General features: G+C 37.7%; 3 protein-coding genes, 1 long non-coding RNA gene and 1 pseudogene across 4 annotated transcripts; 4 read left to right on the top strand and 1 right to left on the bottom strand.

Annotated features, from left to right (window-relative positions):
* The first annotated feature begins 15,884 nt into the window (after positions 1-15,884).
* LOC110892647 lies at positions 15,885-20,129 on the top strand. Its single transcript, XM_022139799.1, has 2 exons — positions 15,885-16,713; positions 19,945-20,129. Exons 1-2 carry the CDS (start codon positions 15,885-15,887, stop codon positions 20,127-20,129), a joined length of 1,014 nt encoding a protein of 337 aa, XP_021995491.1.
* A 2,068-nt stretch (positions 20,130-22,197) lies between these two features.
* LOC110896524 lies at positions 22,198-23,220 on the top strand. The gene is made up of 3 exons (XR_002567963.2): positions 22,198-22,338; positions 22,432-22,482; positions 23,129-23,220. It is a non-coding gene; the product is annotated as an uncharacterized LOC110896524 (long non-coding RNA).
* Positions 23,221-23,263: 43 nt separating this feature from the next.
* LOC118485042 lies at positions 23,264-26,523 on the top strand. The gene is made up of 2 exons (XM_035981259.1): positions 23,264-26,358; positions 26,469-26,523. Exons 1-2 carry the CDS (start codon positions 23,264-23,266, stop codon positions 26,521-26,523), a joined length of 3,150 nt encoding a protein of 1,049 aa, XP_035837152.1.
* A 3,908-nt stretch (positions 26,524-30,431) lies between these two features.
* LOC118484882 lies at positions 30,432-33,069 on the top strand. The gene is made up of 9 exons (XM_035980951.1): positions 30,432-30,585; positions 30,664-30,741; positions 30,846-30,926; positions 31,048-31,119; positions 31,197-31,495; positions 31,652-31,822; positions 31,914-32,070; positions 32,145-32,240; positions 32,829-33,069. The coding sequence occupies exons 1-9, from the start codon at positions 30,436-30,438 to the stop codon at positions 32,934-32,936; spliced, it is 1,212 nt and encodes a 403-aa protein (XP_035836844.1). The 5' UTR covers positions 30,432-30,435; the 3' UTR covers positions 32,937-33,069.
* Positions 33,070-45,147: 12,078 nt separating this feature from the next.
* Positions 45,148-98,248, bottom strand: LOC110892645 (annotated as a pseudogene).
* Between the last annotated feature and the right edge of the window lie 45,931 nt (positions 98,249-144,179).

The following is a 144,179-nucleotide window of genomic DNA, read 5'->3' on the forward strand; positions in this document are numbered from 1 at the left end:
TCCATGCACGATAGTGTCTGTCTTTCATGGTTAGAGCTAAACTCTTCCTACTGACATATTTTTCTTCCTCTGTTCGTGTATCCTTGAAAGGAACGATCTTTCCCATGAAGGCATAACCCACTGCGTCCTCTTCAGGTAACACATCACTCCAATCGAATCCCTCATCATCATGGATGACGGCTAATGCTCTTGATTTTTCTCTGGGATTTTCTTCTATCTGTTTCATTCGTGGAGGTTCGGATTTGTTTTGATGATAGATGGATTTTTTGTAATAATCCTCACGGAATGGGTTTGCCGTTTCATCAGCAGTTGCATTTCGACATTCTCGTTTAAAATGCCCCTTTTGCTTGCATCTAAAGCATGTAACCTTCGATTTATCAAAAGCTAGCTTTGTTGAAGGTCCGCTAATGGAATGTCTGCCTGTTATCTCCATGAATCTTTGAGCCCTTCTGACAGCACTCGCCATACACCATCTAATATCTATCAACTCCATCTCTTCGGGGTCGATTTGATCATAATCTTCCTTGGTGAGGTTTGTGTTTCCGATCTTTCCAGCAACAAGGCTCTCATATGATTCCAAGACAGATGCTAAGAACACCATTTGCTGCTTGGCAGATTTTTCACAAAAGTTTTGTGCATTTTTGAGGTCTACAACAATATTGCAGTGGAACATGTTTTTCGGAATTGACTGTTGTTGTTGTCTTGAAGCAGTTGACGATGATCCTCCATGATAACCACTGCTTGGACTTTCTTGATTTGACATGTTTGAATTTTCTGCTGAGAAGGCAGTCTTTGGGGACACAGTTTTCGGGATCGTACTTCCTCGATAATATAAGTCAACATTTTGCTGATACGAGGAGTTGTTGACTTTGTTTGTTTTCCTGATCTCCAATTCATGACTCTCTAACCTTTCGATCAGTAAATCAACTGTCAGATCAGTCGGCTTCACGATGTTTTTCAGCATTAAAGCAAAATACTACCAGTCTTTCTCATCAGGCAGTGAGTCAAACAGCTTATCAACCAACTCTTCCTGAGAATACACAATTTCATATCTTGCGAGTTCCAACTTTAAGTGCCCGAATCTTTCTATCATCTTTGACACAGACTCATTTTTCAGACACCCAAACAGGTCGAATTCTTTTTTCAACATTTTTTTCTTATTTTTAACAATTTCAGCACCACCCACACATTTCATCTTTAATTTCTCCCATAGATCACTGGAATCTTTGTATTCAATAAATTTTATAGTATCATCTCCCACTGATTGATGAAGTAAAGCGATGCATTTCTGTTCAGCAATGAAATTCTCTTGTGAAGTATCAATTAAATTTCATAATCAGTTATTCTGATGTTAAAACCACTTTTCATACTCTTCCAACTTTGATATACAAATGCCTGTAGCCATTCTTCAAATCTGCTAGCCCATCTATTGTAATCCTCTATGGCCATTAGCTTGGGCAGTTCGTTATAGGTGTCGTAGGCATTATCAACACTCAAAGAATCAGCAATGGTTTTCTTCGGACTCGGGTTTGGTGCATTTTCATTTGTGTGGCTTGTTGTGTCATCTCCTGTGCTTCCAGTGTAAGCAAAACCATCACTAAATGGATTCAGAAAATCATCCATCTTTTAAGTACCTGAAACAATCAATAAACACTTAGACAACTTTTTGTGAATTTTAAAACACAACTCAAACAAAATGGATTCCAAGCGAAATGGATTCCAGGCGAAATGAACTTCACGCGAAATGAACTTTCACACGAAATGGTCTTTCAAACGGAATGAAACTTTCACACGAAATGGTCTCTTTGGTGCGAAATGGCAACTTGACGCGAAATGAGAGTCTATTTCGTACGAAATGAAATCCATGTAGGTCCCGTTTTTCCGGCGGATCAAAAACGAAAACATATCCTTGTTTATCACAAACATGGTAACGGGTGCGGAATCCCGTGACGGTGCAAACCAAACACAGTGTAAAACACACGCGTAACCAAAGATTCAATATCTATTGATTAGGGATGAGTACAACCACAAACATATACAAACAATGTTTTAACGACTCTCACTAAGTCTCCCTGTGCTCATCTAAGTTTCACACAGAGACTATGATGAGTATTTATACTAAACAGACACAGATAATGACGAAACACAAATAACTTGGAGAAACAACACAAAGTCGACGAAACCGGGGCAAACCATGACAAAGTCGATGAAACACCCCTTGTTTCGTCGACATTACATTCTGAATTAAAGGGTTCGGCCCATGTGACTTTTTGGTTGGCCCAATGGTAGTGTCCAAACATGCATGTGAGATGATTGGCCCTTATAGCATGCACGAATGATCTGTAACTTCAAATTTGTGAAGATTAGCCAACTTATGACATCATCCTGACATCACAATGATGATGTCATGGTGATGTGTCATCGGGAAATGTCGCGGCTCTCTGTGCTTCGCGTGTCGAACTCTGGGGCGCACGACGGAGGAATGTCGTGACGTCGGGCTTGAGCCGGACCTAACCATGTCGAAACCAAGTCGAACCGAGCCGAGTCGCGTCCACACAAAGTGTATCAACAAACTCCCCCTTGGACGCTACTCGTGACGGTTCGTCTTCTGTGTCTTTCATGTCAGAGGATCTTCAAAATCTTCACGTGTCGTAAGCAGGAAGTGTATCAACAAACTCCCTTTTCATTTTATTTAGGAAGTGTGTTAACAAACTCCCCCTTAGATTGAACTCTCCATTGAGTCATGCTCGTGAATCATTTGATTTGTCAATTCTTCAGATCCTTGTGGTGTTGATGAAGGGTCAGCGGCAACTTTATCATCATTATCTTTTGAGTGCCTTCACGTTGTGCCTTCATTCCAAAGCTTGTCATCGAACATGTTCTCCTCGCCTTTAGCATCTGCACATGCAAGAAATCTAAACGCATAATGAGAACACCCGCTTGGAATATAGTTTCCATAAACAAACGACACATGTGTGACCATTTTACAATCAACTACCGACCGACAACAGTTTTGAAAGTTTAAAAATTGATCAATTTTAATCCTTTAACTTTCAAAACTCGTTAACTTCAAACATTTATGAAGATGCAATTGTTTTCCAGATTTCGATCAGGATTTTGGGTAGGATAGACTCGAGTTCCAACATCGGTCAATCAAAAACAAACTAGAAGCAAAATCTTTTTGGATTTTATAAAGTTTATATTAAAACACACCTAAAATCTTTTTGGAATTTTTTGTTTTTCAAATGTAAAGACGGAAAACAATAAGTAAATACATACAAAGATGCAGAAACTGAAAACAGTAAATAAATATTTACAGGCATTCTTTTTGTGAGTTTCGAGGGTAAGAGAATCATATCAGTGTATGGTCATGTCAAAACGCTCTTGTTGTTCAATTAGTTAACATTTAAATAAGCATCCTATAATAATTATCGGTATTGTTGTCCACATAAGCTCAACTTCTCAGATGTAATCATGGCGAGGGGATACGTTAAGGTAAGATTTATACTTACCGACCGGTGTTCATCCACACACGACACATTCCCGTATCAAGGTATGCACGAGAGTTCATCTTACCGGTGAGTATACCGATTATAATCTGTTTGACCGTATATGATGTGAGATTCTCACTTATTTTGATTGAAAACAAGCCCTGTGTGATAGAATCACTTATTGATGAGGAACTTGATTTTCATATGCATGAGGGCACAGGAACAAGTTCGTGAACAGGTCAGTACTTTCGTACAGCAGAGAGACGAACTTGACTCCCGAAAAAAATGTGATATTTTATCACTTATTTGTTTGGACATGTGATTGTTGATCACTTATTGAGGTCGAATGCAATATGTACACGTATGTATAGTATCATGGAAGATCTAGACTTGCGTCCCCATTTTTTTCGGTAAAAGATACAACCATGATACCCAGATGATAAGCAGTATAAAGACCGAATATCTCAGAACCTCAGCAATCTCTCAAACGAAATTTCGGTACTAAGACCATATGCCAATGTATGGTTCCCACCTGGTCTTCAGACGATTTAAGGATTTATATCACCCTACACACTTTAAAATGATTGTGAGCCTACCCATACATCTTATATAGAGCTGCTTATCGTTTTTCATTTAAGGTTCAGATCGAAGAGGATTCGACAGACCACTGATGTTCTATCATATTCGCTTTTTCTCGCCAGGAAACTCATTTTTGTTTTTCCAATGTTTTTGTGTTTTTGAAATTTTTCGATGTTTTTGGATTTTTTTTTTAATGGAATTACTCCCCCTAAAATCAACAAACTAAGATAAATTTAAAAGACACAAAGATATTTACAAAAACAATTTTCCGATGTCGGTTAACTCATGTTTTAGCTCAATGCCGTTTACCAAAATTAATTTTAATCAGAAATGATTTTATCGAATTTTGGGAAAATGAGTTGGCATGTCGGTAAACGGTGCGGACCATGACAACATTGACGAGTTTCATAGTGAAACAATCGCGTGTGAGGTGATATTTGAGATCAACGTGTCTGGCCAAAGAGTGTTGTACGAGATGATAATAATTCATAAAGCAGCTTAAAAATCGACAAGTATAGGAGAGATTAGAAATTTAAAACTGTATCCTGCAACTGCTTCATGTATTGCCAGGAATTTAAGTGCTCTCCCAAACTGGATATCCACCCGGTGTGGATTTCAAGGTCGATTAGCTACTGAGAAATCTCTTCACAGCAACAAGATCAGAAACCTTTGGTTCCGGCTGGTCTTCCACATTGCACCAGCGAAGGTCCTTGACTTTCTCTTTGAGAAGTAATGTGCGGTTGTTCAATCCATGCCAAGGCATCCGCACACCCGGTTGGTTTGTTCAACAAACACATTTTCTTCAATCACACCGCGAAGAAATGTACACTGCACATTCATTTTGTCAATTGTGAACTTCAGACGTGCTGCATGTGCGTACATTTTGATTGAATCTATCCTGGGGACCCGATCAAAGCCTTTAACAATCACACTTTGGTATGATTTTCATTTTGTCGAAGCTTCCAATTTCTTTCATCAGACACTTCTTCTTTTCTTTTTCTCTCCATCAAAGGCAACAATTTCTTCTGTCGCCTATCTTGTGCAAGGACGCTCCACTATCAACAATCTTATGGCTATCGAAAGTTCCTCCTGGAACTTCCTGTACACTCGCTCAGAGATTAGTTGGAGAGGGGGACCCAAGCCTTCATAGACTTGGGTTGCCCCTGAGAATCAAGAAATGTAATTTCAATTTCCTGATGATTTTCAAACACAGCACCTCCCCCTGAACTTTCACCTGATTTAGGTTTCCAAGTTTGTTTTTGTTTACCAGATTGAGTCTTGTAAACAGATTTTGAAACTTCTGGTTTTGAAGATTGTGAAGAACTTGGTTCCCTATTAACAGATTTGACTTCAGATTTTAAAGCCTTTTCAACAGCTTTGATGTTTTGACGTCGTTGTATTGTTTCTTATTCCTTAACAATTCTTTTATCATGTTTTGGTGAAACGAGACGACGTTGAGGGTGAACCTTTTCAGGTGTTGCTCTTTCAACAAAATTTGGTTTGGGCGAGTTTGTGCAGTCTTTAATGATGTGCCCAAACTTCCCACATTTGAAACACGTTCTCCTTTCAACAAACTTAGGAGAATTTGATCGACTAGCAGATGTCGAACCTGTAGAACCTGAGGTACTTGCTCTTTCATCACACCCATTTGTATGTTGAGTGTAATTATTTTGACTGTTACGTTTCAAAATGTTGACTTTTTGTACAAAATCGGTGTTTGATTTGTTTTCAAAAGTCTCAATTTTATCAGTACCATTTGATGCTACAAATTTAACATCCTTGCTTTTCTTCTGATAACGAGCTCCTTTTATTTCAAATTTTGATTTAGAAACGTTAGGCCTTTAAGCTCGTTGAACTAGTTGTTTGCCCGTAGCAGCAATAGGTTGTTGCTTTGTCGGTGATTTTTGGTTTCCAAATTGTTTTCTAATTTCTGATTTTGGAACAAGATCACATTGTGTTATCACAACTCCGGGAATGGTCTCTTCCAAAAATTTATTCGTGTTGTCTTCAAAAACTTTATCAATCAAAGATGGATTGACATTTTTAATTGGAAAATCATTGTCCGAATAAATTTTAGCATCACCGACCAAAGTATACAACACGTTATTGCTCTTAACAGCAGACACACATCCTTTGTCATCCTTGACATTCTTGACAGGATCTATCACTTGATTGGCAACAGGTTGCACGGTAGGAGTAGGAGGATTACACAGAATATGATTCTCAATTGGAATTTCTACTCCTTTCGTCTCATCAAGTGATTCATCCTGGTCACTCACATCTGATTCATCATCTGAAGAATCATAGTCCTCAATGGTTGGAGAACTTTCATGGTGACTTTTCTTTGTTATCAGATGAGCCCTCCGATGAATTGTCCGTTTTGAAACCTAAACCAGCTGTAACATCCTCATAATCCAGAGGTACAGATGGTTCAAAACGAGGCATATCCTCTTCATCGGGCATTTTGGTATAGTTGTGTCTCAAAGGAGGTGGACACGCCTTATACCCAACGCCTTTCATGTTTCCCTTTAGTTTTTGAACATTGATGATGTGATCGAGCACAAATCGGGAGTTAGAATAACTCTCCAATTTTTGCTTGATAGCATCATGCTCGCATTTGGCAATGGCTAGTTCCTTTTTGGTTTCCTCAACAATGTAAATGTAATCGTTAATGCTAACTTGTTTATGATAAACAACTTTGTTCACTTCGGAAACACTTTTCTTTAAGGTTTCAATAATAGATTTAAATTCCTTTTCATTTCGAACTAAAGCCATATTTGCCTCCTTGCACTTTGACAGTTCAATAATCAAACTTTGATTGTGACTATGAACCATTTCAGATTCATGTTTCAAATCAGCACATAAAAGTCTCATATCATCACAATCACTACATATGCTAGGAGTTTCAGATTTTACCTAACTCGTAGAGGCTGAGACATTTGCCATAATGGCAGTTTGACAAGAAAAAGATCCATCTTCAGAATTACAATCTCCCGCATTCGAGCCTTCTTCATCTGAACTCCCGCTATAACCTGAGCTATCATCGCTTTCAGCAAATTCTTCCTTGTGAACATGCTTGATGTGGTTGATGATTTTTGCATAGCAAGCAGTTCCACCTCCTTGATTACTATCTCCGAATTGTACAGAATAGTCACACCCTTCATCAGCTTGAACAGTCAATGCTCGATTGGTGTTTGATGGTCCAGACTGGTTCTGGTTGGTGGTGTTGTTCACAGCTACTATCCCTTTTTCCATGGTTATCTTGATTGGCATTGGAAGTACTTGTCTGGTTTCTGAATGGATTCTGGTTGCGTTGTCTGCTTGGCTGAGTGCACTCACGTTTGAAGTGTCCCCTTTCGCCATAATTGAAACAAGTAACCGCATTGTTATCAAACCCGTACTTCGTATCATTCTTGCCTTCCAAGCTTGTTCTTCCAGTTCGAGCCATGAAGTCCTTTGCCCTTCTAACAGCACTTGCAAACGCCCACTTGATATCCATTAACTCCATTTCATCACGGTCTATCTGCTGATAATCTTCATTGGTCATATTGATGTTTCCAGTTTGACCTGCTACCAATCCGCAATAGGAACTGAACATTGTGTTGAGCAATTCCAAATGTTCCTTTGCAACTTCTACACTGACTTTTGAAAGATTGGAAGTATCAACTCTGACAGTGTTGGTGTTTTGGGGTGAAGGATTTTTGATATAATGTGCTTGTTGTTGTTGTGGTTGGGCTTGTGGTTGGGGTATCGATTGTGAAAGATAAGCACTTTGATTCCATTGTGGAAACGGTGATGAGCTTGTATTGGACATAAACGCGTTTGAAGCTTTGGTTGCTGAATGGAACTAGAACTAGCTGAAGGACCAAAACCAGGCAAATACATTTCTGTGTTTTGAGGAGGTGCAATCATTTTAGCTTTCTGAATTTCCTCTTCGTTCTTGTGCTCCAACTTCTGAATGAATTCATAGAGAGTGCCATTGGCTGTATCCATAGCGCCCATATGCTTTAGAAGTTCAATGAATGGACCCACTTAGGAGGCAGAGCATCAGCAAACTGTGCAATCATTTCCTGATGAGTTGCAGCAACATTATAAGAACACATTTCACTAATCAAATGATAAAAGCGAGAAGTCATATCATTTAGAGTTTCATTTTCCAAGAATCGAAATGATTCAAACTCTTTCTTCAATAAATCATGGCGTGTCTTTCTAGAAGCTGCATGTCCTTCTCCTCTCGCTACCAATGCATCCCATAACTCTTTCGTGGTCTTATAATAGGAGAATTGATGATAGATGTCTTTGTGAAGTGCTTGAGTGAGAATAGCATACGCCTTCTTCTCCAGATCATATGCCTTTTTGTCGTTTTCAGGCATATTAGTAAAACCCGCTGAAGTTGATGCTGCTACTTCGAGGGCAGGGTTGCATTCATTAATGAAACATGTCCAAAGTTTGCTGCTTTGGCCTTGAACGTATGTGTGGAAATGACCCTTCCATGATGAATAGTCGTTCATGTGATTTAACTTTGGCGGCCGATTGTTGCTACCCGTCTCACTCTCACTAAGCAATAGACTTTGAATGCTCTGATTTTGATTCGACACCAATGCCCATCGACTTGCACTTATTGACTGTTGTTGTCGAGGTATGGTATTCGCTAAATATTCGGCCATCGAAGTCGGTTTTTGAACTAGTTGTGAGTCCGTACTCCAATCCCATGGGCTAGTACAACTCATATTTGATGTATGTATGTGAAAAACTGATCACACTCTTGAAAACAGACTGTTATCACACTTTTGCAAGTCTTCTGTTTAAAAATTGATAACAAACTCAACGAAACGCTATCCACGAAACAATTATAAAAGGTGCGACGAAACTGGTGAGGCCCAATTCAGTTTCAAGCCCAATTTAGTGCACGACGAAACCCAGTTTTATGACGAAACATATGATATCTTGATTGCGACGAAACTAATTTGATGACTTGCGACGAAAATGGCTGTATGTGTCGAAGAAACAGAATTAGTGGGTGTAGGCGACGAAACAAGTTTAGTGGATCTTAAGCGATGAAAATGATTGAGTAATGTTGGCCGACGAAACTGATTTCTTTATGTTGACCGACGAAACTGATAAGGTTTGAGTAACGAAACTGTTCTTAATGAGCTTATCGACGAAACAAAATTCTTGATGTACGACGAAAGTGAATTGAATTAGTGAACGACGAAAGTGTTTGGTTTTGATCCTGGTCGACGAAACAGAATGTTTAATGTGTGACGAAACAGAATGAAGTGTTAAGCGACGAAACACTGAAATTGTATGTGATAAACGACGAAACTCGTTTGAATTTTGAAGTGCGACGAAACAGTTCTGATGAAACTGTCGACGAACACTTGACACCAATTGTTATGCGACGAAATTGATTGAGTTTAACTTAATGACGAAACAGAAAGGTTTGCGACGAAACAGAAAGATACTGACTTGCGACGAAACAGAGTTGATATTCTTTGAATAAACGTGAGTTTGACTATGGCGAAACTGCTTTTGATTTGTAATGGATGGATAAGGTTTGGTGAGTTTGGTCAGATTTTTCAACGTGACCCATATCTATTCTCTGACACAAAAGACTCTATTTTCAAACTTCAGAACATGTCTATCTCACCTAACAGTATGGGTTCCAATATTTTAATCAAACTCAAATTTCCAAAACAACAACAACTTGAACAGAAATGTCACAGGAGATCAAAAAGTAAATAATTTGAAGAACACTTTGAAGTTTACTGAAGAACACGATGAATATTTGAAGATTCCGGTCACCGAACAATTTTTCGAAACCCGAATTCGCTTAAAACTTTTACTAAAAACCCGGTTTAACACGTAAACAATCAATTTAACAAGGTTTTTGATAAAACTTTTGAGCAACACACAATATCCAACTGATTTTTGAAGTATTTTTCCAGAAAATATGATTTTTTTTTTAAGAACAAGAATCTGAAAAACACAAGAACACACTTGTTTCAAACACGACAATGTTTGGTTTTAAACAAGGATTAGAGCCAAGGCTTTGATACCAATTGTATGTCCCGTTTTTCCGGTGGATCGAAAACGAAAACCTATCCTTGTTTATCACAAACATGGTAACGGGTGCGGAATCCCTGTGACGGTGCAAACCAAACACAGTGTAAAACACACGCGTAACCAAAGATTCAATATCTATTGATTAGGGATGAGTACAACCACAAACATATACAAACAATGTTTTAACGACTCTCACTAAGTCTCCCTGTGCTCATCTAAGTTTCACACAGAGACTATGACGAGTATTTATACTAAACATACACAGATAATGACGAAACACAAATAACTCGGCGAAACAACACAAAGTCGACGAAACCGAGGCAAACCATGACAAAGTCGACGAAACACCCCTTGTTTCGTCGACATTACATTCTGAATTAAAGGGTTCGGCCCATGTGACTTTTTGGTTGGCCCAATGGTAGTGTCCAAACATGCATGTGAGATGATTGGCTATTATAGCATGCACGAATGATCTGTAACTTCAAATTTGTGAAGATTAGCCAACCTATTGCATCATCATGACATCAAAATGATGATGTCATGATGATGTGTCATCGGGAAATGTCGCGGCTCTCCGTGCTTCGCGTGTCGAACTCTGGGGCGCACGACGGAGGAATGTCGTGACGTCGGGCTTGAGCCGGACCTAACCGTGTCGAAACCAAGTCGAACTGAGCCGAGTCGCGTCCACACAAAGTGTATCAACAATCCACAAGGATGATTACGTGCGAAATGAAGATCAATATGTTGATTCCGTGCGAAATGAAGATCAATATATTGATTCCGTGTGAAATGAAGCTCGTCTATTCCGTGCGAAATGATGATGACATAATCCAATCAGCCATATTTTTGTCAAATTGATCTGGTTTTAGGTCGATTTTACTCCCCCTAAAATGCAAAAATTACAAGAAATTAAGAAAACACAAATAAATATTTACAAAAATGATTTTTCGATGTTGGTTTTACTCTGGCTTGACCTTAATGCCGTTTACCATTAGTAAATAGTCAAATCGTGATTTGTCAAAAGCTTTGGTAAAAAGGTCGGCACGTTGGTCATCGGTCTGGACCTTAACAACATCGATAAGTCTTTTATCAAAACAATCACGTATGAAGTGATATTTGATTTCGATGTGTTTGGTCTTTGAATGCTGCACAGGATTTCTAGTGATCTGTAGGGCAGTAGAATTATCAACGAAAATAGGAGTAGATAGGAATTCAAAACTGTAGTCGCGCATTTGTTGTTGGATCCACAGGACTTGGGAACAACAACTTGAGGCAGCAATGTATTCAGCTTCACATGTTGATGTAGCGACACAAGTCTGCTTCTTGCACTGCCATGTGACCAGGCGATTTCCTAAAAACTAACATCCAACTATTGTGGATTTGTCAGCGATTTTGCAGCCACCAAAGTCAGAATCACTGAACGCGATCAAGTTGAAGCTATCATCCCTAGGGTACCAGAGACCGGTGTCCGGTGTCACACCCCCAAAATACCACATGCAAAAATCCCGCAAGGCGTGTGACGTACCAGGATCCAGCCACCAATCACATTGAACTAGTAACAAGATATTAAGTAAAGTTTCCATTTATTAAGTTAAAATATTCAGAAACATAATTCAAGTTTAACATGTTCAGCGGAAGCATAAGATAAATCATCGTTCCATGTTTCAAAACCAAGTATATAAAAACCAATAGTCTTGTCACGTGTTTCCCAAAAGCTCGACCCATGACTACTTCAGCAATCTCAAACAGCAAGTTCCTTATCCAAAGAATCTAACGACCTGCGAGCATGCAACAAGTGTATTAGCAAAAAGCTGGCGAGTTCACAGTTTTTACCAAAACGTATAGTTACCAAGTAATTAGTCCAGTTTATAGTAATGTTTATAATAACTCGATTACCATACAAGATGGCGTCTGATTGTTTTGCCCGTCCCCAATGCCCCCTATCTAAGCATTGGTCGTGATTAAGGTCATTAGTTCATGCCCGTCCTCTCAGGTACGGTGTGAGGTTTCCAAGCCTAATAGTGCTATCAACTAATACCCTGTTACCTCTTAGGTAACTATTCGGTATAAGATGGGACTTAAGGTGATAGGAAATGAGTGTATTATCCAACATCCCAGTTTTACCCAAAAGACTTATTCCCTCAGGAATACCCGTTTGACTGTCCCACCCACCGGGACGCATGCTCAAGAGATGTTGGGATTGAACCCTACAAAGGAACAGTTGATTAAAGCCAAAACCGGATCAGAGCAGTGGATCCAGAATAAGCAGATGTTTGTATTCATTCTTTACCCTTGGAAGTGGCCCTAACAACTGATGACCTTTATCCACTGATCCTCTACAACAACTGCTGTCTTTCAACAACTGCTAAAGAATATTTAAAGACTGTTGAAGACAAACACTGATGCTCAATCTACTGTCTTGATTCAAGCACTGCTGAAGAAACAAAGTATGCTGGAGTCACAACAGTGGAAGGAGAAGCAGTAGTTAGTTTATTCTTTGTAATGTATTGTAATCAGTAGTTAGGAAACAGTGCTTGTAATAGATTAGTGGTTGTAGGTTGTTAGGAGGTTAGATGTCACTTTCATGGTGACGTCAGCAAAGATGCCACAGTGGTACACCTTCGGGTTGGAGGAAAGACCGGCAGTGCAACTGCTTTGGGCTGTTGTATCCTGGAAACAAACATGTTCTCCTGGGAGACACGAAATTTGTTTTAAGGGACCCGTGTCTAACACGATCCTCAGCCAAGAACAGTTTTTCTTGTTTTAATTATGTTCTTATTTTCTTCTTTTCAGTTGTAATTGTAATTTACTTTTCAGTATCATTCAGTATCATTCTGTTATTGTTTGTAATTCAAGTTAATAAAGAATTTTATTTATTTTTACACGAACGGATTCCTACACTTATATCATATGAGGAAAGTTCATTTGAGAAGAAATTTAATGTGAGAAGAAAAAGAAGAAAGAGCATATAGTAAAATACTATTTTATTTATAACTCATATCATTAATTTTTCTCTCTTTAATTAATTAGTCAACTATTCAATAGTTATATTACATATAATCTACAAAACCTACACATATCAAAATTTTCCTACATATACCCTACACATTATACAATTTTATCCTACAAAGTTGAAATTTATCCTACACACCTCGAAATATATCCTACACAACTCGTAATTTATCCTACACAACTAGTAATTTACTCTACACTTTAAATTAAGTTTTTTTTTAATTTGGAAAAATTATATATTTTGAAAAGGAGTTACAAATTTAATTTAGTTAGTTATTAAAGGGGAAGAATACAAATTAATGATTTATGTAGGTTTACCAATATACCCTTACATTAAAATTAAATGCAAATATTAAATAAAGTAAAATGAAACATTCTTATTGGTTGAAACTAAAAATTCTTCTCATTTGGACTCTCCACTATATCATATACTACGCGACTTTTAGAAACTTCACAAACAACCATCCTTGGACAACATCTTTATCAACTCTCACTCTTCTCCATTAAACAACCAGGGTTGATTTTATCCATATAAAATCAACCTGGCTCTGATACACAATGTTAGAGTTTTGAGGAACAGAACACACAAAAGAATATGTACGTTTCACTATCTGATTTTTCGTTATGTTATTGATGATATACTGCTGTTTTTATAAGCATTACAGGTGAAGAGAAAAAAAAAACAAGTTTCACAAACAACATAAAGTACGGAACATTCCTAAAGACTTGCAACTCCTCTTAACCCGGAACCACTTCTAGATGAATCGGCCTTCTAGTTTGACAAATATTTTTCCAGCAACAGCTCCAATGGACACTTAGGTAGTTGACAATTCAACTTAAATCTCCAATGCTCACTGTTCACCATCCAGAAAACACAAAAGCATAAATTAACAAAACAAGTAATAAAGAAACAAAAGGTAAAAAAAATTTCTATTAAATCAGAATAAACCTGTTGCAAATTACCTGACGATTATGAACATATTTCAGGAAAGAAAGAACATCAGGATAACGATGTCGCAGTATTTTCAACATTAACAACCTTCGCAAAGCAAATAATGTCCCCATCTTGAAGCTAGAAAGACATACAAACCAGAAAATTATTGCAAAAATCTAATTAAATCAATAAAAGAACTGAAACCACAAAGAAAGAGTTGTATGAATACCTCGCTTTCTTTAAAAGTAAGCATCTCGTCAATGTGCACACACTCAAGATTGGGTGTAAAACAAATTTCCTGTATGGAAGGATGATCAAGGTAACAAACAATTCAAAAAACAACAAAAGTAGATAACAAACAGAAAATATAATACTGACCTCAACTAGTTCAATTTCTTCACCTTGTTCAATACCAGCCAATTGTTTTAGCTTTGACAGTATGTCAATTGGCTTTCCAGTACCCTTAATGAAGAGCCTCCCAACATACCTGCTTGTTATAAACTATAAGCAATGACAATTCCGTGCTGTATATATACAGTATGAGGATGTAAAGTATATGATAACATGATTGTATATATGTGTACACATGTATGGTTATGTGTTAGTATATATATAGAGAGTAGATACCGAAGCTCATCTTTTTTACGGTCATAAAATTTAAAGAAAAGCATAATCTCCTCTTCAGTCTTCTCAGGTAGAGGCATTGGCTGCAGGTCCTACATTGATCAGACAGACAGCCAAATTTACAACAAAGATAATGTCAAATATTGAAAATAAAAGGCTATTAGTGAGATCATACCCATCCACCTTCCACTTCTAAAAACAGATGAAGCTCAGCGTTTTTAACCATATCTGAAAATTTTCTTATATATCCAACCTAATCACATTGAATTAGACAATTATATATACCAAATCAAAAATAAAATGCAAAACCCAAAGACAAGAATTTGGATTGTCCCTAAAAAAATTTAAAATTTCCAGTCTTAGAAATTTTCTTCGGTAACTTAATTGCCCATTAGTAATGATTGCAAGATCTTAATGGCGCTGATTGAAACCGGTTAATCTCTTAACATCACATACATAGTTAGATAGTTAGAATAAATATTACGTAGCGGTTACAAAGTACGAGGACCAAAGTTGACAACATGGAAGATGGAAACTACCATCATGACCGAAAAGGTGTGTCTCCACACACACACCTATTCCGAATCGATTCAAGGCAACAAAGGAGAAGACGCGACTGTTGGATTGAACGGACAAGGATCATCACACCTCTTCAAGATTCAATCACAACCATACATCCAAGAGACGTGTCCTTTCACGAAGAGACGCAACCATTCACTCGTACCCGTAGAAAACTATAAATAGGTTCATGTAATTTCATTTGTAATCACTTACTTACACTCATTCGATTTGTATACATTCATTCATTACAAGTTATTGTTATTCAAAGTTATCACGCTCATTTAGAGATCAAGATCCAGTTCGGGCAAACAAATTGGTATCAGAGCATCAGGCTCTAAGCGTGGGAATCGCAAGGCATCGCAGGGAATTCGCGATCAGGTTTCATTTTCGTTTTTAAATTCGCAAAGTTCAATGTCAGAATTTTATTTTCGGTTCTAGGGAAGTCGGTCGAACCGAACGGTTAGGAATCTAGGTTTTGTTTTTGATTCCGGGGTTTTAGTGCGAATTAGATTATTTTTGGTTGTTTGGTTATTACACGATTCGGGTAATCGGGGTTGTTGAGATCTATTGAAACCAAGAAAAGTTTATTAGAAGTGAAGATTATTCGGCAGGAAGATATGTCAGGATCAACCGGACAAAGTCCGATAATAATACAGAAAGAAGGAAATTCTCTTTCCCAGTTTCAGTGCCCAATTCTTAAACCTACAAACTATACGGTTTGGGCTATTCGTATCAAGACGATTCTTGAAGCGAATGGTTTGTGGGAAACGATCGAACCGGCAGAAAATGCAACGGTAGACACTAAGAAAGATAAGTCTGCAATTGCATATCTGTTTCAAGCAATACCAGAAGACGTTGTATTGCAAGTTGCAAGTTGTAAAACTGCAAAAGAGATTTGGGATAATCTAAAGGTTAGACACGTTGGTGTTGATCGGGTACAAAAGGCGCGTATGCACACGCTATTGTCAGAATTTGAACTGTTGCAAATGAAGGATGACGACACTATTGATTCGTTTACCGCAAAGATTAATAGTATCGTTACCTGGGCAACTGAAGTAGGAACGACATTGAGTCAACCGAGTCTAGTACGCAAACTCCTAAATGGCGTACCGGATAAGTTTACTCAAATCGTTGCCTCTATGGAACAATACTCCGATCTAGAAACCATGACGCTAGAAGAAGCGGTCGGAAGACTGAAGACGTATGAAGAACGACTCAAGTTAAAGAAAGGAAATCAAGGAGAAAGCCAAGATAGGCTCATGTTCACACATCAGGATAACTCCAGAGGAAGGAAATCTGGAAACCGCGGTCGTGGTAGATTTAACCAGACGCGTGGAAATTGGCGAAACAACGGAAACAGGCAAAGTCCCAGAAACGAAGGATCTACATCTAGACCTAGAAACGGAAATTCTAGAAGTTGGAGGAAGTTTGCAAGAACCGACCTAAGTATAACTGCTTCGTGCATTGCAAGGAATCTGAGCACTCTCCCAAACTGGATATCCACCCGTTGTGGACTTCAAAGTCGATTTTTGTAGCTACTAAGAAATCTCTTCACAGCAACAAGATCAAAAACCTTGGGTTCCGGCTGGTCTTACACATTGCACCAGCGAAGGTCTTTGTCTTCCTCTTGAGAAGTAGTGTGCGGTTGTTTAATCCCCGCCAAGGCATTTGTATACCCGGTTGATTTGTTCAACAACCCATTTTCTCCAATCACACCCCGAAGAAATATACACTGCACGTTCATCTTGCTGATTGTGAACTTCAGACGTTCTGCAGGTGTGTACATTTCATTGAAATCTTTCCTGAGGCCCCGATCAAAAACCATAACAACCAAATTTTGGCACTTTCTTCATCTGGTCGAATTTTGCAACTTCATTCAACCACATTCTTTCACCAATATATTCTTCTTTTTTTTTTCTTTTTCCCTCTCTCTCCATCAATGGCAACAACATTCTCCTAGTTTGTAACAATATTTCGGAGCCTTATGTCGCCAATCTTGTGCATGGACGCTCCACTATCAACAATCCTAAGACTATCAATAGTTCATCCTGGAACATCCTGCACACTCATTCAGAGATTAGTTGGAGAGGGGGACCCAAGCCTTCACAGACTTGGGTCGTCCGTCATCATCGAGAATTGTAACATCCATTTCCCGATGATTCGGAATTGATGTAGCTCCCCCCGAAACAGTTACCGGTTTTGGTATCCAAAGTTGTTTCTGTTTTTCATGTTTAACATCCGATTTAACAGATTTTGTTTGGATGAACTCCGGTTTCAAAACCTTTTCAACTTCTTTTCTTTGTTTCTTTTTCTGTTTCTTTTCTCGTTGTTTAACCAGACGAGGGTCCTGTTTTGGTGAAACAGATCTTTTATGGTAATTGCTACCATGGGGGGCATCAACTTTTGACTTTCCCTTGGTGAGATATGGGCAATTCTTAATGATGTGTCCATACTCACAACATTCAAAGCATGATCTCCGCTCAACAAACCTCGGAGTATCATAACTGTAATAGCTGGATGATGAACTTCGTGATCTTGAGGTACTTGGTCCTACATAACAACCGTTTGTTTGTTGTGTATAGTTGTTTTGACTGTTTCTTTTCAAAATTTTACTTTGTTTAACAGAATCCTTGTTGGATTTGTTTTCAAAAGTATCAATTTTATCAGTCCCTCTTGATTTCACAAAGTTTATCTTCCGAACCGTTTTCTTGTTTTTGCCCTGTTTGACTTTTCCATTCTCTTGGGCGGCATGATTTTGTTCACATGGATCATCAACCTTTGCTTTCAACTTATGAAGATATGGACAATTTCGAATTATATGTCCAATTGTACCACATTCAAAACATGATCTTCGTTCAACAAAACCCGAAGTATCATGTGATCGTCTTGCCGATGAGGATGAACTTTGTGAACCCGAAGTACTAGGTTTTGAACTGCTTGGTTCATTTCTTTTCTGAACAATTGCTTTCTTAACAAAATCTAAGTTAGATTTGTTTTCAAACGTTTCGATTTTGTCCGTTCCCGTCGATTTCACAAAGTTTACATTTTTGTTCTTCTTTTGATCCGGCTTCTTTTGAGCTTGAGCCGGTAAATTTTCTTTTGATTTGGTGTGATTTTGCTGTTTTTGCACTGTTGGTAATTTCTTATTGCCAAATTGTTTTCGAACTTCGGCCTTTGGAATAGGAGGACATTGTGTTACTGTAACACGTGATCCTGTCTTTCCCAAAAACTTACTTGTCGAATTTTCAAAGACTTTACTTATTAAAGATTGATTAACATTCTTAATAGGAAAATCTTTGTCTGAGTAGATTTTATCATCACCAATAAGAGTGTACAGCAAATTCACACTCTCCGACTCTTTTTCAGATGTGGACTGGATTGCAACAGTCTTAGCGGGTTTTGCAGGAGGATCACATAGAATATGATTCTCAAGAGGTATGTCCTCTTCTTTGATTTCCGCATCAGACTTTGCAGGGATAGTATCATCAGATTCATCATCAGAAGAATCAGCATCCTCAATAATGACTGGAGGATCCTGATTCAGTTCAGCAGAAGACACACATGTATCTGCTGATACATCTGAATCGGATGATACTTCTTTCTTGTATCCGAGTCCTGTTGCAAATTCCTTTACATCCAAAGGAACAGATGGTTCAAAGAAGGTTCTGTCTTCCTCGTCAGGCATTGCATCATAATTGTGTCTCACTGGTGGTGGACATTTCTTGTATCCTATGCATGTGACATCCTGTTTTTCTTTCTGAACGTCAATGATGTGATCCAACACATAGCTAGAGCTCAAATAACTGTCTAGCTTAAGCTGGATCGCTTCACTTTCAGTTTTGACACAAGCCATCTCCTTTTGCATTATCTCAAGGCGAGATATATACAAATTAATGTCAGTTTGTTTTCTGGAAACCATTTTAGTTAATTCGGTTTTATCTTTCCTCAAGTTCTCAATTACCGACTTAAACTCTTTTTCATGGTTCACATAAAACATGTTGGCTTCAGTGCATTTTGAAAGATCCACGGTCAACTTCTGGTTGTGGATAAACGTCACATCATATTTCTCTTGCAAAGCTTCGTGTTTGCTTTGCAATTCACACCACTTGGCATTCAATGAAACATGTTTGTCTTGCAAGTCAAACAAACTAGCTTGTAAAGCATCATGTTTGCCTTGCAACTCAGACATGTTTGCTTCTAAATCAGCACACTTAACTCTTAATCTAGCACAATTATCACAATTTACAGCAGTGGGTTCATCGACACATACCTGACTGGAATCACTCTCAGATGTTGGCCTTTTTGCATCAGAAATAATAACCTCCCTTGATGATTCACATTCAGATCCATCCTCGCTTAAACTCGAAGTTGTATCATCCTCAACTGAAGTTGAAACATCTTCATCTGAACTTCTGTCATGTTCAGAACTGTCATTATTTCCCGAGGATTCACCATTGCTTGCATCTTTGACAATTTCAGCATACAACGCCGTTTTTGTGTGACTGCTGTTCTTTGGATCAAGAGATGATGGTTCTACAGTAGAACGATGGGGTTGTAAAACAACTGGGGGTAATGGATTTCCATACAAGTCTGTGGTTGGAGCTGGCTTTACAGGAGCTTGTATCGGATTGCCATATAAATCTGTTGTCATTTTCGGTTCACTTTGCTTTTGATTAGTAACCGATGCCCATTGTTCTGCCGTAATTCGAGGTCGTGTGGGAGATTCGGCCCATGATGGTGACAAACCTGTACTTCTATATTTTCCCCCATCCAGAGCTGGAGTACCCCACCAACTCGGATTTCCTTCATCTACAGACGGAGTACCCCACCAACTCGGATTCATTGTTGATATGGAGAAATGATCACCTGATAAACACGCTCAAATCACACAGTTAAATCACAATTTCAACCCTTCTGTTAAAATTTCACAAAGTGTTTCGACGAAACAATTTTCTACGAAACAGACTTGAATAAACAGAACTCCTTCCACGAAACAAATTAAACAACTTTAATCTTTGACGAAACAGGTCCAAAGTTTGTGATAGTCCAATGATTGATGAAATAGAATTTTAAAAATAATCCCAATTCTTTTTCAACAAACAAGCCCACTAAGTCAAAATAGAAAATTAAAATAAGACCAAGACTTTTTCAATGAGGCACACCCACTAAGTGCCAAATTAAAGTCAACGAAACAAGAACAACGCCCGATTAAACAAACGAACTATTTTTCTTTTGGACTTTTCAACCACTCAAATGATGAAATGATTTAACTTTGGCCCTTTTTTAAAAAAAAAAAAAAAAATCAACGAAAAGGTGGCCAAAACACTAAGTCCTTTTTTTTAATAATAGTACTTGGGCCTTTTTAATTTACTAAACGGTGGCCAAAACACTAAGTCCCTTTTTTTAATAGTACTTGAATGACGAAAGGGCTTGTTAATCTCAACGAAAAAAAAAAGATTCCTTTTTGGTTCTTGGGCTTTGACGAAACAGGGATATTATATGGGCTTGGCGAAAGAAGATAAGCCCAATGACTAATTTAGAGCCCACTATAGTTGACGAAACAGAATTCAAATCCCACTAGTGTTTCGTCGATGAAGGTTTTGGCGAAATGGAACTTGTTTCGTTGATGTTTTGTTTCGTCAAAAAGGTAACTGAGTTGGTGAAAAGTTGGTGTCAGCTTGACCTTATCTTCCTGACACACCAGACAACTACTTTCGGCTTGTTTCACCAAACAAGCAAGGTGTGATTATTTTAATCTGATATCACTTCCCAACACACAAATACCTTTCACATACAATTATCAAAGATCAAAAAGTGTAATATTTTGAAGAACACTTTGAAGATTGCAAGAACACGATGAACTTTTGAAGTTTCCGGTGAACCGAAAACTTTCCGAACTCACGGTTTTGATAGATAGTGTTTAATAAAAACCTATTTTAACATGTAAACATCAATTAAACAAGGTTTTTAACAAAACACAAAGCAAAAGCACAAGATTAAACCCGATTTTTAGAATGTTTTTCCAGAAAATGTGAATTTTAACACCCGAAAAACAAACCAAGAACACACTCGGTTTTAACAAGGAGAAGAGCCAAGGCTCTGATACCACTTGTAGGTCCGGCTAGGAGGATCTAGTCGCCTAATCCTTGTGTACGAACCAACCCGGTTGTGCGGAATCCAACCGGAAAGGCAAACCGAGATAGAACAAGCAAAAACACGACACGCAATATTCACCGATTAACACATCTGTATTAATACGTATGAAAGATTCGGTTACAAAGCAATGTTTACAAATGTGTTTTGCAAACCCTCTAAAACACTCGTGTGTGTGTGCTCTCAGTTCTCTCTGTGTTCTCATAATTTCTTATCCACAGATAGGGGCGTGAGTTTCTAACACGACCCGAAAACCCGACACGAACCTAACACGAAATTCGCGGGTTTAGGTTTAGTCTAAACGGGTTCGGGTCAGTTTCAGGTTGAACCCGCGAACCCGTTTAGGTTAACGGGTCGGGTTCGGGTCAACCTGGTCGGGTTGGCGGGTTGACCCATTTAACACATTTATACTATATTATATTTTTTTACAATATATTTTATGTCATAAATTAAATGGGGTGTGTATTTTATGCAATGATTATAACTTAAAAAGAGAAATTAACATAGATTTTACAATTTAAATATGATATTGTCACTAGTAGAAAATTAGTTTTTTTAGGCGTTTTGTGAATGTATTTTGGGTGGTTCATTTTATAAAACCGCCCAGAATCTTTATTATATATTTTTTTTACTATAAAACCGCCCAGATTATATGTAAAAGCGCCCAAAAAACCTTTTTTATTATTTTTGATTGTTTATTGAATCATTTTTGGGCGGTTAACACTACAAAACCGCCTAGAATATGTGTAAAATCGCCCAAAAAACGTTTTATTGTTTACTTTAGGCGAATTTACAACAAACTACCTACGAATCTTACTCTCCACCTCCCACTTTCAAACAAAATATCAAAATCAGGTGCCCTAATTTCTTCCTCTCATCATTTTCTTTTTCTCTGTTCAATCCTCCATCAATATCAAGGTATAGTTACATATATTTATTATTCATATCTATACATGTATATATATTGTTGATTTATAATATATTAATTGGTTATATTTTTGTTATTTGTAGATATAACTGAATTATTCTGACCTTTTTTGTTCATCATTCAAAGAAGTAAAGGTAAAAAAAAGTTATATTCATGTATTCTATTTTTATAAGATTATTTATATGCATGTATTACGGGTGTTCATGATTTGGTTTAAAACCGTGAAACCACCCAAACCGTAAGTAGCGGTCTGGTTTTAAATTTCAACAGTTTGGATTTTGATTTTCATAAACCGTTACTAACGGTTTCGCTCACGATTTGACCTAAAAACCGTCAAAACCGGACCGTGAAGACCCCTAGTATGTTGGATATTTTTGTGCGAGTGTGTGTGCATATATGAATACCTATGCATTTGAAGATAACCTTGTAGAGTATACCCGTCCAAAATTTATCTAATAGAGATAAATTTTGGATTGTCCCCGTTGGGACTGCTTTTTGAATATTCTATCTCATTAGGACATGTGTACATTTAACGTGTTGACTATTTAAGGAAAGAATCGACAGTTGTTTCCCCTACTCCTTCGGGTTTGCGGTTTAACTGCATACTTGGGGAGTTAAGGGGAAACGCTGCCGATTTTTTTCTTAAATAGTTAACTCGTTAAAATGTATACATATGAGATAGAATATTCAAAAAGTGGGTTAGGATCCACCGCCTTAGAGTACCTATTAACAACTTGTACATAAACTGGATATCACTTATTTGATTATTTTAATTTTCAGATGGAAGATAGAGAATATTGGATGTACAAAAGTGGGCGTCCTTCTGAAATATATACGCAAGGCGTTTTTACTTTTCTTAGGGTTGCTGAAGCTCATCGAAGAAATGTTGGCTCTAAATGGATTTGGTGTCCTTGTATGATTTGTAAAACCTTTCAAAAAACCGAAAATATTAGAGATATAGAATATCATTTGCTTGCAAATGGTTTTATGCCTAGTTACACTTGTTGGTCAAAGCATGGGGAATCACGGGTTGATGGTGCCACGACATCGGTTAATTTAGACAATGAGGAATATGAAAATTTCCAATACGAGGACAATTTAAATGATGACGATTTAAATGAGGACATTTCAAATGATAACAATTTAGATGACATGTTTAATGATTTAGAGAATGATATCGGCGATAAAGGAAAATTACAACAATTACTTGAAGATGCAGATAAACCATTATATAGCGATTCTAATATTTCAAAACTTGAAGCTGTGTTAAAGTTGTTTAACTTGAAGGCAAAAAATAGATGGAGTGATACAAGTTTCACAGATCTATTAGTTGTTTTGCAAGACATTCTTCCAAAAGATAATGAGTTACCAATTTCGTTTTACCAAGCAAAAAAAATGATGAATCCAATGGGATTGGAAGTTGAAAGAATACATGCATGTCCGAATGATTGCATCTTGTATAGAAATGAGTACAAGAACAGTCATAAATGTGTTATGTGTGGTGAATCTAGGTACAAGCGAAAAAGTAAAACTGGTGAATACGATAACGATGTGACAAAAAATGGACCACCAGCTAAATTAATATGGTATTTTCCAATTCTACCGAGACTAAAACGATTATTTTCAAACGAGAAAGAAGCAAAATTATTACGATGGCATTCAGACGAGCGTATAAATGATGGGAAATTAAGACATGTGGCAGATTCACTTCAATGGAAGAATTTTGATAGGAAATATCCAGAATTTAGTAATGAGGTTAGAAACATAAGGTTTGGGCTTAGTTCTGATGGAATCAATCCTTTCAGAAATGCTAGCAGTCGTCACAGTACGTGGCCGGTTCTTCTTTGCATTTATAATCTTCCACCATGGCTATGCATGAAACGAAAATACATAATGATGTCGTTGTTGATTCCGGGTCCGAAACAACCTGGTAATAAGATTGATGTTTATCTGTCCCCTTTGATCGATGATCTAAATCTTCTATGGAATACTGGTGAAAATGTGTATGATGCTTATAAGAAGGAATATTTTAGATTGAGTGCCATGATTTTTTGCACCATAAATGATTTCCCAGCGTATGGTAATTTGTCCGGATACACTACCAAAGGTAAAAAAGCTTGTCCAGTTTGTGAAGCCGATACAAGTTCGGTGTATTTAAACAACTGCAGAAAGATGGTATACATGGGACACCGAAGATTCCTTCCGCAGGGTCATAGTTATCGGAATAACATGACGAACTTTAATGGAAATACCGAGACTGGAAAAGCACCGAAGAGTTTTGATGCATTTTCACGAGTTAAAAATCTAGATACTGTTTTGGGAAAAAGAACTCGTGTTGATAAAGATGGCATTTGGAAAAAAAGGTCAATCTTTTGGGACTTACCATATTGGAGGCATTTACAAGTTAGACATTGTCTAGATGTTATGCATATTGAAAAGAATGTATGTGATAGCCTGATCGGCTTATTATTAGACATTCCTGGAAAAACTAAAGATGGTATCAATGCTCGTAAAGACATGGAAGAAATGGGTATACGTAAAGAGCTTGCCCCCCAAGAAAAAGGTAATCGTATTTATCTGCCACCTGCGTGTTATACAATGTCAAAGGCAGAGAAAACAAAGTTTTGTAATTGTTTACATGATATTAAAGTTCCATCTTGCTATTCTGCAAACATTAAAAGGTTGGTGTCGTTGAAAGACCGTAAACTAATTGGTATGAAGTCTCATGATTGTCATGTTTTGATGACACATATGATTCCTATTGCTATCCGTGGATTGTTACCAGAGAGCACACGACACACAATCACAAAACTTTGTTTGTTTTTTAACATGATTCACTCAAAAGTTATTGATCCCGAGGAACTAGATGTATGGCAAAAAGAAATTACCATCACACTATGTGAGCTAGAGATGTACTTCCCGCCGTCCTTTTTTGATGTTATGGTTCACCTGGTGATTCACATCGTTGGAGAAATCAAGGCTTGTGGTCCTGTATTTTTGCGTTATATGTACCCTTTTGAAAGATATATGGGTGTCTTAAAATCTTTTGTAAGAAATTATAATCGGCCTGATGGAAGTATTGTTACAGGATATGCTTACGAGGAGGTGATTGAATTTTGTACAAGTTATTTGGAAGGTGTCAAAAGTATTGGTCACCCACAATCTCGTCACTCCGGTAAACTACAAGGGGTAGGAGGCGTGGGTATGAAAATATTGAACCCAAGTAAGGAAGATTTAGAACTTGCACATTTTTCTGTCTTAAATCATATGACTTGTCTTGCTCCGTATGTTAATGAACACTTGAAGTTAATACAATCAACCTACCCACACAAGAGCAAAATGTGGCATGAAATTAAGCATAACAAAGAGTTTTCTTCATGGATGAAAAAAAAGGTAACTGATGGTCAATCAATTGTTGAAACACTTGTGGAACAATTGGGGCAAGGTCCGGACTATAGAGTAAAATCTTACCAAGGGTATGACATCAATGGGTATACGTTTTACACAAAAGATCAAGACGGGAAAAGTACAATGCAGAACAGCGGGGTTACAGTAATAGCATCAACCAGTAGATACGATAGGACGAATCCTAATGTAAGGTTAGAAATCGCCAAAGAGTCTTATTACGGTGTCATCCAAGAAATTTGGGAGCTAAAATACAGCATTTACACTATTCCTGTGTTCAAATGCAAGTGGGTGAACAACAGTACAGGTGTTCAAGTTGACAAATATGGCTTTACACTTGTTGACCTTGCAACAAATGGCTATCCATCTGAACCATTTATTCTCGCTTCACATTGCACACAAGTGTTCTATGTAAATGACCCGAGTAAACGAAGATACCACATCGTATTACAAGGCAAACGACGTATCCTTGGTGTTGATAATGTCGTCGACGAGGAAGAATACGACCATTTTGACGACCTACCGCCATTTTCTGTTGGTATTCAACCGTTAGTTGAGCCAATTAGGGGCGCCACCTACTCACGATCCGACCACACCGATGGGATGTATGTTGACCCACCAAGTTAAACTCAATGATTAAGGTTTGATATGTATATATTATTTCTATGATAACTTTAATTTGTAGTCGTTAACTCTATTTTTTAAATAATTGTAGGATTTTGAATCAAGACGTGGAAGTGGACGTGGCTCGAGTATACGGGATAGAATAGTCAATTTTTCTAGGAATTTTTCGTTTAGTGACATTTCTTTGATCAATATTTTTATTTTTGTTGTTTGACGATCCCGTTGTAAAGCACGAGTCCTAAATCGACTTAGTTGTTTTTTTTCTTTATTTTAAGTTTTAGTCTAATTTTTGCGATTTAACAAGCCGCAATGCGCATGCCTGGTTCAACGTTGTTATGTCTACTTTTTATTCGGTTGAACAGTGTCGCTGCAAAGATCGTTACTTTTATAACTATGTTTTAACTATCTTGCCATACATATGAACTCGACCATAACCCGAATATTAGCGGGTTGACCCGAACCGGACCCGTTCAACCCGAATTTTGAATTTTAAACTTTCTTTTCGCAAATTAATATGTTAAAATTAAAATTTTACTTTAAAAAACACAAATATATACATATAAAATTGCATTTAATTATAAAACATTATGTCAATCTCTATTTTTAAGTTATAATTATGCATAAAATACACACCCAAATTGATTTATAACATAAAAATACTATAAACAATAAAATATAATATAAATGGGTTAAACGGGTCAACCCGTTAACTCGGCCGGGTTGACTCGAACCTGACCCGTTTAGCTAAACAGATTCGCGGGTTCAACCTGAAACTGACCCGAACCCGTTTAGACTAAACCTAAATCCACGAATTTCGTGTTAGGTTCGTGTCTTGTTTTCAGGCCGTATCAAAAGTTCACACCCCTATCCACACATGTGTCTTTAAATTAAAACCTCACAATAAAATTTTACTTAATTTTTTTATACTTTCCCAATAGTTCATTCATCCGACATTAAATTTTTTTTTGAAATTACACTTTTAAAATTTTACTTTTACTATAATTCTCATATAAAATTATTGTATTCTCATAATATATTTCATGAAAATACCAAGTTATTTTCAAGCTATCCTTTGTTTTTTTTTTTTTTTTTTGAACGGCATAATAACTTTTGTTGTGTCTATGTATTATCCAACTAAATAGACTAATTCATTTTTTTTTTCAAGCCATCCTACAGAGCTTTGGGAACATGAAGCCACCCTACACATAGCTTTGGGAATATGGAAAACCACCCCAACTATAACCTCTTTTCTAATTTCCTTCACTTAATATTTACTCTTCTTCTTCTTCAAAGAAGTTCCAGACAAATCTAAGGGAGCTTTTAAATGTTGTTGTTTATCTTTGTATTCTCTTCTTAAAATCGAAATTTTAGTAAAATTAGTGCCCGCCAAAATCGAAATTTTAGCAAAACCCAGCCCGCCTAATCATAAAATCCAGCCCGCCCCACCCCTTGGAAACCTCCATCAAACCCATGAAATAAACCTCCATCGACAAAACCTCCATCATCTTTCTGGTCATTCATCTCCATCGCGCAGTTTCTACAGATTACGTCTTCCCCTTTTTTCAGTAAGAACCCTTGTTTTTTTTTTTTTGCTTAAATCTTCAATTTTTTTTGCAAGCTTTTAGTTAAAATTCACTATTTTTGAATATACATGTTTATGTTCATATTCTTTGAGAAGTAGTTAAAGTTGAATATATGTTAGATTTTGTTGAATGTGATTCCACGTGTGGTGTCTTTATGTTGGATTTTGTGGGGTTTAAGAGTATCTTGTGGTCCCTTGATTCCATGTATGTTAATGTGAATTTGTCGATTGTGTATTTGGGTTCTCCTTGTCCACTGTGATTAATAATATATTTTGTTGGACTTTAACTCTCCAGATAGATAGATGAGGTGTTAAATATGACATATTATAATAAATTCACATTTGACCAACTGAACCCTTCTGTAAGTTGCATATTTGATAGGTTATATATTTTTTTGGGCATTTAAGGTAGGCTGCCATCTTTGATATATGATGAGTTTGTATCTGCCCTTTTCTAGATATGTTTGATACATCTCCCTTTGAACTTGAACACTTCATTCTTGCGGCCTTGTACGTTCTATGATACAGCTGTTTATAGATTACTATTTGTGTACTGTTTTGTAAGTCTATTTGTCAAAAAAGTATGAGACCGATGCCTTTAGGTTCTAAAGGCAAAGGCACGAGGCGCTAATATCGCGTACACCTGGCATTGCTATATGTACAACAAAACAAGTTCTATTTACAAGTAGATTCGTCTCACTCATTTGTTTTACATATTAACCTTTTCATTAACAAAACAATTTATAATTTCTTTATCCCTTAGGTTGTTAAAATACTAATGAGTTTGTTAATTTCTTTTTTGTTGTATAATTTATCAAAGATGTCAAATCGTGGGAAGGGTGGGAAACGTGGGGCAGCCACATTTTCCAAGAAGGATTGTGAGTTCACAATTGAACTCAATCAGCTAATGCAACCAATTGGCAGAAATGCCAATGACTTCACTTTATGGTTAGGAGTGAAATTGAAAGCTGAATTTTCTTATCACATCCCGTCTGGTAAATTTGGAAAGGAAAAATGGGAAGAACTTTGGCTAGATATCAAGGTATATAAATTTATATTTTGTTAGATATATGAATTATAATTGTTAATCTTTTGTTTTATAAATATGCAGAGACAATGGCATATTGGTAGCGAAGCTCCTAAAAAATTCATACTAAAAAATGCTAAAAAACGTCATACAAATTGGCGGAGTTACCTTACAACAGAATTCGTAAGGAAAGGCTTAACTCCTTTTGAGACGTATAAGAATCTCGATTCAGAGCATTGGAAGGAATTCGTCACCCAAAGGAGTGGGAAGGAATTTGAGGTATATGTGAGTTACATATAATATTATGATTTATAACTAGTGTTATATATATGTAACTATAACATAATAACAATTTGTTTATTAATGTGAAGAAAAAAAGTCGAAAAGCAAGAGCAAGTGCGAAGGCAAACAAAAACCCAACTCGCTTAGGACGCACCGGGTTTGCGGCTTTGAGTCCTCGCCTTGAGAAAATATGGTCGCAACTTGTACCTGTGTATTCTTTCCTTAAAAATGTTCAAGACTATCGCTCCAAAAGGTATATTGTTAGTAGAGCAAAACGAAATCGGAAAACTAAGTTGTATTCACTATGTGCAAGCACGCGAGCAGAGTCAATTAAACTAGTAAGTAATGTTTATTTGTTTAATAATATATATTAATGTCAAATGTTCTAATAATTGTATATATGTTTTGTAGGCTGTTTTCGAAAGAAAAATGATTGATGATGGTAGTTATTTTTCTAACAAGGAGGATCCACTAACCAGGTTACTAGGACCTGAGCACGGAGGCCGGTCGCGTACGATTTCTAATATTATAGGTAATTTTATTTGTGATATAATGATTGTATTATATAATAGCTAAATGTTCATATTTGACTTTATAATCTGGCTGATTGGACGTCATATACATTTAGATATTATTTTTAACATTATATTATGGTTAATAGCATCTGAACTTATGTCTATAGCAGTAAATATAAAAACACAACTTGTTTTTTATGTCTATAATTTGTTCTCAACATGTTTGAATATATGTTTTAGTCACTTGATTGGAATATTATTCCCATTTCATACTTAGGTGTTTATATCGATTACAGGACGTACACAGGTTCGGGAAGGCTTGTTTCAAGGCGGTAGACAACAACATCAAGATAACATGCCTTCCAATCAAACAAGAAGCTACAGTGGGTTGGACTCTAGCCCTAATAGTTGTGGCGAGAATGATACATCTGGTGGATGTCATATTCAATATCCATTAATTGAGGTGATTATATTTGTATGATGTTTAGTATACAAAATGGTTTATATATAATATTTCTTTTAAAAATGTAATGTCGTTTTGCAGGAGCCAACATTATGTGAATTGTTACACCCATCCCCTTCTAAAAGAGAACAAATAGTCGGGACGGCGTATCTTCATCCTAGTCCAAGTAGGACTATACATACGGGACCTATGGCCGAGGGCTACGTGAAAATACAAGTAGTTGAAATCTATCAGTTGTACAAGAAAACGTCTCTTCCTGAACTTTCACGCTATGATGCACTTAAATATATAGGTGATGCTATTGGTTGGTTTATTCAGTGGCCACTTTCTTTGGTAAAGGTATTGTTGTATACAAATTATATAATAGTTTGTTTCTATTCTTAGTAAGACTTTTCTAATATGTTTGTTAAATTGTAGCTTTCAAGCACTGAAGCAACTTCTCAGAATCCAGCATTGAAGCAACCAGCTCAGGACAACACATGTTATCGGCCTGAGGTTAGGATCCTTGTTTGGTGTTGGGTTGGGTTTCTCGGGTCCGGGTAGTAGATAATTTCTAATAATTTTGGTTTATAATATAACAATTTTAATGGCTCTTATAGTTGGAGGTTCCCATTGAACAAGACGAAAGTCATGAATGTTATCAAATTGATGCGACTATGATTGAAAGTTTTGGTGATGAGGTAATCATGTACTAATAATCTGTTTCATAACTCTCTCTCTTTCTCTCAATATGTATCTATGTGTGTGTATATATATAAAAGAATCAATGTAGTAATAATTTATTTTTTTTAACTAATGTAGTTTCTATTTGGCGCACATGATGTTTCCACTCAACATGATGTTGACGGATCAGAAGAGGAACTGGATGAGATGGTATTCAAAAACTGATATATCATACGTATATATGTATTGTTTTTTTTTTCTGAAAATTTGTTTTTCAAATAATGTAGTTTTCCCAGCATGAGGTTCTTGTTGAACAACCTCAAGCTCCTACATTGTCAAAGCTTGAACAAGACATAAAAACCGCCTTGTGGAATATCGAGAATTTGCGCCCTCAAAGTATGATTTCATTGGCTACCCGATTAACAAAACACTATGACGGCGATATGAGCATTGAGATTAATTGGCCTCATGGGATGTACCCAGAAACCGAGTTCAGTCCTCGAGTTGAGAACGTTGAATATGAGGGTATGTTGCAATTTCTAGCGAACGGGTTGCTTGATGCCAGCTTTATACATTGGTGTCAAATGTAAGTTACTATTATTATTATTATTATTATTATTATTATTATTATTATTATTATTATTATTATTATTATTATTATTATTATTATTATTATTTTTATCTTGCAACTTAATAATATTTTTATCTCACAACTTAATAATATTTACTTTATTGATATTAGGTTTTTGTTCGGCCATCGTCTAAAAAATGCTACTCAAGTCGCCTACTTCAATACTCAACGAATTACCGGGAAAGAGTGTGAGGAAAATTTGCCTAGTGTTAAAGAACACTTGGTCGAGGTTTACAAACTTCATGAGGGAAAGAAATATTTTCTTGCTCCATTCTTATATAGGTAATATATAATTTTATTTTAATGTATAATAATTAATTTTCCTATTTTATTACTGATTTTTTTGCAATGACCGTATCTTTCTTCTTTGAAGTCGTCATTGGGTGTTGTTTATCGTCTCCCCTTCGGAACGTAAAGGTTGGATTTTGGATTCAACTTATTTGAGGGGCAAGAAGAATAAAAGTCATTATTCTCTAACAAATGCAATAGAAACTTCATTTGGAGGCCGTTTTACTTGGAAGATGGTTAAAGTATGTTATTCATAATTCATTTTATAAAATTAAGTGTTATTTTATTAATTGATTTTTCTTTTAATTTAATGTAGTGTAAGCAGCAAGAAGGATCATGGGAGTGTGGATTCTTAGTAGTTAGAAACATGTTCGAGTTTGTTATTTCAAGGCAGTTCGGTTTTCCAAACAATGTAAGTTTTCTATTTTTTTTACGTTCTTTGACTTAGGCGTGTTGTTCGTGTTAATTAGGTTTACAATTGTATTATTTGACTTAGAGAAGAAACAACATCATCAGATTTCCATTGTGCTTAACTGGTTATGGTATAGTTGTTTGGCTGTTCTTATGTATGAGCACTTTTTAAATGGAAAATATTTTTATGGCATTCTAATTCAGACGCGAAAGCCCGATAAAGGAAAAGAAATGGTATTTAAAGGGGGATTCTTTGTATGTGCTATTTTGTTTTTGTTATGCAAAATAGACCTGTCCTTGTGATTCAAAACCGTGATCTTCCAGTCACTAAATGACAGAATTTAAATTACACGTTTAATAGATTTATGTTAAGCTTAAAGGAGAAATAATAGTGTGAGATTTGGGTTTACAATGTGAATCGATATTGCAATGTGAATTTAAATCCTTTTATATTCTTCCGGTTACGCGGGTTTGGATGTTAGCAGATTTAGGTTTAATATATATCGACTTTGTTACTCTCTCTCTCTCTCTATATATATATATATATATATTTGTATGTATCTCACTTATTTTTTATTTGTCTTTTTAGATGTGGAACGACACAACAGAGATAACTGGAGTGGAAATCGACAAGCTGGTTGAAAACATCATGTGTCGGTTTTTTGCAGCTGTGTTTAATGATAAAAGCAAGAATTAGAGACTACCTTAGTATTGTAGTTTGAACAATTTTTGTAAACTAAGTATGAGACTCATGTTGGTGTTTGGCTGCATTTTCTGTAAACTGAGTATGAGACTCATGTTGGTGTTTGGCTGCATTTATATATTTTAAGTTATATTTGGGATTCTTCATTTTTTATTTATTTTTTTCAGATTAATTATTTTGAATTGTGCTTGAGGTAATGCTGGATTATTAATATTATTTAGCTGTATAATAAAATTATTTTGGTCAGTCAATTATTTTGGTCAGTCTAGGCGGTTTTGGCTTCGTTTGGGCGATACTTATTTTGAGCGGTTTAAATTGATTTTGGGCGGTTTCAGGGAGCGCCCAGAATACATTATATTGACTTTAGGCGGTTTTAGGGAGAGCCCAAAATACATTTTACCTTTTTCCAGCGATACCTTTCTGGGCGTTTCTAAAACCCCCTAAAATGTTGTTTACACCGCCCAAAATCAATTGATTTTGTACTAGTGTGTTATATACATTTGTGTTTTTAAGTAAATTTTAATTTTAATATATTAATTTTAGAAAAAAAAATAAAAAATTCGGGTTGAACGGGTCGTGTTCGGGTCAACCCACGAAAATTCGGGTCGTGTTCGGGTTCTTATGTATGATATGATTTTCGGGTTCGGGTCGGGTTCGGGTTTGTGTAAAAATTTCGTGTTCGGGTCGGGTTGAACCCGCCAACCCGCGGACACGACCCGTTTAGCACTCCTATCCACAGACAGTCTATTTATAGTCACAGACACAACGATTCAGATCTTGGCGAATCACAACTTGGCGAATCACATCCATGTTTGACGAAATGGACATTGTTTGACGAAAGTGAATGATTGTCGACGAAACAGCTTTGTTTCGTCGACTCTCATAGTGTTTCGCCGAAGATGGGCTTTGGCCCAAGAAGTTGAAGTCCATGCTGTATGCTGATTGGCCCAAGTTAATGAACATACTCATGCACGTAGTGAATTCCACTTGATTCAAATATGTACATTTTAGTCAAAGTCTTGACATCATCATGACATCATGATGATGTCATGATGATGTGTCAAGCGGGAAGTGTTCTCGGCTCTCCGTGCTTCGCGTGTCGAACTCTGGGACGCACGACGGAGGAATGTCGTGACGTCGGGCTTGAGCCGAACCTAACCGAGTCGAACCGAGCCAAGTCGAACCGAGTCGAGTCGCGACCACATAATATGTATCAACACCAGCGTAACAACAAGAGTACATAACTACATTATCAGGGAACAGCCAAAAGGTGACAACATTCATGTTTGATGATAGAAATGTTGGAAATATGTTCACTTTAATGTTAGTTAAACTTTAGTTATGTTTTATAATTATCCGAACAATATGTGTATGTATGATATGTAGTCGGAATATTAGTATATTAGGACAATAATGATAAGCGGTTTAAAGATAAGCGGGTGATCATTTCAAACTAAACTGCAATGGCAGTTACCCGCCAAATCTAACCGCCATCAAGTGATGTATATATATGTAATACCGGCAAATATTTGCCGGTTACCAAGACATTTTCCCGCTAATCGAAAGTGTCCCTCAATTATCCTTCTTTCTTTCAATATTCTGCATTGTTCTTGTTTTGCACATTTATATCCACCATGGCTGCAAATCGTTTTGCAACTTCCGCTGCAAATGTTTACTCAAATGATGATGGTTGAGATGTTTCGGATGGCCAACATAGTGGTATCAGAGCCACTACAAGATCCGATGCAGAAATTAAACCGACTGCCACATCAATGCCCTGTCAACATTACATTGATGAGAAAAATGAAAGAAAACGACGAACCCAACGTGAACGATTGTGTTACTATTGCTATAACAACCCTCGGTAAAACCAACATCCTCATAATAATTCTGATACCCTAATATATCTTTAAATATATCTATGTGTCTTTATATGTACCCCGTATGTGAAAACCGAGCCCTCGAACTAGATTATATTATATAAAATAAATAAAAACAATAAAAGTTAAGTTGAGGCGGGCCGCATAGACCTCACCTCAACCTAACGCGGGCCGCGCGAGTAGGAGAACCAGATACGGCCAAAACCTTAAGCCCAAGCGGGCCGCGTACATAGTTGGATAAGTGAAGGCGGGCCGCGAGTGTCCTGGTTTGTGGCACAGCCCGGAGAAGCCACGTGTCCAACTCGTGTCGAAGCTAGGAGCTGACCGGACCAAGCTACGCGTTGACCGCCTGTTGACGCGGGCCGCGTAGACTTGGCCCAAACTCCACGCGGGCCGCGTGGGAGTCCAATTTCAGCAATATAAATAGGAGGCATCGGGCCTTCAGTCTGATCGCTCAAATCTTTTCTTTCTTTCTTAATTTCTGAGTAGTGTACACTATACCCGGGTATTATACCCCCTAAAATAGCGAGGTTCTGCTACGATGTAAGTATTATAACCCCTGGAGACGTATTAGATACGCTGCCCGATTGATCTAGGGTTCCGTAACGGCTGTCGTGGTTCTGCCCGACGTAGTCGTTGGAATGCCGTCTCGGGGAGGGTATTACTAATGTTAAATTGGGTTATTATACTAACACACGTGCATTTGTGTAAATTATAGATATTCACCAGGAAATCATAAAGGATAACCTAAAACAGCAATGTGAGTTGATCCACTTTTTGTTAAATGTTTTTACAAAACCTTGCATACTTTTCTATGCAAATAACAGTTATTGAGTATTTGTAAGAATACAATTATCACGGGTATGTTGGGGTTTTGTATACAAAATTGTTACAACCTGGATAGGAAACCTGGATATGGAGTAACATTACCACAAGTCGGGTATCGACAGTACCATGGGTGATAATTGATATAACTTGGAAACAAATGTAATTGCGGGATCGCCCTCAATACTGTTCACTGTGACTTTTTATTTAAACTTGATTAAACTGGGATTCACTCACCAGTATTTCCCACTGACAAAACCTTTTTAAAACGCGTTTCAGGTAACGCAATGTGAAAGCCAAATAGAAGCCAGCTGGACAGCACTGGAGGCTTGGAAAAGTGGCAATAAAAGTTACCTAAATAAAAGAAAGCGTTTTATTTCAATAAAGTGGGATTTATCCCTGTAATTCAGTTTGTAATAAAAACTTGGGTTTTACCCATGTGTTTGATATTATAAAATAAGGTGGTTTACTCTGATTTAAATATTTCCTAACTACGGTCCTGATGAAAAATTCCGCTGCCAAATTGAATAAATAAACGTGATACCACCGAAACTAGCTCACGGCCGCCCGTTCCCGGGAAATAGGGATCGGGGGTTGTGACAGGAGGTGGTATCAGAGCTATGCCACTGATTCAGCCACAGGAGTGTTCTGCTGACATCAAAATTCAAATTGTTAGGAAATAAATTACGAAAATACGTGCTTAATTGTATTTACTTGTTACGTGTTATCTGACTATTTGTTAGTTTACAGTATGAGTGACCAAGGACCTTCTGACGCCTATCGTCAACTGTCTGGTTCGCCTAGGAGCGAAGGCACCTCCTCTTCTCAGCCTGCCCTCTCAGGGTATTCTGCTGACACGGAAGAAGGAATCTTTGTGTTTAAGGCTCAGTCTGAAGAGCCATTTCCTCAGAAAAAGAGGGGATGGTTCAGTAGGGGAGCGCACGAGCGTAGGAAAAGAATGAAAAAGTTGCAGGAACAGCGAGTGTTAGCCGCAGCAAAAAGAGAAACTGATGCTTATAATCAGGATATGCTCAATAGGGGTATCGCTAATATCCACATTTTAGCAACCACTGCTGCTGATCCAAACCTGGAACAAATGCTAGCACCCCAACCACAAAATCTTGATCAACCCATGGAAATAGAAAACCAGATAGAAATGCCTGATTTCAACCCGGAGGAAATACCTAGGGTACCTGCACCTGATCCTCTAGACCCAAACAACTACGACCCCTGGTGGGACGATGTTAGGGACTACGTGCAACAAAACCCAATTCAGGAAAATGTGCCAATACCCAACTTAGGAGCTTATCCAGGGTTAGATCCTCGAGATCCCTACAACATTAGTGATGCATATGTTAGGGAAATTTTAGAGAATCCATACCCATACCAAGCCCCTATGCCTCCGTATCAGGAACCCATACCTCAGTTTCCAAACCCAATCCTAGAACCTGCACCCCCAATGAGTGCAGAAAATGTCCAGGAACTTAGGACTTTTGGGGAGGAAATTTTAGAAAGCAGTGATCGTATGCGACAGGTGGGAGAACGCCTCGTATGGAAATACGATGAGCGTAATATGGATTTTTGGATGAATCCATATTAGTGAAGGTGATGGTAAAAATGGTAGTAGTAATAATAATAATAATAATATAATAATATATGTGTGTATGTGTTAGAAAAAAAAAAAAACTACGGATGCATACTACTAGTATTGTAGCTTTACATTTCAGTCGGTACTGTAATTTTAAATTTCTGTACTATTGTGTATCGATGCATAGTATATAAAAAGAGTAAAAGTCGCAATGTTCGACGCTTTTGGTTAAAAAGTGTGTGTTATGTGATTGGTTATACACAAATATTATTTGCGATATTAATAATTGGTAAATGTCTAAAATTCAGATGGCCGACGCGGGAAATCAAGAAAATCTGAATAACGATAACCAGAGTAACAATAACGTGGTTAACGAGAATCTGAACAACGATAACAACGGAAACCAAATGGATAATAGTGCCATTCAGCATATTGTGGCACAGGGAATTATAGATGCGATGCCCTTTATTATTCAAACTGTTCAAGAAGCGAATAATAAAAGTAAGCATAGCAGTAAGCGACCAACTGAACCAGAAAACAGCGTGAACAATGAACTTGTACTTCAAGCGCCCATTCCTAAAAGAAGAAGAACCATTCCACATGGTTGTTCTTACAAGGAATTTTGGTCCTGCAAACCAATAGAATTCTCGGGCAATGAAGGACCCATTACAGCTTTACGCTGGATAGAGAAAACTGAGGCAGTTCTGAAAATAAGCAAGTGTGCTGAAGAAGACAAAATAATGTTTGCCTCAAATCTATTTAAGAATGCAGCCCTAGAATGGTGGAACACTATTCTCCAAACTAGAGGAAGTGATAGGGTTTATAACATGGAGTGGGAAGAATTTAAGAACATGGTAGAAAGGAAATTCTGCCCTCCCAATGAAAAAGAACAAATAGCAAATAAATTTCTAAATCTTAGAATGACCGGGGTAGACAGTAAAGGTTACACTACCACATTCTTTGAATATGCTAGGATAGTACCAAACCTTGCATCACCTGAACCGGTATTAATTTCCCGTTACATCTGGGGATTAATTGGAGAAATTAGGCATGTAGTCAAAGCAGCTAGACCTCAAACCATAGAAGAAACTGTAGAACTAGCTAATACCTTGACAGATGAACTAATCCATACTAGGGAAGAAGATCAGAGGAGAAACTTAACCCAAAGGTTTACTCAAGAATTCCGTCCTGGGAATTCTAACCGTAGGAATATAGGTTCTACCTCTGCACCATACTGCAGGAACTGCAAGAAGAAGCATTCTGGAAGATGCTCCAATTACTGCAATTTCTGTAAGTTGCCAGGTCACAAGGAAGAAAATTGCAGAAGAAAAACCAGTAATGGAATGTGCTACAATTGTGGAGAAAAAGGTCATATTAGGACCAACTGCCCAAAGTTGACTCCAGCTGCAAACAACAAGAATCCTAAAAATGCTAGAGCATTTGTTTTGACTGCAGACGAAGCCAAGATGATTCCAGACGTCATTGCTGGTACGTTTTTAGTTAATGATATTTTTGCTAAAGTATTATTTGACTCTGGTGCGAACCAAAGTTTTATTAATACTTCGTTTTGGAAATTCCTAAATAAATCATTAACTAAACTACCACAAGAATGTCTAGTAGAAACCGCAAATGGAGAAACTGTTAGGATTTCTGAAATCTTGCAGGGGGCAAGAATAGAAATTTTAAATCAAAAATTTATGGCAAACCTTTACCCAATGAATCTGGTAGGATTTGATGTTGTGCTAGGAATGGATTGGTTAATAGCCAATAAAGCCAGTATTTTATGTGATCAAAAGACAATTCAATTAAAATCACCAAGAGGTAAAAAGATCTCAATTAAAGGAGATAAACCCTTTAGATCCACTAAATTCATCTCTGTGATGAAAACTGCAAGTTGTATAAGAAAAGGATCTATAGTATATTTGATTTCTATAATCACTAACACTAAAGGAAAAGAATTAAAAGAAATTCCAGTAGTATCCCAATTTTCAGATGTCTTTCCAGAAGAATTACCAGGATTACCGCCAGACAGGGAAGTTGAATTTAGAATCCATCTGCTACCAGGAACAGCACCAATTGCCAAAGCACCTTACCGTTTGGCACCCGCTGAAATGCAAGAACTGAAGAAACAACTAGACGAGTTGTTGGAAAAGGGATTCATACAGCCAAGCTCATCGCCATGGGGAGCGCCGATTTTGTTTGTTAAAAAGAAGGACGGATCAATGCGTATGTGCATTGACTACCGCGAATTGAACAAAGTCACGATTAAGAATCGGTACCCATTACCGAGGATCGATGATTTGTTTGATCAACTTCAAGGAGCTCGATTTTTCTCAAAAATCGATTTAAGATCAGGATATCACCAATTAAAGGTACAGGAAGAGGATATTCCTAAAACCGCATTCAGAACAAGGTATGGTCATTATGAATTTACTGTCATGCCATTTGGTTTAACCAATGCCCCAGCCGCATTTATGGACATGATGAACCGAATATGTAAGCCATATTTGGATAAATTCATAATTGTCTTTATAGATGATATTCTCATTTATTCTAAAAGTAAAGAAGAGCATGCTAAGCACTTACACTTACTTTTAAGCCTGTTAAGAAAAGAAAAGCTTTATGCTAAGTTTTCAAAGTGTGAGTTTTGGTTAGAACAGGTACAATTTCTCGGACATTTAGTGAATCATGAAGGAATTCATGTAGACCCAGCAAAGATTGAGGCAATCACTAAATGGAAAACCCCTGAATCACCAACTGAGGTTAGAAGTTTCTTAGGATTGGCCGGTTATTATAGAAGATTTATTCGAGATTTTTCTAGAATAGCCATTCCTTTGACTAAGTTAACCTGTAAATCTGTTAGATTTGAATGGGGACCAAAACAAGAAGAAGCCTTTAGAATTCTTAAGCAAAGATTAACCCTTACACCAATACTAGCATTACCAGAAGGAACTGAAGACTTTGTAGTATTTTGTGATGCTTCAAAGTTAGGTTTTGGATGTGTATTGATGCAACGTCAAAAGGTTATAGCTTATGCCTCTAGACAACTCAAGAGTCACGAAGGAAATTATTCAACCCATGATTTGGAATTAGGAGCTATAATTTTTGCCCTTAAGATTTGGAGACATTATCTTTATGGTAGTAAGTTTACCATATTCACAGATCATAAGAGTTTAAGATATGTTTTCGGGCAAAAAGAGTTGAATATGAGACAAAGACGCTGGATGGAATTGCTTAGCGATTATGACTGTGATATCCAGTATCATGCAGGAAAAGCCAATGTGGTGGCTGATGCTTTAAGTCGAAAATATTACGAAAAGCCAAAAAGGGTACGTTCTCTTAAATTAAATCTGCAAGTAGATTTAAATGAACAAATTAGAAAAGCACAAGAATCAGTAATCAAGGAGGATACTGAAAAATTAAAAGGAATGAGTAAAGAATTAGAACAAGGAACAGATAGAATTTGGAGGTTCCATCAAAAGAGAATGTGGATACCTAAATTAGGAAACTTACGTCACCGTATATTAGAAGAAGCTCATAAATCTAAATATACGATGCATCCAGGAAGTGATAAAATGTACCAGGATTTAAGGAAAAATTTCTGGTGGATAGGAATGAAAAAGGATGTAGCAGCATATGTTTCTAAATGTTTAACTTGATCACAAGTTAAAGCTGAACATCAGAAACCCTCAGGTTTGTTACAGCAATTAGAAATGCCAGTGTGGAAATGGGAATTGATAACCATGGATTTTGTTACTAAATTACCCAAAACAAGAAAAGGTAATGATACAATCTGGGTGATTGTAGATAGGTTGACCAAATCAGCTCATTTCTTACCAATGAAAGAAACCTTTAGTATGGAACAGTTAGCCAAATTATATGTAAATGAAATCGTTTCTTTACATGGCATTCCCTTATCAATTGTTTCTGATAGAGATAGTCGTTTTACTTCTCATTTTTGGTCAAGTTTTCAAAGAGCAATGGGAACCAGGTTAAACCTAAGCACCGCTTATCATCCTCAAACAGACGGACAAAGTGAAAGAACAATTCAGACAATGGAAGATATGCTTAGAGCTTGTGTAATTGACTTTGGAGGTAATTGGGACGAACACTTACCTTTGATAGAATTTTCTTATAATAATAGTTATCACACGAGTATCAATGCTGCACCATTCGAAGCACTTTATGGAAGAAAGTGCAGAACCCCAGTCTGTTGGGCGGAAATTGGAGAAAAACAACTATCTGGACCCGAGATAGTACAAGAAACAACCGACAAAATTATTCAAGTCAAGGAACGACTGAAAGCCGCACGTGATCGCCAGAAGAGCTACGCTGACAATAGACGCAAACCTTTAGAATTTCAAGTGGGAGATAAAGTATTATTGAAAGTCTCTCCCTGGAAAGGAGTGGTAAGATTCATCAAAAGAGGAAAGCTAAGTCCCAGGTATATTGGACCTTTCAAAATCCTTAAAAGAATAGGACCGGTAGCCTATCAGCTACAACTGCCAGAGGAAATGGCAGGAATACATGATGTATTTCATGTATCTAATCTTAAAAAGTGTTTAGCTGACGAATCACTCGTAGTACCTCTTAAGGATATAGAGGTTAATGAACAACTCAAGTTTGTAGAAAAGCCTCTACAAATTGAAGATAGGAAAATTAAGAATCTCAAGCATAAAAGACTAGTGTTGGTCAAAATAAAATGGGACTCCAAAAGAGGACCCGAGTATACGTGGGAGCTTGAATCAGAAATGAAAAAGAAATATCCACTCTTGTTCCAGTAGATCTCGAGGACGAGCTCTAAAACAAGGTGGGGAGGATATAACAACCCTCGGTAAAACCAACATCCTCATAATAATTCTGATACCCTAATATATCTTTAAATATATCTATGTGTCTTTATATGTACCCCGTATGTGAAAACCGAGCCCTCGAACTAGATTATATTATATAAAATAAATAAAAACAATAAAAGTTAAGTTGAGGCGGGCCGCATAGACCTCACCTCAACCTAACGCGGGCCGCGCGAGTAGGAGAACCAGATACGGCCAAAACCTTAAGCCCAAGCGGGCCGCGTACATAGTTGGATAAGTGAAGGCGGGCCGCGAGTGTCCTGGTTTGTGGCACAGCCCGGAGAAGCCACGTGTCCAACTCGTGTCGAAGCTAGGAGCTGACCGGACCAAGCTACGCGTTGACCGCCTGTTGACGCGGGCCGCGTAGACTTGGCCCAAACTCCACGCGGGCCGCGTGGGAGTCCAATTTCAGCAATATAAATAGGAGGCATCGGGCCTTCAGTCTGATCGCTCAAATCTTTTCTTTCTTTCTTAATTTCTGAGTAGTGTACACTATACCCGGGTATTATACCCCCTAAAATAGCGAGGTTCTGCTACGATGTAAGTATTATAACCCCTGGAGACGTATTAGATACGCTGCCCGATTGATCTAGGGTTCCGTAACGGCTGTCGTGGTTCTGCCCGACGTAGTCGTTGGAATGCCGTCTCGGGGAGGGTATTACTAATGTTAAATTGGGTTATTATACTAACACACGTGCATTTGTGTAAATTATAGATATTCACCAGGAAATCATAAAGGATAACCTAAAACAGCAATGTGAGTTGATCCACTTTTTGTTAAATGTTTTTACAAAACCTTGCATACTTTTCTATGCAAATAACAGTTATTGAGTATTTGTAAGAATACAATTATCACGGGTATGTTGGGGTTTTGTATACAAAATTGTTACAACCTGGATAGGAAACCTGGATATGGAGTAACATTACCACAAGTCGGGTATCGACAGTACCATGGGTGATAATTGATATAACTTGGAAACAAATGTAATTGCGGGATCGCCCTCAATACTGTTCACTGTGACTTTTTATTTAAACTTGATTAAACTGGGATTCACTCACCAGTATTTCCCACTGACAAAACCTTTTTAAAACGCGTTTCAGGTAACGCAATGTGAAAGCCAAATAGAAGCCAGCTGGACAGCACTGGAGGCTTGGAAAAGTGGCAATAAAAGTTACCTAAATAAAAGAAAGCGTTTTATTTCAATAAAGTGGGATTTATCCCTGTAATTCAGTTTGTAATAAAAACTTGGGTTTTACCCATGTGTTTGATATTATAAAATAAGGTGGTTTACTCTGATTTAAATATTTCCTAACTACGGTCCTGATGAAAAATTCCGCTGCCAAATTGAATAAATAAACGTGATACCACCGAAACTGGCTCACGGCCGCCCGTTCCCGGGAAATAGGGATCGGGGGTTGTGACAATTGCCATTTACCTGGTCATCAGATTTACACGTGTAAAACCAAAGAGAATGATGAAGAGTCACAACTGATTCGGCAAGCGATTTAAGAACACAGGATGATGAAGTGCATTGCCGAGAAGAGATGGTCGTTACAGGAACCGACGGTGGGCAATGGAAAGATATCTGGTATGTCAATCCGACGTTTAATCATCATTTTGTGGGTAACATAGATGTTTTCAAGCGTGTAAAACATATAATGGGGGTAGAAACTAGATCCGGAATGAATAATTTCTTATTCATCCGAGGAGTGGGTGTAGTGGAAATGAAAATGGGAAACGAAACACTGAACATTCCTAGTGTTTTCTACTCGCCGGATATTGATCGTAATGTTTTAAGTCTTGAACAGTTAACACTTCAAGGCTTCACGGTCAGAAAATCCGGTGATACTTGTAAGATCTTTCCCATGTTCTCATCTCAGGTGATGAACACAAGGAATGATGTGACGGGTTTAACGAAAGAGGAGGAATTGGGATTAAAAGAAAAGAAAAGACTGCATGATATGTGTGGTATCGATGATGAATTTAAAGATGATTTTCTGAATTCCTATTTTGAAACTCTAAATGTTTCAAATGAACAAGAAGATGACTGGAATCTGATGATTCTTAAAACATTAGAATTCCGGGAATTTGCTGATTGTAAGGCTCTAATCAATATGCTCGATGACCAAGAATATGTTTTCAAGTATAAGGTTGTTCTTCAGCGGAAGTTTGAAGAAATGATTCACTGGTTTCTATACGAATATATGGGGATCACATCAAGACCTGTTCCACCGTACTTCCCAGATCAAAGGAAAATAGACTTATTAAGTCTGTATATCTTGGTGGCAAAAGACGGTGGATATCGAGAGGTGACTACCGAAAACATATGGCCCATCATAGCAAAAGATTTGGGGTTTGAGTACAAGGATGGAGATTATATGAGGATTACATACGCTATGTATCTCGATGTCCTCGAAAACTATTACAAATTCAAATCGGTACAGGAGGCAGTTCATGTGAAAGAGATGGTAAATGATGGTGCTAAACTCACAGGAGATAGACACAGGAAGACACGAAGTGAAGGAATGGATCAGAATGAAAATGCTGATAATGTTTACAATGGTGCGGATTCAACCCAGTTTGCACTGTTCGCTGGAAACGGATGGGAGGATAACTAGAACTTGCACAAAAGGAGGAAGCGTTTCAATTTTAGCTACATGAAGAAAGCAATGGAAGACGCCAATCGAAGTGTCATGCAAAAGGGTTCTAACATAACCAAAGTTTAAGGGGGTTGTGTTGGAAATATGTTCACTTTCATGTTAGTTAAACTTTAGTTATGTTTTATAATTATCCGAACAATATGTGTATGTATGATATGTAGTCGGAATATTAGTATATTAGGACAATAATGATAAGCGGTTTAAAGATAAGCGGGTGATCATTTCAAACTAAACTGCAATGGCAGTTACCCGCCAAATCTAACCGCCATCAAGTGATGTATATATATGTAATACCGGCAAATATTTGCCGGTTACCAAGACATTTTCCCGCTAATCGAAAGTGTCCCTCAATTATTCTTCTTTCTTTCAATATTCTGCATTGTTCTTGTTCTGCACATTTATATCCACCATGGCTGCAAATCGTTTTGCAACTTCCGCTGCAAATGTTTACTCAAATGATGATGGTGGAGATGTTTCGAATGGCCAACAAGAAATAGCCATACTTTATATTTTTCTTCAAGTTTCTCAGTGACAACCCTACTGAATTCTTGAACATCATGATTCTTAAAAGATTCATACGTATCGAGCCCGAAAGACTTGGTCAACTCTTCTGTGGCTACACTAGTCCCACTAAACTGAAGCTTATAGAATAAGCTCTGCAATTCCAGAGGAATGCTCCCTGATGGCATGTCATTCCCAGTTGTTGGAAAAAGATACACAGCATGATTGAGAAGGTGAATATGAGTGCCTAATATTATATTTTTAGGGGACATCTATTGATGGTGTTAAACGCGAAATCACCAACCTTTTTAAGGTAAGGTATATGGTATAAAGTGTTGGCCCCAAAATGGATCTTGATCTCTAGAACGAGCGTGAATAACAAACTTGCATAAACAATAACTTGAATGTATGTACAAATCGAATTGAGAGTAAGTGATTACAAATGAAACTATACAATCCTATTTATAGTTTTCTACGGGTACGAATGAAAGGTTGCGTCTCTTCGTGAAAGGACACGTCTCTTGGATGTGTGGTTGTGATTAAATCTTGAAGAGGTGTGATGATTCTTGTCCACTCGATCAACAGTCGCGTCTCTTCCTTTTGTGCCTTGTACCGATCAGAATTGGTGTGTGTAGAGAGACACACCTTTTCGGTTATTAAGGTAGTTTCCATCTTCCATGTTGTCAACTTTGGTCCTCATACTTTATAACCGCCATCTAAATAACTATTAACTATATACACAATAACCCTTGTACTTAAGGATGTGTAGAGATTAAGGATTTCATTCACCCCCCTAATCTTGAACATCCTTGAGTTGTAGATCTTGAACTCCGAGTAGCTTTGTCTTCTCGAATCTTCTCGGTATCTAACATTTCACATGTATCTTCTTATTCATGAACCTTGCTCCTCACGAACATTTTGCTTCACACTTGTCTTGACCGCACTTGATTTGTATCACACGAACCTTTTCTTGTGTAGTTGTCTCAACACGAACTTCACCCGGTCTTGATTGACTTGCCCACCATATCACATAGATTTTAGATAACCCATCTCACATAGATTTTAGATAACCCGATTCACTCAGATTTCTCTTGCGGTTGTGTCACACAACAATTCTTTCTTCTGTCCCAGTCACAGGATTACTTCTTTCCTTCACACGCGTGCCTTCTTCTTGGTCTATCACAGATTTAATCTCGTCATCACGGTTGTCTCTCACAACGGGTTCTTCATTATTGATTGCTTCCCTCACGGATTCTTCGCTTTGATCTGATCCACTCACTGGACTGTTTTGTTATACCTTTCACAGGTTATCTTCCTCCGCATCACACGGTTCTTCCCCTTGATCGTATCACACGACCAAGTTTCACGTTTCTATTTCTCTTCAGCGTCTAGGCACATCAGAAGTGCCGGTTCATCATCATCTTCTTCTATTTCGACCAATAGTGTCTCACTTTCTTTGGTTTTCTTGGTTGGGCATTCGTAGGCATAGTGCCCAAGTTTCTCACATCTGTAGCAAGTGATTTTTGACTTATCTCTCATAGCCGATGTTTCTTGCTTGCTATCATCCCTTTGTGGTTTGTCGGTTCCTTCCGACTCGTAAGAGGTGTATCCTTCACCCCTATGTTGATAATTTCCTCTCCCTCGGCCTCGTGACGGACGGAATCTCCCTCGTCCATGATTTCCAACATGTTGTCCATGACCCGCATACAGGAGTTCTTCTAGATTGTTCACGGGGCTTTCCTTTTTCTTCAACTTTAACCTTTCTTCATACGTTTTTAATCTTCCGACCGCTTCTTCTAGCGTCATAGTTTCTAGATCGGAGTATTGCTCCATGGAGGCAACGATTTGAGTAAACTTATCCGGTACGCCATTTAGGAGTTTGCGTACTAGAGTCGGTTGACTCAACATCGTTCCTACTTCAGTTGCCCGGGTAACGATACTATTAATCTTTGCGGTAAACGAATCAATAGTGTCGTCATCCTTCATTTGCAACAATTCAAATTCAGATAATAGCGTGTGCATACGCGCCTTTTGTACCCGATCAACACCAACGTGTCTAACCTTTAGATTATCCCAAATTTCCTATGCAGTCTTACAACTTGCAACTTGCAATACAACATCTTCTGGTATTGCTTGAAACAAATATGCAATTGCAGACTTATCCTTCTTAGTGTCTACCGTTGCATTTTTTGCTGGTTCAATCGTTTCCCATAAACCATTCGCTTCAAGAATCGTCTTGATACGAATAGCCCAAACCGTATAGTTTGTTGGTTTCAGAATCGGACACTGAAACTGGGAAAGAGAATTTCCTTCCTTCTGTATTATTATCGGATTTTGTCCGGATGTTCCTGACATGACTTCTTGCCGAACAATCTTCACTTTTACTAAACTTTTACTTTCTTGGTTTCAATAAATCTCAAACCCACGATTACCCGAATCGTGTAATAATCAAACAATCAACAATCTAATTCGCACTAAACCCCGGAATCAATAATCCTAGATTCCTAACCAATAACCCTCGGTTCAACCGATCACCCTAGAACCGAAACCCTTAAAAAATTCTGAATTGAACTTGCGAATTGAAAAAAACGAAATTGAAACCTGATCGCGAATTCCCTGCGATGCCTTGCGATTCCACGCCTAGAGCCTGATGCTCTGATACCAATTGTTGGCCCCAAAATGGATCTTGATCTCTAGAACGAGCGTGAATAACAAACTTGCATAAACAATAACTTGAATGTATGTACAAATCGAATTGAGAGTAAGTGATTACAAATGAAACTATACAATCCTATTTATAGTTTTCTACGGGTACGAATGAAAGGTTGCGTCTCTTCGTGAAAGGACACGTCTCTTGTATGTGTGGTTGTGATTAAACCTTGAAGAGGTGTGATGATTCTTGTCCACTCGATCAACAGTCGCGTCTCTTCCTTTTGTGCCTTGTACCGATCGGAATTGGTGTGTGTAGAGAGACACACCTTTTCGGTTATTAAGGTAGTTTCCATCTTCCATGTTGTCAACTTTGGTCCTCATACTTTATAACCGCCAAGTAACCGCCATCTAAATAACTATTAACTATATACACAATAACCCTTGTACTTAAGGATGTGTAGAGATTAAGGATTTCATAAAGTTTGTAGGAAAGAGTTCAGATAGTGAGTAGCGCCTTGATTTTTTAGCCCAACATAACCGGTTTCCTTTCTTGAGCAAAGTGACAAATAATCAACGGTGGATCTCCTTACGGTAATGACAGCTTCAATTATACATGTATCGTTCACATTATAACCTCTGCCCTCGTCATACAGCTCACTGAGCGGCATAAACGACTTAAAACCCCAATCATTTGTTCTAGAAGTAAACTCAAACAAATGTTGTGTATCTGCAGGGTAGAACATGGAAATTAGAACACTAGGTATAAACATTTCCCTTCTTGTCAATGTGAGACAAATATAACTAAGGCCTACCACAAGCAGTATAAGTTATCATAAAAAGATTATGCAGAATATTACTTCCGACATGAACTTTGGACCAGATATGTTTTAGTGATTAACATTTGAAGGAATATATATAAGATGAAACAATATAATAGCACTTCCTTAACCTATAATGTAGAAACTACAAATGAAAACAAAAGTAGATTATTATGCGAGAGGTTTATAGATAAAATAGAGGCAACAATAAAGGCTAAACTTGAGGCCCCGACAAAAGATGCATTAAGTTTCCTCGGTTTTGGGCCTAGGTTGGCATCTTTGGTGGTAAAATTTGCTTTTGTGTATCAAAATAACTCTTTTTTCCTATAATATGAACCACTCCAAATGATAATAGTTATGAGATGGTAAACGCAGCATACAAAGTTATGGAACTTGCTTCAAATGGGGTAAAAACATAGCATGTCAACAAGCTCTTATGGTAAATTGAAGGACCCTATACTTTAAGTGTGAATCTTTCATCTAAACTACTACCTCCGTCCCATTAAAAGTGTCGTATTTTGAATTTTCAAATTCTTTATTTATAAACTTTGACTTTAATTACTCCCTCCGTCCCATTAAAAGTGTCATATTTTGAATTTTCAAAGTCTTTATTTGTAAACTTTGACCTTAAATAATTTTGTTTGTGTTAGATAATACTTAATGAAAGTTATGTGATTTGAGTGTGTTTTACAAGTATTTTTATCGGGTTAATTTTCATCAAGTTTTATATAACACAAAAAATATATAATTAAAGTCAAAATTTATAAATAAAGACTTTGAAAATTCAAAATAAGACACATTTAATGGGTTAATGGGACGGAGGTAGTATATATTTTTTGTGTTATATAAAACTTGATGAAAATTAACCCGATAAAAACACTTGTAAAACACATTCAAATCATATAACTTTCATCAAATATTATCTAACACAAACAAAATTAATTACGGTCAAAGTTTATAAATAAAGACTTTGAATATTCAAAGGCCCTAACTATCTGCACACTCAGTTTGCCTATCTGCACACTTAGGGTTTACCTACGCAGCGTATTGGTCAATACGCAGCGTATAGGGTTAACCCAATACGCTGCGTATTGACCCATACTCAGCGTATATAAACCATGGATCTCAGTGCCTAATTACCAATCATTGCACAGAAAACAAGGTTTATATACGCTGTGTATAGCTCTCTACGCAGCGTATATAAACCATTAGACTTTTTTGGGTCATTTTGGTAGGTTTGAGGGATCATTTTTTCACAAAGTTTATATATGCTGCGTATTGACCAATACTCAGCGTATGTAAAGGTCTGAAAATGTCATTTATGCCCTTGTATATTGAGGCTATACGAAGCCAAATACAAGGATAGTTGTGTCATTTTTGTCTTATATGCTGCGTAGTGATCTCTAAGGAGCGTATATAAAGCTCTATTTTTGTATTTTTTTTTTGTGTATTCCTTTGTTTATTTATAAAAAAAAGGAAAATAACACCCGATACGATACTATACGATACGATATAACACCCGTATAGGCCTATAGGTGTGATTTAATTCCCGTATTGACCTCGTATAAGCCTATAAGTGTGATATGGTATCGTATAGGTGTGGTTTAGGTCCCGTCTAATCCTATATGCATATACAAGACCTATAGGAAACCTATACGAGACTTATACTACACTATACGATACGATACGATACGATACGATACGATACTATACTATACAATAACACCCGTATAGGCCTCTATACGAGACTTATATACTATACACTATACGATACGATATGATGCAATACGATACCATACGATGCAATACGATAAGATAATTTAATTTAAACGATAACAATATAATATATTTGTATTATTTACGAATAATATTGTTTTTTATAAATAATTTTCTTTTTTTATAAATAAACAAAGGAATACGATAATTTAATTTAAACGATAACAAAACAATATATTTGTATTATTTACCAATAATATTGTTTTTTTATAAATAATTTTCTTTTTTAATTTTTATAATTCATAATATTTATATTATTTTTTATTTTTATAATTTATATTTGTATTATTTACCAATAATATTGTTTTTTTATAAATAATTTTCTTTTTTTATAAATAAACAAAGGAATACACAATAAAAAAAAAATACAAAAATGGAGCTTTATATACGCTCCTTAGAGGTCCCTACGCAGCGTATGAGACCAAAATGACACAACTACCCTTGTATTTGGCTTCGTATAGCCTGAACACAAGGGTATAAAAGACATTTTCAGACCTTTATATACGCTGCGTATAGGTCAATACGCAGCGTATTTAAAGGGTGGTAAAATTATTTTTAACCTCAAACCTGAGGTAAAATTATCTTTTTAACCCTTATAGTTTATATATGCTGCGTATTGACCAATACTCAGCGTATGTAAAGGTCTGAAAATGTCATTTATGCCCTTGTATTAAGGCTATACGAAGCCAAATACAAGGGTAGTTGTGTCATTTTTGTCTTATATGCTGCGTAGTGATCTCTAAGGAGCGTATATAAAGCTCTATTTTTGTTTTTTTTTGTGTATTCCTTTGTTTATTTATAAAAAAAAGGAAAATAACACCCGATACGATACTATACGATACGATATAACACCCGTATAGGCCTATAGGTGTGATTTAGTTCCCGTATTGACCTCGTATAAGCCTATAAGTGTGATATCGTATCGTATAGGTGTGGTTTAGGTCACGTGTTGACCTCGTATAAGACTATAAGTGTGATATCGTATCGTATAGCATAGTATATGTCCCGTATTGACCTCGTATAAGCCTATAAGTGTGATATCGTATCGTATAGCATAGTATATGTCCCGTATTGACCTCGTATAAGCCTATAAGTGTGATATTGTATCGTATAACGTAGTATATGTCATGTATTGACTTCGTATAAGCCTATAAGTGTGATATCGTATCGTATAGCGTCGTATAGGTCACGTATTGACCTCGTATAAGCCTATAAGTGTGATATCGTATCGTATAGGTGTAGTATAGGTCACGTATTTACCTCGTATAACCCTATAAGTGTGATATCGTATCATATAACGTAGTATAGGTCACGTATTGACCTCGTATAAGCCTATAAGTGTGATATCGTATCGTATAGCGTCGAATAGGTCACGTATTGACCTCGTATAAGCCTATAAGTGTGATATCGTATCGTATAGGTGTGGTTTAGGTCACGTATTAACCTCGTATAAGCCTATAAGTGTGATATCGTATCGTATAGGTGTGGTTTAGGTCCCGTCTAATCCTATATGCATATACAAGACCTATAGGAAACCTATACGAGACTTATACTACACTATACGATACGATACGATACGATACGATACGATACGATACTATACAATAACACCCGTATAGGCCTCTATACGAGACTTATATACTATACACTATACGATACGATATGATGCAATACGATACGATACGATACGATGCAATACGATAAGATAATTTAATTTAAACGATAACAATATAATATATTTGTATTATTTACGAATAATATTCTTTTTTTATAAATAATTTTCTTTTTTTATAAATAAACAAAGGAATACGATAATTTAATTTAAACGATAACAAAACAATATATTTGTATTATTTACCAATAATATTGTTTTTTTATAAATAATTTTCTTTTTTAATTTTTATAATTCATAATATTTATATTATTTTTTTATTTTTATAATTTATATTTGTATTATTTACCAATAATATTGTTTTTTTATAAATAATTTTCTTTTTTTTTATAAATAAACAAAGGAATACACAATAAAAAAAATACAAAAATGGAGCTTTATATACGCTCCTTAGAGGTCCCTACGCAGCGTATGAGACGAAAATGACACAACTACCCTTGTATTTGGCTTCGTATAGCCTGAACACAAGGGTATAAAAGACATTTTCAGACCTTTATATACGCTGCATATAGGTCAATACGCAGCGTATTTAAAGGGTGGTAAAATTATTTTTAACCCCAAACCTGAGGTAAAATTATCTTTTTAACCCTTATAGTTTATATATGCTGCGTATTGACCAATACTCAGCGTATGTAAAGGTCTGAAAATGTCATTTATGCCCTTGTATTAAGGCTATACGAAGCCAAATACAAGGGTAGTTGTGTCATTTTTGTCTTATATGCTGCGTAGTGATCTCTAAGGAGCGTATATAAAGCTCTATTTTTGTTTTTTTTTTTTGTGTATTCCTTTGTTTATTTATAAAAAAAAGGAAAATAACACCCGATACGATACTATACGATACGATATAACACCCGTATAGGCCTATAGGTGTGATTTAGTTCCCGTATTGACCTCGTATAAGCCTATAAGTGTGATATCGTATCGTATAGGTGTGGTTTAGGTCACGTGTTGACCTCGTATAAGACTATAAGTGTGATATCGTATCGTATAGCATAGTATATGTCCCGTATTGACCTCGTATAAGCCTATAAGTGTGATATCGTATCGTATAGCATAGTATATGTCCCGTATTGACCTCGTATAAGCCTATAAGTGTGATATTGTATCGTATAACGTAGTATATGTCATGTATTGACTTCGTATAAGCCTATAAGTGTGATATCGTATCGTATAGCGTCGTATAGGTCACGTATTGACCTCGTATAAGCCTATAAGTGTGATATCGTATCGTATAGGTGTAGTATAGGTCACGTATTTACCTCGTATAACCCTATAAGTGTGATATCGTATCATATAACGTAGTATAGGTCACGTATTGACCTCGTATAAGCCTATAAGTGTGATATCGTATCGTATAGCGTCGAATAGGTCACGTATTGACCTCGTATAAGCCTATAAGTGTGATATCGTATCGTATAGGTGTGGTTTAGGTCACGTATTAACCTCGTATAAGCCTATAAGTGTGATATCGTATCGTATAGGTGTGGTTTAGGTCCCGTCTAATCCTATATGCATATACAAGACCTATAGGAAACCTATACGAGACTTATACTACACTATACGATACGATACGATACAATACGATACGATACTAAACAATAACACCCGTATAGGCCTCTATACGAGACTTATATACTATACACTATACGATACGATATGATGCAATACGATACGATGCAATACGATAAGATAATTTAATTTAAACGATAACAATATAATATATTTGTATTATTTACGAATAATATTCTTTTTTTATAAATAATTTTCTTTTTTTATAAATAAACAAAGGAATACGATAATTTAATTTAAACGATAACAAAACAATATATTTGTATTATTTACCAATAATATTGTTTTTTTTATAAATAGTTTTCTTTTTTAATTTTTATAATTCATAATATTTATATTATTGTTTATTTTTATAATTTATATTTGTATTATTTACCAATAATTTTGTTTTTTTATAAATAATTTTCTTTTTTTATAAATAAACAAAGGAATACACAATAAAAAAAATACAAAAATGGAGCTTTATATACGCTCCTTAGAGGTCCCTACGCAGCGTATGAGACGAAAATGACACAACTACCCGTGTATTTGGCTTCGTATAGCCTCAAAACAAGGGTATAAAAGACATTTTCAGACCTTTATATACGCTCCTTAGAGGTCAATACGCAGCGTATTTAAACTTTGTGAAAAAATATCCCTCAAACCTACCAAAATGACCCAAAAAATCTAATGGTTTATATACGCTGCGTATTGACCAATACGCAACGTATATAACCCTTGTTTTCTGTGCAATAATTGGTTGTCAGGCACTGAAATCCATGGTTTATATACGCTGAGTATTGGTCAATACGCAGCGTAGAGGGTTAACCCTATACGCTGCGTATTGACCAATACGCTGCGTAGATAAACCCTAAATTTGCTAGGGTTTGGTGTGCCAATAGGCACTTTAGTGTGCCAATAGGCACACCCTATTCAAAATAGGACAATTTTAATGGGACGGAGGGAGTATATGCTTTAGTTCACTATATAAACAGATTTCACACCATTAGCCGACATTACGTGCAAAGTTTTCCTTTCCAGGCCTTTAGATAGCTTTGTACTCCTTGCAAACAACAAATATAAACACTTACCATTCTTCATGTTTAACGAATGATTCATCTGATTAACCACAGACAAGCTGAACTTAGCATATATGCTACAACCATGTGGCAGTGTTCTGGAATCATCAGAATGAAGATACATTGATAAGCGGTCTTCCACATTGTTCCCATTCGGATATATGAGTACTCGCCTACACAAACAGAAGACAGCATGAAGTGGATTTAATACACAAATAACCCAATGTAACAAGAAATTACGACATGTCAGTGCATACAGTAATAATACCATTTATATCCTCCAGCAATGACGGAGTCAGTATAGAAACATTTGTCCTTGAATCCTGAACAATTCTCTATTTCCCATATGAACCGTGCAGGTGGATGATCATCAAACACTGTGGATTCAAACCTTAATGAACTATACAACAGAATTACTGAAAGAAGCTTAGAATGCATAATCTATATATACACATTTAATTTATCAACTCTATAGTAAACTTTAGTTTTTTTTTTCAAAATTGACCACAAAGATTTTTCTTTGAAAGTTTGATCACAAACGTTTTTTTTTTTTTTTTTACACTTTTCATTTTTCAGATTAACCACAAAGATTTGTTTTTTTCATGTAACATTACAATTAGTATGGTTTTCACTTTTTATAAATTGACCACAAAATTTTTATACTTTGAAGTTTATCGACAACATTTTTCATTTTGATGAATTACACGTTTATTCAAAATCGAACGTGTCAAATATAATTGATTTTTTTATTCTTTACGATGACGAACTAAACGTCCGAATAACATCGGAATTCGTTGTTATGGTTTTCTTGATGTTCCGGGTTTTCTCAAAGTTCCAGTATAATTTCGTAATGTTGTATATCCAACGGCATTTGTTTTTGTCTCTTTTGCACCGCTACTATAACGAACCGTACTAGTTTAAATACATATACAAGCAAGGCTAAACCGACATATATATGCAATACTTTTAAACAAATTAACGAATCAAATGGTACCTTCGGTTGATTCAGATCCTTGATCCTTCTGTAGCCACCGTCTCATCATCTTCACGCTGCAACATTGAAGTCTAGATATAATTACATTCGATCTGATAATATTAACTGGTCAACCAAAATCCAAAACCCTGGAAACGATCTAAGCATTTCCGCAAAACAGTAGACTAAATTGGAACGACTTTAAAAATCAAATCTATCATTACAAAACGATTGATTGAACAGATTGAACAGCCCGACTACATGCCATTGCTTTGTAATTGTCTTTTTTCATACGGAATGATATTGTTTAATTGTTTAAAAAAAAATTTAATGACCGAATATATATTCGATCTGATAACCTGTACTTATCAACCAAAATCCAAAACCCTACAAACTAAGAATTTCCACAAAACAGCAAACTAAACTAGAACTTTAAAATCAAATTTAACGTTACAAAACGATCAATTTAAGAGATTCAAAGTCAATTTAGTGATGGAATATAAATCGATCTGATAACATGTACTGATCAACCGAAATCCAAAACCCTAGAAACTAAGCATTTCCACAAAACAGTAAACTAAAGTAGAACAACTTTAAAATCAAATTTAACATTTTGTAAGATCGATTGAAAGCCAATCGAATAAAAATATATCCGATCTGATAACATGTACTGATCAACTGAAATTCAAAACCCTAAAAAGTAAGCATTCCCCAAAACATTAAACTAAAGGAGAACAACTCTAAAATCAAATCTGACATTAAAAACAACCATAGAAGAGATTGAAAGTCTATCTAGCGATCACATATAAATATATCCGATCTTAAAATATGTACTGATCAACTGAAATCCAAAACCCTAGAAACTAAGGATTTCAACAAAACAGTAAACTTAATTGGAACAACTTTAAAATCAAATATAACGTTACAAAAACGATCGATTTAAGACATTGAAAGTCAATTTAGTGATTGATTATAAATCGATCTGATAACATGTACTGATCAACCGAAATTCAAAACCCTAGAAACTAAGTATTTCCATAAAACAGAAAACTAAAGTAGAACAGCTTTAAAATCAAATTTAACATTTTGTAAGCTCGATTGAAAGCCAGTGATCGAATATAAAATATTTGATCTGATAACATGTACTAATCAACTGAAATTCAGAACCCTAAAAAAGAATTTCCCCAAAACAGTAAACTAAAGAACAACTCTAAAATCAAAATTAACATTACAAAACGACCAATTGAAGAGATTGAAAGTCGATCTGGTGATCACATATAAATAAATATATCAGATCTGATAATATGTACTGATCAACTGAAAACCAAAACCCTAGAAACTAAGGATTTCAACAAAACCGTAAACTAAATTGGAACAACTTTAAAATCAAATCTAACGTTACAAAACCATCCATTAAAGAGATTGAAAGTCGATTGAGTGTGGTGAAGTAAGTAAGCTACGGATAGTTAGTGTGCATGTATGAACTGTGGTTGATATTATTATTATACCCACCTGAGAAGCGATCGGAGGAGACATCGGAGGAAAAGGTGGGGGAATCAGACAGAGGGGATTATGAGAAGGGAGGCGATACTCTCGAGATTCTAGGGATTGAAGCAACAGCGCAGTACCTGGTGACTACATGTTTCCTATATATAGGAGGCTCCAAGACTTTACACGTCACCTAACACGAATTAAACATGACAATATTATTATTTGAATATAATAAACTAGGTTTGTAAAGCCTTAAACTTGTGAGCAAATGAACAATTATAGATGGTTGTGATGCTTTAACTGGCATTTATTTACAAGGTTATTAAATATAACAAAAGTCATCCATCAATAGAATATAATGTTTTTGCTTTTCTATCTTCGAGCATGATTTGATTCAATATTTTTAAGGGTCTATATATTCACACACCCAACTCCCTATTTCCACATCTTTCTAGACGCCTCGTATAGGCCTATACGAGGCGTCTAGGGTTACTTTATCCGATCAACCACTGAACCTCGTACAACGTCACATCAGTCACATCAGACGGGGCGTCTAGGCCGGTACGAGGGAGCAATACGAGGGTACTAAGACGCCTCGTATAGCCCTATGCGAGGCGTCTTAGAGACTGATGTGACTATGTGTCTGGCGTGTGACATAAAGCAATATGGGGCGTCTAGGGCTATACGAGGCGTCTATATTTCATATAAAGTGCAACTTATAGTGCATTGTTGGTCCACCCGAGCATTCTTTCTATTTCTTCTACAATCTCTTCGAAACAAACTCTTGTTGTTTGCATTCGTGTTCTTATCATCCTGAAGTGTTGAAATGTCATCATACTGGGACGACAACTATGTCTCCGGGCAGTATTCTAGCGACAATTGGGTGCCCGAAAGCGTTCAGGTAACAGTTATTAGCTCAACTGTTTTAATTACTTGTTTTTTAGTTTATTATTTACTAATGATGATACCGTTTTTTGGAGGAGTCTGGCGTTCCAGATTCTAACGAGCAAGAGTAGGTTGTGTCTAGTATACAAGGAAAAGAGAAAAATGCCCGGATAGTCCCTATGGTTTCGCCTTTTTTCACCTATAGTCCCCAACTTTCTAAAATTACCTGAATAGTCCCCAAGTTTTCAATTTTTGTTCCCGGATAGTCCCTGAAACGGATGGGGTTAGTTTTTGGTGTTAAGTAGGTGTGAAATTACTAAAATACCCTTATCATAAAACAAAATATATACACCCACATATTATCCCTTTCTCTTCATCCCTCTCTGGTACCACCACCACCGTCACCTCCACCTCCACCGCCGCCATCATCACTGACCATTACCACCATCATCACAACCACCCCTGCCACAACCACCAGTTAACACTACTTCTCTCTCTTCTTTCTCTACCATATTCACCCTTCACCGTTACCACCTATCACAACCACCAGCCGACCAGCCGCACCCACCCCACACCTTCTTCTAACCCCTCATCTCTTCTGAAACATATCTGAAATCAGACCATCGAGTGTAGACGACGGGATTGGTTCGATTTGCAGGTACGATTAGGGATTTCTACCGGTAGAGACGAAGGGGTTTTCTGCAACGTAGAGACGAAGGGATTTTCTGCCAAGTACGATTAGGGCTTCGATTTGCAGGTTCATAGGTGGGTGATAGTGGCGGTTTGGTTCGATTTGCAGGTTTGTAGGTGGGCGATGGTGGTTGTGACTTATGTCAATTGTAAGTAGATTTAGACCTTTGCAACTGTGAACTAAAGTGATGATTATGCCAAAAATGGACAGCATATCTATTGTTGAATTTGTTGGTGCACTTGTGTCTGTACTTTGTCTGTATTCGGTCTGTATGTAAACGATGTCCTTGGTAGTCTGTAAGTTGACCAAGTCAACCATCCTCCGGATTGACTTGGCCAACAGTTGGAATATGTTTGATATGTTTGTCTGGCTCGAAGGATGAGTGATCGAAGGATAATGTAGATCCTTCGATCACCTCGAAAGATATGCTTCGACTGATGGTCCTCGAAGGATGATCCTTCGAGGTCCCTACTTATCCTTCGAAAGCATTGTATCCGAAAGATGATCCTTCGGACCATCTATCGAATCCTTCGAGAAGACCTGCTGTATATGGGTATATATACCCATGCAGTGTTGAGGACAGAAGAGAGAGGCACACAGATAGTCACACCGAGAGATAGAGAGTTGAGAGCATCCTGTCCGAAACACTCACACACTTAGAGAGTTTATAGAACATTTCTGTAAACATTGAGCTTGTAACCGAACCCTCATTGCATTAATACAAGTTGTGTTAATCGGTGAACCTGTGTGTTTGTTTCTCTACTTGCTACTAACTCGGTTTGCTTGCTAGCTTGGATTCCGCACTCGCTAGCAGGTTTGTATAACAAGGTTTAGGTTCGTCATCCTCCGCGAAAAGGGACCTACAAGTGGTATCAGAGCCTCGCTCTTTACCTTGTTTAAAACCGGGTTTTTACAAGTTTTGGTGTGTTGAAACACTTGGTTTTGCACCTGTTTTTACTTGTTTTCTTGCATTTTCTTTGAGTAAAAACGTGTCTAAACTAACCGGGAGTGTTTAAAGTTGGGTTGGGTAACTTGGAAATTGGTTTTTAAGAAACTTTGTGTTTTCCGGCCAATTTCCGGTGTGTTTCCGGTGACCGGACTTGGTGGATAAGGCTTGCCATTTTTGGGCATTGTTTTTGAAAGTCAAAAAGTTGGTGAAGATTTGTGTGCAGAACATACCTTTCTGCCGAAAGTACTTCACCAACCCATCACCTTTTTCACCAACCTATCACATCAGATCAGTGTGTGTCAGAACCTCTCGAAAGATATCTTTCGACATCGAAAGACTATCCTTCGACATCTGTCGATCAAGGAAGGCTCGAAAGATTGTTATCCTTCGACCCATCCTTCGAAGTCTGAATCATATCCTTCGAGAAAGGAATCTAATCGAAAGACAAGTGTCCGAAAGATAGGGATTTAGCTCGAAAGATAAGGATCTTTCAAAGGAGAATCCTTCGAGCTCTTGAATCTTTCGAAATCATTGTTCGAGACTCAACAGTAATCTTTCGAGTACTGTTGATCCTTCGAACAATAGTTGATCTTTCGATTGTGGTCAGTTTGTTGTTAACAAGTTTCTGTGATTTCAGATCCTTCGACCAGGGTCCTTCGACTGGGAGTGATCTTTCGGGTGCTCATCATCCTTCGAGACTTGGACATAGAATTTATTTTTCTTGTTAAAGATGAATCCGAGTTGGTGGGGAAATCCGGCTCCAGACAGTGGAAAATACATGAATACCAGTCAATCTCCATCATGGGCCGAATCTCCGGTATCTACATCCTCACAAACAAATGCCACTCCAGCTGGTCAATGGGCGTTTGTTTCAAATCAAACTCCGAGTATTCAAAGTCTTCTACTAAGCGAAAGTGAAACCGGAAGTTTGAACAGGCCTCCAAAGTTGATGCATCTTAATGAATATCCGGGATGGGTTGATCGTTTCCATACATACATTCTTGGTAAAAATACAGAGTTATGGTTGCGGTTCACTACGGAATTCGATCAAACTATCGAGGTTGCTGCTTCTTCGACAGCTACATTTGCCGATCTTCCTGATGATCAAAAGAAGACGTATGACTTAGAAAAGAAAGCATACGCTATTCTCACTCAAGCACTGAGCAAGGATATTTATCATCAGTTCGTCAGTTTCAAGACTACGAAGAAGCTGTGGGATGCATTGAAGACAAGAGGAGTAGGTAATGAAGCCACACGTCAACTACGACGAGATCTACTGAAGAAAGAATTCGATGGCTTCACATGTATGGATAAGGAGTCCTTGGGAGATATGACAAGCCGTTTCTATCACCTACTTACTGAGCTGACCAACTTTGAAGTCACAACGACTCCAACAGAGGTGGTAAAGAAGTTTGCCGATGCATTGCCTCCTCAATGGAACAACTTCCTGGAGATCTTGAAGTACAACGGAACGTTGAAAACTACAAATATCAACGATTTCGTGCAGCTTCTGGAAAACAAGGATCAGGAAGAAACGTTGAAGGCAAAGAGAGTTGCAGTGCCACAGAATCCAGAGATGTATTATGGCACCTCCACTACTTCATCTGCAAAAGCCGGTTCACATGCTCCACTTCAAACGGCGTTTGTCACAAGCACGGATATGTATGGCAATCCAGTGCAAGTTCCGGTAAAGCCGCCTCCAACCACAGATCTGTATGGAAATCCAATACAACCACCTCCTCCTCCTCCTACTCAACAACCACAATATGCGTGTTATGGAGGAACATCATCTGCAGGTCAACAATCAAAGTCTAGTACCGTTCAGCTCGACACGTCAAGCTTTTCTAAAATCAGTGTAGAAGTAGCTAAGGAACACATGGAGCTGCTTAACACTGTAGTGAGCGCGTACTGTGGGTTGATAGAAGGTCAGATTGGAAACATTAATCTGACACAAGAAGATTACAGGCAGATTGATAAGGAAGAGATGGACTTGATGGATATCAAGTGGGCCTTTGCGAGTGCTGTGAGAAGAGCAAAGGATTGGATGGAAAGTACTGGCAGAACCAGCTTGGAAAGTAAGCGAGACACCAAGTATGGGTTCGATAAGCAGGCTGTTAAGTGCTTCAACTGTGGTGAACGGGGCCACTTTAAAAGGGAATGTACAAAGCCAGTACAGCACGGGAATCAAAATCCCTTCAGAAACCGAGGCAACCAGCAGAATCAGAACAGAAACACTGAGCGTTCATTGGTGCCTGCAAATAATCAAACCAACCGAGCACTTGCAGTTCAGGTGGATGAGGGTTGTGACTGGTCAATCCAGTTGGGTGGTGATGCTCCTGATGAAACAGCATGTTTTGCTCAGATTGTGAAGGAGCTAGTTCACACCAGTGGTGGAGAATCTTCTGCCAGTGGTGGTGAATCGTCTGAAGATGAAGACTCCTCTGGATACAGCAGGAGTGTTGATGAAGAATCATTCAACTCTGGTGATGATCATGTGGGTGAGACATCTAATGTTTCGGATGATATTGACATTGATGAACTCTTGGAGGAAGCTGCAGCAGAAACTCAACGAAGATCTATTTTGGTGGATCAAGCTGCTTATATTTCGTCTTCCCTCCATTCAGCCTTTATGGCTAATGTCGACGGTTCATCAAGTCAGGTATGTGTCGATGAACCCACTGCTGTTAATTGTGATGAATGTGCTAGGTTGCATGCTAGATGTGCTGAAATGGAGAAAAGTATGTCTGAGTTGCAAGGCAAACATGATGCTTTACAAGCTAGTTTGTTTGACTTGCAAGACAAACATACTACTGTGAATGAGAATTTGAGTGACTTGCAAAGTAAGCATGACGCTTTGCAAGAAAAATATGATGTGACCTTTCTCCACAATCAGAAATTGACTGTGGATCTCTCAAAATGCACAGAAGCCAACATGTTTCATGAAAACCATGAAAAAGAATTTAAGTCAATGATTGAAACATTAAAGAAAGATAAAACTGAATTGACAAAAATGGTTTCAAGAAAACAGACGGACATTAATTTGTATATCTCTCGTCTTGAAACAATGCAAAAAGAGATGGCCTGTGTGAAAACCGAAAGTGATGCGATCCAACTCAAGCTAGACAGTTATTTGAGCTCTAGCTATGTGTTAGATCACATCATTGATGTTCAGAAGGAAAAGAGAGATGTCACATGCATAGGCTACAAGAAGTGTCCACCACCAGTGAGACATAATTATGATGCCATGCCTGATGAAGAGGACAGAGTTTTCTTTGAACCTTCTGTGCCTCTAGATGTTAAGGAGTTTGCTGCAGGACTCGGATACCAAAAGGAAGTATTCTCAGATTCAGATGTGTCAGCAGATACATTTGTGAGTGCTGAACAGAATCAAGATCCTCCAGTTGTGATTGAGGATGCTGATTCGTCTGATGATGAATCTGACGATACTGTCCCAGCATAGTCTGATGCGGTAGCCAAAAATGAGGACATACCTCTTGAGAATCACATTCTATGTGATCCCCCTGTTCAACCCGCTAAGACTGTTGCAGCTGAGTCCTCATCTGCAGAAGAGACGGAGAGTGTGAATTTGCTGTACACTCTAGTTGGTGATGATAAAATTTACTCAGACAAAGATTTTCCCATTAAGAATGTTAATCAATCCTTAATCTGCAAAGTCTTTGAGAATTCGACGAGTAAGTTCTTGGGAAAGGCAGGACCTAAAGTTACAGTTACACAGTGTCCTCCTATTCCAAAGGCTGAAATTCGAAAACAATTTGGTAACAAGAAATTACCAACAGTGCCAACACAGCAACATCACACCAAACCCATAGGTAAAACACCGGCTCAAGCTAACAAGAAGCCGAACCAAAAGAAGAAGAAGAATGTTAACTTTGTGAAATCGACGGGAACAGACAAAATTGAGAAGTTTGAAAATCAATCTAACTTAGATTTTGTCAAGAAAGCTATTGTCGAGAAAAGAAATGAACCAAGCAGTTCAAAACCTAGTACCTCGGGTTCACAAAGTTCAACATCATCGGCTAGACGATCACATGATTCTTCGGGGTTTGTAGAACGAAGATCATGTTTTGAGTGTGGAACCATTGGGCACATTATTAGAAACTGCCCATATCTTCATAAACAAAAAGGAAAGGTTGATGATCCCCGTGGTAAGACTGACCGTAAGCAAACTGTTTCCACAAAACAAGATCCCCGCCTTGTAAAAGAAAGGGAAAAGAAACAGAAACGCCAACAGGTCAAAAAGATTGAAAAAGCGATTAAAACCAATGTGGTTCAAAAACAATCTGTTGCTGTAAAACCAGAAACTTCTACAATTTCAAACAATCAAGAAGTTAAAATTTTAAAGAAAGATTCTGGTAAAACAAAACAGACATGGAAACCTAAATCGGTTACTGAATCAGGGGGACCATCACAATTCACCAACCATCAAAGACAAGAAGTTATTGTCATTGATGAAAATGGAAGACCCAAGACCACAATGGCTTGGGTCCCCATCTCCAACTAATTCATTTGAGTTCATGTGCAGGGTGTTTCAGGAGGAACTATCAGTAGTCACTGGATTGTTGATAGTGGGGCATCCAGGCACATGACAGGCGACATGAAGCTTCTCTACGACGTTAAATCTATTAGAGGAGGTTATGTTGCTTTTGCTGGAGATAAAGGTGGATACATTACAGGTGAAGGAATGATATCTAACGGGATTGTCAGCTTTGACAAGATCAATTTTGTGCAACAACTTGATCACAATCTTCTTAGTGTTTCTCAAATCTGTGACAAGAAATTCTCAGTACACTTTGATGCTAATGGATGTTATGTGCTGAAACCCGGCTTCAAAATTCCAAAAGAATGGATTCTCTTGTCGGCTCCAAGGATAAATGATCTGTACGTCCTTGACATGAGCCAGGCTATTACTACGTCTGCACAAGCAACTTGTTTCGTTTCAAAAGCCACAGAAAAAGACACTATCTCTTGGCACAGACGAATGGGTCACATTCACTTACGCAAAATGAATCATTTGGTTTCAAATGAATTGGTGAATGGTGTTCCCCTCAAAAATTTCCATCTTCAAGACATCTGTGTTTCGTGCCAGAAAGGAAAACAAACAAAGAAGAAGCACCCTACAAAGAAGATCAACACAGTGGCAGTTCCTCTTGAACGCTTGCACATGGATTTGTTCGGTCCTGTCAAGCACAAGAGTATTCGGGGTGATCAATACTGCCTCGTGGTTACTGATGATTATTCAAGATTTTCTTGGGTTGCGTTCATGGCACACAAGAGTGAAACCTTTGGTATTATCAAAAACTTGATCATTCAGATTGAGAATTTGTATAAGTTGAAGGTTAGGCGGATACGTAGCGACAATGGTACTGAATTTAAGAATCATTCCATGGCGGAGTTCTGCACTTCAAAGGGTATTCTTCATGAGTTTAGTGCAGCTTATACTCCTCAACAGAATGGTGTCGCTGAACGTAAGAACCGCACATTGATCGAGACTGCTAGGACAATGTTGGTAGAGTCGCAGCTACCCATTCCATTCTGGACTGAAGCTGTGGCCTCTGCATGTTACACATTGAACAGAGTCCTTACAGTCAAAAGACACAACAAGACCTGCTTTGAGCTTCTTCAAAAACGGAAACCAGATTTGTCTTATCTAGAACCGTTTGGAGCTCCATGCACAATCATCGATCCTAATGGAAAGTTTGGGGCAAGAGCAATTGATGGATACTTTCTTGGGTATGCCACCCCTAACTTACGAGTCTGGAATCTAGAGACTAAAAGGGTCGAGGAATGGTCTGAGGTCAGAGTACAAAGGCACACCTTGCCAGTCAAAAATCCGGGTCAACCTTGGATGTTTGAGTACGATGACTTCTTCAATTCGATCAATGTTGAAGCCGTTGAAGAAAATGCTGCGGCTAGGATGTTTTTCGAGAGTGACAATGCAACAGTTTCACCGGTGGTTCGTCCAATTCTTGTTAATCAAGAACCATCTTCTTCGGTGAACAATAATACTCTCAACAATGAGGATTTTCATGATGCAAACGAATTGAACGAATCTTCAGAGGATGATGAATTTCTAGATGCAGATCAAGAAGCTCCTACAACAGCAGTTCATGGTACTTCAGAGGGTACTCCTCCAGTGGATACACATAGATCAGCTGAGACTACTGCATCATCCTCTTCGTCAATTCCGGGTCTTGAATTGGTTGTTGATCTTAATCTTAACAACCTGGGTATAAATGTTCCAGTTCCAGATAATCCAGAAACAAGGATTCATAATACCCATCCTCAACAAAACATCATTGGAAATGTGCAAAGTGGCGTACAAACAAGAAACATGTTGCGAAACAACAACAATGCAGGCTTGTATGCAGACATTCGAGAATCCGGGCAACAAAACGATTGGTCCTTCGCGTGTTATGTCTCACAAGAAGAACCAAGAACGTGGAAAGAAGCCTTGAAAGATAATGCTTGGGTTGAAGCAATGCAGGAAGAACTGCAACAATTCCAGAAGCTGGGTGTCTGGAAACTAGTAGAGAAACCTGCTGGATACAAGAAGATTGGTACCCGTTGGGTTTTCAAATGCAAAAAGGATGACCGCGGAGTTGTTATCCGAAACAAAGCACGTTTAGTCGTTCAAGGTTTTCGTCAGATTGAAGGGATCGACTACAACGAAGTCTATGCACCTGTTGCACGTCTCGAAGCAATTCGAATCTTTCTAGCCTATGCGTCCTTCAAAGGATTCAAGGTCTATCAGATGGACGTGAAAAGTGCATTTTTACATGGTGTGGTTGAAGAAGAGGTGTACGTCGAGCAGCCTCCAGGTTTTGAAGATCCTATCCATCCCGATCGGGTTTGGTTGCTCAACAAAGCTCTCTATGGTCTACATCAAGCACCGCGAGCTTGGTATGCAACCTTATCACACTATCTGCTGGAGAACGGTTTTCGTAGAGGTCTTATCGACTGTACTCTTTTCATCAAGGAACAAGATGGAGATCTTCTTCTGGTACAGGTATACGTTGATGACATTATTTTTGGTTCTACTAATGATGTCTTGTGTAGGGAATTCGAGCGCATTATGCAGGATAAATTCGAGATGAGTGCTATGGGGGAAATGACCTTCTTCTTGGGCCTACAAGTACAACAAACGGAGTCTGGGATATTCATCCATCAGACTAAATATGTTGGTGACATCTTGAGCCGGTTCCAGATGTCTGATGCAACGCCCATTGGTACCCCATTGCCAACTAATCACGGAATTACTCCAGACTTGAAGGGAGAAGCTGTTAGCCCTTCTATCTATCGCGCCATGATCGGATCTCTCATGTACCTCACAGCATCAAGGCCAGACATAATGTACCCGACGTGCCTGCTTGCCAGATATCAAGTTAATCCGAAGGCCTCACATCTTGCTGCTGTTAAAAGGATTTTTCGTTATTTGAAGGCGTACCCTGACACCGGTCTGTGGTACCCTAGGGATAATAACTTTGAACTGGTAGCTTTCAGTGATTCTGATTTTGGCGGATGCAAAATCGACGGTAAATCCACAACGGCTGGATGTCAGTTTTTAGGAAATCGCCTAGTTACATGGCAATGCAAGAAGCAGACGTGTGTCGCTACATCAACATGCGAAGCTGAATACATTGCTGCCTCAAGTTGTTGCTCCCAAGTTCTTTGGATCCAACAACAGATGCGGGACTACGGTTTTGAATTCCTAACTACTCCTATTTACGTTGATAATTCTGCTGCTTTAGATATCACTAGAAATCCTGTGCAGCATTCAAAGACCAAACACATCGAAATCAAATATCACTTCATACGTGATTGCTTTGAGAAAAGGCTAATCGATGTTGTTAAGGTCCACACCGATGACCAACGTGCCGACTTATTTACCAAAGCTTTTGACAAATCTAGATTTGACTTTTTATTATTGGTAAACGGCATTAAGGTCAAGCATGAGTAAAACCAACATCGGAAAATCATTTTTGTAAATACCTTTGTGTTTTTCAATTTGTCTTAGTTTATTGATTTTAGGGGGAGTAAATCCAAAATCTGAAAATCCAAAAACATCGAAAAATTTCAAAAACACAAAAACAATAGAAAATCAAAAATGAGTTTCCTGGCGAGCAAAAGAGAAAATGATAGTACATCAGTGGTCTATCCAAGCCTCTTCAAACCTTAAATGAAAAACGATAAGCAGCTCTATATAAGATGTATCGGTAGGCTCACAATCATTTTAAAGTGTGCAGGGTGATATAAATCTTAATCGACTGAAGACCAGGTGGGAACCACTCATTGGCATATGGTCTTAGTACCGAAATTTCGTTTGATAGATTGCCGAGGTTCTGAGATATTCGGTCTTTATGCTGCTTATCATCTGGGTATCATGGTTGTATCTTTTACCGAAAAATAACGGGGACGCAAGTCTAGATCTTCCATGATACTATACATACGTGTACATATTACATACTGCATTCGACCTCAATAAGTGATAAACAATCACATGTCCAAATCAAATAAGTGATAAACATATCACATTTATCCGGGTGTCAAGTTCGTCTCTCTGCTGTACGGAAGTACTGACCTGTTCACGGACTTGCACCTGTGCCCTCATGCATACGAAAATCAAGTTCCTTATCAATAAGTGATTATATCACATAGGACTTGGTTTTCAAATCAAAATAAGTGAGTATCTCACAATTTATACGGTCAAACAGATGATAATCGGTATACTCACCGGTAAGATGAACTCTCGTGCATACCTTGATACGGGAATGTGTCGTGATGTGGATGAACACCGGTCGGTAAGTATAAATCATACATTAACGTATCCTCTAAACATGATTACATCTGATAAGTTGAGCTTAAGTGGACAACAATACCGATAATTGTTATAGGATGCTTATCTTAATGATAACTAACTGAACAAAAAGAGTGTTTTGGCATGACCGTACACTGATATGATTCTCTTACCCTCGAAACTCGCAAAAAGAATGTTTGTATATATTTATTTATTTACTGCTTAACTTTTATTGTCTTTTTTTTAAACAGTTTCGTCGTTTGATGCATATCAGCACGACATTAGCGGTGATGTCGTTTGATAACACTCAAAGGATTTTTAACTTGTTGTCTTTTAATTTCAAAAATACCAAAAAGATTTTAGGAGTGTTTTAATATAAACTTTATAAAAGCCAAAAAGATTTTATTTCTACTTTATTTTCGATCGTACGATGTTGGAGCTCGAGTCTTCGTTGCCTGAAACCTGAATGAAAACCGAACTGACTAAATCTTCATAAACGGTCGAAATTTGCATGTTTGAAAGTTAAAAGGCTAGAATTGGCAAATTTATTAAACTTTCAAACTGTCGGACGGTGTTTGATTGTGACATGGTCATACGTGTGTCATTTGTTTATACTATATTCCAAGCAGTTGTTCTCATTACGCGTTTAGATTTCTTGCATGTGCAGATTCTAAAGGCTGGGAGAACATAGTCGATGACAAGCTCTGGAATGAAGACACAACGAGAAGGCGCTCAAGTGATGAAAATGATCGAGTTACCGTTGGCCATCATCAACACCACAGGGATCTCACTTCATAAAGATAAAGTCTTTTCACGAGCATAACTCAAGGGGGAGCTTATGTTAAGGGGGAGTTTGTCAACACACTTCCTACATGATATGGGTAGTTTGTTGATACACTCTCTGCTTTCAAGACGTGAAGACTTTGAAGATCCTCCGACATTGAAGACTTGAAAGGACATCAGAGTTTTGGTAACTCGAAGACCAAAGACCGTCGAAGTTCGAGACGAGTCTACAACTATAGAAGATAAAGACAAAGCTACAGCCAAGGGGGAGTTTGTTGGTGCACTTGTGTCTGTACTTTGTCTGTATTCGGTCTGTATGTAAACGATGTCCTTGGTAGTCTGTAAGTTGACCAAGTCAACCATCCTCCGGATTGACTTGGCCAACAGTTGGAATATGTTTGATATGTTTGTCTGGCTCGAAGGATGAGTGATCGAAGGATAATGTAGATCCTTCGATCACCTCGAAAGATATGCTTCGACTGATGGTCCTCGAAGGATGATCCTTCGAGGTCCCTACTTATCCTTCGAAAGCATTGTATCCGAAAGATGATCCTTCGGACCATCTATCGAATCCTTCGAGAAGACCTGCTGTATATGGGTATATATACCCATGCAGTGTTGAGGACAGAAGAGAGAGGCACACAGATAGTCACACCGAGAGATAGAGAGTTGAGAGCATCCTGTCCGAAACACTCACACACTTAGAGAGTTTATAGAACATTTCTGTAAACATTGAGCTTGTAACCGAACCCTCATTGCATTAATACAAGTTGTGTTAATCGGTGAACCTGTGTGTTTGTTTCTCTACTTGCTACTAACTCGGTTTGCTTGCTAGCTTGGATTCCGCACTCGCTAGCAGGTTTGTATAACAAGGTTTAGGTACGTCATCCTCCGCGAAAAGGGACCTACAGAATTTCTTGAGTTTAATAGATGGGTATTGAAGTATAAATGACTTTTAAAGATGAAGATGGAATCATGCGGCTAATTCTTTTTGCCTATGTTAGAAAATCCAAATCTGTAGTGAATATTTGATTATGTGAACTTGTTCTTTTTTATTCTAACATAAAACCCAAATACACATGATGCGACATTATAATGGCGGGCCAGTGGTGATGGCAGGTGGTCGTCCGATGGTGGGATGGTGGTGGTGTGTCAGTGCTCGGCAGGTGGTGGTGGCTGGAGATGGTGGCTAATGGTGCATATCTGGTAGAGAGAGAAGGGTTGTAGAGAGAGATGGGTTTTAACCATGTGGGCCCCACCTGATTTAATATACTAATTAATTTATTTTAATGACTTAATAGTTATTTTTTATATTAAGGGTATTTTAGTAATTTCACACCTACTTAACACCAAAAACTAACCCCCATCCGTTTCAGGGACTATCCGGGAACGAAAGTTGAAAACTAGGGGACTATTCAGGTAATTTTAGAAAGTTGGGGACAATAGGAGAAAAAAAGCGAAACCACAGGGACTATCCAGGTATTTTTCTCCAAGGAAAACAAAACAGATCGTTTCTAGATTTGAACACGCATTGTTGATGAAACATCCCCTGTAGATGACTCAAACCATGCTGGTTAACGAAGTTATCCGACGCAACAAGGGTATCCGGATTATGGATACGGGTGTGAATATTCTTACGGAGGAGACGGTGGATACAGAGGAGACGGTGGATACGAAGGAGACGGTGGAACGGAGGAGACGGTGGTCATCAGCAATTCATTTCCCCGGGCGGTCCTTAAGTTCATCAAAACAATCCGGACGTTGGAGGATATGGTGGATATGGTGGTGAGGCACCCCCAATCCCAAATAATCCGTACTTAAAAAAGCAGATATCAATTTTATTTTGTTATGTTAGATAGATTAATTATTATTATTATTATTATTATTATTATTATTATTATTATTATTGAAATTTGTATAACAATTATTATTATTATTGTTGTTGTCGATGTTACATGTTTTCAACTCTTTAGATGAACTAAAGAAACGGATACAAGAAATAGCAAACGCGGATGGTTTCGTTATTTGTCACCCGTCGATCAAAGAAAATCGGGGGAAGAACCGGGAGGGTATGGCTTGAATGTGACCGTAGTGGTGAGCACCACACTACAGCAACACTTAAAAAAGCTGGAAGCAAAAAAAAAACGGTTGCCCGTTTTACCTGTTGGCTGTGCGAGACCACCCGTATGAAACCGGGGAGATAAAAGAGGGAAAAATTGAACATAACCATGAACTTTGTGAGGACCTGTCGGCCCACGTGTTTGTTCGAAGGTTTACTCCAAGTGAAAAGAAACTGATCGAGCAGCTGACAGCTCAAAACATGGAGCCGCGCAAAATTTTTCAAATGATAAGGAAGCAGGACCCCGACAGGTTTCATGTTCAGAAAGACGTTCAAAATGCTGTGGCGAAGATTAGAGCCGAACAAAGACACGGATTGACTCCCATGCAGTCACTAGAAAACGTGCTGATAAACAACGAATTTATTTACGAGACATGGGAGGAACCCGGAACAGAGATCGTAACATAGATCTTTTTTCTTCATCGGTACTCGAGAGACATGTGGCGTGCATTCCCCCACGTCTTGCTGATCGATGCGACGTACAAGACAAACTTATACAATATGCCATTTGTCCATATTGTTGGTATGACGCCTACCAACCATTCGTTTTGTATCGCGCATGCCGTTGTCAGTAAAGAAGGGGGTGATAACTTTGTGTGGGTGCTTGAGAGGATCAAGTCAATGTTGGATGAATGTATGGACCACGTGTGATTGTAACGGATAGAGACCTGGCCCTTATGGGCGCGTGTGCTAAAGTATTTCCAGACACCTCCAGGCTTCTTTGTAGGTGGCACATACAACAGAATATTATGAAGCACTGCAAGAGTGCCTTCACAGAAGAAGACTGGGAAAAATTTTTGTCATTCTAGGGGTCATTGTGTGAGTCTCCATCCATACCCATCTACGAGTACCACTTGTGCAACCTGCAAAAGCGACTTGTGGAGTGCAAACATTCTAGTAAGTTTTTTAAATAACATACGACTCACCTATGTACATTTTAATAAATTATTTTTTACTTTTTAGGGGTCTTCAATTACGTGTATGATAACTGGCTAAAAGACTATAAGGAGATGTTCGTCTTTGCGTGGACTGATAAGAGACGCAACTTTGGTAATCGTACCACAAACAGAGTTGAGAGGCAACACGCCAACTTAAAGAGATACGTCCTAGATAGGAGCTCGCTGGACCGTATAGTTGGTTGTGTCCGGAACGGTGAAATAAGGAAGAGTTTTCGAGACTGCATCGAAAAAAGAATGAACCACCACAGACACCCGTTGTTTCAACACCTGCTTGGAAAAGTATCCCATACGGCCCTTGACTTGTTGAGTGGAGAGGCACTTATGAAGCTAGATGTCTTGGAGCGCTATCATTCATCATGTGGTTGCCAAATGTGGTACAGTTGTGGGTTGCCATGTGCTTGTAGGCTAGAAAAGTACATGCGTGCTGGTAATAATTGTTAAACATACAACACTTGTGTGATATATTTCTGTTAATCATGTGACTTAAACAATGTTGTTTTTAACCGTGCAGAGCGTTCGATTCAACTCGAAGACATAGACGTCTTCTGGCCGAAGCTTAACTTCCAAATTTGTAAATTGATAGACGATGACGTTGAGGTGGTCGAATAGCTAAATATTGTTAGACAGCAATTAGAGTCGCACCCCCCAACTCAGAAAAAAAAGCCTGATGTCAAAGATTAAGGCGGTGTTGACTCCACAGAAATCTACCAAGAAACCACTGGTTGTCCAACAAAATACTCGTTGCTGACCAACAACAAAGAAGGTACAACAAAGGTTGGATGAGGCCTCTCGTATAGATGAAGAATTGAGGAGAAGCTCCTTCGGTGATGCAAACACGTGCTTTGAAGGTTCCCGACAAAGTAACTACGATAACCCTCGCCACAGCACGTACGTTCTGTCACAGGCCTCTCAACAGTCGGTTATAAGGTCCCAAAAACCCAAAGCGAGCCTAAGTCGTTCAAAGAGTTCTAAGAAGAAAGAGACACGAAATGATCACGGTTTTTCTTTAGTAATTAGGGACGACAACATGGGAATCATCAAACAGTTTAAGTCTGTCATTCCTCCAGTGTTTCACCCACATCTCGTGCATACGAGATGTGAGGCCGGACGGTCATTGTGGGTTTTAGTCGTTGTGGGCTTAGGTATGGATCAGAGTTCAGAGGGGGGGGGCTCATTCGAAGGGACCTTGTCCAAGAAATGGATCAGAACGAATCGATCTAGTTCCCAATATTTGAAGCATGGGATGAAGGATATTTTTACACGCATCGTCAGTGCCTAATTTGGGATTCAGTGTCCGGTTGTCCCCCGGGTCACGGACTTCCCCTTGGTAGGGCTTCTTATTGCACAAACGTACAGTATCGGGGTGCACCTGTCAAGCATGGGTGCGAGTTTCACTTTCGTCCCGATACTAAGTCCTCCGGCTAATCAACAACCACTATTCATAACACTTGCACATGTTAACGAGAACCACTTCATACATGTTAAGCTGGAAGGGGATTATCCAATGCCACCAACACACGGGCTATGGTTGAACCACCGAAGACCCCATATGGAACAATGGGAAGATATGTACTTGCCACGTCCAGATGGTATGGATCGATAATGAATCCGCCACCAAGATCAAACCCCACTCTTAATTACATCGACAGTGATACGGAAGAATGATTTTTGTAATTAATAGGATTTTTTGTATCGATAATTATTCTTATTGTAATTAATAAGATTTTTTTATTAAATTCTATATTTTTTTATAATTACAATTGCATAAAACAATTTAATAAGATTTTTTTTAAATTTTCTATAATTTTTTTATAATTAGAATTGATTAAAAAAATTAATAAGATTTTTGCTCATATTTTTATCATTTTTTTTATAATTACAAAAAAATACAAATATACGCCTCGTATTGACCTAGACGGCTTGTCTATGAATGGTCAAAAGACCATTTTACCCCTGATATACCCTCAGTCTAGGTTTAAACGAGGGGCAAAAGGGCCATTTCAACAAACCCAGGCGCCGCGTACAGAGCTAGACGGGTAGTCTATTTTGAGCGGCATTTTTGGTTTTGAATTTTTTAAAAGGACTTGAACATTTACCATTTTACCCCTGAGTTTCCCACAGTATAGGTCTCAACTAGGGGTGTAAAAGTAAATTTAAAAAAAGTGGACGCCTCGTATAGCACTAGACGGGTAATCTATTTTGGGCAGCAAGATTTCTTTTTTTTAAATTTGGATTTTGAAAAGTTTTTATTGAATTACCATTGAGCCCCTGAGATTCCCCTAGTATAGGCCTCAACTAGGGGCACAAAGGTAATTTTAAAAAATAGACGCCGCATATGGACCTAGACGGGTCATATACGATGGGCGGTTACTTTTTGGGGTTTTTTTAATAACTAAAAAGGTTTTGTAAATTACCATTTTATCCCTGTATTGCCACCAGTATAGGCCACATTCAGGGGTAAAATGGTAATTAACCATTTCAGAAATATCTTTTTGAAATGGTTAATTACCATTTTACCCCTGAATGAGACCTATACTGGGGCAATACAGGGGTGAAATGGTAATTATACAAAAAGGTTAGACGGGTCATCTAGCTCTATACCAGGCGTCTAGGCCTCGTATAACAGGGGGAGACCTAGACGCCCCTACATGACACCCAAACCAAACACTCACACACACATACGCTCCATATACGGATATATGCGACTGGGATCGTATTCGGACCCTTATTTTCGACCATTGAAGCATCCCTGGTACGTATTTCAACCCGTAGTTTAGTATTCTTCATATGCTCGCTACTTCTATTACAAGGCGCGACTACAGCCGTGAGTGGTGTACGAGCACAGATCTTTTTTTCTTTTATTGTTTGTTGTACAGGAGGTCGTGCGCTCTAGCACACGGTCTAGCCCAGTACTACGCCTCCGCCCATCACCGGTAGGAGCTCGAAGTTTTGTATGGCGACGCGTACGTGGCCTTCATTGCGCGTTCATTAGGCCTCATACCGGAGCAGGACCCACATTTACGGACGCTGCCCGTCATGCCGACGCGGATGGGTTTTCAGTCGCTGTGGGGGATGGGACTGATCAAGAGGTTCGTCGTTGGCCCGCGGTTTAAAAACCGCGCAGGGGGCATATGGACAGAGTAGCCCCTACCAGAGCAGTTCGAGCTAGTCTATCCTCCGGCAGATCCTGCTGCAGTGCTCGTGATGGACCCTCCGGTGAATTTAGACGGTCCAGCGATGCCACAGCCACCACCACCTCCCGGGGCGCCTCAGTTTCCATGTCACGTTATTCTAGGTCATGCCCCAGGAGCTGCAGTACATCCGGAGATACGAGCAGAGCTTGACAGGCCCAACGATTTGATAGGTTGGTTGGTTGGTTCGGGAGGCGCAGGATAGACGAGAGAGAGAGGGGTTACCCGCGATACCGCTCCCACCACCTCGAGCACCACATCAGCAGCAGCAGCCAAATCCAGATTCGGAGCCTGATGCATAGACCAGTCCTAGTTTTTATTTTTGTTATGTATGTACAAACTTATCTTATATATTTTTGTTATGGATGTACAAAAGTTATCTTATATATGTCATATTTACGTTTGTTTTCAGTTATTCGGTTACTTAATGATTGTTGTCTTAAATTGATATAATACGGAAACAATATATGTTCTCATATAATACGGAAACAATATATGTTCTGAATATAATACGGAAACAATATATGTTTTGAGTATAATACGGAAACAATATTTAAACGAGATAAAATTTTAATCGGAAGAATAATATTTAAAAAGGTAAAATATTAAAAACAATGTAATCGATCGAATATATTTAAAGCGCTAATTTTTAAAACGGTAAAATTTTTGATAGTGTAAAAAACAAAACTTTTTTTAAAAACACAAAAATTTTCACTAAAAAAAAAACACCTCCAAAAACTATCATAATAACCCCACCAAAACACCCTTCTTTTAACCAAAAAAACACCCAACGTCTGGACGCCTCTTATAGGCCTGTACGAGGCGTCTAGGTTTTCTTAAACTTTGTGTCTGACATCCCCTGAAGACCCCCTTGAATTATGTGCCTAGACGCCTCGTATAGCCCTATACGAGGCGTCTAGGGCACCAAGAATGTCCAAATAATGTCAGAGGGTGTCCAAATAGATCCAGCCATTTTTAATCGGACATAGAAATTGATGACATGGTGTCTTATTTATTTTGATAAATTTTATTCAAGAACCTTAAACGTGCTAAAACTTGAACAAAGTAATAAACATTAATAAAGAAAAAATGCAGCCTTCCATTCATATTCAGATAAAGTTTTAACTCTACAGGTGAAAAAGGCTTATAGAGAGGACATGTCCTCCCTATAGGCCAAAAAATTGTCGTCCCTATAGGATCTTTTTCTTGTAGTGTTTAAAAACATCCGAATACAAAATACAAATCATTCTCTAGTTGTCCCAAAAGACCTATCATTCTAGCATGTGCCTCATCTTTCACTTGAGGTAAGGGCTTAATAAACGGGTCTTCGAGTTCGTGATATGTGTATCTTGCTTTTGATGACATCCTCCATTTCAGTAGGTCCCATATATGATCAAACTTAGTATGTGCTAGGTTTCGTGATGTGACCTTGTTTTTTTTCGTCTAAGTAATAACACAGGTGTTGTCACAAAATATGTCTATCAGTCTCTTAATGCGTGGCATCACCTCGAGATCAGCAATAAACTTCTTCATCCAAGGTTGCTACTGTTGATGTTGCAATATACATTGTTGCCTGACAAAAATTTATACAACATGTATGTATCCATACAACCCTCTATGGCTCAATTTTGCGGAAGTGGTAGTCTGATCCATGTTATTTATCTTTAAACTTTTGATGATTTTGGTCCCTTGGCTTTTAACGAACATTCTTCATTTAACACGTGTTTATATACATGGTTAGACCTAACCCTTTTCTGGAATGGGTGTGCCTATTGGCACACTAAAGTGCCTATTGGCACACCAAACCCTAGCAAATTTAGGGTTTATCTACGCAGCGTATTGGTCAATACGCAGCGTATAGGGTTAACCCTCTACGCTGCGTATTGACCAATACTCAGCGTATATAAACCATGGATTTCAGTGCCTGACAACCAATCATTGCACAGAAAACAAGGGTTATATACGCTGCGTATTGGTCAATACGCAGCGTATATAAACCATTAGATTTTTTGGGTCATTTTGGTAGGTTTGAGGGATATTTTTTCACAAAGTTTAAATACGCTGCGTATTGACCTCTAAGGAGCGTATATAAAGGTCTGAAAATGTCTTTTATACCCTTGTTTTGAGGCTATAGGAAGCCAAATACAAGGGTAGTTGTGTCATTTTGGTCTCATACGCTGCGTAGGGACCTCTAAGGAGCGTATATAAAGCTCCATTTTTGTATTTTTTTTATCATGTATTCCTTTGTTTATTTATAAAAAAAAGAAAATTATTTATAAAAAACAATATTATTAGTAAATAATACAAATATAAATTATAAAAATAAAAAATAATATAAATATTATGAATTATAAAAATTAAAAAAGAAAATTATTTATAAAAAAAACAATATTATTGGTAAATAATACTAATATATTGTTTTGTTATCGTTTAAATTAAATTATCGTATTCCTTTGTTTATTTATTAAAAAAGAAAATTATTTATAAAAAAAGAATATTATTCGTAAATAATACAAATATATTATATTGTTATCGTTTAAATTAAATTATCTTATCGTATTGCATCGTATCGTATCGTATTGCATCATATCGTATCGTATAGTGTATAGTATATAAGTCTCGTATAGAGGCCTATACGGGTGTTATTGTTTAGTATCGTATCGTATCGTATAGTGTAGTATAAGTCTCGTATAGGTTTCCTATAGGTCTTGTATATGCATATAGGATTAGACGGGACTTAAACCATACCTATACGATACTACGATATCACACTTATAGGCTTATACGAGGTTAATACGTGACCTAAACCACACCTATACGATACGATATCACACTTATAGGCTTATACGAGGTCAATACGTGACCTATACGACGCAATACCATACAATATCACACTTATAGGCTTATACGAGGTCAATACGTGACCTATACTACGTTATATGATACGATATCACACTTATAGGGTTATACGAGGTAAATACGTGACCTATACCACACCTATACGATATGATATCACACTTATAGGCTTATACGAGGTCAATACGTGACCTATACGACGCTATACGATACGATATCACACTTATAGGCTTATACGAAGTCAATACATGACATATACTACGTTATACCATACAATATCACACTTATAGGCTTATACGAGGTCAATACGGGACATATACTATGCTATACGATACGATATCACACTTATAGGCTTATACGAGGTCAATACGGGACATATACTATGCTATACGATACGATATCACATTTATAGTCTTATACGAGGTCAATACGTGACCTAAACCACACCTATACGATACGATATCACACTTATAGGCTTATACGAGGTCAATACGGGAACTAAATCACACCTATATGCTTATACGGGTGTTATATCGTATCGTATAGTATCGTATCGGGTGTTATTTTCCTTTTTTTTTATAAATAAACAAAGGAATACACAAAAAAAAAACAAAAATAGAGCTTTATATACGCTCCTTAGAGATCACTACGCAGCCTATAAGACGAAAATGACACAACTACCCTTGTATTTGGCTTCGTATAGCCTTAATACAAGGGCATAAATGACATTTTCAGACCTTTACATACGCTGAGTATTGGTCAATACGCAGCATATATAAACTATAAGGGTTAAAAAGATAATTTTACCACAGGTTTGGGGTTAAAAATAATTTTACCACCCTTTAAATACGCTGCGTATTGACCTATACGCAGCGTATATAAAGGTCTGAAAATGTCTTTTATACCCTTGTGTTGAGGCTATAGGAAGCCAAATACAAGGGTAGTTGTGTCATTTTGGTCTCATACGCTGCGTAGGGACCTCTAAGGAGCGTATATAAAGCTCCATTTTTGTATTTTTTTTATTGTGTATTCCTTTGTTTATTTATAAAAAAAAGAAAATTATTTATAAAAAAACAATATTATTGGTAAATAATACAAATATAAATTATAAAAATAAAAAATAATATAAATATTATGAATTATAAAAATTAAAAAAGAAAATTATTTATAAAAAAACAATATTATTGGTAAATAATACTAATATATTGTTTTGTTATTGTTTAAATTAAATTATCGTATTCCTTTGTTTATTTATTAAAAAAGAAAATTATTTATAAAAAAAGAATATTATTCGTAAATAATACAAATATATTATATTGTTATCGTTTAAATTAAATTATCTTATCGTATTGCATCGTATCGTATCGTATCATATCGTATTGCATCATATCGTATCGTATAGTGTATAGTATATAAGTCTCGTATAGAGGCCTATACGGGTGTTATTGTTTAGTATCGTATCGTATCGTATAGTGTAGTATAAGTCTCGTATAGGTTTCCTATAGGTCTTGTATATGCATATAGGATTAGACGGGACTTAAACCATACCTATACGATACTACGATATCACACTTATAGGCTTATACGAGGTTAATACGTGACCTAAACCACACCTATACGATACGATATCACACTTATAGGCTTATACGAGGTCAATACGTGACCTATACGACGCAATACGATACGATATCACACTTATAGGCTTATACGAGGTCAATACGGGACATATACTATGCTATACGATACGATATCACACTTATAGTCTTATACGAGGTCAATACGTGACCTAAACCACACCTATACGATACGATATCACACTTATAGGCTTATACGAGGTCAATACGGGAACTAAATCACACCTATATGCTTATACGGGTGTTATATCGTATCGTATAGTATCGTATCGGGTGTTATTTTCCTTTTTTTTATAAATAAACAAAGGAATACACAAAAAAAAAAACAAAAATAGAGCTTTATATACGCTCCTTAGAGATCACTACGCAGCCTATAAGACGAAAATGACACAACTACCCTTGTATTTGGCTTCGTATAGCCTTAATACAAGGGCATAAATGACATTTTCAGACCTTTACATACGCTGAGTATTGGTCAATACGCAGCATATATAAACTATAAGGGTTAAAAAGATAATTTTACCACAGGTTTGGGGTTAAAAATAATTTTACCACCCTTTAAATACGCTGCGTATTGACCTATACGCAGCGTATATAAAGGTCTGAAAATGTCTTTTATACCCTTGTGTTGAGGCTATAGGAAGCCAAATACAAGGGTAGTTGTGTCATTTTGGTCTCATACGCTGCGTAGGGACCTCTAAGGAGCGTATATAAAGCTCCATTTTTGTATTTTTTTTATTGTGTATTCCTTTGTTTATTTATAAAAAAAAGAAAATTATTTATAAAAAAACAATATTATTGGTAAATAATACAAATATAAATTATAAAAATAAAAAATAATATAAATATTATGAATTATAAAAATTAAAAAAGAAAATTATTTATAAAAAAACAATATTATTGGTAAATAATACTAATATATTGTTTTGTTATCGTTTAAATTAAATTATCGTATTCCTTTGTTTATTTATTAAAAATGAAAATTATTTATAAAAAAAGAATATTATTCGTAAATAATACAAATATATTATATTGTTATCGTTTAAATTAAATTATCTTATCGTATTGCATCGTATCGTATCGTATCGTATTGCATCATATCGTATCGTATAGTGTATAGTATATAAGTCTCGTATAGAGGCCTATACGGGTGTTATTGTTTAGTATCGTATCGTATCGTATCGTATAGTGTAGTATAAGTCTCGTATAGGTTTCCTATAGGTCTTGTATATGCATATAGGATTAGACGGGACTTAAACCACACCTATACGATACTACGATATCACACTTATAGGCTTATACGAGGTTAATACGTGACCTAAACCACACCTATACGATACGATATCACACTTATAGGCTTATACGAGGTCAATACGTGACCTATACGACGCAATACGATACAATATCACACTTATAGGCTTATACGAGGTCAATACGGAAACAATATATGTTCTCATATAATACGGAAACAATATATGTTCTGAATATAATACGGAAACAATATATGTTTTGAGTATAATACGGAAACAATATTTAAACGAGATAAAATTTTAATCGGAAGAATAATATTTAAAAAGGTAAAATATTAAAAACAATGTAATCGATCGAATATATTTAAAGCGCTAATTTTTAAAACGGTAAAATTTTTGATAGTGTAAAAAACAAAACTTTTTTTAAAAACACAAAAATTTTCACTAAAAAAAAAACACCTCCAAAAACTATCATAATAACCCCACCAAAACACCCTTCTTTTAACCAAAAAAACACCCAACGTCTGGACGCCTCTTATAGGCCTGTACGAGGCGTCTAGGTTTTCTTAAACTTTGTGTCTGACATCCCCTGAAGACCCCCTTGAATTATGTGCCTAGACGCCTCGTATAGCCCTATACGAGGCGTCTAGGGCACCAAGAATGTCCAAATAATGTCAGAGGGTGTCCAAATAGATCCAGCCATTTTTAATCGGACATAGAAATTGATGACATGGTGTCTTATTTATTTTGATAAATTTTATTCAAGAACCTTAAACGTGCTAAAACTTGAACAAAGTAATAAACATTAATAAAGAAAAAATGCAGCCTTCCATTCATATTCAGATAAAGTTTTAACTCTACAGGTGAAAAAGGCTTATAGAGAGGACATGTCCTCCCTATAGGCCAAAAAATTGTCGTCCCTATAGGATCTTTTTCTTGTAGTGTTTAAAAACATCCGAATACAAAATACAAATCATTCTCTAGTTGTCCCAAAAGACCTATCATTCTAGCATGTGCCTCATCTTTCACTTGAGGTAAGGGCTTAATAAACGGGTCTTCGAGTTCGTGATATGTGTATCTTGCTTTTGATGACATCCTCCATTTCAGTAGGTCCCATATATGATCAAACTTAGTATGTGCTAGGTTTCGTGATGTGACCTTGTTTTTTTTCGTCTAAGTAATAACACAGGTGTTGTCACAAAATATGTCTATCAGTCTCTTAATGCGTGGCATCACCTCGAGATCAGCAATAAACTTCTTCATCCAAGGTTGCTACTGTTGATGTTGCAATATACATTGTTGCCTGACAAAAATTTATACAACATGTATGTATCCATACAACCCTCTATGGCTCAATTTTGCGGAAGTGGTAGTCTGATCCATGTTATTTATCTTTAAACTTTTGATGATTTTGGTCCCTTGGCTTTTAACGAACATTCTTCATTTAACACGTGTTTATATACATGGTTAGACCTAACCCTTTTCTGGAATATATTTTTAACATCATAACATCTATTTGTATTCTAAACAACGAGATGTTACCGGCTCATTTGTGCCCACTTGAGGACACATGTCTGAGTGGGTGTAATTGTGCCTACTTGTGGTGTCCTCGTGACGTGCAATTTGTAGCCAATGAACCTAGGCGTCAACTACTAGTTGATCCATTTAGTTAATGTTTATAGAAAAATATAGAGGTAAATATTTATTATTAAAGTTCTATTGATAAAAAATAGGGGTGAAAAAAAATCCTAAACACGCAGCAAATACCTAAACATAACATTCGGGACGGGTATAATATCGACAAGGTTTGTCATTTATTATGTAATAAATTTGTGGGTATGTGTATTGTATTAGGTGATGTTGGTCCCCTGATTGATCATGTTTGAAAGAAGAACACATTCTTTGAATACATAAACAACTAAAGGATAAAATAGAGATTACGAAAGTGTCTTTTCTTTAATTTAATTCTATATATGTATAAATTTACAAAAACAAGAATTAACCTTTGTTTGGGGGAAAAAGGAAGAAAGGGTGATCTAACAGAATATCTTAGATCTTGATTATCACCCCTGAGCATTCCAAGGGTGAAACTATCACGGTTACTCTTTTTTTGAAAGCTTCACAAGATATACACTTAATCCACCGGGCGAATTATGTATATATAGAGATTCCCTTGCAATATATATTAGTTATTGAGGTGCATTGGTTAACGTTTCATCTAAGTGTGATGTGACGTTTCAATTTACATTCTATCTAGACCAATTGTTCGACTTGAGTGTCACCAATAGTTGAGATATTATTAATTTGTTCATGGGATATTTATTTACTCATGAACACAAGCCTTTGATTAGTACTATGTGATTTTCAAAATGTCCCGCTAACATGGTGAAGTTTTGGTTCTCTACAACGATCTTGAATCAAAGGAGTTCCAATTGTCTTGTCTGGCATACGCTTGTAGGACATTTAAGAAGGTTCTAGGATAGCTCAAAGGTTGCTTCGCTTTTAGCTTCTAAACTGTATTGAAGTTATCAAATAGGCCATGTGGTGACAGGATTATTTCTATGTAACTATTACATTTATTGATAGCAAATATATAAAATTTTTACAAACAAATTCCCCGTATTTGATGCTAAAAATACAAACAATGCATTATACTTAGAAATAAGAAGTTAACTTTAAAATAATATCTAATATATTATGTTTTCTGAATGCTTGAACGATCTTCTCTGTTAACATGAAAGATAATTTCATATATTTTGATGATTGTCTAACTTACTCTTGTACAATCATCTGATAATTTTTATATGGTCTTGTAATTTTCCCCCTCCACTTGTAGTTCCCCTTAAATGTATGCATTATATCTATTATTGTTAATGCACTTTTTGTCTGTAGCCGGTGATTAGTTTTGATGTATAGCTTTTGGTCTTTGTTTAAACAAGTTAAGTTTTGTTTTGTTTGATTTTTATGAATGTGACCAAAGTCAAACGACATCTTCCTGTTGTTTGACTTGGATAATCTGATTCAAGCAAGCCTTCATCTAAACAACATTGGTTGTTATTTAGATGACATTGGTTGTCACTTGGCTTCAACTAGACGACATTGGTTGTTGTTTGGATAATCTAAGTGACAAATTGGTTGTCGCTTGGAATGTTGTTGAGTAGTATATATATACAGCAGTTGTCTTTTAGAACGTAGGGTTTTGAGAAGGGTTTTGAGAGTTTTGAGCGTGCCAAAATCAATACAAGGAAGTTTATTGAGTATATCATTGTGTTCTTGTTCATTACATTGCTTGCTTGGTGTTATAGTTTGAATTCCACACTCACTGTATCATGTATTACAAGAAATCATTGTTGTTCAAGATCAAAATATGGGCCTTCATTTATCCTTTCATGCTAGAATATAAGTGTTTAGAGTTTCTTTAGCATATAGGCTTGAATGCTCTAAAGACTGGTTTTTTTACATATGGTTTTGATCCTTTATTTGGTGTAAATCAGAATAAAAAAAATGACCTCCTTTGAATGAATAGTAGCTTTCATCCTTCCTAGTTATTTTCACTTTGTTCAGCTCTAAGATAAACATCATCGAATTATGTGGTTTACTTTGATCTTCTTATGAAACTACATCATTAAACTTGAAGGATGATGTTATTTATTAGTTATTCATTGTTGGCATTAAAAACATGAATTACTTGAGAACTAATAATTCATATATTGAGCTCTAATGTTGCTCTACGAATGCACTCACTCTTGTTCTTGTTGGAGAACCAAAGTGGCTTTTAGCAACTATTCCTATTAATGTTGTACTTTTAAACCCAGTAGCGTTACATAGAGCATTTACGTTTTCCCCATCAGCGGAACAGAAATGATGCTACTATGAGTTCATCAAGCACCACGTCCTTCACGAACAAACTTTTTAATCATTTATTGATGGAACATGTATGTATATAGTATAGGGATCCTAAAAGAACCAATGGGGTTTTGAGAACACTGAAAAGCAATATAGACCGGTCGTTCTTTTTTGTTCTTAAAATTTAAAAAATAATAGAAATAGAAATGACTGTTGTGAAACAACGACATACTAGCAACCAACGTATAACTATAAACATAAAGAACAAGTATTATAAAAAGTAAGAGAGAAAGAGAATAGGAGAACCCATTCTTATTCATTAAGTGTATATACCAATTACATCAAACTCTATTTATAGAGGCTTAACATCAATACAAAGGTAATAAATATATGGAGGTTACATATGTGGAGAGTCACCACATTATGATGCATTCATTCACTACATTATGATGCATTCATAACACTCCCCCTTGACTATCCACATGTTGAAATATAATAGTCTATTGTTCGCTTAATACGCTAGGTGATGCTGCCTCGTTAAAAACCTTGCTAGGAAAACCCAGTGGGATAAAACCATAGCTAAGGAAAAAAAAGAGTGCAGCGCGTATTGTCTCCCCCTAATACTTCTGGATCAGGTATGTTGCCTCATTAAAAACCTTACTAAGAAAACCCATTGGGATAAAACTTAGTTAAGGGAAAAAGAGTGCAACTTGAATAAATCTCCCCCTCATTATAATATGTATCCTTTAAGTAAAGTGTGTCCATCATCCTCGAAAGTTGCTCAAAACTTTTGTAGAATGATTTATCGTTTGATGCCTTGAAGTGCAATCTTTTATATTGAGTAATATTGTAAAATCTTCTTGTGAGACTTCTAATGCTTCCTCTTGCGAACAAATACCGTAAGATCCAAGACTATTTGTGTTACATTCTTTATATCTACAAGACTAACAGAACTAGCTTTCATGGGTTAGTAAGATATAGACACATATCATTCTTACCTTTAGGGTATCGACATATCTGCTTTGCCATTCAAATGTCTCCTCATTGGACATGTGCTATATCATGTTGATAAATTCAAATAAAAAATATATATTATCATGCATAGCTAGAAAGTTAAGTTAACGCACAATTGCACTTTAGCCATGGTACTTTTTGACTAAGTAGTTCAAGATCCCTTTCTTGGGGTTGATAAGAATATTTTTTCTATGTCAAGCGATCAGACAATCGTTCATGTACTCAACGAATGAGCTTTTTTTATATAACATCTTCTAGATGTAGTCAGATTGATGAGCAAAAATAGTATATATATACTCGAAACTATAGGTCGAGAATAACTACACTTTGTAAAGGTCATTCAAAATTTTCCTCTTTATTTTGAGAGTTCCCTCTCGATGATGTTTACATTATCACTGTAAGAGTGAAATCTTGTTTAAACAGATGTAGCTCATTTTATCAAAATTATACCTCTCTTTTCAGAGTATAGTCGACTGTATCACATACGAGTAGTTTCCTTTAAGATTCATATATATAACACCTATGGGGTTATTGTTTCATAATGCTTTGAGCATTTTTAATCCTTCAGGGGGTTTTCATACAGATGTCATTTGCAATTATCTCATACATGTATACGGTGATGACATCCATAAGTTGTTTTATCTGAAGTCATTCTGAGATTGTGAGGCCGCTTAAACATCTAAAGATTATCGTATCCACTACAGGGGTATACGTTTCCTCGTAATCAACTGCTGGGATTTGGGAAAAATCTTTATGTTAAAACGTGTGCCATACATCGTAGATTATCTACGTTTCCTTTTATTTAAAGACACCCATTTATAACCTACTGGTTTGACGTCTATGGGTGTTCGAACTGCTGGTTCGAAAACGTTTAGTTTGTCGAGCAAATTTAGTTCAACCTTAAGTCATGTAGCCATTTTAGCTATTTGTGTGCGTACACTCTTGCACACTTTCTATATACGTAATCCTTTTTTTCATCGATTACATCTATTGCTATAGCATAATCAAATATATCATTTTACACGTGTTTCATTACGGTTCCATATTGTACTTATTTTGTACATAATTCATCGCGATCTCATATTTGTTTGGTACTAGAGTTTCGTTTAGAACTCCATTAGCTTCTTTTGGGGTTTTGACAACAACCTTCTTTAAGGTTTAGTACGAAACCACTTCTGGGGTTTTGTATGCAACCACTTATGGTGTTTTATGTGCCACCTCTTTTGGGGTTACACCAACTGCGTTACTCTGCTCTTTTTGTGTTTGTGGGTTTTATCTTTTTGGAACCGATTTATCTCTCACAATTTATTAATATGATAATCATTTTGTGAGTACTTCCATTCGAGCAAATAAGTTTAAGCTGGTATATGTGACTTTGTCACCTTATTTGTGTTAGTGAATGCATCTTGTATTTCATTTGTTATTATTTGCAAATACACGCTCTTTCTTTTGGACTTCAGATTTGCATTGACCACTTCAGGAGTCGATATATAGTATGATGCATTTTTTTATGTTACCAGTCTTTCATTTTCTTGTCTCCCCCTAAGACTGGGAATACGATGTACATATACCATTTTATATGTTATGGTGGTGTTATTGGTACATAGGCTGTACAACAAAATATATAAAAAAATGGAAACTTGGTTCTCTTCACGAGACCAGTTGTAATGGGGAGTATTTGTGATAAGCAGTTGGTTTTGAAATGATATAATCAATCGACGAATTTCGTCTCGACTACGTATGCCTCTCACTATATTTCACATTGTGCCCAACAATGGTCCCTAAAGTTGGGTTGTCAAAGAACAGTGTTAAACCATGTCAAAAAAAAAAAACAACGTTTCATAGTGTTGGGCATATGCTACATACGGGTAGCTAAAAACTCACATGTAACCATGTATGAATGCTACAATCCACATTATTGTACATTTCAATGGTCCCATATAAAAGGGATTGTTTATAGGAGTTTATTGTTTGGAAGGCATAAAAAATTATTTGCCACAAAAAAAACTAACTAGACATATGATAAGGCATTTTGGGAGCAATGTTTTTAGATTACTTAGAGGTGCTAAGGTGCCGGTTAGCATGTTTGATTGTTTAGCATATCATGATGCTATCTTGATGACCTATTTGGTCATGCCATGTGGTGAACGTATAAATATTCTAGTAACTTCTGGTTACTCACCATATTTGATTTAATGGAATATTGTGGAAAATTAGTATCATTTCTATTAACTTCTAATATAGTCTTCTGGCCATATTTGCTATACTCCCATACAACATTCATGGTGGTATCATTACAATTTTCTTAGTTATGTATATGATCATAACCTTTGAATTAATCATCATCACATTCATATTAGGGAATGGATTAGAATCACAGAACTTTCATGCTTGTTGTTTCCAACTGTATATATATTCTTTAACAATTAATAATATTTGACAATGGAAATTGTTTTGCTCAATGGATTATGATATATATTTTTCTCATCACATTCTCTTCAAGGAATGGAATAGAGTCAGACAACTTTGATGGTGACTGTTTCAAACCTTATATATCAAGAGCGCATTTGAGGTTTGACAAGTGGAAATTGTTTTATTCCACATGTATAACTAATCTTTTCACCACATAACATCAATTATATGACCGAATCATTAAGATTTATCAGTCCAAAATCTTACAAGCATCAATAAATTTACAATAAGTGTTCTATTTCATTTATCAACCACATATATATACACAGTGATATAGTCAAAATGTAACTGAAAACATAACTACTTAGGAGAAGAATTAGGAGGGATAATATCTGTATTTATAACACTCCCCCTCAGATATATATATTATTATTTATTATACACAGTTAATAACATACTTCAGGATGATATTAAATAGATACTTCAGGACCTATATAATAAACTGATACTACTGGATCAGTTTGAAACTTTGAATGTCATATTATAAATAAATCTTGATCACTATTCAATCATGTTTATAACGTGTGATCATATACACAACTTTAAATTTAGCTGCTTCATTGAAGACTGTTTATATACATAAACAATGGCATATTAATGTACAAAGTCAAATTGTACAATATACAATTGATATAAGATGTCTTCTCATCAAATACAATATAATAAAATACATATAATTAATTTGCCTTACTTTCATGATTGAATATTAAAATATATCAAGAACACTATTAAAAATGTTTATGGTAATATGTAAAGGTGATGATTATACAATGCATCACTTTATATTATGTCACTATAAGAAATGACTTATGACACAACCTTATGAAATAATATTGCTTTTCATCACTTGTAAGAAATATATATATTTTTTTTATTTAACATAGCATCTACATAAATTAACGCATATAAAAGACGCAATAAATTGCAATAGTGATAAGCCTATTATTATAGGTTATGCTCTAATTTATCGACATCGTGTGCGTTAGCTTTCAAATTAGTGGTGTTCTATAAAGGACAAAGTTGATATATGATGAAAGACACAATAAAATCATACATCTTGATTAATAGTAAGATAACATTTATAAAGAAAGATGAGTAAATCAATATATGATTTTTTTTACTACTAAAATATAGCTATAACTTGTCATCAAACGGATTAAAAATTATATGATAACATCTCATGTAATGCCATATAAAGCATCAAATTTCTTATTCTTATATATCAAATAAGAACACTATAAACATATACTTATCATATTGTATTTCTAGTTAAATTGTTATGAACAATCACATTAAAATTTATATGTTAAATATAAGTTTTACACATCAGAAGTGAATGTACATGAACATATTAAATACTAAACAGATTTTTTCATAGTATAATAATCTGTCAACTATTGTATACTACAATTTCATCTCCAACAAACGTTATAATGGAGAGTCACTATCACTTTTTAATGATGTAATCATAACATAGTCACTCTTAATGATGTATTCATAACATAGGAGTTAAGGATGTCTTAATGATGTATTCATAACATAATTAACAATATAATTAAAATTAATAAAGAAATGAATTCAATGATATTTAATGATTTTAATTTCTAAGCATTAACCAACATAATGGGAAAATGATATTTAATGATTTTAATTTTTAACATTAACCAACATTAATATCGTTTAAAGCGTTCTTTAATTTCTTAAGAATACAATTGGTTTATGCATAAATAAACGTGTAACCAAATATTTAATCTTATAACATCACTAAATCCATTTAAATTATAAACTATACAAAATGAAATCTACTACATACATCATTTATATCTTACCACCAATACAAGCAAATATACCTAATACAATTGCACTGTTTAGTCCATAAAAATTGAGTTCGATACTTTGTGATATTGAATTTAATTGTTTTTCATGAGTTCTAAAAGCACATATAATACTCTCTAGATTGCAAATTAACTTCCTCAAATCAAAATAATTAAACAGTTTTACTTACAACTTAACAGGGTTAATATTTAACATCCTCAAATCAAACTAATTCAACTATTTTATTTACAACTTAACAGGGTTAATAAAGAAGCATAAATATATGATCATGGTGGCACAAGGAATATGCAGATGAACATCACTAGATCGTAAACATTTTAGTTTATCGATAGCGATCATGTGAGGAGATCAATGTTAATAATACTCATATTTATTGGGATAGAAGACAACCCAAGTATATTTATTTAAAATTTAGAGATCATGCAAAAATTACTAATTACCGACACCTTAATAATTAATTACTGAAATCTACATAAAAAAATCTAGTCCACATTATACGAAACCTTTATTTTTTTTATTTTTTTTAATATTGGATCAACATCTACCCTTTTTTATAAGGTTGTATCAAATTCTTTCTGATTAGAATACTAAATATATCAACCAAAAATTTTATAGAAACCATTGTTTTTGTTAGCATCGTTTTGATTTGTTCAAAATAATTAAATAACATCTCAATGATTGAAATCTTCAATATTGATACAAAAGATTTGTTTTATGATATTCAAAAATTTATTTTCAATATTTTTATGGTAATATGTATGATGGCTTTTGAATGCTTGAAATTGAAAATATAAATTAATCATCCAAAGATTTAATACAGATAAGTGATACAAGATTAATAATTAATAAATCTCATGAATCAAAATAAAACTTTACTAATGAGGTTACCTCTAAATGGTCATTAAGAGGTTACCTCTTAATGAATAAGAGGTAACCTCAAGTCTGAATGGTTAAGAGGTAACCTCTGAATGGTAAATCATCACATGTCACATTCTTCTACCATCTCATTAGTAAAATTTTTAATGGTTCCATTAAGAGGTAGCATCTAAATGTTCATTAAGAGGCTACCAAACAGCCCCTAAGACTTTGATAGTGGGATTTACCGACGGTTGTGGTTGTGGTTATAATGTAAACACTAAAATATCCTTATTACCCATTATAAAATTTCGTTAACTAATGCAATTTCAATTAAGGAACTAAATTGCTAATTATGCGTCATTTACTCAAAATTTGCCAACAAAAAAAAAGTAAGGAAATAACCTACTAAATATTGGTATTTACAACACAGTTAAATATAAAATTTTAAATTTATCAAAATCTATTAAAATTTTGAATTTCAAATGACATGTTGCAAAAATACAGTTTATTTAACATACACATATGAAAGACACATAATTGTTCATTTACTTAACCAGAACATTAATTTATCTTCATAGATTGAGAACAACAGTGCATTAATCCCTAAAGCATTAAAAATTAAAAACACAACATTTAAAACTACTCAAAAGAATTAAGAAACTTGAGTTTAAATTTCATTGAAGTCTCAACTTGTGAATGAAGATCTTTAAGTTGACCCATAAATTCCACATCTTTGTTCCATGCTTTCACATTATACAACAACACCAAATCACGAACTGCAGTTGAAGGCATTGCTTGCAAATGCCTTGAGACTTGCTCTCATGTTAGATTACCAAATTGCAAAGCAGCAAAACACTCATTCAACTCTCTTTCAGTAGCCAAATCAGAGTAGCGATGCTCTTTAATCTCCATAAGAAAAGACTCATTTGTTGATCAGTTCTGTTTAAACTTAATGGAAAACATGAATAACATACCTGTTACAGCAGGCAGGCCGGTAGAGAATCCAGTTAGAGACGCAGCCATTGAGTTCGACATACTTGTCAGGATGATCTGGTTCCTCCTTAGGGTGTAAGGTGATGATGGTGAAGAAACCGAAAGTAGGGTTGATTTCGGTTATGGGGAGAGATACGAATTTGATGTTATGAGGGTTTGTAATTGTGTAATTTGTCTAACCCTTAAACTCTCTAATAATCCCCTTATTTATACACCCAAGAGGAAACCTAATTAGTTAATAAGGGTAATATGGTCCATCAACAATTACCAACTAATTATTAATAGGTTATTAATATATTTTGATCTAATATAATATAAATGATTATAAAGGCTACAAGATTAAATATTACATTAATAATATATTTAATCTCACATTCCCCCACTTAGCCGAGTAATCATTTATCATGAGTATTAGGTAAGCCTGGCCAGGAGTTAACACTCATTTTAGCCTTAAACCAAGAACTATAGCAGAGAAATACAGCCGTTGAATCATCATTCGACTCAGGACCCCCCATTAGTCATACTATAGCCTCAATTTAAAACCTAATAGTTACGATCAAAATATGTATAAGCCCTTTAGCGTCTGATTTGTATTTATATTTGTCTATATGTCATTACACCGGCAGAACATATGTTAGAGACATACAAAAACAAACTGAGGAAATTTTATTAATTAAAACATAAGCTAGTACAATATGCCATTAAACATGGTCTTTAGTAAGTCCCATATTCGATACATGTTCTTCGAAAACTTTAGGTGGGAGACCTTTAGTCATCGGATCCGCAAGCATATCTTTAGTACTAATATACTCGATACAAAGATTATTTTCCTCAACTCGTTCACGTACGAACAAATATTTTGTATCGAGATATAAACCAGCTCCAGTCGAACTGTTACTGTTCGAGAAACTAACGGGAGCTGAGTTATCACAGTAAAGCTTCAATGGTCTAGAAATGGAATTAACGATTTTGAGTCCAGTGATCAGATTTCTAAGCAACATTCCATGACAGGTTGCGTTGTAAACAGCAATGTACTCTGCCATCATTGTGGAAGTTGTAGTTAACTGTTGTTTATGACTCTTCCATGAGATCGGCCCGCCTACTAACATAAAGTTGTAGCCCGAAGTGGATTTCTTGTCATCTTTGCATTTGGCAAAGTCAGAATCAGAATAACCTACCACTTCTAAATGAGCACTTCTTTTATAAGTCAGTTTATAGTCTTTCGTCCCTTGCAGATATCTGAGGACCTTCTTAGCTGCTTTCCAGTGATCTAGGCCAGAATTAGTCTGATAACGACCTAGCATTCCAGCAATATAAGCGATATCTGGGTGAGTACAGACTTGAGCATACATCAGGCTCCCGACTACTGACGCGTAAGGTATCTGGCTCATTTGCTCCTTTTCAACCTCTGTTGTCAGACACTGGAATGAACCGAAAACATCTCCCTTAACTACTGGAGCGACAGAGGGTTTGCATTGTTGCATGTTGTAACGTGTAAGGACACGATCTATGTAAGCCCTTTGGGACAATCCTAAGATCCCTTTGTGTCTATCTCGGTGAATTTCGATGCCAATGAGGTAAGAAGCATCTCCGAGATCCTTCATGTCGAAGTTATGCGAGAGTAACCGCTTCGACTCATACAACATGTCTAAACTATTACTTGCCAATAGAATATCATCTACGTAAAGGACAAGTATAGTAAAGTTGCTCCCACTCATCTTGAGGTAGGTGCATTGATCCACTTGATTCTTTATAAAACCTTGCCTCTTCATGACTTCATCAAACTTGAGGTACCATTGACGTGATGCTTGTTTTAACCCGTAAATGGATTTCTTCAACTTACAGACTAGATGCTCCTGACCTTCAGGTTTAAAGCCTTCAGGTTGTTTCATGTAAACATCTTCGTCTAAGTCTCCGTTAAGGAAAGCAATTTTGACATCCATCTGATGCAGCTCTAAATCAAAATGGGCTACTAAGGCCATAACAATCCTTAATGAATCTTTACGAGAGACAGGTGAAAAGGTCTCTTGATAGTCGATTCCCTCTTTTTGAGTGTAGCCCTTTGCAACCAATCTCGCTTTGTAGCGTTCAACGTTCCCATTCGGATCCAGTTTTGTTTTGAACACCCATTTACAACCTACAGGTTTGGCACCATTGGGTAATTCGACTAAATCCCAAACGTCATTTTTCTTCATGGATTCAAGCTCATCAATCATTGCTTTGTTCCATTCAGAAGACTGATCACTGCTAATGGCTTCATTATAAGAGATAGGATCATTGAGCTTTCCAGCATCCATTTCAGTCAGGTAGGTAACATAATCATCCCAATTAGTAGGCCTTCTTTGCCTAGATGACCTCCTGAGTTGATTATCGGGTTCAGCATTGTCTTGGTTTTGAGTGTTTGATGTGCCTTCGTTATGAGGTATAATGGGTTCTGATTGTGGAGATGGAATTTGTGCAGTGGTTTCAGGTGCAGTTGTTTCATGGGGTACAAGAGGAGTCAACGGAGTAATGATAAGTGACGAGTCTCCCCCCCCTCCCCCACGTCTTGTACTTCTTGCAATTCTTCGTAAGGGTTGGTACTGCTCCCACTGACCTTGAAATCCTCCAAGAACACAGCACGCTTGGTTTCAACAATACGGGTGACATGGGAAGGACAATAGAAACGATAACCCTTCGAATGATCAGGATACCCGATAAAGAAGCAGGTAACTGTTTTAGGGTCAAGTTTCCTTAGAAAATGATTATAGAGTTTTGCTTCAGCAATGCAGCCCCATACTTTCATATATTTAAGACTCGGTTTCCTTCCTATCCAAAGTTCATAAGGAGTTTTAGGGACAGACTTAGAAGGAACTCTATTGAGTATATGAACAGCTGCTTTTAACGCTTCAGTCCAGAGGAATAATGGTAAATTAGTGTTGGCTAACATACTGCGTACCATGTTCATAAGGGTACGATTTCTTCGTTCAGCGACACCGTTCTGCTGAGGTGTACCAGGCATGGTGTATTGGTTCACAATCCCCTGGCCCTTACAAAACTCATAAAATGGACCAGGAGCTTGACCCACATCAGTATGTCTTCCATAATATTCACCGCCTCTATCTGATCTCACAACTTTAATCTGACGATCTAATTGCTTTTCAACTTCAGCTATATAATCTTTAAAAGTTGTAAGAGATTCAGACTTTTCCTTTATAAGATACAAGTACATGTAACAAGAATAATCATCAATGAAAGTGATAAATGAAGTATGTCCTGTTATGCCAGCAATTTGGTAAGGACCACTAATGTCAGTATGAATGAGTTCTAATACATTAGAGCTCCTAGTGGCACCTTTCTTATTTGCTAATGTCATTTTGCCTTTAAGACATTTGACACATGTTCCAAAATCAGTGAAATTGAGAGGAGGTAAGACTTCATCCTTTACGAGACGATTTAATCGTTCTCTTGAGATGTGGCCTAAACGTTGATGCCACAACATAGATGAAGTCTCTAAGTCTCGAACCTGTTTCATCTTTGTGAGTGATTCATTAATATTATATGACAACAAAGATTTGGAAAAATTATCATCTAGCTCTAATCTATAGAGACCACCATCCAGAATGCCAGTACCATAAACAACAGAATCATAGAGAATAGAGAGTTTGCGATGACCATGAGAAACGACAAAACCGTCCATGTCTAACTTTGGTCCTGATACAAGGTTCCGAGTTACCTCAGGAACATATAAGGTATCATAAAGTTTAATACATAAACCAGTTTTCAAAAATAATTGTAATGTTCCTATGGCCTTCACTTCTAATTCCCGATCATCTCCAACTTTAAGTGTTCTTTGGTTTCTTCCCAGCTTCCGGATTGTAAGGAATCCCTGAAGTGAATTGGTAACATGAACCATAGAACCAGAATCAAACCACCAAGAATTAGCAGGAACATTTAAATTAAAGGACTCAAGTATCATGAAAAAATCGTTACTTTTCTTAGCCAGCCACTCCTTGAAGTCAGGGCATTCCTTTTGCTTATGTCCTGTCTTTTTACAGAACTTGCAATAGGGTTTGCCTAAGGAGTTCTTAGAGCTGGAAGGTGCACTTGTATTAGGATTTGGATTTGGCTTTTGAACCTTAGAAGCATCCTTTCTTTGATAATTGTGCTTCCTCTTCTTTGAGCTGGAGGTGGTGAAGTTGGCAACATCAGTAGTGCGATCCATCTTCATACGCTCTTCCTCCTGCACGCACATAGCGATCAGCTCACTCATCGTCCATTTGTCCTTCTGAGTGTTGTAATTGATCTTGAATGCTTCATAAGACGAAGGAAGCGAAGTGATGATGAAGTGAACAAGAAAACCATCACTGATCTCCATCTCTAGGCCCTTCAGCTTATTGGCCATGTCATGCATCATCATGATGTGTTCGCGAATGCCGCTCCTCCCATCATACTTAGTTGTCACCAGCTTGAGGATAAGAGTACTGGCGTGTGCTTTTGATGTTCCCTTGAATTGATCCTCCACATAAGCCAAGTAGGTTTTAGCATCTTCAGAATCAGGAATGGCCCCTCTGATTGAGTTATGAATGGACTGCTTCATGAACATGAGAGACATGCGGTTACACCTAGTCCATTTATCATGGACTATCTGCTCAGCAGCAGTACTTGTAGCGGTAAGGTCCGCTGGCTTATTCTCTCTTAGAGCATAATCAATATAAACAGATTTCACACCATTAGCCGACATTACGTGCAAAGTTTTCCTTTCCAGGCCTTTAGATAGCTTTGTACTCCTTGCAAACAACAAATATAAACACTTACCATTCCTCACGTTTAACGAATGATTCATCTGATTAACCACAGACAAGCTGAACTTAGCATATATGCTACAACCATGTGGCAGTGTTCTGGAATCATCAGAATGAAGATACATTGATAAGCGGTCTTCCACATTGTTCCCATTCGGATATATGAGTACTCGCCTACACAAACAGAAGACAGCATGAAGTGGATTTAATACACAAATAACCCAATGTAACAAGAAATTACGACATGTCAATGCATACAGTAATAATACCATTTATATCCTCCAGCAATGACGGAGTCAGTATAGAAACATTTGTCCTTGAATCCTGAACAATTCTCTATTTCCCATATGAACCGTGCAGGTGGATGATCATCAAACACTGTGGATTCAAACATTAATGAACTATACAACAGAATTACTGAAAGAAGCTTAGAATGCATAATCTATATATACACATTTAATTTATCAACTCTATAGTAAACTTTAGTTTTTTTTTTTTCAAAATTGACCACAAAGATTTTTCTTTGAAAGTTTGATCACAAACGTTTTTTTTTTTTTTTTACACTTTTCATTTTTCAGATTAACCACAAAGATTTGTTTTTTTCATGTAACATTACAATTAGTATGGTTTTCACTTTTTATAAATTGACCACAAAATTTTTATACTTTGAAGTTTATCGACAACATTTTTCATTTTGATGAATTACACGTTTATTCAAAATCGAATGTGTCAAATATAATTGATTTTTTTATTCTTTACGATGACGAACTAAACGTCCGAATAACATCGGAATTCGTTGTTATGGTTTTCTTGATGTTCCGGGTTTTCTCAATGTTCCAGTATAATTTCGTAATGTTGTATATCCAACGGCATTTGTTTTTGTCTCTTTTGCACCGCTACTATAACGAACCGTACTAGTTTAAATACATATACAAGCAAGGCTAAACCGACATATATATGCAATACTTTTAAACAAATTAACGAATCAAATGGTACCTTCGGTTGATTCAGATCCTTCTGTAGCCACCGTCTCATCATCTTCACGCTGCAACATTGAAGTCTAGATATAATTACATTCGATCTGATAATATTAACTGGTCAACCAAAATCCAAAACCCTGGAAACGATCTAAGCATTTCCGCAAAACAGTAGACTAAATTGGAACGACTTTAAAAATCAAATCTATCATTACAAAACGATTGATTGAACAGATTGAACAGCCCGACTACATGCCATTGCTTTGTAATTGTCTTTTTTCATACGGAATGATATTGTTTAATTGTTTAAAAAAAAAAAATTAATGACCGAATATATATTCGATCTGATAACCTGTACTTATCAACCAAAATCCAAAACCCTAGAAACTAAGAATTTCCACAAAACAGCAAACTAAACTAGAACTTTAAAATCAAATTTAACGTTACAAAACGATCAATTTAAGAGATTCAAAGTCAATTTAGTGATGGAATATAAATCGATCTGATAACATGTACTGATCAACCAAAATCCAAAACCCTAGAAACTAAGCATTTCCACAAAACAGTAAACTAAAGTAGAACAACTTTAAAATCAAATTTAACATTTTGTAAGATCGATTGAAAGCCAATCGAATAAAAATATATCCGATCTGATAACATGTACTGATCAACTGAAATTCAAAACCCTAAAAAGTAAGCATTCCCCAAAACATTAAACTAAAGGAGAACAACTCTAAAATCAAATCTAACATTAAAAACAACCATAGAAGAGATTGAAAGTCTATCTAGCGATCACATATAAATATATCCGATCTTAAAATATGTACTGATCAACTGAAATCCAAAACCCTAGAAACTAAGGATTTCAACAAAACAGTAAACTTAATTGGAACAACTTTAAAATCAAATATAACGTTACAAAAACGATCGATTTAAGACATTGAAAGTCAATTTAGTGATTGATTATAAATCGATCTGATAACATGTACTGATCAACCGAAATTCAAAACCCTAGAAACTAAGTATTTCCATAAAACAGAAAACTAAAGTAGAACAGCTTTAAAATCAAATTTAACATTTTGTAAGCTCGATTGAAAGCCAGTGATCGAATATAAAATATTTGATCTGATAACATGTACTAATCAACTGAAATTCAGAACCCTAAAAAAGAATTTCCCCAAAACAGTAAACTAAAGAACAACTCTAAAATCAAAATTAACATTACAAAACGACCAATTGAAGAGATTGAAAGTCGATCTGGTGATCACATATAAATAAATATATCAGATCTGATAATATGTACTGATCAACTGAAAACCAAAACCCTAGAAACTAAGGATTTCAACAAAACCGTAAACTAAATTGGAACAACTTTAAAATCAAATCTAACGTTACAAAACCATCCATTGAAGAGATTGAAAGTCGATTGAGTGTGGTGAAGTAAGTAAGCTACGGATAGTTAGTGTGCATGTATGAACTGTGGTTGATATTATTATTATACCCACCTGAGAAGCGATCGGAGGAGACATCGGAGGAAAAGGTGGGGGAATCAGACAGAGGGGATTATGAGAAGGGAGGCGATACTCTCGAGATTCTAGGGATTGAAGCAACAGCGCAGTACCTGGTGACTACATGTTTCCTATATATAGGAGGCTCCAAGACTTTACACGTCACCTAACACGAATTAAACATGACAATATTATTATTTGAATATAATAAACTAGGTTTGTAAAGCCTTAAACTTGTGAGCAAATGAACAATTATAGATGGTTGTGATGCTTTAACTGGCATTTACAAGGTTAATTAAATATAACAAAAGTCATCCATCAATAGAATATAATGTTTTTGCTTTTTTATCTTCGAGCATGATTTGATTCAATATTTTTAAGGGTCTACATATTCACACACCCAACTCCCTATTTCCACATCTTTCTTGACGCCTCGTATAGGCCTATACGAGGCGTCTAGGGTTACTTTATCCGATCAACCACTGAACCTCGTACAACGTCACATCAGTCACATCAGACGGGGCGTCTAGGCCGGTACGAGGGAGCAATACGAGGGTACTAAGACGCCTCGTATAGCCCTATGCGAGGCGTCTTAGAGACTGATGTGACTATGTGTCTGGCGTGTGACATAAAGCAATATGGGGCGTCTAGGGCTATACGAGGCGTCTATATTTCATATAAAGTGCAACTTATAGTGCATTGTTGGTCCACCCTAGCATTCTTTCTATTTCTTCTACAATCTCTTCGAAACAAACTCTTGTTGTTTGCATTCGTGTTCTTATCATCCTGAAGTGTTGAAATGTCATCATACTGGGACGACACCTATGTCTCCGGGCAGTATTCTAGCGACAATTGGGTGCCCGAAAGCGTTCAGGTAACAGTTATTAGCTCAACTGTTTTAATTACTTGTTTTTTAGTTTATTATTTACTAATGATGATACCGTTTTTTGGAGGAGTCTGGCGTTCCAGATTCTAACGAGCAAGAGTAGGTTGTGTCTAGTATACAAGGAAAAGAGAAAAATGCCCGGATAGTCCCTGTGGTTTCGCCTTTTTTCACCTATAGTCCCCAACTTTCTAAAATTACCTGAATAGTCCCCAAGTTTTCAATTTTTGTTCCCGGATAGTCCCTGAAACGGATGGGGTTAGTTTTTGGTGTTAAGTAGGTGTGAAATTACTAAAATACCCTTATCATAAAACAAAATATATACACCCACATATTATCCCTTTCTCTTCATCCCTCTCTGGTACCACCACCGTCCCCTCCACCTCCACCGCCGCCATCATCACTGACCACTACCACCATCATCACAACCACCCCTGCCACAACCACCAGTTAACACTACTTCTCTCTCTTCTTTCTCTACCATATTCACCCTTCACCGTCACCACCTATCACAACCACCAGCCCACCAGCCGACCAGCCGCACCCACCCCACACCCTCTTCTAACCCCTCATCTCTTCTGAAACATATCTGAAATCAGACCATCGAGTGTAGACGACGGAATTGGTTCGATTTGCAGGTACGATTAGGGCTTCGATTAGGGATTTCTACCGGTAGAGACGAAGGGGTTTTCTGCAACGTAGAGACGAAGGGATTTTCTGCCAGGTACGATTAGGGCTTCGATTTGCAGGTTCATAGGTGGGTGATAGTGGCGGTTTGGTTCGATTTGCAGGTTTGTAGGTGGGCGATGGTGGTTGTGACTTGTGTCAATTGTAAGTAGATTTAGACCTTTGCAACTGTGAACTAAAGTGATGATTATGCCAAAAATGGACAGCATATCTATTGTTGAATTTCTTGAGTTTAATAGATGGGTATTGAAGTATAAATGACTTTTAAAGATGAAGATGGAATCATGCGGCTAATTCTTTTTGCCTATGTTAGAAAATCCAAATCTGTAGTGAATATTTGATTATGTGAACTTGTTCTTTTTGATTCTAACATAAAACCCAAATAGACATGATGCGACATTATAATGGCGGGCCAGTGGTGACGGCAGGTGGTCGTCCGATGGTGGGATGGTGGTGGTGTGTCAGTGCTCGGCAGGTGGTGGTGGCTGGAGATGGTGGCTAATGGTGCATATCTGGTAGAGAGAGAAGGGTTGTAGAGAGAGATGGGTTTTAACCATGTGGGCCCCACCTGATTTAATATACTAATTAATTTATTTTAATGACTTAATAGTTATTTTTTATATTAAGGGTATTTTAGTAATTTCACACCTACTTAACACCAAAAACTAACCCCCGTCCGTTTCAGGGACTATCCGGGAACGAAAGTTGAAAACTAGGGGACTATTCAGGTAATTTTAGAAAGTTGGGGACTATAGGAGAAAAAAAGTGAAACCACAGGGACTATCCAGGTATTTTTCTCCAAGGAAAACAAAACAGATCGTTTCTAGATTTGAACACGCATTGTTGATGAAACATCCCCTGTAGATGACTCAAACCATGCTGGTTAACGAAGTTATCCGACGCAACAAGGGTATCCGGATTATGGATACGGGTGTGAATATTCTTACGGAGGAGACGGTGGATACAGAGGAGACGGTGGATACGAAGGAGACGGTGGAACGGAGGAGACGGTGGTCATCAGCAATTCATTTCCCCGGGCGGTCCTTAAGTTCATCAAAACAATCCGGACGTTGGAGGATATGGTGGATATGGTGGTGAGGCACCCCCAATCCCAAATAATCCGTACTTAAAAAAGCAGATATCAATTTTATTTTGTTATGTTAGATAGATTAATTTTTATTATTATTATTATTATTATTATTATTATTATTATTATTATTATTATTGAAATTTGTATAACAATTATTATTATTATTGTTGTTGTCGATGTTACATGTTTTCAACTCTTTAGATGAACTAAAGAAACGGATACAAGAAATAGCAAACGCGGATGGTTTCGTTATTTGTCACCCGTCGATCAAAGAAAATCGGGGGAAGAACCGGGAGGGTATGGCTTGAATGTGACCGTAGTGGTGAGCACCACACTACAGCAACACTTAAAAAAGCTGGAAGCAAAAAAAAACGGTTGCCCGTTTTACCTGTTGGCTGTGCGAGACCACCCGTATGAAACCGGGGAGATAAAAGAGGGAAAAATTGAACATAACCACGAACTTTGTGAGGACCTGTCGGCCCACGTGTTTGTTCGAAGGTTTACTCCAAGTGAAAAGAAACTGATCGAGCAGCTGACAGCTCAAAACATGGAGCCGCGCAAAATTTTTCAAATGATAAGGAAGCAGGACCCCGACAGGTTTCATGTTCAGAAAGACGTTCAAAATGCTGTGGCGAAGATTAGAGCCGAACAAAGACACGGATTGACTCCCATGCAGTCACTAGAAAACGTGCTGATAAACAACGAATTTATTTACGAGACATGGGAGGAACCCGGAACAGAGATCGTAACATAGATCTTTTTTCTTCATCGGTACTCGAGAGACATGTGGCGTGCATTCCCCCACGTCTTGCTGATCGATGCGACGTACAAGACAAACTTATACAATATGCCATTTGTCCATATTGTTGGTATGACGCCTACCAACCATTCGTTTTGTATCGCGCATGCCGTTGTCAGTAAAGAAGGGGGTGATAACTTTGTGTGGGTGCTTGAGAGGATCAAGTCAATGCTGGATGAATGTATGGACCACGTGTGATTGTAACGGATAGAGACCTGGCCCTTATGGGCGCGTGTGCTAAAGTATTTCCAGACGCCTCCAGGCTTCTTTGTAGGTGGCACATACAACAGAATATTATGAAGCACTGCAAGAGTGCCTTCACAGAAGAAGACTGGGAAAATTTTTGTCATTCTAGGGGTCATTGTGTGAGTCTCCATCCATACCCATCTACGAGTACCACTTGTGCAACCTGCAAAAGCGACTTGTGGAGTGCAAACATTCTAGTAAGTTTTTTATATAACATACGACTCACCTATGTACATTTTAATAAATTATTTTTTACTTTTTAGGGGTCTTCAATTACGTGTATGATAACTGGCTAAAAGACTATAAGGAGATGTTCGTCTTTGCGTGGACTGATAAGAGACGCAACTTTGGTAATCGTACCACAAACAGAGTTGAGAGGCAACACGCCAACTTAAAGAGATACGTCCTAGATAGGAGCTCGCTGGACCGTATAGTTGGTTGTGTCCGGAACGGTGAAATAAGGAAGAGTTTTCGAGACTGCATCGAAAAAAGAATGAACCACCACAGACACCCGTTGTTTCAACACCTGCTTGGAAAAGTATCCCATACAGCCCTTGACTTGTTGAGTGGAGAGGCACTTAGGAAGCTAGATGTCTTGGAGCGCTATCATTCATCATGTGGTTGCCAAATGTGGTACAGTTGTGGGTTGCCATGTGCTTGTAGGCTAGAAAAGTACATGCGTGCTGGTAATAATTGTTAAACATACAACACTTGTGTGATATATTTCTGTTAATCATGTGACTTAAACAATGTTGTTTTTAACCGTGCAGAGCGTTCGATTCAACTCGAAGACATAGACGTCTTCTGGCGGAAGCTTAACTTCCAAATTTGTAAATTGATAGACGATGACGTTGAGGTGGTCGAATAGCTAAATATTGTTAGACAGCAATTAGAGTCGCACCCCCCAACTCAGAAAAAAAAAGCCTAATGTCAAAGATTAAGGCGGTGTTGACTCCACAGAAATCTACCAAGAAACCACTGGTTGTCCAACAAAATACTCGTGGCTGACCAACAACAAAGAAGGTACAACAAAGGTTGGATGAGGCCTCTCGTATAGATGAAGAATTGAGGAGAAGCTCCTTCGGTGATGCAAACACGTGCTTTGAAGGTTCCCGACAAAGTAACTACGATAACCCTCGCCACAGCTCGTACGTTCTGTCACAGGCCTCTCAACAGTCGGTTATAAGGTCCCAAAAACCCAAAGCGAGCCTAAGTCGTTCAAAGAGTTCTAAGAAGAAAGAGACACGAAATGATCACGGTTTTTCTTTAGTAATTAGGGACGACAACATGGGAATCATCAAACAGTTTAAGTCTGTCATTCCTCCAGTGTTTCACCCACATCTCGTGCATACGAGATGTGAGGCCGGACGGTCATTGTGGGTTTTAGTCGTTGTGGGCTTAGGTATGGATCAGAGTTCAGAGGGGGGGGGGCTCATTCGAAGGGACCTTGTCCAAGAAATGGATCAGAACGAATCGATCTAGTTCCCAATATTTGAAGCATGGGATGAAGGATATTTTTACACGCATCGTCAAGGCCTAATTTGGGATTCAGTGTCCGGTTGTCCCCTGGATCACGGACTTCCCCTTGGTAGGGCTTCTTATTGCACAAACGTACAGTATCGGGGTGCACCTGTTAAGCATGGGTGCGAGTTTCACTTTCGTCCCGATACTAAGTCCTCCGGCTAATCAACAACCACTATTCATAACACTTGCACATGTTAACGAGAACCACTTCATACATGTTAAGCTGGAAGGGGATTATCCAATGCCACCAACACACGGGCTATGGTTGAACCACCGAAGACCCCATATGGAACAATGGAAGATATGTACTTGCCACGTCCAGATGGTATGGATCGATAATGAATCCGCCACCAAGATCAAACCCCACTCTTAATTACATCGACAGTGATACGGAAGAATGATTTTTGTAACTAATAGGATTTTTTGTATCGATAATTATTCTTATTGTAATTAATAAGATTTTTTTATTAAATTCTATATTTTTTTATAATTACAATTGCATTAAACAATTTAATAAGATTTTTTTTAAATTTTCTATCATTTTTTTATAATTAGAATTGATTAAAAAAAATTAATAAGATTTTTGCTCATATTTTTATCATTTTTTTTATAATTACAAAAAAAAATACAAATATACGCCTCGTATTGACCTAGACGGCTTGTCTATGAATGGTCAAAAGACCATTTTACCCCTGATATACCCTCAGTCTAGGTTTAAACGAGGGGCAAAAGGGCCATTTCAACAAACCCAGGCGCCGCGTACAGAGCTAGACGGGTAGTCTATTTTGAGCGGCATTTTTGGTTTTGAATTTTTTAAAAGGACTTGAACATTTACCATTTTACCCCTGAGTTTCCCACAGTATAGGTCTCAACTAGGGGTGTAAAAGTAAATTTAAAAAAAGTGGACGCCTCGTATAGCACTGGACGGGTAATCTATTTTGGGCAGCAAGATTTCTTTTTTTTAAATTTGGATTTTGAAAAGTTTTTATTGAATTACCATTGAGCCCCTGAGATTCCCCTAGTATAGGCCTCAACTAGGGGCACAAAGGTAATTTTAAAAAATAGACGCCTACTTTTTGGGGTTTTTTTAATAACTAAAAAGGTTTTGTAAATTACCATTTTATCCCTGTATTGCCACCAGTATAGGCCATATTCAGGGGTAAAATGGTAATTAACCATTTCAGAAATATCTTTTTGGAATGGTTAATTACCATTTTACCCCTGAATGAGACCTATACTGGGGCAATACAGGGGTGAAATGGTAATTATACAAAAAGGTCAGACGGGTCATCTAGCTCTATACCAGGCGTCTAGGCCTCGTATAACAGGGGGAGACCTAGACGCCCCTACATGACACCCAAACCAAACACTCACACACACATACGCTCCATATACGGATATATGCGACTGGGATCGTATTCGGACCCTTATTTTCGACCATTGAAGCATCCCTGGTACATATTTCAACCCGTAGTTTAGTATTCTTCATATGTTTTTGCGATTAGACCGTAGGATTGCCCTGATTCTTAGATTTAGGTGGGTTAGGTGTTGTTGACTGATGTTGAAGATGAAGACGATAGAACAGGACGCCCCGTCTTGGCATATACGAGGCATAGATGAGGCACAATTTTTTTTTCATTTATTATTATTGTTGTTGTTGTTGTTATTTTAATATTATTATTAGCCACTGCCTCCGGGTCCGCTGCACGGTCACCCGTATCTAGAGTTTTGAGACTGACGTTTACACAGGGGGCTAGTGGTGGTTGATAGACCCACTCTTTTAGGGTTTTGGTAGGTGATTGCGGGGCAAATACTTGGGAGCACGACAAGTCGAAGGGGATGGTTTCATTTATTGGTGACCCATTGTACAGGTACGTACGTTTATTACAGTAATTATTGTGATTATGTGTATTGTTTATTAATTTCTGTTTCTGTATTTTGCTAACATTATCTACAGGTATATGCACCATATGCTCGCTACTTCTATTACAAGGCGCGACTACAGCCGTGAGTGGTGTACGAGCACATATCTTTTTTTCTTTTATTGTTTGTTGTACAGGAGGTCGTGCGCTCTAGCACACGGTCTAGCCCAGTACTACGCCTCCGCCCATCACCGGTAGGAGCTCGAAGTTTTGTATGGCGGCGCGTACGTGACCTTCATTACGCGTTCATTAGGCCTCATACCGGAGCAGGACCCACATTTACGGATGTCGCCCGTCATGCCGACGCGGATGGGTTTTCAGTCGCTGTGGGGGATGGGACTGATCAAGAGGTTCGTCGTTGGCCCGCGGTTTAAAAACCGCGCAGGGGGCATATGGACAGAGTAGCCCCTACCAGAGCAGTTCGAGCTAGTCTATCCTCCGGCAGATCCTGCTGCAGTGCTCGTGATGGACCCTCCGGTGAATTTAGACGGTCCAGCGATGCCACAGCCACCACCACCTCCCGGGGCGACTCAGTTTCCATGTCACGTTATTCTAGGTCATGCCCCAGGAGTTGCAGTACATCCGGAGATACGAGCAGAGCTTGACAGGCCCAACGATTTGATAGGTTGGTTGGTTGGTTCGGGAGGCGCAGGATAGACGAGAGAGAGAGGGGTTACCCGCGATACCGCTCCCACCACCTCGAGCACCACATCAGCAGCAGCAGCCAAATCCAGATTCGGAGCCTGATGCATAGACCAGTTCTAGTTTTTATTTTTGTTATGTATGTACAAACTTATCTTATATATTTTTGTTATGGATGTACAAAAGTTATCTTATATATGTCATATTTACGTTTGTTTTCAGTTATTCGGCTACTTAATGATTGTTGTCATAAATTGATATAATACGGAAACAATATATGTTCTCATATAATACGGAAACAATATATGTTCTGAATATAATACGGAAACAATATTTGTTTTGAGTATAATACGGAAACAATATTTAAACGAGATAAAATTTTAATCGGAAGAATAATATTTAAAAAGGTAAAATGTTAAAAACAATGTAATCGATCGAATATATTTAAAGAGCTAATTTTTAAAACGGTAAAATTTTTGATAGTGTAAAAAACAAAACTTTTTTTAAAAACACAAAAATTTTCACTAAAAAAAACACCTCCAAAAAATATCATAATAACCCCACCAAAACACCCCTTCTTTTAACCAAAAAAACACCCAACGTCTGGACGCCTCTTATAGGCCTGTACGAGGCGTCTAGGTTTTCTTAAACTTTGTGTCTGACATCTGTAGATCCCTCGTGGAGGATGAGGTTAAACCTTAACCTTGTTATATAAACACACTAGCAAGTGCGGAATCCAAGCTAGAGTGCAACCGAGTTGAGACAAGTATAAACACAAGACACACAAGGTTCACCGATTAACACCACTTGTATTAATGCAAATGAAAGGTTCCGGTTACAAGCACAAGGTTTACAAATCAGTATTGCAAACTCTCTAATGTGTGTGTTCTTGACAGAAGTGTCTCTCAAGTGTTTCCAAATGTCTAAACTGAAAAGAACACACTGCATGGGTATTTATACCCATACACAGCAGGTATGACCGAAGGATCCGATAGATGTCTCGAAGGATCATCTATCGATGTTAAACCTGTCGAAGGATCAGGAATACTGATCGAAAGATCATCTTTCGATCAGACTTCCATCGAAGGATTCACAGTGACCTCGAAGGACTATCTATCGAGGTCTATCCATCGAAGGTTCAACTTTCGAGCTCATCGAAGGATCTAAACTATCCTTCGATGAGACGTCCTTCGAACCAGACAATTCACATTCATAAGCTAACTGTTTGGCCAAGTCAAACCAGGAGGATGGTTGACTTGGTCAAACTTACATGACAAACAAGAACATCGTTTTACATCGTGACCGAATACAGACAAAGTACAGACACAAGTGCACCAACAAACTCCCCCTTGGCTGTAGCTTTGTCTCAATCTTGTCTCGATCTTGATCATCTTTGATTTTCGTGTCTTCAAGACTCTGATGTCCTTTTAAGTCTTCGATGTCGGAGGATCTTCAAAGTCTTCACGTCTTGAAAGCAGAGAGTGTATCAACAAACTACCCGTATCGTGTAGGAAGTGTGTTGACAAACTCCCCCTTAACATAAGCTCCCCCTTGAGTTATGCTCGTGAGACACTTGATCTTTATGAAGTGAGATCCTTGTGGTGTTGATGTTGGCCAGCGGCAACTCGATCATCTTCATCTTTTGAGCGCCTTCACGTCGTGTCTTTATTCCAAAGCTTGTCATTGACCATGTTCTCCTAGCCTTTAGAATCTGCACATGCAAGAAATCTAAACGCGTAATGAGAACAACTGCTTGGAATAGTTAGTATAAACAAATGACACACGAATGACCATGTCACAATCAAACACCGTCCGACAGCTTGAAAGTTTAATAAATTTCTCAATTTTAGATTTAACTTTCAAAACTTGCAAATTTCGACCGTTTATGAAGATTTAGTCAATTCGGTTTTCGTTCAGGTTTCAGGTAACGAAGACTCGAGCTCCAACATCGTACGATCGAAAATAAGGTAGAAATAAAATCTTTTTGGCTTTTACAAAGTTTATATTAAAACACACCTAAAATCTTTTTGGTATTTTTGAATAAATTAAAAGACAACAATTTTAATATCCTTTGAGTGTTATCAAACGACATCACCGCTAATGTCGTGCTGATATGCACCAAACGACGAAACTATTTAAAAAAAGACAATAAGAGTTAAGCAGTAAATAAATATATACAGACATTCTTTTTGCGAGTTTCGAGGGTAAGAGAATCATATCAGTGTACGGTCATGTCAAAACACTCTTGTTGTTCAGTTAGTTAACATTAAGATAAGCATCCTATAACAATTATCGGTATTGATGTCCACTTAAGCTCAACTTATCAGATGTAATCATGGCGAGGGGATACGTTAAGGTATGATTTATACTTACCGACCGGTGTTCATCCACATCACGACACATTCCCGTATCAAGGTATGCACGAGGATTCATCTTACCGGTGAGTATACTGATTATCATCTGTTTGACCGTATAAGATGTGAGATACTCACTTATTTTGATTTGAAAACAAGCCCTATGTGATATAATCACTTATTGATGAGGAACTTGATTTTCATATGCATGAGGGCACAGGAGCAAGTCCGTGAACAGGTCAGTACTTTCGTACAGCAGAGAGACGAACTTGACTCCCGGATAAATGTGATATTTTATCACTTATTTGTTTGGACATGTGATTGTTTATCACTTATTGAGGTCGAATGCAGTATGAGATATGTACACGTATGTATAGTATCATGGAAGATCTAGACTTGCGTCCCCGTTATTTTTCGGTAAAAGATACAACCATGATACCCAGATGATAAGCAGCATAAAGACCGAATATCTCAGAACCTCGGCAATCTATCAAACGAAATTTCGGTACTAAGACCATATGCCAATGAATGGTTCCCACTTGGTCTTCAGTCGATTTAAGTTTATATCACCCTGCACACTTTAAAATGATTGTGAGCCTACCGATACATCTTATATAGAGCTGCTTATCGTTTTTCATTTAAGGTTTAAAGAGGTTTGAATAGACCACTGATGTACTATCATTTTCTCTTTTGCTCTCCAGGAAACTCATTTTTGTTTTTCTATTGTTTTTGTGTTTTTGAGATTTTGCGATGTTTTTAGATTTTCAGATTTTGAAGTTACTCCCCCTAAAATCAATAAACTAAGATAAATTTAAAACACAAAGGTATTTACTAAAATGATTTTCCGATGCTGGTTTACACTTGCTTGACCTTAATGCCGTTTACCAATAATAAAAAGTCAAATCTTGATTTGTCAAATGCTTTGGTAAAAAGGTCGGCACGTTGGTCATCGGTGTGGACCTTAACAACATCGATTAGCCTTTTCTCAAAGCAATCACGTATGAAGTGATATTTGATTTCGATGTGTTTGGTCTTTGAGTGCTGCACAGGATTTCTAGTGATCTGTAATGCAGCAGAGTTATCAACGTAAATAGGAGTAGTTAGGAATTCAAAACCGTAGTCCCGCAATTGTTGTTGGATCCAAAGAACTTGGGAGCAACAACTTGAGGCAGCAATGTATTCAGCTTCGCATGTTGATGTAGCGACACACGTCTGCTTCTTGCACTGCCATGTGACTAGGCGATTTCCTAAAAACTGACATCCAGCCGTTGTGGATTTGCCGTCGATTTTGCATCCGCCATGATCAGAATCACTGAATGCGATCAGGTCAAAGTTATTATCCCTAGGGTACCATAGACCGGTGTCAGGGTAACCCTTCAAATAACGAAAAATCCTTTTTACAGCTACAAGATGTGAGGCCTTCGGGTTGATTTGATATCTGGCAAGCAGGCACGTTGGGTACATTATGTCTGGCCTTGATGCTGTGAGGTACATAAGAGATCCGATCATTGCGCGGTAATATGAAGGGCTAACAGCTTCACCCTTCAAGTCTGGAGTAATTCCGTGATTTTGTGGCAGTGGGGTACCAGTGGGCGTTGCATCAGACATCTGGAACCGGCTCAAGATGTCACCAACATATTTAGTCTGATGGATGAATATCCCAGACTCAGTTTGTTGCACTTGTAGGCCCAAGAAAAAGGTCATTTCCCCCATAGCACTCATCTCGAATTTATCCTGCATAATGCGCTCGAAATTCCTACACAAGACATCATTAGTAGAACCAAAAATAATATCATCAACATATACCTGTACCAGAAGAAGATCTCTATCTTGTTCTTTGATGAAGAGAGTACAATCGATAAGACCTCTTCGAAAACCGTTCTCCAGCAGATAGGTAGATAAGGTTGCATACCAAGCTCGCGGTGCTTGATGAAGACCATAGAGAGCTTTGTTGAGCAACCAAACCCGATCGAGATGAATAGGATCTTCAAAACCTGGAGGCTGTTCAACATACACTTCTTCTTCAACCACACCATGTAAGAATGCACTTTTGACGTCCATCTGGTAGACCTTGAATCCTTTGAATGAGGCATAAGCCAGAAAGATCCGAATTGCTTCCAGACGTGCAACAGGTGCATAGACTTCGTTGTAGTCGATTCCCTCTATCTGTCGAAAACCTTGAACGACTAAACGTGCTTTGTTCCGAATAACCACTCCACGGTCGTCTTTCTTGCATTTGAAAACCCATCGAGTGCCAATTTTCTTGTAATTCTCAGGTCTTTCAACAAGCTTCCAAACACCAAGCTTTTGAAATTGCTGCAATTCTTCCTGCATGGCTTCAACCCAAGCACTATCTTTCAACGCTTCTTTCCACGATTTTGGTTCTTCTTGTGACACGTAACACGCGAAGGACCAGTCATTTTGTTGACCAGATTCTCTTATAGCTGAATACAAACCAGCATTCCGGTTGTTTCTCAGCTGATTACGCGTCTGCACACCGCGATGGACATCTCCTATAATATTCTGCTGGGGGTGGGTATCATGAATCCTCATTTCAGGATTTTCTGGCACCCGTGCATTGATACCCAAATTGTTAAGATTAAGATCAACAACCAACTCCACACCAGGAATGTGTGTAGAGGTAGATGCATTCCCTTCAGCAGTGTCTACATTCTGCGTATGAGGTGTATCAACAGAGGCACCTTGAACAGGAGCAGCTGGAGCCGAAGATCCTTCAGCTGCATCATGATATTCATCATCTTTAGAAGATTCATTATAATTTGCAGCATCTTCATAAACCTCATTTTGAACCATATTGTTGACAGACGAAGAAGCTTGAGGATCAACAACAATAGGTCTAACCAAAGGCGAGACAGCAGCGTTGTCACTTTCCAACAACATCCTAGCCGCTGCTGACTCTTCGTCAAAGGTTGGCAGATTGAAGGAGTCAAATAGTCCATCATAATCGAACATCCACGGATCACCCGGAGCCCTAACAGGACTCGTGTACCTTTGAACCCTCACTTCACTCCATAGCTCAATCTTTTTGGTAGCCAGATTCCAAACACGAAAATTCGGAGTAGCATATCCAAGGAAGAAACCCTCGATTGCTTTAGCTCCAAACTTTCCATCCGGCTCAATCATAGTACATGGAGCACCAAACGGTTCTAGGTAAGAAAGATCCGGTTTCCTTTTCTGAAGGAGTTCGAAGCAAGTTTTGCCATGTCTCTTTACTGTTAGAACTCTGTTTAACGTGTAGCATGCAGCCGATACAGCCTCCCCCCAGAATTGAATAGGGAGTTCCGACTCTACTAACATTGTTCTTGCAGTTTCTATAATCGTTCGATTCTTCCTCTCCGCGACACCATTTTGTTGTGGAGTATAACGAGAACTGTACTCATGAAGAATGCCTTTAGAAGTACAAAACTCATCCATAACTTGATTTTTGAATTCGGTTCCATTGTCGCTTCGGATCCTCTTCACTTTCAACGAATAGAGATTCTCCAACATTGTAAGAAGATCCTTGAGGATGCCAGGAGTTTGACTCTTGTGTGCCATAAAGGATACCCAAGAAAATCTAGAATAATCATCAGTAACAACTAGACAATAAGCATCTCCGAATGTTGTCTTGTGTTTCATAGGTCCAAAAAGATCCATATGAAGACGTTCGAGAGGCATGCTGACAGTGTTGATTTTCTTCAAAGGGTGAGACTTCTTTGTTTGCTTCCCTTTTTGGCACGAGACACAGATATCTTGTAGATGAAAACTTCTCACAGGCACACCATTCACTAGATTATTTTTCACCAAATGGTTCATCTTTCTCAAGTGAATGTGTCCCATTCTTCTGTGCCAAGATATAGACTCCTTTTCCGTAGCTTTCGAGACAAAGCAAGTGACTTGTGCAGATGTTGTAATCGCTTGGCTCATGTCGAGAATATAAAGATCATTAACTCTCGGAGCCGATAAGAGAATCCATTCTTGTGGAATTTTGAATCCAGGTTTCAGCACATAGCAGCCGGCATCATCAAAATGCACTGAGAATTTTTTATCGCAGATTTGCGACACACTGAGAAGATTATGATCAATTTGCTTAACATAATTGATCTTATCGAAGCACACAAAACCATTTGAGATACTTCCCTCTCCAGTGATGAAACCGCCTTTGTCTCCCGCAAATGCAACATACCCTCCTCTAATATTTCTCACGTCGTATAGGAGCCGTAAGTCGCCAGTCATGTGCCTGGATGCTCCACTATCAACAATCCAGTGACTATTAATAGTTCCTCCTAGAACACCCTGCACATGTCATTTAAAAACATCAGTTGAGAATGGGGACCCAAGCCTTAGCGGTCTTGGGTCGTCCCTGAGCATCACGAAACGTGATATCAATCTCTTGATGGTTTTCAAGAACAACTGCTCCCCCTGAATTGTCACCCGCCTTAGGTAACCAAGTTCGTTTTTGCCTACCAGTTTTTGAAGATTCTGGTTTTATAGGTTGTGACACACTTGGTTCCCTTTGAACTGTTTTAACTTCAGATTTTAAAGCTTTTTCAACAGTTTTCATGTTCTTACGTCGTTGTTTAGTTTCTTGTTCTTTTACAGTTCGTTTATCATGTTTAGGTGAAACTGACCGACGTTGAGGATGAACTGTTTCAGGTGGAGCTTTCTCAACAAATTTATTCTTTGGAGCATTTGGGCAGTTTTTGATGATATGCCCAATTTCTCCACATTTAAAACATGTTCTCCTTTCAACAAATTTAGGAGAACTTGATTGACCACAAGATGTCGAACTCGTGGAACCCGAGGTACTAGCCTTTTCATCACACCCATTTGTATGTTGAGTGTAATGGTTATCACTGTTACGTTTTAAGATTGTGACTTGTTTCACAAAATCAGTGTTAGATTTGTTCTCAAAAGTTTCAATCTTATCAGTACCCTTGGATGACACGAACTTGACATCTTTTGCTTTCTTTTGAAATCGAGCTCCTTTTGTTTCAGACTTCATCTGGGAGACTTTATGCTTTTGAGCTCGTTTGACTGGTTGTTTACCATTAGAAGCACTAGGTTGTTGAGTGGTTGAAGATTTTTGATTACCAAACTGTTTTCTAATCTCAGCCTTAGGAATTGGATCACATTGTGTTACAACAATTCCCGGAAGTGTTTTTCCCAAAAATTTGTTTGTGTTGTCTTCAAAGACTTTGTCAATCAAAGATTGATTTACATTTTAAATTGGAAAAACGTGATCTGAGTAGATTTTATTATCTCCAACCAATGTATACAACACATTACTGCTTTTAACAGTAGACACACATGTCTTATCAACTTCGATAGAATCAATCACTTGTTTCTTAACAGATGAGACATCAGGAGTATCAGGTTCACATAGAATGTGATTCTCTCGTGGAATAACTACTCCTTTCATCTTGTTAAGTGATTTATTCTGATCACCTACATCCACTTCTGATTCATCATCCGATGTCTCATAGTCCTCGATAATTGGAGGACTTTGCTTCACGGATGATGAAGTTTCTTGTTGTTTAGAGGATGTGTTTGAAGAATTGTCCGGTTTGAACCCTAGGCCAGTAGCAAATTCCTCAACATCTAGAGGCACACTGGGTTCATACCGAGGCATTTCCTCCTCATCAGGCATCTTCGTATAATTGTTCATCAAAGGGGGCGGACATTTCTTATACCCTATGCCTTTCTGATTTCCCTTCGGTTGTTGAACATCGATGATGTGATCAATCACAAATTGGGAGTTAGAATAACTCTCCAATTTTTGTTTGATCGCATCATGCTCGCATTGGGCAATGGCTAATTGCTTCTTAGTTTCTTCCACAATGTTAATGTATTCATTTATACTTACTTGCTTGTGGTAAACTACTTTGTTCACTTCGGACACATTTTTCTTTAATGTTTCAATTACTGATTTAAAATCTTTTTCGTTCCGAGTTAAAGCCATATTTGCCTCTTTGCATTTGGAAAGTTCAATAACCAAATTTTGATTATGACTATGAAGCTTTTCTAGCTCAAGCTTCATTTCAGCACATGATTCACAAGTACTAGGAGCAGGAGGTTCAGAATTTACCTGACTCGAAGAGGCTGACACATTTGTCATGAAAGCAGTTTGAAAAGAAAAAGATTCGTCTTCAGAAAAGAACTTTTCCTTTTCCCTGGATGTAGTAGCAGCCTTCTCGATCAGAATTGATTTCTGACATAGGAGATCATCAGCTTCATTCAATAAATCTTCAACACCAGAACCTCCTTCCTCCTTCACATCAGACTCTGATTAATTATCCCCAGAAACAGAGCCTTCTTCATCAGAACTTCCAGAATAACCAGAACTGTCATCACTTTCAGAGGACTCTTCTTTATGAACATGCTTGATGATCTTTGCATAACAAGCTGTTCCACCTCCTTGATCACCTTCACCAAACTGCACAGACCAGTCACATCCCTCATCAGCTTGAACAGCCAAAGCCCGATTGGGATTTGAAGTTCCAGACTGGCCCAGATTGTTATTAACTGCCACAATCCTCCTCTCACGGTTTTCTTGCTGGACATTCACATTTGTAGTACTCGTCTGGTTTCTGAAAGGGTTGTGATTGCCTTGTTTTGTTGGTCGAGTGCACTCACGTTTGAAGTGCCCTTTATTACCACAATTGAAGCATGTAGCGGCGTTGATATCAAACCCATACTTCGTATCTTTCTTTCCTTCCAACGAAGTTCTTCCAGTTCGAGCCATGAAATCTTTTGCCCTTCTCACTGCACTAGCAAACGCCCATTTGATATCCATCAACTCCATTTCTTCCTTGTCGATCTGTTGATAATCTTCATTGGTCATGTTGATGTTTCCAAGCTGACCTGCTACCAAACCACAGTAGGCACTGACCATTGTATTGATAATTTCCATATGCTCCTTAGCAACTTCAATGCTGAGGTGTGAAAGGTTTGAATTATCAACTCGGATTGTGTTAGGGTTTTGAGGTTGAGGATTGTTTGTATAATGAGCCTGCTGTTGTTGTTATGGTGGTTGGACTTGTGGTTGTGTAGGAACGGGAATGTAAGACCTCGGATCAAAAGCCGGAGCAGCAGTTGATTGAGGAAACGGAAGAGAACTTGTGTTGGACACAAATGCAGTTTGCAGTTTAGGTTGCTGAGCTGCAGCGGATCTTGCCAAAGCATCGAAGCCTGGAAGGTACATTTCTGTATTCTGAGGAGCGGGAGATCGCTTTGCTTTCCTGATTTCTTCATCATTTTTATGTTCCAGCTTCTGAATGAACTCATAGATGTTAACCGTGTCTATCTAGAGTTCCAGTGTGCTTCAACAACTCAATAAAAGAACTCCATTTTGGAGGTAAAGCGTCAGCAAACCTATTCACCATGTCTTGTTGAGTAGATACAACCCCATAAGCACACATTTCACTAATCAGATGATAGAACCGTGTTGTCATATCATTTAGAGTTTCGTTTTCCAAAAATTGAAATGATTCAAACTCTTTCTTCAACAGATCATGACGAGACTTTCGAGTAGCTGCATTGCCTTCTCCTCTAGCAACTAAGGCATCCCACAATGTTTTCGTGGTCTTGCAGTAGGAGAACTGATGATAGATATCTTTGTTGAGTGCTTGTCTAAGTGTAGCAAAGGCCTTTTTCTCCAATTCATAAGCCTTCTTGTCATTTTCAAGCATGTTAGCATAACCTTCTGAAGTGGACGCTGCAACCTCAAGATTAGCATTGAATGCATTGATAAAACATGTCCAAAGATCAGTGCTTTGCCCTTGAACATACGTGTGAAAGTGGTTTTTCCATGATGGAAAGTCGTTCATATGGTTCAATTTTGGTGGACGGTTGTTACTGCCCGTTTCGCTTTCACTAATCAAAAGGTTTTGAATGCTTTGACTTTGATTGGATACCAAAGCCCATTGACTTGGACTGATTGATGGCGGTGGAAACATACTTTTCGCCCAAGCTGCAGCAGAGGTTAGCTCTTGACTAGATTGTGAGTCAATACTCCAGTCCCAAGGACTTGTACAACTCATTTTGATGAGATACTAATTGAAAACCTTCACAAACACAAACTGTTAAATTTAAACAGACAAGAATTGAAAGATACAGACTTGTTCGAAAGATCAAGACTTGTTCGAAGGATCAACAGTGTTCGAAAGATCACTGTTGAGTTTCGAACAAGGACTTCGAAAGATTCACAATTTGACAGATCCTTATCTTTCGAGTAATTGTTTCGAAAGATTCACAATTTGAAAGATCCTTATCTTTCGAACAATTATTTCGAAAGATTCACAATTTGAAAGATCCTTATCTTTCGAATAACTATCCTTCGAATAGATTCCCTGGATCGAAGGATAAGTCTCTGACTTTGAAGGATGAGTCGAAAGATGATTATCTATCGAGCCTTCCTTGATCGAAAGATGATCGTTCGATATCGAAAGATATCCTTCGATCACTTCTGACACAACAGACAAAAGGTTGACAGGTTGGTGAAAAAGGTGATAGGTTGGTGAACAACTTTCGGCAGAAAGGTATGTTCCTTTCTACCAACTCAGATTTGACTTTTAAAATATTTCCCAAAAAGGAAAATCTTATCCAGAAAATCCGGTCACCGGAACACACCGGAATTTGGCCGGAAATCACCAAATTTCTTAAAAACAAGTTTTAAGTTACCCAACCCGCCTTTTAACACTCCCGGTTGGTTTAGAACACGTTTTTATGCCAAGAAATCCAAGAAAATCACTAAAAACGGGAGCTAAACCAAGTGTCCAAACACACCAAGACTTGAACAAACCCGGTTTTTAACAAGGAAAAGAGCCTTGGCTCTGATACCACTTGTAGGTCCCTCGCGGAGGATGAGGTTAAACCTTAACCTTGTTATATTAACACACTAGCAAGTGCGGAATCCAAGCTAGAGTGCAACTGAGTTGAGACAAGCATAAACACAAAACACACAAGGTTCACCGATTAACACCACTTGTATTAATGCGAATGAAAGGTTCCGGTTACAAGCACAAAGTTTACAAATCAGTATTGCAAACTCTCTAATGTGTGTGTTCTTGACAGAAGTGTCTCTCAAGTGTTTTCGAATGTCTAAACTGAAAAGAACACACTGCATGGGTATATATACCCAGCACAGCAAGTCTGGTCGAAGGATCAGGAATATTGATCGAAAGATTATCTTTCGATCATACTGCCATCGAAGGAATCACAGGGACCTCGAAGGATGATCTATCGAGGTCCATCAATCATCCATCGAAGTTTCATCTTTCGAGTTCATCGAAGGATCTTACTATCCTTCGATGAGTCATCCTTCGAGCCGGACAATTTACAGACATATACTAACTGTTTGGCCAAGTCAAACCAGGAGGATGGTTGACTTGGTCAAACTTACAAGACTAACAACGGACATCGTCTAATATCGACACGATACAGGGTACAGACAAAGTACAGACACAAGTGCACCAACACCATGTCACAATCAAACACCGTCCGACAGTTTGAAAGTTTAATAAATTTGTCAGTTTTAGATTTAACTTTCAAAAACTTGCAAATTTCGACCGTTTATGAAGATTTAGTCAATTCGGTTTTCAGTCCGGTTTCAGGTAACGAAGACTCGAGCTCCAACATCGTACGATCGAAAATAAAGTAGAAATAAAATCTTTTTGGCTTTTATAAAGTTTATATTAAAACATACCTAAAATCTTTTTGGTATTTTTAATATTTCAAATGTAAAGACTGAAAACAGTAAATAAATATATACAGACATTCTTTTTACGAGTTTCAAGGGTAAGAGAATCATATCAGGGTACGGCCATGCCAAAACGCTCTTGTTGTTCAATTAGTTAACATTAAGATAAGCATCCTATAACAATTATCGGTATTATTGTCCACTTAAGCTCAACTTATCAGATGTAATCATGGCGAGGGGATACGTTAGGGTATGATTTATACTTACCGACCGGTGTTCATCCACATCACGACACATTCCCGTATCAAGGTATGCACGAGGGTTCATCTTACTGGTGAGTATACCGATTATCATCTGTTTGACCGTATATGATGTGAGATTCTCACTTATTTTGATTTGAAAACAAGCCCTATGTGATATAATCACTTATTGATGAGGAACTTGATTTTCATATGCATGAGGGCACAGGAGCAAGTCCGTGAACAGGTCAGTACTTTCGTACAGCAGAGAGATGAACTTGACTCCCGGATAAATGTGATATTTTATCACTTATTTGTTTGGACATGTGATTGTTTATCACTTATTGAGGTCGTATGCAGTATGTACACGTATGTATAGTATCATGGAAGATCTAGACTTGCGTCCCCGTTATTTTTCGGTAAAAGAAACAACCATGATACCCAGATGATAAGCAGCATAAAGACCGAATATCTCAGAACCTCGGCAATCTATCAAACGAAATTTCGGTACTAAGACTATATGCCAATGAATGGTTCCCACCTGGTCTTCAGTCGATTAAGATTTATATCACCCTGCACACTTTAAAATGATTGTGAGCCTACCGATACATCTTATATAGGACTGCTTATCGTTTTTCATTTAAGGTTTAAAGAGGTTTGGATAGACCACTGATGTACTATCATTTTCTCTTTTGCTCGCCAGGAAACTCATTTTTGTTTTTCTATTGTTTTTGTGTTTTTGAAATTTTTCGATGTTTTTGGATTTTCAGATTTTTGGATTTATACTCCCCCTAAAACCAATAAACTAAGACAAATTTAAAACACAAAGGTATTTACAAAAATGATTTTCCAATGTTGGTTTTACTCTTGCTTGACCTTAATGCCGTTTACCAATAATAAAAAGTCAAATCTTGATTTGTCAAATGCTTTGATAAAAAGGTCGGCACGTTGGTCATCGGTGTGGACCTTAACAACATCGATTAGCCTTTTCTCAAAGCAATCACGTATGAAGTGATATTTGATTTCGATGTGTTTGGTCTTTGAGTGCTGCACAGGATTTCTAGTGATCTGTAATGCGGCAGAATTATCAACGTAAATAGGAGTAGTTAGGAATTCAAAACCGTAGTCCCGCAATTGTTGTTGGATCCACAGAACTTGGAAGCAACAACTTGAGGCAGCAATGTATTCAGCTTCGCATGTTGATGTAGCGACGCACGTCTGCTTCTTGCACTGCCATGTGACTAGGCGATTTCCTAAAAACATCCAGCCGTTGTGGATTTGCCGTCAATTTTGCATCCGCCAAAATCAGAATCACTGAATGCGACCAATTCAAAGTTATTATCCCTAGGGTACCATAGACCGGTGTCAGGACAACCCTTCAAATAACGAAAAATCCTTTTTACAGCTGCAAGATGTGAGGCCTTCGGGTTGATTTGATATCTGGCAAGCAGACACGTTGGGTACATTATGTCTGGCCTTGATGCTGTGAGGTACATAAGAGATCCGATCATTGCGCGGTAGTATAAGGGGCTAACAGCTTCACCCTTCAAGTCTGGAGTAATTCCGTGATTTTGTGGCAGTGGGGTACCAATGGGCGTTGCATCAGACATCTGGAACCGGCTCAAGATGTCACCAACATATTTAGTCAGATGGATGAATATCCCAGACTCAGTTTGTTGCACTTGTAGGCCCAAAAAGAAAGTCATTTCCCCCATAGCACTCATCTCGAATTTATCCTGCATAATGCGCTCGAAATTCCTACACAAGACATCATTAGTTGAACCAAAAATAATATCATCAACGTATACCTGTACCAGAAGAAGATCTCCATCTTGTTCTTTGATGAAAAGAGTACAGTCGATAAGACCTCTTCGAAAACCGTTCTCCAGCAGATAGTTAGATAAGGTTGCATACCAAGCTCGCGGTGCTTGATGTAGACCATAGAGAGCTTTGTTGAGCAACCAAACCCGATCGGGATGGATAGGATCTTCAAAACCTGGAGGCTGTTCGACGTATACCTCTTCTTCAACCACACCATGTAAGAATGCACTTTTGACGTCCATCTGGTAAACCTTGAATCCTTTGAATGAGGCATAAGCCTTAAAGATCCGAATTGCTTCCAGACGTGCAACAGGTGCATAGACTTCATTGTAGTCGATTCCTTCTATCTGACGAAAACCTTGAACGACTAAACGTGCTTTGTTCCGGATAACAACTCCGCGGTCATCCTTTTTGCATTTGAAAACCCAACGGGTACCAATCTTCTTATAACCAGCAGGTTTCTCTACGAGTTTCCAGACACCAAGCTTCTGGAATTGTTGCAGCTCTTCCTGCATTGCTTCAACCCAAGAGTTATCTTTCATGGCTTCTTTCCAAGTTCTTGGCTCTTCCTGTGAGACATAACACGCGAAAGACCAATCGTTTTGTTGCCCGGATTCTCGAATAGCTGCATACAGGCCTGCATTGTTGTTGTTTCGCAACATGTTTCTTGTTTGAATGCCACTTTTCACATTTCCGATGATGTTTTGTTGAGGATGGGTATTATGAATCCTTGTTTCTGGATTATCTGGAACTGGAATATTTATACCCAGGTTGTTGAGATTGAGATCAACAACTAAATCAATCCCCGGAATTGACGAAGAGGATGATGCAGTAGCTTCAGCTGTTCTATGGGTATCCACTGGAGGAGTACCCTCTGAAGTACCATGAACTGCTGTTGTTGGAGCTTCTTGATCTGCATCTAGAAATTCATCATCCTCTGAAGATTCGTTCAATTCGGTTGCATCATGAAAATCCTCATTGTCGAGAGTATTATTGTTCACCGATGATGGTTCTTGATTGACAAGAATTGGACGAACCACCGGTGAAACTGTTGCGTTGTCACTCTCGAAAAACATCCTTGCCGCAGCACTTTCTTCAACGGCTTCAACATTGATCGAATTGAAAAAGTCATCGTACTCAAACATCCAAGGTTGACCAGGATATTTGACTGGCAAAGTGTGCCTTTGTACTCTGACCTCAGACCATTCCTCGACCCTTTTAGTCTCTAGATTCCAGACTCGTAAGTTAGGGGTGGCATACCCAAGAAAGTATCCGTCTATTGCTTTTGCCCCAAACTTTCCATTAGGATCGATGATTGTACATGGAGCTCCAAACGGTTCAAGATAAGACAAATCTGGTTTCCGTTTCTGAAGAAGCTCAAAGCAGGTCTTATTGTGCCTTTTGACTGTAAGGACTCGGTTCAATGTGTAACATGCAGAGGCCACAGCTTCAGTCCAGAATGGAATGGGCAACTGCGACTCTACCAACATAGTCCTAGCAGTCTCGATCAATGTGCGGTTCTTACGTTCAGCGACGCCATTCTGTTGAGGAGTATAAGCTGCACTAAACTCATGAAGAATACCCTTTGAAGTGCAAAACTCCGCCATGGCATGATTTTTAAATTCAGTACCATTATCGCTACGTATCCGCCTAACCTTTAACTTATACAAATTCTCAATCTGAATGATCAAGTTTTTGATAATACCAAAGGTTTCACTCTTGTGTGCCATGAAAGCCACCCAAGAAAATCTTGAATAGTCATCAGTAATCACGAGACAGTATTGATCATTCCGAATACTCTTGTGCTTGACAGGAGCGAACAAATCCATGTGCAAACGTTCAAGAGGAACTGCCACCGTGTTGATCTTCTTAGTAGGATGTCGTTTCTTCGTTTGTTTTCCTTTTTGGCACGAAACACAGACGTCTTGAAGATGGAAGTTTTTAAGAGGAACACCATTCACCAATTCATTTGATACCAAATGATTCATTTTGCGTAAGTGAATGTGACCCATTCGTCTGTGCCAAGAGATAGAGTCTTTTTCTGTGGCTTTGGAAACGAAACAAGTTGCTTGTGCAGACGTAGTAATAGCTTGGCTCATATCAAGGACGTACAAATCATTTATCCTTGGAGCTGAGAAGAGAATCCATTCTTTTGGAATTTTGAAGTCGGGTTTCAGCACATAACATCCATTAGCATCAAAGTGTACTGAGAATTGCTTGTCACAGATTTGAGAAACACTAAGAAGATTGTGATCAAGTTGTTGCACAAAGTTGATCTTGTCAAAGCTGACAATCCCGTTGGATATCATTCCTTCACCCGTAATATAACCACGCTTATCTCCAGCAAAAGCAACATAACCTCCTCTAATAGATTTGACATCGTAGAGAAGCTTCATGTCGCCTGTTATGTGCCTGGATGCCCCACTATCAACAATCCAATGACTACTGACAATTCCTCCTGGAACACCCTGCACATGAACTCAATCAATTAGTTGGAGATGGGGACCCAAGCCATTGTGGTCTTGGGTCTTCCATTTTCATCAATAACAATGACTTCTTGTCTTTGATGATTGGTAAATTGTGATGGTCCCCCTGATTCATTAACCGTTTTTGGTTTCCAGGTCTGTTTTGTTTTACCAGTGTCATTCTTTAAAATCTTAACTTCATGGTTGTCTGAAGTTTTTGAAATGTCTGGTTTTACAGAAACAGATGGTTTATTAACCACATCGGTTTTAATTGCCTTTTCAATTTTCTTGACCTGTTGGCGTCTCTGTTTCATTTCCCTTTCTTTTATAAAGCGGGGATCTTGTTTTACCGAAACAGTTTGCCTCCGGTCAGTTTGGTCACGGGGAACATCAACTTTTCCTTTTTGTTTATGAAGATATGGACAATGTCGAATTATATGTCCAATTGTTCCACACTCAAAACATGATCTTCGTTCAACAAACCCCGAAGTATCATGTGATTGTCTTGCCGATGATGATGAACTTTGTGATCCCGAGGTACTAGGTTTTGAACTACTTGGTTCATTTCTTTTCTGTACAGTTGCTTTCTTAACAAAATCTAAGTTAGATTTGTTTTCAAATATTTCAATTTTGTCCGTTCCCGTCGATTTCACAAAGTTTACATTTTTGTTCTTCTTTTGATTCGGCTTCTTTTGTGCTTGAGCCGGTGATTTTCTTTTGGGCTTGGTGTGATTTTGCTGTTTTTGCACCGTTGGTAATTTCTTATTTCCAAATTGTTTTCGAATTTCGGCTTTTGGAATAGGAGGACACTGTGTAACTGTAACACGTGGTCCTGTCTTTCCTAAAAACTTACTTGTCGAATTTTCAAAGACTTTACTTAATAAAGATTGATTAACATTTTTAATAGGAAAATCTTTGTCAGAGTAGATTTTATCATCACCAACCAGAGTGTACAGCAAACTCACACTCTCCGACTCTTTTTCAGACGAGGACTCGATTGCAACAGTCTTAGCGGGTTTTTCAGAAGGCTCACATAGAATGTGATTCTCGAGAGGTATGTCCTCATTTTTGACTACCACATCAGACTTTGCTGGGACAGCATCATCAGATTCATCATCAGAAGAATCAGCATCCTCAGTAATGACTGGAGGATCCTGATTTAGTTCAGCAGAAGACACACATGTATCTGCTGATACATCTGAATCTGATGATACTTCTTTCTTGTATCCGAGCCCTGTAGCAAACTCTTTTACATCTAGAGGAACAGATGGTTCAAAGAACACTCTATCCTCCTCGTCAGGCATTGCATCATAATTGTGTCTCACTGGTGGTGGACATTTCTTGTATCCTATGCATGTGACATCCCGTTTCTCTTTCTGAACGTCAATGATGTGATCCAACACATAGCTAGAGCTCAAATAACTGTCTAGCTTAAGTTGGATCGCCTCACTTTCGGTTTTCACACAAGCCATCTCTTTTTGCATAATCTCAAGGCGAGATATATACAAATTAATGTCAGTTTGTTTTCTGGAAACCATTTTAGTTAGCTCGGTTTTATCTTTCTTTAACTTTTCAATTACCGATTTAAACTCCTTTTCATGGTTTTCATAGAACATATTGGCTTCAGTGCATTTTGAAAGATCCACAGTCAACTTTTGATTGTGGATGAATGTCACATCATACTTTTCTTGCAAAGCCTCGTGTTTGCTTTGCAATTCACACCACTTGGCATTCAAAGAAACATGTTTGTCTTGCAAGTCAAACAAACTAGCTTGTAAAGCATCATGTTTGCCTTGCAACTCAGACATGTTTGCCTCTAAATCAGCACATTTAACATGCAAACTATCACAATTATCACAATTACTAGCAGTGGGTTCATCGACACATACCTGACTTGATGAACTATCGACATTAGCCATAAAGGCTGAATGGAGAGAAGACGAAGAATAAGCAGCTTGATCCACCAAGATAGATCTTCTCTGAGTTCCTGCTGCAGCTTCCTCCAAAAGCTCATCAATATCTGCATCGATTGCTGCATTTGATGTCTCACCCACATGATCATCGCCTGAACTTGAGGATTCTTCATCTGAACTCCTGCTATAACCCGAAGAGTCTTCATCCTCAGAAGATTCACCACCATTGGCGGAAGATTCTCCACCACTGGTGTGAACTAAATCTTTAACCACTTCAGCAAAACATGTTGTTCCATCTGGAGCATCACCACTCAACTAGATTGACCAGTCACAACCTTCATCCACTTGAACCACAAGTGCCCGGTTGGCATTTGATGTTCCAGCTTGGCTCTGGTTGTTGACAGGTATTAATGTACGCTCATTGTTCCTGTTCTGGTTATGCTGGTTGCCTTGGTTTCTGAAGGGGTTCTGGTTACCATGTTGTGCTGGCTTTGTACATTCCCTTTTAAAGTGACCCCGTTCACCACAGTTGAAGCACTTTACTGCCTGTTTATCGAACCCATACTTGGTGTCTTTCTTACTTTCCAAGCTGGTTCTGCCAGTACTTTCCATGAAGTCCTTTGCCCTTCTCACAGCACTAGCAAAGGCCCACTTGATATCCATCAAGTCCATCTCTTCCTTATCAACCTACCGATAGTCTTCTTGTGTCAGATTAATGTTGCCAATCTGACCTTCCACTAACCCACAGTACGCGCTCACTACATTGTTAAGCAGCTCCATGTGTTCCCTTGCTACTTCTACACTGACATTAGAGAAGCTTGAAGTGTCGAGCTGTACTGTATTTGGTTTTGATTGCTGACCAGCAGATGATGTCCCTCCATAACACGCTTGTTGTTGAACAGGAGGAGGAGGAGGTGGTTGTATTGGATTTCCATACATGTCTGTGGTGGGAGCTGGCTTAACAGGAACTTGTACTGGATTGCCATACATATCCGTGCTTGTGACAAACGCAGTTTGTAGTGGAGCATGTGGACCGGTTCTTGCAGACGAAGAATTTGAAGTTCCATAATACATTTCTGGATTTTGTGGCACTGGAACTCTTTTTGCCTTTAATGTTTCCTCCTAATCCTTGTTTTCCAAAAGCTGCACGAAGTCGTTGATGTTTGTAGTTCTCAAAACTCCGTTATACTTCAAGATTACCAAGAAACTATTCCATTGTGGAGGTAATGCATCAGCAAACTTCTTCACCACTTCTGCTGTAGTCGTCGCTACTCCAAAATTGTTCAACTCCGTAAGCAAGTGATAAAACCGGCTTGTCATGTCTCCCAAAGACTCCTTATCCATGCACGTGAAACCGTCAAATTCTTTCTTGAGAAGATCATGACGCAATTGGCGTGTTGCTTCATTCCCTACTCCTCTGGTTTTCAACCCGTCCCACGACTTCTTCGTCGTCTTGAAACTGACAAACTGGTGGTAGATATCTTTGCTTAACGCCTAAGTGAGAATGGCGTATGCTTTCTTTTCCAGATCATACGTTTTCTTTTGATCTTCAGGAAGATCGGCAAACGTAGCAGTATCTGAAGCAGCAACCTCTATAGCTTGATCGAAATCTGTAGTGAAACGTATCCACAGTTCGGTATTTTGACCAAGAACGTATGTACGAAATCTATCAACCCAGCCCGGATACTTGTTTAAGTGCATCAACTTTGGAGGACGATTCAAACTTCCGGTTTCGCTTTCGCTCAATAAGATACTTTGAATGCTCGGAGTTTGATTCGATACTAATGCCCATTGACCTGTCGATATGGCATTTGCTTGCGAAGATGTCGACACCGGAGATTCGGCCCATGAAGGAGATAAACTTGTACTCGTGTACTTTCCACTGTCTGGAGCCGGTGTACCCCGCCATGAGGGAGTGGAACCTGTACTTGTGTATTTACCACTGTCTGGAGCCGAGTTCCCCACCAACTCAGATTCATGTTTGATAAGAAAAATGAATTCTATATGAATATCCCGAAAAATGACAGCCAGCAGAAGGATCCCTTGTTCGAAAGACAAGACAACACAAACTTGTTAAATTTAAACAGACAAGAATCGAAAGACAACACTTGTTCGAATGATCAACACTTGTTCGAAGGATCAACACTTGTTCGAAGGATCAACAGTGTTCGAAAGATCACTGTTGAATTTCGAACAATTGATTTCGAAAGATTCTCCAAGACGAAGGATCCTTATCTTTCGAATAATAACTGTAGCTCGAACAATATATCCTTCGGAAAGATTCCTTGGCTCGAAAGATAAATCACAGACTTCGAAGGATGTTCGAAGGATCAATATCTGTCGAACCTCCTCTGATCGAAAGATGATCTTTCGACTTCGAAGGATATCTTTTGATGTCTACTGACACAGCTGACACAAAGATGACAGGTTGGTGAAAAGGTGATGGGTTGGTAGAGATCTTTCGGCAGAAAGGTATGGTCAGACCATACTTTTTCACCAAACCAGATTTGACTAATAAAATATACTTAAAATGGAAAGATCTTATCCAGAAACCGGTCACCGGAGTATGCCGGAATTTGGCCGGAAATGACCAAAATTCTTAAAAACAAATTTTTAAGTTACCCAACCCGTCCTTTAACACACCCGGTTGGTTTAGAACACGTTTTTACGTCAATAAATGCGAGAAAAACACTAAAAACGGGTGCTAAACCATGTGTCCAAACACTCCAAAGTCTTGTAAAAACTCAGTTTTAACAAGGAAAAGAGCCAAAGCTCTGATACCACTTATAGGTCCCTCGTAGGATGAGGTCAAACCTTAACCTTGTTATGTGAAACACACTAGCAAGTGCGGAATCCAAGCTAGAGTGCAAACCGAGAAGAAACAAGCACAAGCACAAACACAAGACACACAATATTCACCGATTAACACCACTTGTATTAATACGTATAAAAGGTTCGGTTACAAGCTCAATGTCTACAAATCTCTTTTGCAAACTCTCAAAGTGTGTGTGTGTTCTTGACAGAATACTCTCTCTATCTCTCTTATCTGTCTATACTTCTGTCTTGCTTCTCCTGAAATGAAATGAACACACTACATGGGTATATATACCCAACACAGATTGTTTGTCCGAAGGATCAGATAGATTGATCGAAGGATCATCTATCGATGTTAAACCTGTCGAAGGATCTTCATCTATCTCGAAGGATGATCTATCGAGGTCTATCATCATCCATCGAAGGTTCATCTTTCGAGCTCATCGAAGGATCTAAACTATCCTTCGATGAGTTATCCTTCGACACAGACATGTTACATTCATGTACTAACTGTTTGGCCAAGTCAAACCAGGAGGATGGTTGACTTGGTCAAACTTACAAGACTAACGAACAACAAGCCTTTGATTAGTACTATGTGATTTTCAAAATGTCCCGCTAACATGGTGAAGTTTTGGTTCTCTACAACGATCTTGAATCAAAGGAGTTCCAATTGTCTTGTCTGGCATACGCTTGTAGGACATTTAAGAAGGTTCTAGGATAGCTCAAAGGTTGCTTCGCTTTTAGCTTCTAAACTGTATTGAAGTTATCAAATAGGCCATGTGGTGACAGGATTATTTCTATGTAACTATTACATTTATTGATAGCAAATATATAAAATTTTTACAAACAAATTCCCCGTATTTGATGCTAAAAATACAAACAATGCATTATACTTAGAAATAAGAAGTTAACTTTAAAATAATATCTAATATATTATGTTTTCTGAATGCTTGAACGATCTTCTTTGTTAACATGAAAGATAATTTCATATATTTTGATGATTGTCTAACTTACTCTTGTACAATCATCTGATAATTTTTATATGGTCTTGTAATTTTCTCCCTCCACTTGTAGTTCCCCTTAAATGTATGCATTATATCTATTATTGTTAATGCACTTTTTGTCTGTAGCCGGTGATTAGTTTTGATGTATAGCTTTTGGTCTTTGTTTAAACAAGTTAAGTTTTGTTTTGTTTGATTTTTATGAATGTGACCAAAGTCAAACGACATCTTCCTGTTGTTTGACTTGGATAATCTGATTTAAGCAAGCCTTCATCTAAACAACATTGGTTGTTATTTAGATGACATTGGTTGTCACTTGGCTTCAACTAGACGACATTGGTTGTTGTTTGGATAATCTAAGTGACAAATTGGTTGTCGCTTGGAATGTTGTTGAGTAGTATATATATACAGCAGTTGTCTTTTAGAACGTAGGGTTTTGAGAAGGGTTTTGAGAGTTTTGAGCGTGCCAAAATCAATACAAGGAAGTTTATTGAGTATATCATTGTGTTCTTGTTCATTACATTGCTTGCTTGGTGTTATAGTTTGAATTCCACACTCACTGTAACATGTATTACAAGAAATCATTGTTGTTCAAGATCAAAATATGGGCCTTCATTTATCCTTTCATGCTAGAATATAAGTGTTTAGAGTTTCTTTAGCATATAGGCTTGAATGCTCTAAAGACTGGTTTTTTTACATATGGTTTTGATCCTTTATTTGGTGTAAATCAGAATAAAAAAAATGACCTCCTTTGAATGAATAGTAGCTTTCATCCTTCCTAGTTATTTTCACTTTGTTCAGCTCTAAGATAAACATCATCGAATTATGTGGTTTACTTTGATCTTCTTATGAAACTACATCATTAAACTTGAAGGATGATGTTATTTATTAGTTATTCATTGTTGGCATTAAAAACATGAATTACTTGAGAACTAATAATTCATATATTGAGCTCTAATGTTGCTCTACGAATGCACTCACTCTTGTTCTTGTTGGAGAACCAAAGTGGCTTTTAGCAACTATTCCTATTAATGTTGTACTTTTTGTAGGTCCCTTCACGGAGGATGACGAACCTAAACCTTGTTATACAAACCCACTAGCGAGTGCGGAATCCAAGCTAGCAAGCAAACCGGGATGAAGCAAGTATAAACACAACACACAAGGTTCACCGATTAACACCAATGTATTAATACGTATGAAGGTTTCGGTTACAAGCACAATGTTTACAAATCTAACTTGCAAACTCTCACAGTGTGTGTGTGTGTTTTGGACAGAATGCTCTCAAGAACTCTCTCTATCTTTCTGTCTGTGTGCTTCTATCTTCTCACATACACTGCATGGGTATATATATACCCAGCCTAGGTTGTCTAGTCCGAAGGATCCGATAGATGGTCGAAGGATCATCTATCGAACATCAAGTCATCGAAGGATTCACATGGACCTCGAAGGATGATCTGTCGAGGTCAATCATTCGAGGCATATCTTTCGAGGAGATCGAAGGATCTACATCATCCTTCGATCTCTTATCCTTCGAGACAGACAACCATCTTTCTAACTGTTGACTAAGTCAAACCAGGAGGACGGTTGACTTGGTCAACTTACAGGACTGACAAGGACATCGTTTACATATAGACCGAATACAGACAAAGTACAGACACAAGTGCACCAACAAACTCCCCCTTGGCTGTAGCTTTGTCTCGAACTTCGATGGTCTTTGGTCTTCGAGTTCTCAAAACTCTGATGTCCTTTCAAGTCTTCAATGTCGGAGGATCTTCAAAGTCTTCACGTCTTGAAAGCAGAGAGTGTATCAACAAACTACCCGTATCATGTAGGAAGTGTGTTGACAAACTCCCCCTTAACATAAGCTCCCCCTTGAGTTATGCTCGTGAATGACTTGATCTTTATGAAGTGAGATCCTTGTGGTGTTGACGATGGCCAGCGGCTACTCGATCATCTTCATCTTTTGAGCGCCTTCACGTCGTGTCTTCATTCCAAAGCTTGTCATCGACCATGTTCTCCTAGCTTTTAGAATCTGCACATGCAAGAAATCTAAACGTGTAATGAGAACAACTGCTTGGAATAGTTAGTATAACTAAATGACACACGAATGACCATGTCACAATCAAACACCGTCCGACAGTTTGAAAGTTTAATAAATTTGTCAATTTTAGTCTTTAACTTTCAAAACATGCAAATTTCGACCGTTTATGAAGATTTAGTCAATTCGGTTTTCGTTCAGATTTTAGGTAACGAAGACTCGAGCTCCAACATCGTACGATCGAAAATAAAGTAGAAATAAAATCTTTTTGGCTTTTACAAAGTTTATATTAAAACACGCCTAAAATCTTTTTGGTATTTTTGAAATTAAAAGATAACAATTTAAAATCCTTTGAGTGTTATCAAACGACATCACCGCTAATGTCGTGCTGATATGCACCAAACGACGAAACTGTTTAAAAGAAAACAATAAAAGTTAAGCAGTAAATAAATAAATATATACAAACATTCTTTTTGCGAGTTTCGAGGGTAAGAGAATCATATCAGTGTACGGTCATGCCAAAACACTCTTGTTGTTCAGTTAGTTAACATTAAGATAAGCATCCTATAACAATTATCGGTATTGTTGTCCACTTAAACTCAACTTATCAGATGTAATCATGGCGAGGGGATACGTTAAGGTATAATTTATACTTACCGACCGGTGTTCATCCACATCACGATACATTCCCGTATCAAGGTTTGCACGAGAGTTCATCTTACCGGTGAGTATACCGATTATCATCTGTTTGACCGTATAAGCTGTGAGATACTCACTTATTTTGATTTGAAAACAAGCCCTATGTGATATAATCACTTATTGATGAGGAACTTGATTTTTATATGCATGAGGGCACAGGTGCAAGTCCGTGAACAGGTCAGTACTTCCGTACAGCAGAGAGACGAACTTGACACCCGGATAAATGTGATATTTTATCACTTATTTGATTTGGACATGTGATTGTTTATCACTTATTGAGGTCGAATGCAGTATGTAATATGTACACGTATGTATAGTATCATGGAAGATCTAGACTTGCGTCCCCGTTATTTTTCGGTAAAAGATACAACCATGATACCCAGATGATAAGCAGCATAAAGACCGAATATCTCAGAACCTCGGCAATCTATCAAACGAAATTTCGGTACTAAGACCATATGCCAATGAATGGTTCCCACCTGGTCTTCAGTCGATTAAGATTTATATCACCCTGCACACTTTAAAATGATTGTGAGCCTACAGATACATCTTATATAGAGCTGCTTATCGTTTTACGTTTAAGGTTTAAAGAGGTTTGGATAGACCACTGATGTACTATCATTTTCTCTTTTGCTCGCCAGGAAACTCATTTTTGTTTTTCTATTGTTTTTGAGTTTTTGAAATTTTTCGATGTTTTTGGATTTTCTTTTGGATTTTCAGATTTTCGGATTTACTCCCCCTAAAATCAATAAACTGAGACAAATTTAAAACACACAAAGATATTTACAAAAATGATTTTCCGATGTTGGTTTACTCTTGCTTGACCTTAATGCCGTTTACCAATAATAAGAAGTCAAATCTAGATTTGTCAAAAGCTTTGGTAAATAAGTCGGCACGTTGGTCATCGGTGTGGACCTTAACAACATCGATTAGCCTTTTCTCAAAGCAATCACGTATGAAGTGATATTTGATTTCGATGTGTTTGGTCTTTGAATGCTGCACAGGATTTTTAGTGATATCTAAAGCAGCAGAATTATCAACGTAAATAGGAGTAGTTAGGAATTCAAAACCGTAGTCCCGCAATTGTTGTTGGATCCAAAGAACTTGGGAGCAACAACTTGAGGCAGCAATGTATTCAGCTTCGCATGTTGATGTAGCGACGCATGTCTGCTTCTTGCACTGCCATGTGACTAGGCGATTTCCTAAAAACTGACATCCAGCCGTTGTGGATTTGCCGTCGATTTTGCATCCGCCAAAATCAGAATCACTGAAAGCTACCAATTCAAAGTTATTATCCCTAGGATAACACAGACCGGTGTCAGGGTAAGCCTTCAAATAACGAAAAATCCTTTTAACAGCTGCAAGATGTGAGGCCTTCGGGTTAACTTGATATCTGGCAAGCAGGCACGTTGGGTACATTATATCTGGCCTTGATGCTGTGAGGTACATAAGGGATCCGATCATCGCGCGATAGTATGAAGGGCTAACAGGTTCACCCTTCAAGTCAGGAGTAATTCCGTGATTAGTTGGCAATGGGGTACCAATGGGCGTTGCATCGGACATCTGGAACCGGCTCAAGATTGTCACCAACATATTTAGTCTGATGGATGAATACCCCAGACTCCGTTTGTTGCACTTGTAGGCCCAAGAAGAAATTCATTTCCCCCATAGCACTCATCTCGAATTTATCCTGCATAATGCGCTCGAAATTCCTACACAAAACATCATTAGTAGAACCAAAAATAATATCATCAACATATACCTGTACCAGAAGAAGATCTCCATCTTGTTCTTTGATGAAGAGAGTACAATCGATAAGACCTCTTCGAAAACCATTCTCCAGCAGATATGTAGATAAGGTTGCATACCAAGCTCGTGGCGCTTGATGAAGACCATAGAGAGCTTTGTTGAGCAACCAAACCCGATCGGGATGGACAGGATCTTCAAAACCTGGAGGCTGTTCGACATACACCTCTTCTTCAACCACACCATGTAGAAATGCACTTTTGACGTCCATCTGATAAACCTTGAATCCTTTGAAAGACGCATAGGCTAGAAAGATTCGAATTGCTTCGAGACGTGCAACAGGTGCATACACTTCGTTGTAGTCGATCCCTTCAATCTGACGAAAACCTTGAACGACTAAACGAGCTTTGTTCCGAATAACCACTCCACGGTCGTCTTTCTTGCATTTGAAGACCCATCGAGTGCCAATCTTCTTGTAGTTCTCAGGTTTTTCAACAAGCTTCCAAACACCAAGCTTGTGAAATTGCTGCAATTCTTCCTGCATGGCTTCAACCCAAGCACTGTCTTTCAATGCTTCTTTCCACGACTTTGGTTCTTCTTGTGACACGTAACACGCGAAGGACCAGTCATTTTGTTGACCAGATTCTCTTATAGCTGAATACAAACCAGCATTCCGGTTGTTTCTCAGCTGATTACGCGTCTGCACACCGCGATGGACATCTCCTATTATGTTCTGCTGGGGATGGGTATCGTGAATCCTCATTTCAGGATTATCTGGCACACGAGCATTGATACCCAAATTGGTAAGATTAAGATCAACAACCAGCTCCACACCAGGAATGTGGGTAGAGGTGGATGCATTCCCTTCAGCAGTGTCTACATTCTGCGTATGAGGTGTATCACCAGAGGCACCTTGAACAGGAGCAGCTGGAGCCGAAGATCCTTCAGCTGCATCATGATATTCATCATCTTCAGAAGAGTCATTATAATCAGCAGCATCTTCATAAACCTCATTTTGAACCATATTGTTGACAGACGAAGAAACTTGAGGGTCAACAACAATAGGTCTAACCAAAGGCGAGACAGCAGCGTTGTCACTTTCTAACAACATCCTAGCCGCTGCTGATTCTTCGTCAAAGGTTGGCAGATTGAAGGAGTCAAATAGCCCATCATAATCGAACATCCACGGATCACCCGGAGCCCTAACAGGACTCGTGTACCTTTGAACCCTAACTTCACTCCAAAGCTCAATCTTTTTGGTAGCTAGATTCCAAACACGAAAATTCGGAGTAGCATATCCAAGGAAGAAACCCTCGATAGCTCTTGCTCCAAACTTTCCATCCGGCTCAATCATAGTACATGGAGCACCAAACGGTTCTAGGTAAGAAAGATCCGGTTTCCTTTTCTGAAGGAGTTCGAAGCAAGTCTTGCCATGTCTCTTTACTGTAAGAACTCTGTTTAACGTGTAGCATGCAGCCGATACAGCCTCCCCCCAGAATTGAATAGGGAGTTCCGACTCTACTAACATTGTTCTTGCAGTTTCTATAATCGTCCGATTCTTCCTCTCTGCGACACCATTTTGTTGTGGAGTATAACGAGAACTGTACTCATGAAGAATGCCTTTAGAAGTACAAAACTCATCCATAACTTGATTCTTGAATTCGGTTCCATTGTCGCTTCGGATCCTCTTTACTTTCAATGAGTAGAGATTCTCCAACATTGTAAGAAGATCCTTGAGGATGCCAGGAGTTTGACTCTTGTGTGCCATGAAGGATACCCAAGAAAATCTAGAGTAGTCATCAGTAACTACTAAACAATAGGCATCACCAAACGTTGTCTTGTGCTTCATAGGTCCAAACAGGTCCATATGAAGACGTTCGAGAGGCATGCTGACAGTGTTGATTTTCTTCAAAGGGTGAGACTTCTTTGTTTGCTTTCCTTTTTGGCACGAGACACAGATATCTTGCAAATAAAAACTTCTCACAGGCACACCATTCACAAGATTATTTTTCACCAAATGGTTCATCTTCCTCAAGTGAATGTGTCCCATTCTTCTGTGCCAAGATATAGACTCCTTTTCCGTGGCTTTTGAGACAAAGCAAGTGACTTGTGCAGATGTTGTAATCGCTTGGCTCATGTCGAGAATATAAAGATCATTAACTCTCGGAGCCGATAAGAGAATCCATTCTTGTGGAATTTTGAATCCAGGTTTCAGCACATAGCAGCCGGCATCATCAAAATGCACGGTGAATTTCTTATCACAGATTTGCGACACACTGAGAAGATTGTGATCAATTTGCTTAACATAATTGATCTTATCAAAGCACACGATGCCGTTGGAGATACTTCCCTCTCCAGTGATAAAACCACCTTTGTCACCCGCAAAAGCAACATACCCTCCTCTAATATTTCTCACGTCATATAGGAGCCGTAAGTCGCCGGTCATGTGCCTGGATGCTCCACTATCAACAATCCAATGACTATTAATAGTTCCTCCTAGAACATCCTGCACATGTCATTTAAACACATCAGTTGAGAATGGGGACCCAAGCCTTAGTGGTCTTGGGTCGTCCCTGAGCATCACGAAACGTGATATCAATCTCTTGATGGTTTTCAAGAATAATTGCTCCCCCTGAATAGTCACCCGCCTTAGGTAACCAAGTTCGTTTTTGCCTACCAGTTTTTGAAGATTCTGGTTTTACAGGTTGTGACACACTTGGTTCCTTTTGAACTGTTTTAACTTCAGATTTTAAAGCTTTTTCAACAGTTTTCATGTTCTTACGTCGTTGTTTAGTTTCTTGTTCTTTTACAGTTTGTTTATCATGTTTAGGTGAAACTGACCGACGTTGAGGGTGAACTGTTTCAGGTGGAGCTTTCTCAACAAATTTTCTTCTTTGGAGCATTTGGGCAGTTTCTGATGATGTGCCCAATTTCTCCACATTTGAAACAAGTTCTCCTTTCAACAGACTTAGGAGAACTTGATCGACTAGCAGATGTTGAACCTGTAGAACCTGAGGTACTTGCTCTTTCATCACACCCGTTTGTGTGTTGGGTGTAATTGTTATCACTGTTACGTTTCAAAATCTTGACTTGTTGTACAAAATCAGTGTTTGATTTGTTTTCAAAAGTCTCAATTTTATCTGTACCTTTTGATGCTACAAATTTAACATCTTTTGCTTTCTTCTTGTAACGAGCTCCTTTTGATTCAACCTTAGCCTTTGGCTTTGGAGCTCGTTGTTGTTGTTTACCCTTAGAAGCAGTAGGTTGTTGAGTAGTTGGAGATTTTTTATTACCAAACTGTTTTCTAATCTCAGCCTTAGGAATTGGATCACATTGTGTTACCACAATTCCCGGAAGAGTTTTTCCCACAAATTTGTTTGTGTTGTCTTCAAAGACTTTGTCAATCAAGGATTTGTTTACATTTTTAATTGGGAAAACGTGATCTGAGTAGATTTTATTATCTCCAACCAAGGTATACAACACATTACTGCTTTTAACAGTAGACACACATGTTTCATCAACTTTGACAGAATCAATCACTTGTTTCTTAACAGATGGAACATCAGGAGTATCAGGATCACAAAGAATGTGATTCTCTCGTGGAATAACTACTCCTTTCATCTTGTTAAGTGATTTATCCCGTTCACCTACATCCACTTCTGATTCATCATCCGATGTCTCATAGTCCTCGATAATTGGAGGACTTTGCTTCACGGATGATGAAGTTTCTTGTTGCTTAGAGGATGAATTTTCCGGTTTGAACCCTAGGCCAGTAGCAAACTCCTCAACATCTAGAGGCACACTGGGTTCATACCGAGGCACTTCCTCCTCATCAGGCATCTTGGTATAATTGTTCATCAAAGGGGGCGGACATTTCGTGTACCCTATGCCTTTCTGATTTCCTTTCGGTTGTTGAACATCGATGATGTGATCAAGCACAAATTGGGAGTTAGAATAACTATCCAATTTCTGTTTGATCGCATCATGCTCGCATTGGGCAATGGCTAATTGCTTTTTAGTTTCTTCCACAATGTTAATATATTCATTTATACTTACTTGCTTGTGGTAAACTACTTTGTTAACCTCGGACAAATTTTTCTTTAATGTTTCTATTACAGATTTAAATTCTTTTTCATTCCGAGTTAAAGCCATGTTTGCCTCTTTGCATTTTGACAATTCAATAACCAAATTCTGATTATGACTATGAAGCTTTTCTGATTCAAGCTTCATATCAGTACATGATTTACACACACTAGGAGCAGGAGGTTCAGAATTTACCTGACTAGAAGAGGCTGAGCCGTTTGCCATAAAGGCAGTTTGAAAAGAAAAAGCTCCATCTTCAGAAAACAGCTTCTCCATTTCCTTTGATGCAGTAGCAGCCTTCCTAATCAAAATCGATTTCTGACATTTAAGCTCATCAGCTTCATTCAGAAGATCCTGAATATCTTCACCTCCTTCCTCCATCACATCAGACTCTGAGTGATTATCCCCAGAAACAGAGCCTTCTTCATCAGAACTTCCAGAATAACCAGAACTATCATCACTTCCAGAAGACTCTTCTTTATGAACATGCTCGATGATCTTTGCATAAAGAGCTGTTCCACTTCTCTGATCATCATCACCAAACTGAACTGACCAGTCACATCCCTCATCTGCTTGAACAGCCAGAGCCCGATTGGGATTTGAAGTTCCAGGCTGGCCCTGATTGTTATTAACTGCCACCATCCTCCTCTCACGGTTCTCTTGCTGGGCATTCACATTTGTATTACTCGTCTGGTTTCTGAAAGGGTTGTGATTGCCATGTTTTGTTGGTAGAGTGCACTCACGTTTGAAGTGCCCTTTGTTACCACAGTTGAAGCATGTCACGGCGTTGATATCAAACCCATACTTCGTATCTTTCTTTCCTTCCAACGAAGTTCTACCAGTACGAGCCATAAAATCTTTGGCCCTTCTAACCGCACTTGCAAAAGCCCACTTAATATCCATCAACTCCATTTCTTCCTTGTCGATCTGTTGATAATCTTCATTGGTCATGTTGATGTTTCCAAGCTGACCTGCTACCAATCCACAGTAAGCACTGACCATTGTATTAATAATTTCCATGTGCTCCTTAGCAACTTCAATGCTGAGGTGTGAAAGGTTTGAATTATCGACTCGGATTGTGTGAGGGTTTTGAGGTTGAGGATTGTTTGTATAATGAGCCTGCTGTTGTTGTTGTGGAGGTTGGACTTGTGGCTGTGTTGGAACAGGAATGTACGACCTCGGATCGAATTGAGGTTGTGGTGGAGCAGCCGTTGACTGAGGAAACGGAAAGGAACTTGTGTTGGACACAAAAGCAGTCTGCAGTTTAGGTTGCTGTTGCTGAGCTGCAGCGGATCTTGCCAAAGCATCGAAGCCTGGAAGGTACATTTCTGTATTCTGAGGAGCTGGAGCACGCCTTGCTTTCCTGATTTCTTCATCATTTTTATGTTCTAGCTTCTGAATGAACTCATAGATGTTAACCGTGTCTAGAGTTCCAGTGTGCTTTAACAACTCAATAAATGAACTCCATTTTGGAGGCAAAGCGTCAGCAAATCTATTCACCATGTCTTGTTGAGTAGAAACAACCCCATAAGCACATTTCACTGATCAGATGATAGAAACGGGTTGTCATATCATTTAGAGTTTCGTTTTCCAAAAACTGAAACGATTCAAACTCTTTCTTCAACAAATCATGACGAGACTTTCGAGCAGCTGCATTACCTTCTCCTCTAGCTACTAAGGCATCCCACAACGTTTTCGTGGTCTTGCAGTAGGAGAACTGATGATAGATATCTTTGTTGAGTGCTTGTGTAAGTGTAGCAAAGGCCTTTTTCTCCAATTCATAGGCCTTCTTGTCATTTTCCAGCATGTTGGCATAACCTTCTGAAGTGGACGCAACAGTTTCAAGATTGGTATTGAACGCATTGATGAAACATGTCCAAAGATCGGTGCTTTGCCCTTGGACATACGTGTGAAAGCGGTTTTTCCATGATGGAAAATCGTTCATATGGTTCAACTTCGGTGGACGATTGTTGCTTCCTGTTTCGCTTTCACTAATCAAAAGGTTTTGAATGCTTTGACTTTGATTGGATACTAAAGCCCATTGACTTGGACTGATTGATGGCGGTGGAAACATACTTTTTGCCCAAGCACCAGCAGAAGTTAGTTCTTGATTAGATTGTGAGTTCAAACTCCAATCCCAAGGACTTGTACAACTCATATTGATCAAATATTAATAAATAACCTACACAACCACAAACTGTTAAATGCAAACAGACCCGAAATGAAAGATACAACCTGGTTCGAAAGATCAATACTTGTTCGAATGATCAACAGTGTTCGAACGATCACTGTTGAGTTTCGAACAATAACTTCGAAAGATTGACTTCGAAAGACTGACCACACGAAGGATCCTTATCTGTCGAAAGATGATTTCGAAAGATTCTCCTTATATTTCGAACACAGATCTCGAAAGATTCACCAACACGAAGGATCCTTATCTTTCGTAGAGTAACAGTAGCTCGAAAGATGTATCCTACGACTAGATTCCTTGGCTCGAAAGATAGAACACAGGCTTCGAAGGATATTCGAAGGATGGGTATCTGTCGAGCCTCCTTGATCGAAAGATTATCTTTCGATGTCGAAGGATGTCTTTCGAAGAGCTCTGACACAACTGAAAAGGTGACAGGTTGGTGAAAAAGGTGACAGGTTGGTGTACCAACTTTCGGCAGAAGGGATGTTCTGCACACGATTTTTCACCAACTTTTTGACTTTCAAACAAGATTTCCCAAAAAGGCAAATCTTATCCAACAAGTCCAGTCACCGGAGATTACCGGAATCTTGGCCGGAAAATTCAAAGTCACTTAAAAACAAGTTTTCAAGTTACCCAACCCAACCTGAACACACCCGAAAGGTTTAGAACACGTTTTCCAGTTTAAAATGCAAGAAAAACTACCAAAAACGAGTGCTAAACCAAGTGTTCAAACACACCAAGAACTTGAACAAACCCGGTTTTAAACAAGGCAAAGAGCCACGGCTCTGATACCACTTGTAGGTCCCTTCACGGAGGATGACGAACCTAAACCTTGTTATACAAACCCACTAGCGAGTGCGGAATCCAAGCTAGCAAGCAAACCGGGATGAAGCAAGTATAAACACAACACACAAGGTTCACCGATTAACACCAATGTATTAATACGTATGAAGGTTTCGGTTACAAGCACAATGTTTACAAATCTAACTTGCAAACTCTCACAGTGTGTGTGTGTGTGTGTTTTGGACAGAATGCTCTCAAGAACTCTCTCTATCTTTCTGTCTGTGTGCTTCTATCTTCTCACATACACTGCATGGGTATATATATACCCAGCCTAGGTTGTCTAGTCCGAAGGATCCGATAGATGGTCGAAGGATCATCTATCGAACATCAAGTCATCGAAGGATTCACATGGACCTCGAAGGATGATCTGTCGAGGTCAATCATTCGAGGCATATCTTTCGAGGAGATCGAAGGATCTACATCATCCTTCGATCTCTTATCCTTCGAGACAGACAACCATCTTTCTAACTGTTGACTAAGTCAAACCAGGAGGACGGTTGACTTGGTCAACTTACAGGACTGACAAGGACATCGTTTACATATAGACCGAATACAGACAAAGTACAGACACAAGTGCACCAACACTTTTAAACCCAGGAGCGTTACATAGAGCATTTACGTTTTCCCCATCAGCGGAACAGAAATGATGCTACTATGAGTTCATCAAGCACCACGTCCTTCACGAACAAACTTTTTAATCATTTATTGATGGAACATGTATGTATATAGTATAGGGATCCTAAAAGAACCAATGGGGTTTTGAGAACACTGAAAAGCAATATAGACCGGTCGTTCTTTTTTGTTCTTAAAATTTAAAAAATAATAGAAATAGAAATGACATAATAGTAAAGTCGAATTCTTTTCTTTCTCCGATTAAATATGTAATTACATTATCTCTCTTTTTTCTCAAGTTAAATATTTTTTTAGTTTGTGTATATATATGTACATTATATCAAACCCATGTTGAGAACACGTATCTACATATATGTAGAGTGTCAAACTCAGTTCTGAACAACTATGTATATTAGGTTAGAATCTCATGTGGTATAGTCATTTGGTAAGAATAAATTTGAAATGAATAAAAAACTTTAACAATTAAATACATATTATAGTTAACAATCTTTCGTTTCAAACTTACGTATTATTAGTTTTACATTTATAGTTCATAAATGTATAGAAAAAATTTTTTCTTTATAAACAACATTTGTTCTTTTATTTGTAACATTGTCAAATCCTCTGTCATGTTCACTGAGTTATACAATTATCTTAGTATTTTTAAAAATTCAACATTCGTAAAAAGGTTAAAAAAACAAACATTTTTTTATAAACAAATATACAAAACTGATTTTAAGAAATTTGACTCAAAGAGAGTCTACAAAGAAAAAATATTATTCTTGAAGATTTGTTGATTGATTTCGAACATTTTTCAATAATTTAAAAAAATAACTAAATAAAAAAATAGAAATGATATTCAATTTTAAACCAAATTAATGTAAACACTAAGGGGCTGTTTGGTACCCTCTGAATGGTCATTAAGAGGTTACCTCTTAATGGAACCATTAAAAATTTTACTAATGAGAAGGTAGAAGAATGTGACATGTGATGATTTACCATTCAGAGGTTACCTCTTAACCATTTAGACTTGAGGTTACCTCTTATTCATTCAGAGGTTTTAAACCATTAAGAGGTAGCATCTGAATGTTCATTAAGAGGCTACCAAACAGCCCCTAAGACTTTGATAGTGGGATTTACCGACGGTTGTGGTTGTGGTTATAATGTAAACACTAAAATATCCTTATTACCCATTATAAAATTTCGTTAACTACTGCAATTTCAATTAAGGAACTAAATTGCTAATTATGCGTCATTTACTCAAAATTTGCCAACAAAAAAAAAAGTAAGGAAATAACTTACTAAATATTGGTATTTACAACACAGTTAAATATAAAATTTTAAATTTATCAAAATCTATTAAAATTTTGAATTTCAAATGACATGTTGCAAAATACAGTTTATTTAACATACACATATGAAAGACACATAATTGTTCATTTACTTAACCAGAACATTAATTTATCTTCATAGATTGAGAACAACAGTGCATTAATCCCTAAAGCATTAAAAATTAAAAACACAACATTTAAAACTACTCAAAAGAATTAAGAAACTTGAGTTTAAATTTCATTGAAGTCTCAACTTGTGAATGAAGATCTTTAAGTTGACCCATAAATTCCACATCTTTGTTCCATGCTTTCACATTATACAACAACACCAAATCACGAACTGCAGTTGAAGGCATTGCTTGCAAATGCCTTGAGACTTGCTCTCATGTTAGATTACCAAATTGCAAAGCAGCAAAACACTCATTCAACTCTCTTTCAGTAGCCAAATCAGAGTAGTGATGCTCTTTAATCTCCATAAGAAAAGACTCATTTGTTGATCAGTTCTGTTTAAACTTAATGGAAAACATGAATAACATACCTGTTACAGCAGGCAGGCCGGTAGAGAATCCAGTTAGAGACGCAGCCATTGAGTTCGACATACTTGTCAGGATGATATGGTTCCTCCTTAGGGTGTAAGGTGATGATGGTGAAGAAACCGAAAGTAGGGTTGATTTCGGTTATGGGGAGAGATACGAATTTGATGTTATGAGGGTTTGTAATTGTGTAATTTGTCTAACCCTTAAACTCTCTAATAATCCCCTTATTTATACACCCAAGAGGAAACCTAATTAGTTAATAAGGGTAATATGGTCCATCAACAATTACCAACTAATTATTAATAGGTTATTAATATATTT

The sequence above is a fragment of the Helianthus annuus genome, chromosome 12, assembly GCF_002127325.2.
Source record: "Helianthus annuus cultivar XRQ/B chromosome 12, HanXRQr2.0-SUNRISE, whole genome shotgun sequence".
NCBI lineage: Eukaryota > Viridiplantae > Streptophyta > Magnoliopsida > Asterales > Asteraceae > Helianthus > Helianthus annuus.

What these genes read in the sequence shown, in the direction of transcription:
- LOC118484882 (XM_035980951.1), top strand. Translation starts at nt 30,436, where the DNA reads ATGGCCGAGGGCTACGTGAAAATACAAGTAGTTGAAATCTATCAGTTG. An exon ending in TTTATACATTGGTGTCAAAT is followed by an intron (nt 31,496 to 31,651) that starts GTAAGTTACTAT and finishes TATTGATATTAG; the next exon opens with GTTTTTGTTCGGCCATCGTC. An exon ending in AGTTCGGTTTTCCAAACAAT is followed by an intron (nt 32,241 to 32,828) that starts GTAAGTTTTCTA and finishes TTGTCTTTTTAG; the next exon opens with ATGTGGAACGACACAACAGA.
- LOC110892647 (XM_022139799.1), top strand. Translation starts at nt 15,885, where the DNA reads ATGTCAGGATCAACCGGACAAAGTCCGATAATAATACAGAAAGAAGGA. An exon ending in GTTTGCAAGAACCGACCTAA is followed by an intron (nt 16,714 to 19,944) that starts GTATAACTGCTT and finishes GCTTTTGATTAG; the next exon opens with TAACCGATGCCCATTGTTCT.
- LOC118485042 (XM_035981259.1), top strand. Translation starts at nt 23,264, where the DNA reads ATGATTTGTAAAACCTTTCAAAAAACCGAAAATATTAGAGATATAGAA. An exon ending in TCCGACCACACCGATGGGAT is followed by an intron (nt 26,359 to 26,468) that starts GTATGTTGACCC and finishes AAATAATTGTAG; the next exon opens with GATTTTGAATCAAGACGTGG.